The following is a 129,242-nucleotide window of genomic DNA, read 5'->3' on the forward strand; positions in this document are numbered from 1 at the left end:
GTATTTGAATTGATATGAATTGTATTTATGAAATAATTGTAATAGATTTTCTTGAACTCTCTTTAATTAGCTAGAAACTTGTCTTGTGTCTTTGTAGACTAAGAGCAATATTTTACTTGAAATAAATTGCATCCATAAATTAACTGAATCTAATTAATTTCGTATCAAATGAAACACCTAATAAACGCGTTGTTGAAACCTTAATAGCAAGATAGATAACATTGATAAAATGTATATAAAATTATAAATACACATGTTTGTCTGTCTGCTTTGCAAACCAAGGTTGGTAAAAATTTACCGCGTAAAGATTTAGAGACTTTGAGGGCTGATTAAAAGAAAATAGTCTAGGATATATCCTAGCAGTCTATAGACTGCTTTCTTTTGAACCAGCCATTTAGAACCTTCTTTATCTATCAAATTAATGGCTGTTATTCTTTGGTCTCTACCTACTCTTATGACAAAAAGGCGTGATATTATGTGCATATATACCAGTAATTTGGTATATATGTATGTATGTACTGATACTGGCTGGTTTAGTTAACAAAAAAAAATCTTAATCATATAACACATTTATTCGGGAAAAAAGTAGCTTATGATCAATTTAGGGTCTTCAACTATCAATTTGACTGTGAATTCGTAGCAAAAAGATAAAGGGGCAGACCTTAAGACATACATTTGCATTTATAATGTTATTTTAGATTTCTTATTATTTTGCAAACTAAACATGCTATTAAACTACATAGTAGATGTTCAAACAGAATAGAAACTCTTTGCTTTCAAAGCAATACATGTTTTCTTGTTGACTCACTATTGATGCATCGTTACTGCTTTGAATTCGTAGAACGGGTTTATCTAGACAGCCAATGTTTATTTATTAACAAGGTTTAAGCCGCAACGTTGTCTGTATTTATATTTAATTCTCTGCTAATCATGTTAGTAGGGATTCGCTTGGTCAGGAATTTTTTTTTTCTTTTTCTGGCAATCACACGTACCTTTAGGAATATTTTTGTTAAGTCTTATTTAGTTCTGGCTATGGAGGTTTCAGGTAAAAAACTTCTTCTTCTTGTCAAAAGTCAAGAAATTTTCAGTCGTTGTCCGGAATATGTCACCTAATGAAACAAATATTCTAAAGTCTAAAATTTGATAATTAATTAAACTTTGCTTAACCTGTTAATCGTAGTTTTTAGAAAATAATCACATTTCAAGTTGTTCTTGAATAAAACCACACAACATTTAAGAAACCGAGGTCAATAACCCCTTCAACTTTACTTCAAGTAAACGAGTTTGTTTTGTTTCTAGCACAATGTGTAAAAGTTTCGATTGTTTTTTGGCAAACTTACGAAGTAGGTACTGAAAAGAATTAGAAAATCTTCCGTCTAGATTTTCAAAAACATTCTTTATTACTAGTCCATAACCTAGACTGTGGTGGTATATTACCTTCTTTATTATTTTCCTTTGTGTCGTATTCTTCGTGGCCAACCTAGTGTCAACGTTGTTCAAGCCACCCGAAAGGCCTTTGACATGGCTAAACGCAATAACAACCGGTACTGACTATTTACGTGTCCTCTGAAGCACGGAGGGTGATGTACAGTTCAAATACCATTTTTCTTAACAAAAGTAGTACAAATCATTCACAGTTTCCCTCTAAGCCTATAAATTTAATCCCATGTACAATCTATTTCTGTACTTATTCAATAAAGTAAGGAACATTACATAGAGCGTTTTGCCAGTTCAAATAAGTCGTAAGTTTTTCTTGGTCCAACGAACTTTTCGAGTTACTTTGCCCGTTTCAATGGGCCAATGGAGCAAGGAAATTTGGAAAAAAGGATTTCAGTAAGTACATAAAAGTACTTAGAAATTGCTAAGAAATTGTTCGATGTTATAATGTGATTGAGTGTATTTTAAGATCCTTTTAAGTGATATTATATTATTAAAGGCTTTTGCGTTCTTTTGAAACATGTATGCAAATAGTATTAGCTGCTACAGATGACCGAATGACTATACATATTAATTTGAAGTGTGTGGCATATTCATAACACAATAAATATCGTATTTACCACGCCATTACCATTACGCACGGAGGACGAAGTTGAAATTCACAACTGGAACAATTTAGTATTTGCGTTTTTAATTCTTTTGATTCGGTTGTAAATGCTCTTTAACTTTTCTCTCTTTCTTATTAATATTCTGTTACGTTTTGTCCATGTGATTATTTGGAAACTAAGGAGGGAGATATATCCTGAGAACTAGTGTTTAAACTAAGGTATTACTTCCAAAAAATACTTTACTTGTGTTACCAAAATATGACCAAATATTTTTTTAGGGTCCCTTTCAACATAAGAGTAATGGAGTCGTTTTCTTCATAACGATACGTTTTCTGTTAAGAATATTTTCTTTACATATCCCTAGGTATAAAAGTAAGTAAGTTATCTACATAAGTTGCTTTTAGGTGTTTGGGGCTTGTGAGAGACGTGACACGTATCGGTTTACGATTTTTTTAGAAGGAATTTTCTAGACCGGAGTCCTTGAAACCACCTATTTCTGAAGTAGTATCTTTCGAGAAGCAAACAAGATTATAATTTTGTAGAAAGAGTTTTAGTCTTGTGATAATATTTCTTACTACTGATTGAAAACTTGAAATTCATGAAAAAAAAATTCTAATTACTTTAGAAGTTTACGGGTCCGTTCACCACTCAGTTAAGTTCGAAACTGGCTGTCGCTTATTGAATCGGAAGGCAGTTATTTACATTAGCTATTGATAACTATAATAGTACACTAAATGTTTGAGATCATACGAAATCAAAATACTATGGCAAAATTCAGTTCATCAAACAATATATGAATAAATAAAAAACATTCCGTTTGTAGTTTTACGAATTGAGTTTTTTATTTTTGTGGAAACCATATCCTGGCTATTATTTAAATTGATCTAAAACCAAACGAACAAAAACGATATGCCTATATATGTATATAATTATATTTCAAAATATTCAGTACGTGAATAGTATAGTGCAATAAACGTATTAATGTTCGACATAAGTAGATTTAAAGTATTTTTTTTGTTAAATTAAGATACGGTGTGATGGACTTATTTATATTTTAACAGATTTATTAACATACTTATTATGGCTAAATAAACAATTTAATTTCTTGAAAAAATCCTTAGAAATGGGGTACTTTAGCGTCCTACAATTTCAATTTTCCACATTCACAATCAGTTCAGTAATCATTTGGCCGTCCTATCAAAACATCTCTATTCTGTGCAATAGATTTTTGATGTATGACTTGCGGCAGTAAAACCTTTGCTTCAGGCGTAAAGGCTTTTTATTAACCGTGGATGGGAACACGCGGCGTGGGTTCTTTTAAAGGCTGTTGTGGAAGCTTGTGTGTGTGCGAGTGATGTTATTGTGACTTGAAAAGTTTTGTAGATATTTCATATGCATTATTAATTACGTCTTAGATACTAACATGGGTTCATGTTTTTATTTGGTATTAGTAACTGGAAAGAAGACCCTTATTAAAATTAAAAAAAAACGTTAATAACATATTATTATTATATTCTTTTTTAATAAATAGTTCTGGTCAGGTTGATGTATCTAAAGCAGTAGATAAGTAGTAATGCTGTATTAAAAAATATTATCTAGTCTAAGTAAACTAGTCTTTAATTTTAATGTACAAAAAGGTAAACAGACTGAGTTTTAGAACAACCTAAACTATAGAGAAGAAGAAATACAAATTATGTAGTAAATGTTGCGCCACAGGGCAACAATAACCCTTAATAATATCCCAATTTCCCGCCCTATAATACTACAATAACCCCGCACCTATAATACTACAACACAAAACAACCTCAGCAAACCCCAACAAAATATCTTCACCCACATTCGCGAAAACCATGATTATTTAATCTATTACCGTTCTAATAATATCTCGCTTCAAATTATCCCCTCGCATGCAATTAAATGCTCTCAGACAATATTTGTTCAGTAGCTGTTTTGATAAAGCATAAAATACGTTTCCCGCTATCTTGTGTATTAGATAAATAGTGTAAATGTATCGTGTGGAGTTAATTTGGGATGTGTTAGGACGAATGTGTGTGAGTGCATGTTACTGTGTGTATGTAGGTGTGTGTGCGTGTCTGTATCAGTGCATGGAAGCAGTTGTGTTCGTGTGTGTATGAGCGTAGAAATGTGTGTTTGTTTTACTTTAAGTTCAATTTTGTTTAATAGCAATACAACTTGATGAGAATTGAGCCCAACAATTTTGTTTTTTTTTTATATGTTTGTCTTAAGATTCAGGCAATAATATGCATGTTAACGACGGTTTAGTTTTATAGAAACAAATGATTCGCTTCTGCTGTGCCTAAATTTCATATTGCTGTAATTACATTTTTTATGTAAAATTTTAGAGATTCGCGATTTAGTAGCAGGCATAACCGTAGCCTAAGCTGCGTATCTTTTTCCAAAACCCACCCCATCTAACACGAACGTCGAACATAAATACTCTTATTTGCCCAACTTGACCATTTCATACAAACCTAAGCCCATTACAAGTGTCCATCCATATCTATTTGCGGAGCTATTATTAATCTCCTCGGTTATAGCCAAGGCAAACATTTTTACGGATCAACTCGACAAAACATCGACCTTTTGCGATTATCGATGTTTGTACGTCACTAGATAGTGTTGGACTAGTTGGTTTTGTGGTTCAGAATAATGTTGTGTGACATTAAAAATGTTAAAAAAAGTGTTATTTGCATTTTTATCTTAACGAACAACCGTGCATTTTTTGTTAATTATGCCGTAAAATACTTTATTATTGCTTATTGTTTCTGGGATAGCTAATCAAACGAAAACTAACTTATGTCTTAGCTACTTTATCAACTGACAGAACTGCGCCGATTTTCACCTTCTTAATTGTGCAATATGCAATATTAATTTTAAAAAATATTGCAATATTACTATACTACTTGAAATTATTCGCAATCTTTTCAATAATATCACCTAATTCATTCATAACTTTTATATCCTTTCCTTGACCTAATTCTAAACTCTGCTTATGCAACTCCGTTTAGCGCCACCATACATCCCTCTCTTACGTCACTTCTCACTAAACTTTACTAACATCCAAATCTCAGTCTGTCAGATGTCTTGTGACGTCATGTTTTACGATTGTCCTCCCTCACACAAAGACGTTTATGGCCCTGTTTATCGCTGACCTCTACCCGGGAAATGGATAAGTTAAACTTTGCAAGTCCCATGATTAGTTGTCTCATTAGTTAGCCAGTGATACGTCATGTGGTTAGAGAAACTGGTAGTTTTATGTCGAAGAGTTTTGGGTTACAAACCTATATACACATATATAATACTCAGGGCAGCTTACATACGGTCATCTCGGTTACTACAAATCTGTAGCCTGTAGGCTGAACTGCAACATGCATTTTACATTATTATTCTCAGACTTTTGAGGACAAAGTCTGTGAAATATACTTTTGTTAGGTATCTATTTTAATAATAATGTCCTCGAGGCCTCTTATCGCGGCAGTCGCATACACTTCCAACCGCGTCATACATTTATGTTACTTATCCCTTACAGTGTAAAGAGTATGTTCAAAATTGATATTCACTTTACCAGAATTTTGATACATTTAGTCATAAGAGAAGCGATTCTCTATCTCTACATACCATGAACTGCCATCTTCTGAAGAAACTATTTTATCTAGTACATGCTAACAGTCAAATTGTCGATACAAAACATCTTACTACAGCAGAGTCTTTAATGTAAACCTACATAATAGACAATTCCCGGCTGAAAATTTTTCACCAGAATTCCAAACTCGGCGCCTTTGAAGGGACGCTTCCTAGAATAAAGGGTATAACTATCAAAACATATGTACCCTGAAACCTTCAGGGAAATTCAAAGGTAATATTATGTTTATATTATTAATATCCCTTAGATATGGAAACGCAGGCTCTGAACAAATATTATGTGTGTGGTTTGTATAATTGACTACTGGAAGGTTTTTTGAGATCCGTTTAGAAACGCAATTCCTAAAAAAATTGTGGGCTTTAAGTAAATAAATAATATACGATCCATAAGTTCCTCATTAAGGAAAATCATAGGTTAACGAATGCGTAGTAAAATGTTGTGTTTAACTTCTCAAGGCAGCAGTAGGTTTTGTTGTGACTGAACATTGGGTGCCGACAAATTTGTTGAAACTACTTTTTATAGTATTAAGATACATTCGTGTATCTTAGTTTAACACACCTCCTTCAGGTTAAACAGGCGTTAGCTATAGCCATAATAAAACATAAGTATTGTTTTTACATTTCTTGGCACAACCTTTTATTTTTGTGGAATCTGCAGAAACCTAATATTCCCTAAACTAGCCAAAATATCCTAGAATCAATTAATTACTGTAGCACTACGTTTTCTTGGCTATTAGCTAGCTAATTTATCAGTGTCCAGCTTAACACAACACTTCAGGATATTTATTATCGCTAGAATTTCCACAAAATTCGGTCACGAAGCTCTTATGTAAGTGGAGTAATAGTGTGTACCTTCAATGTACCTAAATTCAGTGTGAGAGGAAATATTGGAGAACTATTTTCTTGGAGGTAATATATAAGTGGTTCGTATTTTTTTTGGCCTAAGTTGTAGTGCTATTGACTTTGCTTTGTCGGTCAAATGGAAGTTAATCAAAGCTAATTAGGATTGAAAAAATATTTTCTTTTTCTTATTATTGGTAGTCAACTTAGGGTCAAAGAAGGTCTGACTTTTCAAAGGTTTTAGACTTTTTCTAATTACTCTTATTTTAATTGGATATTATCACTTACCACTGTTTATCTTAACGCCAAAGTTTCCTCATCGTTTCTCGGAGAGTAGGATCAATTTTTATTTCGTAGTGTAGGTGATAATCGTAAGTCATGTACCGGTCTCATTAGTATTTTGAGAAAATCATAAGGCCCACTTGGGATTATTGGTAGAATCATGACCACATGTAATATTCCCATTGTTTAGTCACAACCATTGAAACAAATTTCTTAATAGTAAAATATAAGCATACATGTAAGTTTCTCTACAACCTAACGAGATGATATAGTAAGAACATACGAAGCGAATCTAAGTCAATGAATTTTCATTAGAAACAATAACATTCGTACCTCTTCTCTTATGTCAACGTTGGCTTAGTTCTGACGAGTAGGTATGTCTACATTGAATTATTGAAGACATACTGCGGAATGTTATTATCTATACAGATTGTTAGCTTTAGAATACAATTCAAGGATATATTATTATTGCTTCTATTATTTGTAATGCTTTGGTCAACTGTCGACTATGTGCTGTCAGTATGGATTTTTAGAAACATGCGAAGGTCATATTCATAACTGTTTCACTGTTAGTTAATTCTCGGTGAACATTGACCAACTCGAATTTAGAAAATAGACTTGCTATACTAAGGATTTTAAAACCACCCTTTATATTCATATTTTGCATAGAGCAAGAGATTAGCTTCTACTCATTTAATTTCTTAAATATAAAATTTGATTGTGTTGTCGATGGTTTAATAGGAAAAGAAATAAACTCACAAAACTATGATACAATTGATTTTTATTCGATAATCATATTCCAATCTCGGAGAAAATCGATAACATTTCTAAAAAAAGAATCGTCCATCATTAATACAATTATTTACAACCGCGACAATTACAAACACACACACTTTTAATTTTGTAATGTAAAGTCTGATGGGATTAACTGTCACACTCTCATTTCGTCAATGGCGGCTTGCGGGAGGTTCGAGTGAAGGGAGGTTTTCCCTCTACGGAGGGTAGCGTGCGCCCCCCTCGCTTCCCCCTCCCTCCCCGGGGAGTTCCCAGTCGATCCGTTCGGAGGCTGGAATTTCTGTTGCCGTAACTCTTGTAAAGGCGGCGAGTTATTAAACTGGCTCAAATTCTTTGGCATAGTCGCGTAACCCATCTGCGGGTAACTCACGTTAGGTATTCGGAAACTGTTGCTTCTACTCCCGAGTTTGCTCGGCAACATCATGTTGTCCATACTAAGCGTTGGGCTAGGCGGCGATTTTGGCACGTCCAACGGCCCTTTGAAATTTAAGTTCGCCAAATGCTGGTCCGTGTTCATCATGTGTTTCTTCCTATTCTGCCTTTCTACATCTACCACTAGACTCGGAGCGTGAGTAGGATCCATATGGTAATGAGAATGTTTGCCAGAAATCGTTTCGAAATGTTTCTCGTTGAATCTAGGTTGCTTGGTCCTCGAACGGGATTTGTCTCGTTGGTAATACACACCAGCGAATATGAGTACATTCAAGATAAGTAAAGAGCATCCTATAGCTATCGTAACGCTTAGAGCCGTGGAGTAAGCCGCATAACCGGCCGCTTCCAAATTAGCCAAAGTGTTTTCCGTTGCGTTCAATGTTTGCAGGTCTCTTCCTGGCAGTATTGTAGCGCAGGTCGCTAGTATCGTATCAACGGTAGTTAGCGCTGTGTCGGTGTACACTGAACCGTTTGTTCGTCTGATTGCGTCGTTATCGTTGGTGTTTCTCGCCAATGGATCCGGTCTGACGATACCTTCGTACAGGTCTTGCTCGTTGTGGTTTTTGAATAGGTTGTGTCGGGCCGCTACGTCCTCCATTCCTGCTCTGTGGAGTTCCGGAACTAAGCGGAGCCAAACGGAAAGTTGATGGGCCCTGTAGTGATTCTTGAGACGGGGCTTCATACCTGGTAATACAGAAAACAAAAGTTTAGTATAATTATGAATTAGTTTAGCTACCATCATTTTAACACTGAACCAGGAGTCATATATTTTTTCTTCCATGCAAACAATAAGGTTCGTCAACTTTCCTCAAAGCTTGATTTTTTCATTGAAACTGGTTTTATCTATCCATAACTAAGACAAATAGATGTTTTACAGAAAACGATCATAACAGTCATACACTTTAAACGTAACATAAAAAATAACATTATAGATAAAATAAAAGACATAATATTTTGCAAGTAGTAATAACTTTGGATGTCAAACACTGGATAAACAGAATCGAACATAAAAATAATATAATGTTACGCATAAATTTTATGGGCCATTTCATAGGTGCTGTCTGTCGCCAGTCACAAGGTATTATAATACCTACATTACTAGCGAGGAACCTTGAAATATGTACTGTAAACATATGTTGAAGAAAAATAGATATTTGATATAGATATGATTATGTATGTATATGAGCAAATGTTTAGTAAATCTTCGTATAGTGGAGCATATTGTTAGACTCATATTATAATATTGTTTTCAGGTTTATTTGGTACCTGTCCATTACAATTGCTCAAGATCTTATACGATTTATTTGGTGTATATTATTTGTATGTTTGAGTTTTAACTATCGCACAGACAAGATGTTAATGTTTTATTGATCTATTAGGTAGTTCGGAAAGTCATTTCGTTTTTTTTTTGTGGAAATGAAAGACAGTTTCGAACTTCGAGGATGATCCCTTTCGAGGCCTTTCAAGTGGCCATAAAGTGTTGAATTTGATAAAATTTACAGTTAATATTTTCCACAAAAAAATTAAAAGACCTTTCGAACAATACAAGTCTTGGTTGATTCAAAGTTAATGATGGATTTGTTCATGCGCACTTCCTTAATATAACACAAATATATACAAGTATAATGTCTTTTCCACATAAAATTACCAAGAACACACTAACCTATTTCCAAATATTTTTGATGTGTGGAATCATATTCTTCCCAGTTGATTCCTCTGAATTTATTTCTTTCCCTTGACGCCGGCAGCAAAGACTCCTGCCTCGCGTTGTCGTTCGGATTCCTGGAACAGATATATTCTTGTAACAAACCTATTTAGTGTGTCTCGAGAGAAATAATTTGGAATCATATAAAGTATTTTGGTAATATTTGTAATTTTATTTTAGTGTTGTGTGTCATCGATAACTCAAAAGTTCTTTCCTCTAAATACATTACAAAAAAGCGAGAGGAGGAGGTTTTTTGTGTGTACTATCATTTGTGGGAACTATCATTAATATCGGGAATCGGACATTTAAAAACGTGCATAAAATAAGCTTTTACGGCAGTTGCAAGGACTATGATTTAGTTTTCATATAAATATGTCGACAGCTAGTAGATTGTTGACTAGTGGTGGAATAATCGCACCTCAATCATCACGAAATAAAAATTTAAATACTTCACCAAAATCTATTTCTAAATTAATTCATGTGTTTATACAGCTAGTATAGCTTCAGTATTTTCTTTTCCAAACGAGGAGGGAAAACTAGCAAAGATTTTGACCGATCAGTTTTTTGTTGCTTTTTGGCAGATTAGATTTGGTTTAAGATATTATAATCATCCGAAGAATCGCAATGTGCTCATTATGTAGCTATTAAATCTTTTATATACCAACTTTCAAAATCACAATTCTTCAACAAACACAGTCCACTTGAGATAAAGAAACTCAATGAACCTAGCCAAATCCAAATGAATCACATCAAACCATTTGCAAAGTCAAAACAAACTAAAGCAAGCAGACGACGAAACTTTCATTTGTATAGTTAACTGTACAAACGAAAACAGAATTGAATTTTAAACTATTGTCTGAGCTCCGTTGTTTTAGTACAACTCGCATGGATTACTTTATAAGTTTTGTATCACAATGGACACTGACAAAGGGGATTTACGTGGCAAATTATAGAAGGCAAATCTGGATTGTATATTTTAGACCCTAGAAAGTTTTAATAGGTGATTAGTATCTAAAAGTTAAGAATTTTGCTTATCATCTCAATCAGGCAAATCGAAGTAAATGTGACCATATTCTAAGGTTTTATAGTTGTAGGTTTGTAGAGGTTCATGGCACTTACGATGTTTCTAGTTAGAATTAGTAGGTATAAACCTTTTAACTAAATTCAGCCTACGCCATAAATAACCGTTTTAAACCGTATATTTTTAATCACTTATATTTTTTTTCTAAATCGGGTATCATATCGATGTTAACAAAAAGGCTACAATAACTAAAATATTATTATACAATTTTTATCAATACAAAAAAGAATGTGACCAATGGGCTAATCAGAACAAAGAGTCACGTGGCTGACAAATAATGAATTAATGTAGATTCAGACAATTCACTGCCGTATATATTCTCGTCGTTGTCGTACAACGGACTACAATTGTAGCAAATACTGATGATTTTTCCGAACAAAAAACACCACAGCTTTTTGTTCCCCCTATGCAAAGCTTTTGTGAAATCCATTTAAACCTAGCACAACTCGAAGCGAACAAGGTTTAAGCGCTATAAAAATAACAATGCAAAAACAAAACGTTAAATTTTAAAACACCAAAAATGTTTTTAGCTTTTACCCTAAATCAGGGAGTTTTGAAATTCACTGGTACAGTTAGTGCCTCCGTAATTATTATTACCCCCACTAAATAACAGTAATTATTAAACACTCCCAAAAATTTAAGGAATATAAAACACATAATTAAAGGGAGAGATTATCGTAAAACGACGGACAAAAGTACAGTTTGATGACAACATCAAAGGAAACCTTACCTTAACGTAAGGGGCTAGAGTTTAAACTTGTTTGCGAGTTTTGGGAAACTTTGAGAAGCTATTAAGTAGCAGTTCAGAAGAAGATGTTTGGGTATCAAGTAGTTCTTATCATGTTGTAAATAAGGTTCAAGTTCCTGAAGCAATTAGCGTTAGAGAACTTATGTTTTATAAATTGTTTGACGTTATTAAAGGGATTTGGATTTGTACACCTTTGGTCCAAAATGCGCTATTTTGCTTTTTGATTTTGGGGTAGTGAAATGCTTTACAGGTGGGATTACGAGGGGAAAGTGTTTGGCTTTATATTTATTTTATACTTTATTAGGATTGTTATTGACTTTCGACACTGTAATTTAGGTTTTTGCCTTAAAGCACAATGCTCCAAATAAATAATGAAATACTTGCTGGCGGATCGATTAGAAAAAATGTGGTATTTTTAGTGTCTACCAACTCCCAGGTTCCTATGTGTAACTTAGAGTAAATTATGTTTGGAAATTAAAAAATGTAGTCTTCAAGCACTTACCCAGTCTTCACAAAGTTAGCGAGGAACAGCATGATTGACTCTGATAGTGCCACCTCAGACTTAGTGTAGTTCTGTGGGAAGTGACCGAAGCCATCCACCAGTGGGGCTCCAAACACGTACGGCAGCTCTTCACCATGGACTGCTCCCATACGCTAAAACAAAAATAACTAAATGAGCATAGGTTACACAATATAACAAACGTTATAGGTCCGAAGTAATGGACTAGACTCATTGCCTAACCCCACCCTCGTTTGGGAAGAGACTTGACCAAAAATGAGGCAGTCATGGGTTAAAAATCGGCGCTACTATACATTTGGTTAGGTTTTAGTTTCGACTGAACAGTTATCAGCCTTGTATAGAACTAGAAAGCCGACTTCAAATTCTCACTAGCCGGATAAATCATGCACTGTTTAAAGAATAATTACTTCTCAACTTAAAAAACGAATTAACTACGCAATTGTAATTTTTACGTAAGCCTGATTTTGCAATGGCCGGAGGATTACAACTATTAGGGGCTCACTTCTATTATTTTATATATTATACCTTGAACCAAATCTGGATCTTCTCGACTAGTCACACACTTCAGACCATGTTATTCTCCTAACGATCTCAATATATATGTGCCATCTTCATTTAATCCAGAACTCTAGAGTAACAAGTTACATAACAGTATGTAACAAACTGTAACTACCGTAATCGTAGCCATAGTGCGTGGCAATGGCATTTTAAGGGGATATTGTATTACACGTCGACGTTTATGGCTTCGGGAAATGAGTTTTAGAATAAGTAGGTGGAAGGTAGTTTGGTGACATGAGATAGCTTATGTGCTAAGCTTGGTTGTTTGAGCAATTTTTGGGAGTCAACTTATTGGAGACAATAGCAAGATATAAGAATATTGTGAATTAAAATGATTTGCGTTAATAATATGACGAATTCCGTGTTTATTAACAGTCAAACTATTTTCCTAAGCAGAAGCAAACCTTCAAAAACTATCTTATTTTATCACATTGTGTCACATGTAATAAAAAAAATTCTTACAAAAAAAAATTAAAACGAGTATTGGTATTGAGTATGAATAAAGTCTTTAAAAACGTGTTTTACGATATTTTCAGAATTTTATTTTGGATCAAGTATTTCCTATTAAACCAGTTTTACAGAGAATAATTCCGCTGCGAGAATGATCGTTAGTACGAGTTTAAGTAATTGCCATGGCAACATACTCGTTAATCCTGATGCGAGAATTGATATCGAAAACAATATGATGTTACTCAATAAAAAAATCTGAGTCAGTCATTGTAATTTGCGCCAAAATGTTAATTAATCTTAATCTAATAATTAAGAGGGTTAAGCTTTTTCGCGTAAATTCTGGTAAGATGTGTAAATTTTTGAATTTCAAATTGCGGTCAGGGTTATTATTAAATTACAACTATAATCAACTGCGGCTCAATTCCTGATTCAATAATGATCTATGATACAATTTGTACACCTCTGTTTACGCCCTGAGAAATCCAGGCTGTATAATAAAGATTTAAGATTTTCATTTAAAACCCGTCTTTCAAAATAATTTAGACATTTCATAGATTCACTTCTCCAGCAATCGTAAGACGCTTTTGCCACACATCCTCTCCCCAATAAATACGCAAGCCTATGTTTTATTTTATCAATAAAACACGTAACGAAGGGCTGGCGAAATGGCTGGAGGCATGTATTACTGTGTCAATGTAATCTATTGTCGAGGAGGTTTTTCCTCAAAGGCCCTTAAATGGTTCATTCGTACTTGGTTTAGAAATTGAAAGAAGCTACTCCTTTTCTATTAGACTATGTTAACAATACAGTCACATAAATACTAGGCTTAAAACTTTAGCAAATCCTAAACGTTGTACACGTTTTTTACATAATATAAACTGTATTTAGTATTATATAATAATATGTTTTTGTAAAATATACTATCTATATCCTAGTTATAAATGGAAAATAGAATAAGTCTATATAGTCTAACGAAGTAACGTTTTAGTCTCAGTATATTGGTGTAATACAAACATAATATTATGATATAGATAAAAAAAAATGATTCAATACTTTTTAATGATTTGTCTGTTAAACAGCCCACAGAAAAATTACGTAACGTCTTCATCCCTCATGACTTTAATAGATACTTGATTGGTTTATACATTTCAAACAAAATACTCTGGCATTGACTACGATATTTTAATGAGAGTACTCAGTGCGAATTAACAATGTAACGATTCGTGCCAAACCGCCGCTCGTGACCACAACGGTCGGTACGGTTAAAACACGGCTAACTTCAATTTTACACTGCAATTTGTAAACCGAATTATCTGTTTTGATCCTTTTATAAATATTGATGGGGAATTTAAATGGTTTCATTATAAAGTGTTAAGTAGATATTATTGGATACAGCATTGCGCCTGTTTTAAAGTCAACGTGTGCAACAAAATTTAAGTATATTCTTTGATTCCAACCTAAGCAGAGCTTGTACTATGGTAACCAAGTAACTGATAAACATACTTGTATATTTCTAAATACATACTTATATAGATACATCAACAACAAAGCTCGGTGCAGATATTCGTGCTCATCACACAAATATGCATCGCGCGTGGGATTTGAACCACACAAGGTGCTACGGTAATTGCGGCGAGGTGACCATGTTCACCATTGCACCAAACGTACAGTGGTTGACGTGTTATAATAGTAGAGTGAGATTAGGGTTTGTGTGTGTACGCTCGATGCCATCAAATTCTACAAAGAATGATCCTGTGGTCGCCACGCCGATGCAACGGGAGGTCGTGGGTTCGATTCCCACACGGAGCAATTATTTGTGTGATCCACAAATAATTGTTTCGGGTCTGGTTGTGCTTAGTGTCCGTTGTTTGTATGTTTGTAAAAGTCCCCGCGACACAAGAGCAATTCTTAGTGCGGGAATTAAATCTTCTATTCATTTTGTGCAAAGTCGATGGTGTGGTGGGGTCTACCAGAATGGTAATGATGCACTTTATGGGCAGCAATGTGAAACAGGATGGGAATTACATGTGCTATGTCTCGATCTACTGAGGCCAGTAGAGCAGAGCGAACATTTCCTATCTAATAATTTGTGTCCTAAATTGGGCATTTACCTCTTAGTAAACATTATGTGTGTTTCTATGATAATGTTAAATAATTTTATAACTGAAAGCGGCTAGCAACATCTATGAGTAAATAAAAAAATCCACTCAAAGAAAGGTCACGAATTAATATTAAAATCAACGCTCTCAAGTTCGTTCACATATGCTATAAATAAATCTAAAACCCGAGATTAATTAATATCCAACTCTTGCTAAATTACAGGGAATTAAGTGCTTCTTCAGAATGAAGGCAGAAAATTAGTCTTATTAATACTTTAGCCTGTATTAAATATAGGCTTAATTAGTCTTTCAATATTGTAACACGTAGTTTCACTTACGAAAAGTTAATTTTATCGAGAGTAAGACGTTGTGAAGACGAATGTGTCTTAATTACACCTTTGATATAGTGAAATTGAAAATCCATATTTATATCTCTGGCTGTTGCTAATGCAGGGCTTACTAAAGTGCGATTCTCTACCGTTAGTACTATCTAGTATCGAGAGTTCGAAATTTAGAATGTACTGCTAAAATAGTTCCTACGGTATCCGTTAGAGGCGCTGATCAGAGTTTAATTCAAAATTTCTCGATCTACAGTCGATAGTGGTAGAGAATCGATCTACTGTAAGTATAAATGAATATGTGTGTAACGTTTAAATATTTAATGTTAGGAATTTTATTGTATCCAATATTTAAAAAACTTATTTTTCAAAAATTACACGTTTATACGAGGTAATCCGTCTATGAGCACATAGTACTCTAAGTTTTACAATGTTGCATTACTTTTAACGCATTTAGATAGATTAGATACCTCGTGGTGCTTCATCAGTTTTATAGTTTAGAAGTATTTTTCTAGCTAAGGCATTTTTTTAAATATATGTTTTCTATAATTACAGGAATAACCTGTATAAACTTCTGCAAAAAAGTAAATTCAATGATAAATCACATAAAACGTTCTCTCAAAGCTCAGACTACATAATCTTTATATGTAGACGCTACATCACTTCCCATGCTAATGTATTCAAACATCAAAATACATAGATATAGCTTTACGTCACTCATACGGAGTTCCCATTATTCCCAGTTGTCTACAGTAAGCCTTGGCAACAAAACGTCAATCACAGTTTCCTTGATAACTGTAATCGAAGCAAGAACTTGTCAAACTTTGACGTGGACAAGTCAATGTCATTTGATACAATTTAGTTTGAAATTGCTGTTAGACAATACTGTTTAAGTTTGTGTTTTGTTGGCCAGAAGAAGTATGTATTTTTTTATCGATTGTTCAAAATTTTGCCCAATTAGACAATTAAAATAGATCTTAGAATTCGTAACAAGGCCTATTGCGCTTCGGTCGCCTTGCTAATAAGCTGTATCTCAAATATCTTGTTATTAATTTTGTTGCTTAGTGTAGCAGGTAGACACTTTTAGTCGTTTCCTTACTAGGGACAGGCTATTAAATCGTACGTTATATTTATGCATCTTTCATAAACCGACCCTTGAAGCTAACCAGATCAAAAAATCAACTGTTTCAAATTTCTTCAAACCATTGTAGGTATTCCCTTCTAACAATAAAATTGTGAATCAATACGAACATCAAAAATAAATAGAAATAAACTTTAAGCTACCTAAGATATTATATTCTTCTAGCCAAAACCTCTAACCGATCATAATCAGGCATCTGTAAACTTAAGTTATAAAGTGCAAACGAACTGTCTGGAAGCAGCTCAAGTACTGCCTTATAAATTATTCAATTCTAATAATAGCCAGATGTTAGCGCACGCCCACTACGTATCGAACATACACTCAATAAACGATCATATTGAAGATAAAGACGATACAAATTATACCAAATTATTCTTCGTAATCTGGAAATATGTTTTACTAAGACATCCGATCATTTTGGTATAGGTTTTCTTTGGTATACGAATGATTTATTCTTAAACTAAAGTATAAGGTCGGGGGAAAAGTCTTTTCACATTATAGTATGTATGAACTTGTAATAAAATATTTTCTCTACACAAAAATGCTCGATATTTAGGTACCTCACGAGCTCACTGAAAGAAACCTAATGAACCTGAACTCATTTGTGATTCTTGAAGCCAAAGAGATTTTATAATATATCTTATTAAGTCGTGGATTTATTTCTAAAACACCCTACGTATTTATTATAAATAAATCATCTTGCAGGATCAGATACAATATTGGTGACTTGGAACAGAAGACAACTAATTGCAATTTCTCAAGCTTACTTTTTGTGAAATTTTGAAAGGCAGAGGTTATTTTTTCTTTAGTTCAGATTCGTGTCCTCGTGAATTCCTTTGGAAAACTACTAATGAATTGTTGAATTACCATTAGACCTTTAATAGATTGCCAGTAACAACACATTTCATTATTTTAAAAATAAATACATATTATTCTACAAAGAGTACGAAAAACTTTCGGATAAAATCTGTTCTTGAAGCATAATAATTAAGGGTCGTTTCTAAATTAGGGTCACTTTCCTAGAAATTTTCAGTAATCGATATAGTTATCCAAATCATTCTGTGATAATGAAACTTCCACCCACACTTGTTCTGAAAGAATTCCGCCGAGATTGTTATATTTTCATAGTATAACAAGAATAAGAATTGATTTATAATTTCTTTAAAGAGAAACTTATAATTGAATCCCTATTTATAAAGTTTGTTCTCCTCTGACACAAACTTAAATTTTTTCAAAACTATTTTCGTTTACCGCTTTGCCTATTTATGATTTAGTCCTTAGAATTTATTCTAATCACAATCAAATTCTACGTTTTATTAGGAAAAATATATAACATGAAGCCTGTTACACACGAAGAAGTGAGCAAAGATGAATAAAATACATCCACATTTGACCATTTTAAATGTTAGTCGCGAGTAATCACAGGCCAGCCTTTTACGGCACACAACATTTTATCAAGTATATCTTCTTCAAAATAATTTATAGTAAACATCACTTACTTGTGGATAATATCCATCTTTAGTCTGATAGTCGAACACATAGAAGAACGTCTTCGTAGGTCTTCGAGGTCCATCTTCATCAGTCAGCACTGGTTTTGGTCCTCCACTCAGCAAATCACCACTTTGTACCAACGGAGCTACGTACTGAGCATCAGATAACGCTGATACGGTTGCATCTCTTGTGTTTATTGGATTCTGGAAAAGAATTTCTTTGATAAAAGATTGTAGTGCTTTTTGACTTATTTTGAGGCTCGAGTAATTTACAAATACTTGTAAACGTTTACTGTAGCGATTGTTAAAAATGTTCTATTCAGTGTTATTCAACCACAAGGTAATATTTATTAAACCTTAAGATATTTAACTCGATTTAGGAATTGAACCCAGTATCTCATTTTAACATAAACTACCAAAACTACAGCCATTTTTGATAACTAGAGCAAATAATATCACTCTACAAAAGACATCCTTTTCCCTTTTTGTAATAGTTTAGCGTCTCGCTCTTTTATATGGCAAAAGTAAAGGAGAAGTTTAGTGCCCGCCCGAATGAAATACTTTAGCCATTTTACGCGGCCACTTTTTCTGTACTCTGGAGACCTTTCAAGAAAATTTGCTGAATTATTTTTATTCACCGGAATCATTTAGATTTATGTTTTGTAAAGCTTTTTTACAGAAAAAATAAACATGGCTGCTTCATCAAAAATATTACTCTGCAAATAAACCTTCGCATTGCTTCAAACACGTCGGGGGACTATGATAAATCTATGGAAATGAGTACGTGACCTCGGATTTAAATACACACAATAATACTCCATATTACACACAATATACGATTCAAAATTCCCGGTAATCTCGGGAATTGTTACCTCATTTAATTTCGCTAGCTCCGACGAATATTTGAAGAAGTAATCCAAAATCAAATCTAAAAGAGATTGAGGCTCAACCATTTGAAATTTATCTTTTATATTCTACCGGAATTGTTATTTGAGATCTACGTATAATTCATATTTCTGACAACTAATATTGCTAAGTGAGATTTGATTGGACTCTTTGGCGTGATTTCAAAGGGAACGTCTTCGAGTTTTCGACTTGAAATTTATGGTGTTGAAGTTTCTTTGGTAACATACTGTTCAGTTCGCTTTCAGTTTTGCACTCAAGCTAAATTGAATTTTCTTTTTATTCATTCATTTATACTTTTTGTAATCCGACTAAATTGTTATTGGTAGATACTGTGTTTTGATTTTAAGCAATTGCCGTTTTGTTTCAAACATTTGTTGAAAATACAAATTATCATGAATAGGTATTCTGCTAACAGTAATATTTTTTGAAAAGCCATGATTTACTATATTTTGCGTCGCAAAATAATGCTACTTAGTCCAATTTAATTTATCCTAGCTTTCCGTGTTTTGTATAGATAAAACTAATTACAGAAATATACATATTTTTGCAATTTTCATAACAAAATATAGCGCGATTTTTTAGACTTTCTTTTCAAATGAGTAATGAATTAATAGGTAGAACAAAGTTTTCAAACGATGAATAAATACGAGTTTTCCAAAAAGTCATAACATTAAAAGTGCTTTCAACGGAAGGGAGTTGGCAGAAAGTTAATATAATAAATGTTCTTGAAGAGTATGATTCATCACTCTTAATGTACAATCAGAAGGATAATTAATTACTCGGTATTAAATGGAAGGTGTTGGACGAGAAATTTAAATGGGGATAGTCTGATATAATTGGGGGAATAAAGACTTATGATACAAGAAACTCGGGTAATGAAAATAAATGTTGTTTACTGCAAAGATTTGTTATTGGTAATTTACAAGCACAATTTTGATTGCGAATCGTTTGCGTGGCAGAATTAACGCGCGACGGGTACCTATGTATATACATTTTTGGATATCATAGGCCGTTTATAGACAAGGTCGAATAATAAATATTATACGACCAATAAAAGACGAAAAGATGAAATCTAGAAAATGTTACCGAAATCATTAACTGCAACGATTTTCATACTTTACTAATAACAACAAAATATAGTATTTGAAAGAAAAGTGCTTTTTATTTCGTGCACTGGTATGTTTCTTTCATTTGAAAGGTCTCAGGGTACCCTACGTTTATAGTTAAACAAACCTCTACCGTTCTTTCCCAATCCGTGTACTCGTTCACGATGGTGTAGAATATCTCGCTCAGATGATAAGTGTATGAGTTTCTCACGTACGTCCTGTAAGAGAAATATTGCTTTAAAACCATGGCCTAAATCGACACACCATTTATTTGGTTTTTATAGATTTTTAATAGAATGATTTTGCTGATAAGAACTAAATACGAGACGTCGATTTAATAAGAATAAATAGCAACAACAAAAAAAATTAAGTTGTCGAGCAACCAAAATTTTATTTCAATTTAGTAAATTGCCAGCGTGGTGGATTCAAGGGCTTAGCCCTCTCTTTTTACGGGAGGAAACCCTTGCCCAGCAGTGGGACATTATTGGGTTAAATTTATTATTATATAAAAATTTGCATCTATAATTTTAAGTTCTTTATGAAATCTAGCTAATAGCTAATAGCTATAACAAAACACATTTTGAAAACTTAATATTCATAGACGATGTCCCAAACCATGACAACCCATATAGTATACTAAGCATATGTGTGTATATACGTATTCCGAGGCGCCACATTAAGGTGGAAGGTTCGAACGCCGTTATTAAGCAACATTAGTTCCAAGCCAGTGAACTGACAGGTGCCCTGTTACCCGAAAATTTGAAGATACGTCAATCATTACCAAAGTATTAATAGCCGTAGATACTTCGGAAGGCGGAAATTTGCTGGTGATCTTGGACGAACAATCTTTAGTATATCAGTTTACTAATCAAAGGATATATCAACTCGTTAGGGAAAATAGCGGACCGATATTATGTTGCGAGGACAGTAGGAAGTGATGCTGTGGACAAATTAATATTGGGACGTGACCTAGTTTAAAAATTATTGTTGATTTATTAGATCATACTAAATCTGAATACTCAAAGTTCATAATAATAAAAACAGTTACAAATATAAATAAATCTGACTATACACCAAAAAATACTAAAACATTTTATACCAAACCACAACATTTAAAAGTTACGTCTTTAGCTAGTTAACTCTTTATACATAAAAGTATAAAACGTTTCCCCATAGAAAGTCGGTAAAAACACAAAACTAATGTAAAATTCAATAGCAAATCTTACCTCAACATTCGATCCCTCTTTTCTGGTTCAATCCCATTCTGAACATCGTGAGCAGAAAACTTCCATAGCGCTTCACTCGTTACAACTCCGAACAACAAATCATATTTATTTTGAAACAGCCTCCTTCCACTGTCACTTCGTTTCTTATGAACGTTCAAGTTTATATTCATGTTATTCAAAGGGCCAAAACTAGGAAAGTCTCCAGTAGAATACATTGTTAAGAAATCTTTGGCAAAATCTGTTTTTATGACTACTCCGTCTACTGATGGTCCGAAGGCAGTTAAAAAGTTCGGTGGAGATATGTCTGCTGATAGTAATTCTTCTATAGTAGCTTCTCTAAGACAGTCTACTATAATCTCATGGTCTTTTGTAAGGTCTTCTGGTATACTGCAATTCATATGCTTTGCTAATTTCAGTGAGTAGTATACCGGGTCGTCTACTATTGCCCAAGAACTCAACGCAGATCCAGATAGTAAGATCGCTCTATGGAACAAACCTGAAAATAAAATTAAGTTAGAATAGAAAAGGGACTATTTCTAATAGGTATTATTTCCTTAAATCCCTTTTCGATTTCGCCTTAAAATATATTGTTCAGTTTCCCATTCTTCGTTTTTCGGCGGATTTGTAACTCTAAGATCCCTTTCACTATGTCTATGATAAAGGATTGATCCAACTAAAGAAACTATTGTTACTTGATCGGATTTATTTTCTCCTATTTTCGGGGCAAGTGTTTTCACTGAAGTTCTTCCAATATGGTTTATGTTTGGATAGAAGCTTTCTTTGCAAAGTGGATCAATAGAGACGTTTACCTTTACGCGTGAAATACTTTCAAACTTTGGATTTTTAGTGAAAACAGAGGAGTATTATTTACCGTTCTACCGAAAATAAGCTGTGCTAAATGAAAATAAACCACAATAACCAGTACTGTGAGAGTAGAGAGAATATCTAGAGTTTGGCCTTTAAAATGTATCTGAAAAATTGTCTACTACTAGATCCAGCATTCATACAAAATTTGTCGTTATTGAAAAAGCTTGGTTGTTGATAGTCGATGGAGAATTGTGCTACAGAAATGAATGCATGAAATAACTTATTTTATGCAAATACTTAATTGATAAAACTCAAGTTTATCTTGAATACTTCCCAAGTTCTTCTATTTATCACTAATCGAATTTATAGCAAAAAATACCAACGGCATTAAGATCCAAATTTTATTTGAGATCCGTCGCCAGCAGTTGCTGTAGCCATTTATTTCATCTTTCTACATAAACAGTAAACGGACCTTATCTAACACACCAAGCACCGAATGAAAAACTTCACAGAATTTCAATACGATTTTCTATGGACCTCCTTCCAATTATCGTTCGAATTGATACACTGAATATTCATAGCCTTATTATCGCGTTCAATAGATAGTGGCTTCTTGCAAAATATTATCTTCATGAACGTTTTTATGGGTTCAATGACCTAAGTGAGTTCATTTTCTTGCGGGTTCTTTATAAAGCTCGCCAATAAAGTTGAAAAGGAACTTAATAACTAACTTACACTAGAAAGTCTTCACTTGTAGTTTTTGTAACTTTTTATATTATTTTAAGTAGATTGAAGTTTTATCTACAAATTAATGGAGTACTCAATGGGCCGGTAATTGAGATATAGCTATTTTGAGTATCTTTTCGGCCATCCTTATATCCTTGATCGTAACGTCAGGTAAAAAAGCATAGTGTGCTATTATTATCAATGGATAAGGTTATTTACAAAGAGGTACTAGTTTTACAAAAACAGAAGCATCCTTCAATGACTTCATTGCGGTGCTGGCACTTTTGAGTGTAATACAGATATTTCAATAAGCGTAGGAAGTTTAAAAAAAAAATCACTTTTAGTCTAATTCCGATCGGAGAAACCAATGACATTAAGAAGAAGCAACTACATTATTTTTAAATGGTTATTTTATTTTGTTACCTGCAGAGTCACTTAAAATAAATCAAACAATTTCAAAACGCCATAAAGATTCATCTCACCGGGCATAACAGTAGGTGATATCATAAGGAAGTTGATACAAGCGGCTCCGGAGCCGTGGCCCATTAGCGTTATGTTAGTTGGATCCCCTCCAAACAGCGCTATGTTCTGCTGCACCCAGTGTAGTGCTGCTATCTGGTCCATCAGTCCGTAGTTCGCGACGCGGGCCTTTTGGTGCGGCGTCGGATTTGCGTTGAGGAAGCCTGCGACAAATTGGTTGGGGTTAGTTTTGGAAAGTGGCTGTAGGAACATGAATATTGTATTTTATTTTTGGGGACTTTTTTTCGTATATTTCTTCAATAGTAGTTAGGAAGTATTCATTAGTATGTCCATATATTTCTCGTATGTTAGCATGTGGTATTCCGTCACTACGTCAATGGATTTCAGTTACAAACAATCACAACATTTTTTTTTCTAGTGACCATAACCATACTCTGAAAACCGCACTACTAAAAAGATAAAAAATAAAAAGTTTTACTTTTGTCCTATTCTAGAAATATTAGCGTCTCAATACTGCGACGACCCACAAAATTTGCGACGTATGCACGATAGCTTCTAGCTATCAAAAGTATTTTTAAATTGGACATAGTTTCTGATACTTTTTTTATGAACAACGAAAATTTTGAAACAAAATTTTAAAATTATTTCACACAACATGGTCACGCGCGTCCAATTAAAAATTTACAGAATTCAATGGCACCAATATTTAAAATTTTAAAATAACTTTTCTGTAGTTCGAACGGCTTTTGTAATAATAATATTTAAAAAGACAACTTCATTATAATAGTCTTTAAAATTATGTTCACAAAATTAAATGTAAATTTCGAAATACTTAACAATTTTATGAAAATAAAATAATGAATTACGCGTTTACATTTTTCGTGACAAAAGTAGCATTACATTTTTAAACTGAGCCGAGTTCATATTCTTACTTGATCAGGGCATAATAGCACCTTTTATATTAATAACTAAAAGAAATAACCAGAAAAAAAAAACAGGAAAATAAACACCACATCTAAAAACACGCTAACAAAACTATGTTTGCAGCTACAAATCGATTCGTAGTTTTAGATTCAAACATTTCCACGTAAAATCTATCCTCAAGGGTTTAATTTGTACAGTGCAAAGCATTCAAATGAATCGACTTGGAACGAAAACACGTTCGCGCTCCATACATGGGGAACGCAAAAAAAGAATCAAAATATCGTGTTCATTACGCACGAATGTACTTTCAAAACACCGATGCTTTCAAAATTATGATGTGTTTTTTTACTGCGTTTGAATTTAGCGTACTTTGTTTATTCAAATATGGGATATATGTAATTTTTTTCTTGCTTGAGAAAATGTTTTCTATTGGTTTTTTGGGTAGGAATAAGGTTTGTGTTTTAATGAAAGGATTTTTTTTTGTTCAGTCTAAATATTTCAAATGTTCGGTCTTATTAAGATTATCGAAATAACAAAATAGCCGGTATCTAAGAACGTGTTAACTGCTAACATGATGTTATTGAATTTAATTATAGAAGTCTAAGAAATAAGGTTTTTGAAATGGTTCACACAACTTCGTAATCTCTATTTAAACATAAAATTCGTCTCAAGTCTAAACCAAAAAATCAATATCTGAACCTCACTCAATTTCATCTGCATCAAGCCTTACGAGTATTAACTGGAGTACATAAAAAACAACTTCAAAACAAATTCGCCATCGCGTTTGAGGGTCTGGCAATCCGTCACAGCATGCTCAATCGATCTCCGAAACGCTCAAACCAATCTTCTTTTCTCGTTTGTAGCTCCAAAGGATTTGGTTCTCGTAAATTTGTTCGGAGGCTCGCAAACAAATTGAGCAATTCATCACTTTCTTTTGGTGTCAAAACGGTCAAGGAAAGCGGGCGAAGTATTTTTTAAAGTATCTTGTAGGTTTAATGATCGTAAGATGTGAGCAGATGTCAGATTGGTTTTTTACTCTAGACGCGTAATATTGATAACTTTTTGATCTAGTGATTTTAGGTCTAGTGAAAAAATAAATAGCGCCTGTTACAGCCAGAGATGTAGGCAGACGTGTAAGAAGCGTCCAAATAGGAGCAGCCTTATATTCTATTGCCAAAAGGCTTGTCAAGTATAAAAACTTGAAGCCACCTACTATCCTTCTTATTATTCGGAAAAACTGTAGGAATAAAAATCGAAAATTCTTGCCATATTGATTTTAGACTTTTTGCTTAGCAATATAAAATACGGTGTGTAGTAGTCATTTTGCTATCAACACATTTAAATAAAAATCATACCGATTTCAATTCATACAATACGAGCTACAAATGAACGAGATCAACAACATTGTTTAAAAGTCATACATAAAAGTTGTTTACAGTGTAAATCCGATCTTTGTCAGTGCACAATCGGAAGTTGATTGGCAATTGACACTGAATCCATCGCGAACTGTAAGCGTAGTATTTAAACTTACAATCGAATTTACTTGGCAATTTCGTTTATATTTTCCGTATTAATGAACGTATGAAGTTTTCATTTGCTCGTTCATTTGGGTAATTGTGTTAAAGTTTAATTTACCATACAACAGTTACAAGAATAAATTTTCTTTACATTGGTCGTGGGGGTAAGCTGATTAAAAATCTGGGCCGAAACCGGCTCGAACGAACAAGTGATTGTTTGCGATAATTGCTATTTGGTTTTAGGAAATAGATAAGCAAATATTCAACGCGGAAGATTCAGAGTTATGGAAGCCTAGCCGTAGTGGCTACTCATTAACGAAATAAAAGTGTATTTTTCCTTGGGATTTAATACACCTAAATCAGTCAAGTAGTATAAACGCGAAGTTAATATATATTACACAAACTGAAATATACCTATAGTTTTGTAATAAAATATATCAGTAATATAGCGGATTGCTTGCAAAATAACCTTTCGAATTTATAAAACCCGATTGGTCCATTGTTTATGTTCGGCGCCACTGTAGTCAGATAGTATGCGGTTGAAATTCAAAATGTGCAAAAATATTTGTACAATCTACGCATAACTTTTTCAAGCCGAGGTGTGTGTTCGTATATTTATTTTTATCAAAATTTTCAACTGAAATAACTTACTTTAAGCTTGTGGAATTTATTCTGACACAAAATATTGTGACTATGAAAGCCGATCCATGGTGTAGGTTTTCCGGGTAAGGGCAAGCCTATTGACATATGACATATTGGTATATGACAAAACTCCAGGTTAGTTTTGAAAATATCTCAATGCAAAACAACTAAAATGCTTACTCGGCAACCGTAATCGAAAATCAAAAAGGTTTTTTTGAAGTTTAGTTAGGCGATAGGTAGATGATGACTATAGGCGATAGGCAATAGTCTTTCAGGGAGTACGCCCAGTTTTTACGGGTAAAAAGATAATAGTTTTGTAAAACAATTCTGATTTATAAATAACTTACTCTCAAGTAACGCTGCAAAATAATCAGGCAACGGCGTTAGGTCGGAACAAACTTCACAGTTCTTAGTTTTTATTCCTAATGAATTTCCACAGCTTCTAGATAAAAACAAGACTAATAGCCTATGAATTCCTTTCACCAAGGATACGAATAAAACTTGATTATATTTGAAGAATTCTTTCAACGTTCAAGTCTTGAACTTTGAATTATTTTGTGGAATAAGACGTCGAGTTTATGGCGTTCATTTAATTCACTTATTCAAATGAAGATGAATCTGAAGTTTGTATTCTTAAATGATGTAGACTTGATTTGTTTAAGTGCTTCTTATGATTGTTTTTGTTTGATGCGAGGATAGATTGTACGTAATTGAGAATGTAAAGCCTTTAAAAGGTCCTATTTATACTATTTTACAAGTATCATATTATTATTGCGTATGCCATTGATTGTTTTTTTTCTAGAGTTTAACCTAACATTACGACGATTACATTAACGAAATGTGTCATAATGAAAATAATCATATTAATATGACAATGTGTTAGTCCGAACGGAATAGTACGATATCATAGTTATAGTTACTATTAGCGGTTTTACCCTAACGGAATATAAAATCTGATTTTTTTAATTAAAAAATACAAATGAACCGATTTCAACAAAACTAGCATTTTCATAGAATTGATGCAAAAATTAAAATCGTGAACAACACCTCCTAATGATGTCTTTACATCAGACTTTAGTTCACAGCTTCAATATTTTATAAATGTTTGTGTAAATTGATCTGACATGTAATTGACAACATTTCATTTTTTTAAGTAACATATATTATCATTTTATTCTAAACTAGATGTGAAATAAAGGGACCCATATTTTTTATTTTTGTGATACTTAGTTATTTTCATTCATGATTTTCACTTTGAAAATTGTTTCATTCTAAACAGACGTAAGTGCCAAATGACGTCACATATACGGCGGAATAGCATAATGCCTTTGCCTCACAAGTCACATCATTTAGAAAAAATAAATATAAATGTCACTGTCTTGTCAACCTGGCGCGTCTATCGTATTATTGTTTGCTTACAAATACATTAATTGTTTTATAAGTTATTATTTTCCGTTCTCCGTTATTTATAAGTCATGAAGGTATCTGAAGGACTCCAAGTTGCTGATAGTGGGAACCTGCCCATAGTAAATTACTTAATGCTTTTGGAATATATGCACGAAAACATACTTACTTATGCATTGCTTTGTCCATATTTTCTGAAGAATGTGAGAAGCGTAAAATAGACTCAGGACTAATCCTGAATTATTGTGGTAATCATCAGCCTACTTTAAATGACTACAGCATATTTAATTTAATGCTCCAGTATATACACCAGCAGCAAGACCATAGCTATAGGGATTTTAATGAGTTCTGTCAAGATGCTCAAAGTAAAAAGGTGATTGACAGTGTGGCTGAAGCAACAAAAGATCAAGCAGATTCAAAGCTGTGGCATTCCATGTGTCAGGGAAGAGTCACTGGTTCTAGGATCTATGAAGCAGTACATTGTCAAACAGGAAATGGTGTTTTGGTGCACAAAGTATCTTAGGTGGCTATAAGGTGCCTGAATTTAAAGCCATATGACGAAGTAAAAAATTATAAAAACAATTAATTAAAGTATTAGAAAATGATTTTGGAGTTATTCTAAGTTCAGGCCTAATTCTAATTTCCCCTGTTATTGGTGTTCCATCAGATGGGATTTCTGCGAAATTTATTCTGGAGATAAAATGCCCAATAAGTGACAAAACAATCAAGAGTTATGTTAAAAATGGCAAACTCCAAGGATAATGTAAGGCCCAAATAATGGTTCAGATGCATGCTGAAAGATCTGTTTTGTATTGCTGATCCAACTTTTGAACAGACAAAATTAATACACAAATTGAGTATGATGCAAATTACACTACAAAGATTTTAGAAGACGCTGAACCATTCTGGAAGCAATATATTGTTAAGACTATTTTAGAAAGTGTTAAATAAAACAAATTGAAATTAGTTTACGTCTTTTTATTCATTTTTTATTATAGGACTATGGAGATTTATTGACCCACATGCTACTGTGACTTTTTCATCTGAATTAGTTTATTATATATAACAGTGTGGCTTGAGTATCTTAAACACGGACACACAACACCCACAGCATTACACTATTGTTGCTTGTTTGAGTTAGGCGCAGCAAAAAATTGTTTTCGATCGTATCCAGAACTGTTTTCGTAAGATGGCACAAAACAATATTTGAGATCCTTCATAACCCTATACCGTTAACTAGGATTCATTTCGAGAAATCTATAATGTTTAAAGTTCATAAATGATGCTAAATACTTCAGTATTCTATTTATTGTGGTATTTTCGTGTTTGTTTACATTAAAACATTGATGACATTTCAAATGTCAATCTACATAACTTTTATTCAAATTGCAAAGGCAAAGGTAAGACGTTATTCTTCCGTATATGTGACGTCACAGCGTAATTTTTGGTTTTTATTTTATTTCTCCCGAAATATTGAGCCAAAAAATATAAAAAAATATGTTTTGTATTCAGGATGACAAAATGAAGAAATGGTATTTTTATTTTAGGTACTTTAAAATTTTGAAATGTTGTCAATTATGATAATTCATGTTCAATAATAATATGTACTGAAATTTTCCTGTAAATAATTTTGATAACATCGGTTATGCAATCAAAATTATTTGGATGAAAATTTAAATAAAATGATGAAGTAATGTGTTATAAATTTTGTCGAAGTGTAATATTAATAAGTATGCGTAAATGAGTGTCGAAATTACTAATTAAATGATTACGTCACATTCACTAATTGTTAATTGGAAAAATCAGTAATTTATTGGTATTTGTACGGCAGCGTGTGACAGTCAATAAATTTAAAATAAATTCCCACTACTGTCCCAAGGCTGGGCAAGGCTCTCCTCCCGTAATGAGGGAGGGATTAAGGGAGTCTACCACGTTGATAAAGTACGGGTTGGGGACTTGTGGTGACTGTGAATAAAATACAGAATCTCAATAAAAAGTTAAATTTAATGAATTTAAAGAATTTTATCTTACAGTAATATCGAGTAAAGGATGTTCGACATTGAGGCAAAAATAGTTCCTACAGCCCCTGCTAGAGGTGCTGTATTTATTTTCATACAAAATTTATCTATAGCCCGCCAGTTGTTATTGGCAGTCGGTAGTTAAAAAATCACGGTGTAGGTGCTTATACCGTTTAGACAACTAATAATTCGTTCAACCTTATTTTTTCTCATCAATGAAGTTTATTTAGGAACCTAACTAGAGTAATTGTTAAGTTCATTAGACTAAAAACCTATCGTTATAAAAGCTTTGAAACCGCTATGTTTTTAGCATAAGATGTTTGATACGCTTACAAGATTATAAACCATTGACCTCGTTTTGGGCAGAAACCCTAAGGTGATTAGGTCTGAGGGCATTCTGAGGGTAATTGTAGGTCGAAATTAGGTTTCAGGGTTCGATAAACAAGAGTCTATATATTTGAGTTAAAGTGGGTACATCTTACGAACCCGAGACGTTTCTGTCTTAACATTAAAAAACAATAAACTATACTGTAGTATGTGTCGTATGATTATCGTTTTTGCAACCTTTGCTCAATTAGTCATAACATTGTTTAAACTATTATTCATGCAAAGTTACTGAACATAATTTAAATTACTTTCTATTTAAGTCAAATCACCAATAACCTTGTTTAAAAAATATTATAAATTATCATTATCTCTTAAACTTAATTGCTTCCGTTGACAAACTGCTTTCTTTTAAAACTATCTTACTTCTAATATTGTATTAATTCTATTAAAACACCGTAAAGGAAGATATTAGAACCTTTGATCGGCAATACAACATGAAACACCAAAGCAATATTCATTTACACTTACCAAGAACACCGAGTCTGAAGTTCAAGGTGACGACAATGAGGTCCGTATAGCTGGACAGTACGGCTCCGTCGTAAGGGTGGCTCGAACTCCAAGAATAGCTCTCTCCATGGATGTACACCAGTACTGGCAGCGCTAGTTTTGTTTCGTCCACTATAACAACAAATATATATTTTAGTTTGTAAAATGTTGTTTTTACTAATTCTAGATAATATTAGAATTATTTGACTTTTCACAGTAGATAGTTTTGTATCTTTCAAATTGACTCATAAAATTGTTTTGTAAGAAAAAAGTTTAGAGCTTTTTGCAACTGAGCAAACTAAATTCTGATGTTTTTTATATTCTCAACATATACATAGTATTGCCCTTATCATACCATCGTCCTTGTTAAATTAGATTTGACAGCGTCTGTGACGCAGTGGTTAAAAGGTCACTAAGCCGCTACCATTGCAGCTGATCAATTAATTTATTTAGTGTATTGTATTTTTAAAAGGGAATATTAAATAAAAACCATTGGCTTTCAAACAATTTCGAAACAGCTAGTCGCAAACGGGGATAAAAATGCGTAATGCAATACTTCATATTAATTGAAAAATGAACCCCAAATTCCATCTTTTTTTATCAGGGCCAAATCGGGATTTATAACAAAATTGTTATCCTATAATTCTCCGCACTAAATTTTCAATACTAACCTGGCAACTAACTTACAAATCAATATTACGTGTTATTGTTAAAATATTGGCAACGCAACCGAACCTGAATACTAAATCACAAAACGACTGCCAAAAAATAAGGCCTTGATTCAACATAAACAATTTTATATCGTTGAACATTGTAGTACCTTGAAAATGTTAGATTTCAAGGAAATTGAATGCAAGTCAGATATACGAAATTGATATGAGTGAAGGTTAAAAACATGTTTATAAATCTCAATTATTGAAAGAGCAAGAGAGTATGAAGAATATTAATGTAGAAGATAATTATTATTTTAAATGATTATATTAGTGGGTTATTGAAGTAATAGTTGGCTTTAGATTCTAAATGTTAGGTAACCAGTTATGCTGTTCTGCAAAAGACTACACTTCATTCATCTAAAAAAAAATATGTGTGCCAAACAAAAACTTTGCTCATATTCTTATGACCATCAAAATGTATAGCAAAAAATATATTCATCTCTGCGACCTTCATTTGAAGAGGCAAGTAATATATTATAAAAATAAGTGTAAGAAAAAATCTTCACTAAAATTAATATGGTCGTAATAAACAAAAATCTAGGTCACTTTCAAAGAGAATTTTTAAAGACTAAAGCCAAAATGAAAGATGTACAGAATCGCAGCAGGGTTCCGTAATTGATTGCCTAAAATAAATATTGTTTTAAAAGCCAGAGGCTCTCAACATTTTGTATAAACTACTGCCAGTTTTAAGTGAATCAGAAATTGTAAACCGAGTATATGTTTCAATAGCTATGTAAAACAATTCAGCTCTCTCGATTATTATATTATCAGATAAAACAGGTGAGTTTATTGAACAAAATAATCGAGGGTAATAAAACAACAAAATGAAATTGAAAATACTGGTAATTATGATCTTCTCGAGAATTAAATAAAATGCAGGAATAAATGTGAAAATTTTATTTTAATCTGCGATTACTTAGTGCATTGGCAATAAATTTTAATATAAGTTAATAGTGTGACGTCATTCGCAGTGAAGTGGTGCGGAATGTAACCACATTAAAAAGTAAATAGTAGAGAGTGGGCCCAACAATGTGAATGGTAAAGCGAGCAAACCACCTTCGGGTATTATATCCGACGTATTATAAACTAAACTGGTAATAAAAATAGTTTTCCCGTATTAAATAAATTTAACCCATGTACGTCTCACTGCTGGGCAAGGGTCTCCTCCCGTGATGAGGGTGGGTCTTTTACGGGTTGGGTACTTTGCATACCTTTAAGAACTGTTCGAAAGAACTCTCAGGCATGCAAGGTTGCATCACTATATTTTCATTCACCATTGGAACAAGTGATAATTATTTTTAATACATACATAATTTCAAAAAATCATTAGTGTGTTGCCTCGGGTTCATGTATCTACATGTATGTATTATAAACGAATAAATAAGAATAGTTGCTAAAAGAACAATCATCACGAAGAAATCTGCTTGATTGCTTCAAAATAATTATGTGAAAACCTTGAAAGCCACTGCCTTCAACAAAAGGGGTGAAGCTCTATTCATTTATTAATCATTTGTTAAAGAAACAGTAGTGGTAACAGTTGTTTTTGAAGGCTTTAATGAAGCCTTTGTATGTTTTACATTGTGGAGCAAAATATTTGTCTGATAAATGAATTATCTCAGTGTAAACGAACTTTTCATTATTATAAGTAAAATAAATGGTGGTTTTGAAAAAGATAACAACAGTTCTGCTAGCTTTTTAGTTAATTAGGTTTTAGTTTTTTGAAGGGTATTTGTGTTAAATAAAATAGTTTATTTTAGAAAAATGGTCCCTAATTTTTTGTAAAAATGATTTAGTTTCTTATGAATAGAATATAAAGCTGCGAACGGTATAAAACCTAAAAGAGCCAGCAAGAAATAAGTGGCAGATGGTCCGCAAACGATAGGACAGTTATTAGTTGAAATTTATTTCTAACTAGCTGACCCGCGCAACTTCGCTTGCGTTACATAAGCGTTAAAAATGTTCCCCGTTTATGTAACATTTTTCACTGGTACTCTGCTCCTATTGGTAGTAGCGCGATGATATATAGCCTATAACCTTCCTCGATAAATGGACTATCTAACACTGAAAGAATTTTTCAAATCGGACCAGTAGTTCCTGAGATTAGCGCGTTCAAACAAACAAACAAACAAACTCTTCAGCTTTATAATATTAGTATAGATATGATTTTGAGAAGATTTACTTTGTATATAGCGAGTGAATCGAACCCAAAGCCTCATCATCAGCAGTTGGATACGTCTATAAAATATACGTGTAAATAAATAGCAATAAAGCACAATACTTACTTTGCAATGGAGCAAATATGTTTAAATATAGACAATCTTCACTTTGATTCTTAAGATAGGGAATCAGTCTTTTCAAATATTCTAGTCTGCCTTTAGGCATTTTCTCTAATATGGTCCTTTCGTCATCGACGTCTGGTAGTTTCTGCGGGCATGCAGGACCTGGTCTGTCTGAGACTCGAACCCCGTCCCATGGGGAAGGCGTTCTTGTCGGGCTGAACCTAAAAGAAAGATAAAAAATTCAGATACCTTGAAAATTCTCGGGAAAAGTGAATTTCTTGAGAATTTTGGCAAGTCTCACAAGTTTAGTACAGTTCTTACGTAAAATGTAAAAGTCACAAGATTGTTGCGTATTTCTTCTAGAAATTTGTGTCTAAATTCACTAAAATATTTTGACGTAAAGCTACCTCAGAGGTTAAATGTAAATACAACGCAACGATAGGTGCAACCTTGATTTTCACCACATATAAGATCAACAGTATGTATATCACGTATGAAATATCTCAGTTGACAACTAGTGTACGTCAAATTGATAATCACTATTCAGTACATTGCTGCTTTGACGTAACGTGTTAATTACAATAATCATAGAAAAAAAAACAATGTAAAGCATACTGGCTTTTTAACTGTCAACTGAGATACGTGATAGCATAAAATAGATAGAATTAAAAATTTAAGCATTCTCCAAAAGTATTCCAATATATGCGTAGGTATAACAAATGTATCAATGTTACCTTAATAAACAGTTATTGATCGTTACAATAAACAATACAATACCACATAAACTTCCAGACATCTATCCCAAAGTCCTAAATGGATTAGTCCACGAAACAAAAGGTTTAGATCCGTTGTCTTTAACAAGTAAAGCCCCGTTTGACGCGAACACGCTTTTGTCCTCGCTTCGTATAGTTAGACGACAGAGTAAACACATTTGTATTGAATTTGAACTATTGTTGATAACCTAAAAGCATTTGTACGCTAGGCTGTTCTGTGTGATGACGTCACGCGATAAGGAGCGTGTTAATACTATCTTATTATTGAAAATGTTATACAGTAGTCTTTTCTACTAATTACATACAGTAACTGTTTCTTTGATCTTTAACCTTGTGTGACTAAAGGAATGTGAATCTACGTTACACAGTTTATACGTTGTTTGTAAGTCACAATGCTATGGGTAAAATTATAAAGTTTAGATATCATGATAGACTCAAAACGTTTATATTTCATTCGATTTTAAGAGTCTACCATGAATCCAAATTCTTCGTAAACCACTTCGGAACACAATAAAAAGAAAACCCAAGCTCACAAGTGTAGAAAAAAATGGTCACGATAAAAAAGGTTCTAAGCGACAATTACATCAAGGACCAATAAATTCAACTCTTAATACCCGCAAATTGAACAACTTCGGCACTAAAACAAAAACACAGTTGAATTTGATGACGTAACCAAAGTCAAAGAGTACTTAAAACATGCTTACTGCAAACTAAAGTTCTGATTACTGAATTCTAGAATACGAAACATTCAAACAATGCTTTTCACCTTCAAACCGAAGTAATTGCTGGACCATTAAAGTTACTATCTCCATTAAATCCAGGCTGTTAAAATACAGCAATTGTACCACAATTTTAACACCAGCTTTCAGAGTTTATTTGAATAGCCGGTCTATTTATTTAATGTCTGACTGTTGATTTACAGCAAATACTGCGTTTAAATGTAGATTGAAATCATGAGTGATTACTTCTGATCAATCCATTTGCCAAAACTACAGTATTTGAATCAAGTATCAATTCGTGATTAGCAGATTGTGTATTTGCTGAAACCCTTTTTCAACACTTTGCTTAAAGTCTACGGTTTGCCGGGTGAGCTATGACCAAAATGTCGGTAGATCAATGGACAATGTGCAAAACCTTTCTCTCAATAAAGTAAGGGGCTTGCAAATTGTGGTGGAACATACTAACGGATTGAAACAATGTTTTTTATTAAATCCGTGCATTAGCAGCGCGGGTCTTTATTAATGTAAATCTTTTTTGTTTGAAATATATCGTTTGATAAAATGCATATATGCATATAATTGGGGGCTGTTTCGTAATTCCAATAGAAGAAAAATAACAATTGAAATGAATGTAGAACTAAGCAACGATAATATGATCTTTTTGCGTAGAAATAGTTAAATATAGTTCGTAGCTCAAGTTATCCAGTCAAGCTATACCGAGCGTAAAATTAAGTATTTAAACAGGAAAAAAGTTGAATAAAAAAACCATCTCACCTGTTGGATCCGACCGGTGGTGTAGCGTAAGGAACACCCAAAAAAACCTCAAGCGGACTTAAATATCTGTGTTCATCCATCGCCAATACAATCCCCTGTAGTTTTCCATATTTAGTCTGAACTATCCTACTGCTTATTTTAAACTTAACGTTAGATTTAGGGACTGGATTTGAAGGATTCAGATAGTATTTTTTATAGTCTTCGTAATTGCTATAAGCGTTGTTTTCATTATTGTAAAATTTAGTATTCAAATGTAGAAAATTTTCACTATTGTAATAAGGGTTTGTGTCGAAATTGACATCTGCGTGTGAGGTGTCATGATCATCATAGTTGTCGTCGGGAGCATCGTTCTGCTTGGTTTGGAATTTTACACTTTTTGCATTGAAATTTCTGTTCATATTCGTAGTATTAGAATTAACAGTATCTATAGAGAGACATGTCACAACAATTATGAAGTAAATATTGAAGAACACTATTTGAGCAGGATTTTTACTGTGAGCACATATTTGGAAAGGGTGGAACATGCTCGAATCACAGTGAGTCCTTGCGCTATTGCGTTTGTTCTGTTTCATATTTCGTCATGTTATCATTTTGTCGCGTTTCAGTTTTCGATCAACTTTTTTTCACTTCCCGGGTTTTTGTGCGGCATCTGTAACAAAACAAAAGAAATATGAATATTTCGTATTTAGGTATAAAAGACGAAAAACTACTCCTCACATGTTATAATACCATTTAAAAACCAATCCGATTCCAAGTTTTCTAATTGGATCAAAAAAATATTTGTGGAACACTATACCGCCTAGAATATTTTTCTGAATATTTATTATCGTAAGTATTACAAATCTCTACTACGCAAATAAAAATACACTATTTATTGAGTATCTCCTCTTTTTATTAACTAGTATAGCTAAAACATTGAAATTCAACAGTGTATCCATATCCAACAATATAAAATTAACAAGAGAAAAACCATCAAACATAAAAACTAAAAACGAATGCACCATTTTAAGTTTTTACAAACGGCTGGCATTTTATGAAAGTAATAAAGTTTTATTTTATTGCAGCGCCAGTTTTTGGGTTGAATTCATATAATGGAGATCTCTCATAGGCCACTCACGCCCTCTAACGGCTAAATGAAATAGCTACAATTTACTGGACTTTTTGTAGCAAAATGCTACTGATGGTTATTGACTGTAATTTGTTGGGTCAATTGAGAGAGGAGGAAAGAGAACGGACAATGACGTTCATTATCTACGAAGTGTATCATATAGATGTATAGTCATTAAGAGATAAACATTTTGACAAAAAGTTGAGATTTCTGAATTGTTGGACAAAATGCGTTTTTCTATTACTATCGAGCTTTCGAGTAGTTTATTTGGCTTAAAGATTTGGTTTGTAAAATATGGCGATACTTTAAACATTTCTTATAACAGTTGCAGGACATATTAAACTTGTATTTCCTAATGTACGTATAAGTATAACCACATTAAGCTACTTTTTTATTTGCTTGTTTTAATAATATCAAATTATTATTACGATTTTATCGAAATATTTGAAAATAAAATAATAAGAAATAGACATTATTAACTCGCAATTCAAATATTTGGTATCAACAAACTAAAAACAAAATATAAAACATCTCCCAAATCCTATCGAAAATGCAGTTAGATTTCAAATTGTTTTCCTTTCGTACAGCGATGAATTGGAACTCCAATTCCACCGGTCCTTGCCTCAACCACATTTCGACCCAATGCTTCATGATAGCCTGCGGTTTTGGCTATCATCGCTCCACTGGCGAGCGACAATGTGCAGCTTCAAATTGCCTACGGATTAACTGAATTTCGAAGCAAAATTGCATTGCAGTTGGTGTTTTTTCAAAGAAAATGTTTTGGTACAGCAACGAATGGTAGGGAAAGATTTATTGAAATAATTGCCAGATGTTGGCGTTTTTTGTTGAATACAGTACAAAAGGCTGCACACTTTTGATTAACTTTAAAGAGGTTTTGAAACACTCAGGGACAGTAAAAATGACATTTATATGTTACTAGCTTCCACGCGCGACTTCGTCCGCATAAATAGATTTCCTGGTGTAAAAAGTATCTTTCGTGTTGATCTAAGTTATAAACTATCTGTGTACCAAATTTAATAAAAATTCGTCCAGTAGTTTTTTCGTGAAAGATTAACAAACGTCCATACATATGTACATTCTCACAAACTTTCGCATTTATAATTTTAGTAGGATTTTAAACGAAGTAATACTTTAGAAAAACCAGAGGTAGAGAAGATTCGAAGAGGCTGAAAGAGGGTGACAGGACATACTGTTCACTAAACCGAGGAAAAGTTTTAGTGTTAATGTTTAGTATTGGAACTTCAAGCGATAGCCCTTGAACAACAAAAGCTAGAATTTGGAGAAATACGTTCTCGAAATTAAATTTGTAACGACACTCGTATGGTACTTGCAATAATATTTTTCGAACAGTCATTTATAGAAAACCGATAAAATGATAATTTAAAACAGTTGACTTAAACTGATTTATGAGAAGCGACAGTTAATTTCGTTCGAATAATTAAGTTTTGCAACTGCTTTTAACATTATTTGGTGTTAAATAATTATAACGTTTCATAATTAATGGATGCTAATTCTGTTGCAGCGTTAATTCGTTTTAGCTTGTTTATTTAATTATCTGTGGCTATTTGTATCGTAATAGGTTTTATTCAATTATACTAATTATGCTGCATGTGTTTTTAATTAACAGTTTGGTGTAATTCAATGAAATTGTGGTTGTTTGAAATATAGGTATGTTTATACTTTGTTAAATTATTAAAATTATATTCTGTTTGAAACGAGACTATCAAATAATGTCTAAAACAATGTTTCCAATATTAAAAATGTGAAAGTTTTTAAGTGATTTTCAGATTTTTGTGAATGTTTCACGCGAAAGCTCCTTACTAGGCACATTGGTAGATATTTTATAACCTAGATCAACACAAAGACTACTTATTACCCCGAGAAAGCGAAAGAAGGCACGGCCAGAAGTTGCTTCCTAATAAGTTTACTAGGGCTTAGCCACCACCATCGCCATAAAAAATATTAATAAAACATCAATACGGAACCAAATGTGACGTTGATGAGCTATAATTTCATGTCAGGTTTTACTTAGTCATTGAATGTGTCACAACAGTTATATTAGACAAAAAAATAAGAAAATAGAGGTCTATCTAGAAAAAAAACTCAAAAATATTGTTTCTTCTTTCAGTCACAAGGAAAAAAGCAATATTATTCAAACACTCGCACAAAAATACAGGCTTTCCTTAAAACTTTCACGAACACGACTTGACGTATGTTTTTTCACCGTAAAACTGTTCCCGGAACTCGATTCGCATAAATCAAATAGTTCATGAGTTACGAACATAGTATGCTGATGTATTTATGAATAACGACGGTTCGGTTTTTTCGGTGCTAAGTCGAGACATTGTTTTGCTACTGATTTGTTGAGATTAGTTAGTAAATAGAATGGATATCAAATAAATTTATTTGCGTTATTGCCTCTGTAAAGGAGAACCGTACCCAGTTACCTGGGTTGTCAGACTTTCAAGCTTTTGATACTGCTAATGAACGTCAAAGATCTTTAAAAATTGACTGCTTGGACCCACAATTTAACTCGCCTTCCAACACACGAAGGAACTCGATATTTATAAGATGTTCACCCATCTACAGAACAACTTCAGCAAGCGTAGCTTAACCTCAGAGATCGATCCGCGCGGCTGATGTAGTCCAAGACAATAAACGGTGAAATGGAAGAAAACTTAACACTGCTTCTGCCAACGCATCACATGCCAACGGTATGAAAGTCGCGATGTGTAACCGCGTCTATGAACACGATATTCAGTGTACAGCCACAGGCATAAATATGTATACAGGTCAAACGTCCTGTTTACGCGTAGGAACATAAGCAATCGCTAATGCGGAAACACAAGCTAATGCAATCGTGTTCGCATCTAGTTGAGCGGTAGTATTCATGCTACGATATGTACTATGTATATTAAACTAGTCGTATAAAACGTATATGGTGACAGTTATAAATATGTCTGTTAAATACTGTCAGTTTTGAGTTTTGTTTGGAACAACACCATGTGAGAAAATGACCTGCGTTATGAAGATTTCTGAATGATATTTGCTATAAGTTTTACTAACAGCTTTTTGAAACGTAGTACGTTTCAGTTTAAAAGTAATATCAAATTTAATTGGCTGAGATAAACTGTAAGTTAAATATTCAATAATAAATAGTATTGTATCACATAAAAAACAATTTATATATAATTATACTCTTTAAAATATAGCTTGATTAGAATGGCAGATGTCAAACTGTTTTGACTAGGGTTGTAGAAGTATTGATCAAAATCGATAGCGAAAAAATCGAATCTAAAATAATTATATTCGATTCAATTATTTTTGAATTTGCTTTTTACGAATTGTTGTTGTGAATCTTATTGTTTAAGAAAATTCGTATAGGACGACCAGCCCTACTTTTAACACCGCACGGAGACCTCTCCTAGTTTAGTATTAATTAGGATCAATTAAATAAAACAATGAAAACAGTTAAATAAAATTAAATTATTTAGTTAATGGTGCAATTCTGATGATAGGAATGAGGATGATAGTAATATAGGATGCGCAGTTAATGGTGCGCATCCTAAATCAGTATCATCCTCATCGCTATCATCAGAATCGCTGGAACAATCTTTGAGATTAATTATTAATTCTTGGTCACAAATAGTATCAAAGTGTACTTCGCGATTAACGATTAATCAATCGATTTACTCTTATTTATTGTGTCTCCTCACTAAAATTTTTGCAATATGACGTAGCCTTGTAGAGAGGTTGAAAATTATTAGGTTTATTTTTAAGACTTAAGAAAATAGTACTTATTTTTAGTTTAAAGGCTGATTGTATTGAATTATTCTGATTTCTTATTGAGGATCTGTATTTAAAAAATAGTTATAATGCTAGACAAGACAAATTTTCCGTGTTTCAATTTGTAATACTCGTTAGACGTCGCTACAAAGTTGTGTTACCTGTTTTGCTTAGAACTGTCATTTTAATCAAGCTATATTTTAAAGAGTATAGATAACGGCATCGTTACTGAAAACATCGTAATTGCAATAACAATTAGCCACAACGGCCGTAACCCTATCTTTATCCAATGATCAAAACTTTGATACAAAAGTTCAAACACTCACTCCTATTAGCATTTATAAAACTGGTTCGCAAACAACCCTTTTAATGTAAGCAGAAAAAATTCAAAACATGTTTATTACGTGAAACAACCGGTCATTTCCCGTTTAGGCCGCAGAAACGCGTCCCGAAGTACGACGTAATAATTCAAAGTAATATATACGCTGACGCGAAAAACGGAATCGACGAAAATCCTTCCCAAACATTTACCCTTACCAATGTATGCAACAAAACGATACAACGAATCTATTTTCAAAGAACAGCCTATTACAATGCTGCTTTTGTTTAGTGGACGCGTGTTTGGGAAAAGGAAAACGGTCGATGTACGTCGTTTATTCCGATTGTCTCCTTTTAGGTAGGCAATGTGTCCATTGAAAGGGTCGGACGGTAGGCTCGGGGTAAAGCTATGATTTCCAAGACGGAAGCGAAGGCTGCTTGTGTGAACAAAATAGGAACATATATTTTCTGAGTTGGACGTGCTAATTTTTTGTTTGTGTGTGACGAAAATAGTAAGGCGTATTCAAGTAAATGTATTTCCAATCTTAAATAACGTAACACAAAACAATAAGATAAACCATTTTTGCTGCTTGGACATCAATTTGTTGCTCGTGTTCCAAAGCCAAGTGATCAATAATGATTGATGAAACATTTAATACTTTTCACTATCTATTTCTTTTAAAGAAACGTTACTAGGTAACAACTATTACCTACTATTTGACATACTTATCTAAACTTCGAGTAATAGCTCTTACAGCTAAAATTTAATAAAATTATTTCAGCATATAAAATAAATTGCAAAAAGTAATCCAGTAAGCAAATTATCCATCTTTAACGAATACAAAATTTAAAAAAAAAACTCGAATTCAAACCCACCATTAACCACAAACGAACTGTTTTTATAATTCAAAGGCACTGTTATCATATTGACCAATATAATTGCTTCCCAGTATTTGATCAGAGATGAAAGAATCGTATGTAATGAGTACGGATTGGAGTTTGTTATTGGTTTTTTGCTATCTGCTTGAAATAGCTTTGAGGTTCCGTTGCTCTTTGAAATGGATTATTTTTTAGTTAGAGGAGAATGTATTGAAATGGATAATATACATACATTTCTTGGAAAATTACTAGCTAGTATGTCTTATTAGTTTTGTGCATAGCATAGAAACAGAACAGATATTTTTAAAACACAGACTCATAATTTTGCAGATTGATACAATTTCATTCAGTAGTCTTGAACTTTTGTGTTGACGTACAAATGATCAATCGAAGCAATGAATTTGCTATTACATCAGACTGAAATACATAGATTTCAAAACGACATATTACGAGGTCAGAGGGTTGTCAAGAATACCCATTCGAGTGAGACTAAAAGCGTGTGAAAAACAACAACAATACTGTAGGCAAAATCTGTAGATAATATTAAGCAATGGACATTAATTTATGAAAATTATTCACCCCGTACCAACGAAAACGCTATTTTTAACCCACAAAAGATCCAAAAATAACAAACGAGAATATATTTTACCTTCCAAATCAGTATTACCATAAAATCACAATTTTATAAAACACCGTACCGTTTTAATCCAAGATAAATAATAGAATTATGTAACGGTGTATGAGATTTAAGGCAGCATTTTCGTTCCAGATTTGTTGAACAAATATTTGGCCTAGATCTAATCTCAGGCAGAATAAACTGTCTAGATAGGTCTAACAAACGTACGAGTAATAATATCTTTACTAATGTAATAAAACGGAATAGTTTTTGTGTGTTTTTCAATGCGTATATCTCTGGAACTACTAGTTTTATATAATGAAATCTTTTAGTTAAAAGCTTCATTCATAACGCACGATCTAAGCTATATAGAATCACGTAACATTCACTGACTTTGAGCGACGTAATCAGTTGCGTGATTCCCCGCTACCATTGACTATCGATAACCGGCTCTTTGTTGAGAGTATGAAAATCTGATCAGCGCCTCCAGCGGGCGTCGAAAGAACTAGTTTTCAAGTACATTTTAGATGACAAACTATCGATGTTCGATAGCACCGATTGTAAAGAATTGTGCTACAGTAACACAATTTCTAGTTTTTGAATTTTGAGTTCGACAGTTTGTCAGTTAAATGTACTGCACAATTATTTCTACCTGGTTGTTTATAATTAGAAATCGCACTTCTGTTACGTGATTTTAGTTGAAGCTATTGATAAGTGGACGTTCGGCATTTGAAAGTAATTTATAAAAATAGGTCTTGTGAGGGGCGCCGATTCTTTTTTTATACAAATCGATTTCTTCTCTGTTGTTGATAGTAGTAGAAAATTGCCCGTGTGTGTATAATAATTATGTGAGAAGCCACGCAGGTTGACTAGTTATATTACATAATGTGGAGCGAAATTAGGTTGTCTGTACAAGGTCAAAGTTTGCGGGTTCGCTATAAATTGTTCATTGAAGTAATTGGAGCAAATATTTTGTAGTAGGCGGTGATTTCACTAGGCTGGAAAGTTTGAAGGATTATGTATTTATAATTTAATTAAAATACTCAATTTTACATTTTATCTAGTCTTTATTTTGCAATCTATAATTAAAATTTATATAAAATATTTTTGTAAAATATTTACTTATTTCTGCACCACTGCATGCCAATAGACTTATTAGATAGACAGCCAAGCCGGCTTATTGTGTTATATCTTTTATCTCTATTTTACTAATTTAGCATAAATTCTTCTATGACCATTCCACATCAAATACTATTAATTTCCCCATTTCTTTATCGTAGATCTTTACCAAACATATATCAATCGGCTCCCGATACCTGATAAGTTTAACAGCTAATATTGACTCGAGAAGTTCTTATGTTCACATGATAGCCGAGACTAACGGATTAACGGACCTTTAGGAACATTCGAAGTTGTATTCAATTCCTCTTTTCGGTATTTGGAGGATGAGATTCTTGATGGGAACAATCTTAGACTATTGGAGATTTTGCTTTAGTAAAGCGTGATTTAATTATTTAGTCTCGTCATTGTACTGCCATATAATTTTGTTTTTCATTTTCTAATTACAATAAGTTCAAAAACTAATACTATTAATTAGGACTCAGAACTTGAGGAATGTATCATATAAACACAAAAATCTGGAAGTAACTAAACTATTATGAAGTTGATTGAAGGACATTTATTGTGATTTTGGTAACTTGTAATTCATTGATGTGTATCATCTGAAACAAATCGAACTGTTTACGAAAACATCAAACAAAAACTGGTATATCTAAGTTTCAAAGCTAATTCACGACGCACGCTTAGAAAACCAAATCAAAAACTCATTTCCAAGCGTAATAAATAGAAAAATTCAAATGAAAATGGCCACTTAACCGTTAAAAACCTCTTACATCTCATACAAAGGCTTTTGTAAGCATTTATTAAGTTTCTTAAGATTGCAACGATTTAAGGTACTTGCACACAAAGATATTTTTAACGCGCGTTTTCAACATCGTCTTCTGTGCGTATTATAGCGTTTGCGTTTTGGTTCTATTAAAACGCATGTGGATCGTTACAATTTGCAATATCAATCGAAGTGGATTTCTTTATAATAAGAGTGCTGTTCGTTTATTATAGAGGAATCTGCGCGTTTCTAGCAATACAAGCGAAAGTATCACATGAAAAAGCCTTGATGTGCTCCATTTAGTAATGCGCTAGACCCTTTTTAGTCTACCGTTTACAAACGCTACTTGTTAGAATATTGGCGGCCTAAAAGTTCAAAATAATAATTTACATTAATAATAATAGCTCACGACTACTTGTAGCAAACACAACGAATTAAACCTGAGCATGCGAGTAGCTTTATTAAAGCACGTAAAAAGACGCTTGTTCGAAATGGCTTCTAACTGCGTTCAACGCGTGTAATCGTCGTGTGCAAGGTCCTTTAATGTGAAGGTAGAACTTTATCTTTATGAAAACATTCCATTAGTGTCAACTCTGCTCGAGTATGACGTCAAATTAGTGTCTGACCCCCGTCGACGTCTATTTTAAAAGAATTTCAGACATGAACCGGTGGGGTTTGGGATGAGGAAAGATTTCACTTAAATTTTTGAAAGGTCAGCATAAAAATGCTAAAGGTATGACTTTGTAACGATCGAAACACGGCTATTGACATATTTTTTTTGTATTTGAACTTAGAGGAAGCCGTAACATAATTCAAAGAATTACTTAGAAAGTTTGAAAGGTGCACATTATTTTTATAAAACAATTTTTAATTTGTCTCTTGTTAGTTATAACTACTCTATATTCAGATTTTTTACAAAATCATCTAGCACTTTTAAAAACACGTAAGAAATAAAATATTTTAATTAAAATTGAGAGACAGAACTAAATTTACTATGTCTGTATGTGCCTTGTTGCTTAAAATAAAGATAATTAACAATAAACTGCCCAGTCAACTTTTACTAGTACAAAGGACTTCGACTTTCAAGATTCAAACCAAACCATTACGTAAGTGTTCAATAGTTTACTGGCCATTGAACTCTTGCAAGACATGTAAGCTATCATTTTCCATATAAATAAGATAAAAAATAAAACGTACTTCACACATCCCAATCAGATGCGATCAAAATGTTAAAGAAAGCATTCTTGTCACGCGAGTCGACCTCCAGCTACGAGGGAAGAATTTCATTTCAACAAATCACAACTGAAATTGAACTTTATCTTTAAGAGCGAAAGTTGAAAATCGTATAAAATAAATAAGTCCAGAAAACGGAGATGTTAAAACGATGTCAAAGGTACAGAAATTGAAGAGGAGCATGTCGAAATGGTCCCTTGAGGGTTTTTCATTAGAGTTTACATAATTATCAAACTTGATTTAGTTGAGTGCTTTACAGAGAACGAGAAAATCACACAGATTACAAGTACCTAAAGTAATTACAAAAATAAAGAAAAATTCTAGGCTTAAAAGGTTTTTTGTCTTTGAAATTAAGATGGAAACTAAAACAAGTGCTTTGTTAATCTCAAGGTGGTACTTTACTGAATTTAGAGACAGTTTCTCTTCGTTAACTTTTTAGGACACAATTTTGAATGAAATACAGCCTACTTTTAGCATTTAGTGTTTTTTATGCCAACGAATTTATATTTTAGGTATCTTTCCTCTAGTGCTGGTATGAAACACGTAAAACTATCTTGTGCTTGATAGAGAACATAATAATGTAGATTACATTTAAAGAAAATATTCAATTAGTAGCAAAGAGTTTGGTAACATGCCTGGTGTGAGCTATCCAATGCAATGCATAATTAGTTTTAGTTAATGCACTGAAAGGTATTTTTAACGCGCGGAAAGATAAAATAAAAACTATTTATTTACTTATTTTTGGTAATGCAATTATACATCTATAAAATCAGGTCTTTTTATAAGGGTAGGCAAAGACCAAAGATAAAAATATGAATAAATGAATATGACAAATAAGACAAACATCATATTAATACGGTCTATTTTGCGAATGTAAGACCAATATCATACAGTAAAATAGGATGCTTTTCTATACCTCACACCTTCCTTTATAACAAGCGTGATAGTATAACTAGATATTATTGCTACAACACATGAACACTTATCATGAATTCTAAGCACCTTACAAATTGGCAACTTAGCTCAACTATTTGGCAGCTGGTCCGATCTTGTATAGCTCCTGAATGGCTGATGTGTTTAGCGTTTAGGGACTAAAGTTAACCTGTTGAGGTGATTTCGTTTTATCTGATATAGAAATGTAGGTAAACAGATGAAATAGTGGATTTTAAGTTGTTTCGTATGGACCTTTTAGATATTTATATTTTAACTCTACCTTATTATCAAGATCATAGTTTTACTTCTATGGCTGTTTCACGGCTACATTGCTTATCTAAGGGTGTTAAAAAGTTTTCTAACTCAAGACTTGTACTTGGGACTTTCACATTTGCAGTTATGCTGCTTATATACTTGCGGACCTATAAGTTTTCGTTATCGGTTGGTCTACGTTATACTATACCTATATACTAAACTGATGGGGTCAACAAAGTTAACATTGTAGCAGACAGTCTACCTCATAAATGGCCAAATATAAAACGATATCTACAAAAATAAAACATGCTCTTTTCGTTACCTCAATTCTTCGTATAGCTTCTTACATAACCAACCTCACTATTTTTGTTCTCAAAAAATCTAGTCTGACAAACAAGCCTCGAGTAACATAATTTTCTAGATTTCAGCTGAAAGACATGACATAATCCGTCAAAAATAATCCTGCTAGGACCTTATTCTCAAAAACACACATTCATCATAACCTTTTCTTAGAATACCCTAGTGCCTTTTGGTTCTCAATCATTTAGGTAGTAAGGAAAATAGCGAGCACTAAGGCTAGGTTTGTACTAGTCAAATTTCAAAAAGTATTTTTGCTACCGTCAAACAACTGAGATTATGATAATAGTTCACGATGACCGAGTTTAAGGTTCTTAAGGAAATAAAACGCAACCGTGAAAATTAAAATTAAATTCAGAGGACTGCAGTAAATAAGGCATAGGGCATTTGGAAGGATAATAAACTTATTATCTGATTCTGCACCTCGTATCTTAGATATTATTGGCGAACTTATTAATATACGAAAAAGGTAACTTTGAGGTACGTGATATTTTTCCAGTCTTCCGCCCTTTTCCTCTTACAGGCTATAATGTAAGCACCGCTTATTACTCGCCATTCCCCACTTTACTAGCACACGTTACTTGCCGAATTCTAGACTAGTACAAACAAATCCTTAACATACTTTTGTACGACAAAATATTTATGACTTCAAAAGAAAATAGAGCACGTAAAAATAAAGATAAAAAAGTTGGAACAAACATTTGTATTTTGCTCGTAGAAGTCTGTCAATCGGATCGTTATTGGACTTTGGGAGACATTTATTTCAACCTTACACTGTCTAACCGACAATAAATCAATGGTCCTGTGGGTCGTTGAACTGTTGGACCTAATCTCAAAAAATTTGGTTTAGTTTATCAGTGAATTTTGGAAAGAAAATGGACAAGAAGTTTTTCTTTCTTTTTAGTAATTACACTGATTACATACCATTCGTATAATTTTGCGAATTTCTATTGAAAAGTTGTAATGAAAATAACTGCAAGATCGCAAATTGTGGTATACTGAGGGGAGACCTATGTTTATCGTGGGTAGATGTGGGCTGTACAGATAGAATGAAAATAGATTCCTTTTTCACATTTTTACAAAGTTAAATAATTGAAGCCTTAAATTAAGCCTTTTATGTGCAAGTAATATGCAGTAAAAATCAATTGCGTAGTAAAGTTGTATCGGTATTTAAACAAAGAAAAATCAACATGGAAATGCAATACCATTGGAAGTAACCATTAATTTCCCTTTAAACATTAAACAAACAAACTGTAAATGAAAATTCAACGTAAGAGAAACAAATAACATTAAAAAACAAACAGTAAAGCAACCTGAACTCAAATGAAACTAAAATAAATCGAATCATTGAAAAAGTTCTCTTAAAAATGGAGGAAAAACAAACTCGTTCAGTTAACCGCTAAAACATTTCCCTCTGGTAACCAAATCAAAGCGTTTGCCATAACAACTTCGGAGCCGAGTTTTGTACCTGCAGAAATTACATTTATTTATTCAGTTTACAACAAATATTGATTTTTAGTTTCCAAGCAATCGACGTTCGTAGACTCAGAGGACGATTGCAAATAAGATATTTTTGCTTGACTGTTACAGAGCGTATAATTTTCTAAAAGTTGACTATATTTTTCTTGTAAAATGTTCGATTGGTTTAGCTGAAAAGTGTTACTACGTTCTTCTCAAATCGATTATAAAAGATGATATTCTTAAACTCTTGTCAGCCTTGTCAAAACACAAAAGTGTCCGAACTGGCATTTTTTTATAAATTTTATTATGTCTGTTTCACTTTATAATGTCGATAAAGGTGTATGAAATACATCTGTGTTTCACCGTCCTATTTAAAAGGGGAAATTAATATAAAATATACTAGACGATATCGAACTCCAGTCACCCAGTCTCAGGTCTTATTGACTTTAGTCGAAATTTGTTCTAAATAGATTAGAAATAACCAGTTCCACAGAACTTTGTTTATTAAAATATAAAGACAAATTCTAGGAATGCTTTGATGAGTTTGAAATTGAAAAGTTGTAAGGCGATAAGTTAGAAGTGCATTCAAAGGCGAGTTAGTGATTTGCATAGCCTCGCTGTTGTACACCAATTTGTGATCGCAAAGAGAATTTTGAAGTAGAATTTCTTCAGTTTTGAAATATATTTTATACGAGAGTAGAAATAAATCAAAGTTCAGTGCAGTAGAAAATTAAAAAGTTTGGCTTTGGCTTCCAAACTAAACATAAAACAGGAAAATTCATGGGTGATTCTGGATTACTATCGAGTGAAGAGAAATCAAAACTAGTGATCTAATAACGTATAACCTTTTATTTTGATTTTTATTTGAAATAGGACACCCTAATAAAACAAAAGACTCAGGAATGAAAACATGAACGTGAACGTGAAAATATTTGAATCATATTTTTATATTCATTTTTATTTTCTTCTAATAAATAAACAGCGAACTACGAAATACCAAAAGTTATTTTCGATACTAAATTTTATGAAGCCAATAAGACGTCACTGGAGATGTCTTAATCGAAAACCGATTCCTATAATAACAGCTCTAAACAGTCAATTTGAAACCAAAACACATAGAAAACGACGGAAACAATAATTACAATGGCGTAACTGGCTTCAATCCAATATAAAATGTTGGCAATCGACCAAACTTGGCCACAATTAATAAAATTCGTATTGGATTTTGTACTTAATTATAAATAATGGGGAGTTTTCTGATTGGACTGCTGATTTCGGTGAGTTATAATGCGGTTAAATGGTTTCGGAAGTACTTTGATGTATTGTGACGTATGGCGCAATGGATGTGGTTGATGCAAAAATATTGATACATCGAATTGGTTATTCGAAAGTGGTGACATAAATTATATTAATTACTGATGTTAAGATACTTAAAAATAGTTTCACTTGTAGCAATTTTGCACAGCTCCCAGAGCTATCATGTAACTCAGTTGACAACTTCTCGAAAGCCACTATGCTGTGCATTGTTTTCTCTCTTAGATTAACAAGTTAACAAAAGTAATATTATCAAAAGCTACATTTAGTTTATTAAACACACGACAAATGGTTAAGTGATATTATTATTACCATTTTAAAAGGTTTGTATCTCTTCAACTCCTTCGAAAATACATGACAGAAAATAGTATAATTTTGACTACTCACAAAACTAATGCTACATTTAAATGCAGCGGTGGAATAAAAATTGCATCGAAAACGTTTGTAAAAGAGTAAACGGTAGAGAAAGGGTATTGAACGTGCATAGCGCAAAAGCCGATAATCTCGTTAGCGACGAACATTTTCTGCAAATATTAGCCGTTTGCGAGAAATACTTACACATTTTGTTTATTTAAATCTTGTTTATGTATAGTTCTAAAGCACGTTTCTAAAGATTGTGTCTGTTTGGATTGAGAGGGATTGGGAATATTTTGTTTCAAAAGATTTTTTTACTAAAAAAAACAGTAGAGTTTGCAGGTTGGCGACTGAATGAGATATACGAAATCAACAACTTTAAATATTAGTGTCTTGCAGGCTTACATAATTGACAGTGCCCTCAACACAGCCACTTTTTTTAGAAATATTCAGTAATATGAATAATAGCTTAGATAAATCATGCTTTCTGTTATAGTCTGACGTGCTGTTATAGTCTGCGAACCTTGAGTACAACTTGTTTAGAGTACAATTAAGAATTTCGTGTACTTCCATAACAAAGTAATTGTCCCAAATAGGCCATCGTCTGCTGTATAAGCCTATCGGTCTAAATTCTTAATTCTGAATTTTGTATACCTCCGATAACCGCAAACCTCGCATACAAAGCTCTCTACTGAGAGCTGGAGAACTATATAAAATGCTTAACAAATGCAAAATACCCACCACAAACAAAACAACTAGTAGTAAACGCAATAAGTTTTTTCTACCGCAATAAAGCCAATTCGCTCTGCATAATAGAACGCTTGGTATGTTCAATGATTGAATGAATCTTGGAACGCAATACGTTTCGAGTAGTTCACGGTATCGTCGGATGGTGTATGCAGCGAGACTCGAAACCACTCGGGATTGTCGGTATGCGAATACGATGTTGGAGAATTTTTTGAATTTGTTTAGCAGGTTATTTTATTGTGTATTATTTTATATTCAATGTGTAGGCATGGTTCTGTCTAAACGGTGCAGTTATATTACTTAATAATCACATGTTAGTAACATGTTTTTGTCCTTATTTAGAACATTAACAATTTTTCGAAAGCCAACATGTTGTGCTTTGTTTTCTTTCTTAAATTATAGTGACTAACACGTTACGTCAAAGCAGCAATGTACTGAATAGTGACTATCCATTTGACGTACTCTAGTTGTCAACTGAGATACGTCAAACACATATTAAGCAAGAGGTATCAAAGTTTGAGAAAATCAAAATTATTTTTAGATACGAGCAGGAAATATTGGCAATGTAAACCACGAGGCAGTAACACAACATTCTGAAGCTTTCCATCCGCGTCATCTTAAAATTTATAGCATTAAACCAACAAACGAACTCCCCAAGACAACTAAACCACAGAACTAATCAAAATCAAACACCAAAACTAAACAATCGGAATGGATACAAAGGCTTCCATTACACAGAAACAGCGGCCAATTTCAAAGACAATGATTCTGGTCAGCTGTGTACTGATTCGATATAGGGAACACGTAACTCACGAACTCGGTTCAAACGCTGCGTTTACGCGAAGAACCGGAGTTGACTTTTGCCGGATCTTGTCACAATAGTATTTTGATACGATGGCCTGTAGCTCAATTCTCTACTACGATCGACTACCGACAACCGAACTGTCATCGAGAAATTTTGTATGAAAATCTGATCAGCGCCTCTGACGGGTGTCGTAGGAAACATTTTGGCAGTACATTCTAAATGTCAAATGTCGATAGCTAGCCGGTTGCCGGTAGTCGATAGTGGTAGAGAATCGAGGTACCGGAGTTGACTTTTGCCGGATCTTGTCACAATAGTATTTTGATACGATGACCTGTAGTTCAATTCTCTATTACTATCGACTACCGACAGCTGTTTCAGTCATCGAGTTTTGTATGAAAATCTGATCAGCGCCTCTGACGGGTGACGTAGGAAATATTTTGGCAGTACATTCTAAATGTCAAATGTCGATAGCTAGCCGATTGTCGGTAGTCGATAGTGGTAGAGAATCGAGGTACCGGAGTTGACTTTTGCCGGATCTTGTCACAATAGTATTTTGATACGATGACCTGTATCTGCGATCTAGGCGATAATTAATACGATTGCTGATCAGGAGTCTCAGATTCCATTGCCGGGTCGAGCAAAGTACTATTGATCTTTATTAATGTTAATTTCAATATTTCTCAATAGTACCCGATACTCTACAAAATTTATACAAAAAAAAATTTGTAGGTCTGTAACACGGGCAAATATAAACTTAGAAATTATATTTTTTGTGTGTTAAAAGTCAATTTTGATTTATTGTATTAAATAGTTCAATCAAAACGTTCTATCTAAAGCTCTACATATATTGATATAAATAAAAAAAATCTAAACACGTTATCAATAATTCACATGTCATGTAATTTGGTCCGTGTTTTCCACTCACTGAACCAGGCAATTTTAGTATTTACAAATAAGTTTACACACCAAATATGATATTAATAAATATTTACTAGAAACCAAACTATTTCGACGGATTATTTACCATTCATCCAAACATTTTACATGAAAATGAAATTACAAATGTTTGAAAATTTTAAAGCAGCAAATGCAAATCGATGTTTTTCGTCCAATGTTTATTGGGCCAATGGATATTGGAGCAAACATTTATTCAAATATTTTCACAGGCCGACGATCCTTTGTTCCGTTGGCGTGTTTGCCAAACATTTGTCCAAACAGGTTCAGGAGCGGTAATATCATTTGGATACGTTTGTCTGCGCTTACCGAGAATCCTTTGTATTTGTTTGCACGCAAACCTATCGCGGATATCGCTTTAATCTTTCGAATCACGAATTCACTTTGACATGTAAGTTGTGTGAAATCGGCTGCCGAATTTCAGTATACAGGGTGAAATGTTTCAACGAATTATTTTTTTATGCAGTATTTATTCAGCAAACTCATTTTTACTTGCTAATGACCATTGCATTTTGTCGTTTTTGACTTTATTATGTCTATTTTGTAAGAGCTATCCGGTTAAAAACGTGAGAAAATATTCATCAAATACGGTTATCAATCGCTTTAAACATTCGCCGAGCTATTTTATAATGGATCGATTTTTTTTTACTTTTTCTGTTTCCTCACTCGTACAAAATATAATTTATTATCGTGTAACTAAATAAATTTATCTTTCCATCGTCAACAAAATAATATCAATTCCTTTAAATATTTCTAAATAATCAATAGTCTTCCTATTTGTACTACCAATATCAACCTGTACACTAACATTGTTCTCAAATCTATAATATTTGCCACACTCACGCAAGGCTTGGAGGTAATTTAGTGGCTACAGATAGGTTCCGTGTTTAATCAACGTATACGTTGTGTTGAGATTCCTTCAGTGTCTGTCAAAGCACGTACAACAATCGATCTCACGTGTCATGTAAATTTGATACTTGTGTGACGGAAAGCCTATCTTAAGTGTGTAAGTAAAGTATCAAATTACTTATTCTGTTTGTAAAATGTACTATTTACATATTTATTTGTGGACGTATACTAAAGTAACCCTATATGTTGATATTCCTTTTCGAAATAATAACAAGAAACATTGTAGAGCCGAAAGGGCAGAATAACTACTTACTGCACTAACCATACTTGCTCGACCTCGCATCAAAATTAACCCCACAAGAGCATAGCTGCAGAAGATAGATATCTTATCTTAATTTTTTGCATTTTCATTTATTTATAATGTATTTCTGTTAACAGGACAAAGGACTACCTTTAAATTTCAGAGTTTAGGCTAACAATAGAAGAACTTGTATTATGGTTCAAAACTAGAGTCCAGAATCGACTTCAAATGATTAACAATCAACACTTGACACACAAGCAAATTGAACATAAACATAAATAATGATACAGCTAATTCTTTTCACACCTATTCCCGTCCAGAACAAATTGATAAAGTTACTACGATGATATTTTAAGAGTGATTGATGGGAACATGTTAAGGTATGCTCAACAAATAGGAAAGTTGTGATGTGTTTGATCGATCGCATGTAAGATAATGGGAATATGAGTGTTATTAATCAAAATGGATCTGCGTCTGACGGTATAAAAATAATACAATTCTTCAAATACGCAATAAGCTATTAGTAATGATAAATTTCTGAAACAAAAACCTAAAAAGTAATATATCAGCTTAGCCTTTTTCTGTGTTGGAGTCGGCTTTAAGTCTCACCGGATGCAGCTTTCACATGAAGTGACTGTCTATCTCCACAGCCCAGTTACCTGGGCTTTAACCTGGTTATCAGACTTTCAAGCTTCTGAAAATGACAGCAACATTAAATTGTGGGGGACCCACAATTTAATGTGCCTTCCGCAACACGGAGGACAAACCTAAATAGTAATATAAACCAATAAAAACCTAATACTGGAAGCTAAAACGTTGTCACAAATCAAAAGGAAATCTGTGCCTGAGAGTGGGACAGGTTACCGTATATAAGTTTAAAATTTATAATAAACCCTAATGGGTTTGCAATCTCAGAAGCGGAACTTTTCAATTATAACTTACATTTTTTTATACTAGTTTCATTGGTTTCAGTATTATTTTACTCTACTTCTACCTTACGAAATTAATTTCATTTATATGTACAGTAACGTTTCGTTCAGTGCCTTTAAAAGCTTTTTTGTTGTTTGAAACAACGACCTTGGTTGCGTAAAAGGAAAATTCATGAACCGGAAATTAGTTTTCACTTCACAAAAAATAACGATTTTTTGAATAGCGTACTTTGGTTAATTAAAAAGAAAACTAATTTATGACGGAGAACCAACACTTAAAACCTTCCTATCCACCCTAATTTTCATCTCATCAAATTTAACGAAAGCGATAATATTACAAAGCACCCCATTCTACAGCTTAATTAGCAAACTTGTTTCAACCGAACAATTTTTTTCATCACTTAATTTCAAATTAAAATTTTTCTTACAAAGGTCGAAGAACAAAACCGCCGAAACCGCTAAACAAGAAAAAAGGAAATACAAGGGAAAGTGAGGAAAATGGAAAATTTATTCATCGTCAGCACTTAGATTGGTGTCGCAAAGAAAATGGTGCTACAAGCCATTGAGCAAAACGTGGAATTAAAACTTAATGGGATGTGTTAAGACGAAGATGCGAAAAAATAGAAAAAAGTAAAGTTTCATTAGACGTAATTGGGTTATTTTCTGAGCTGGATAAATAAAGTTTTGTGAAAATAAAAGTCACGTTTTCGTTACACGTGGCTCAGTTTCTATGAAAGGGTTGGGTAATTTTAATTTTGTAGCCATTTCATGTTATCAAAAACGATTTTTAGAGCCAAAAAAATGTTTGCAGTTTTAAAATTAATCGACGCTAAAACAAATACATACATTTCTAAGGAATCTGTGCTATTCAAGTAATAATATTAGAATAATGGATAGATGTAGCAGTTACTGCAGTTTCTAAAATAAACATAAAATCTAAGAATGTACCAGCAGATAGTAAAGACCATATTTCCAATCTAACGGCACAACAATACTGTACTTTTATCCAGAAACCTGAATTTTCCAACAAAGGAATTCTCTAAGATATGGAAGCCGAAACCATAAAACTGAACGTAGAAGCTAATGCAGTTACAATAGACGATAATCGAGATCGCTAAGGCGAGGGTTTTTTAAATAAAGCTGGGTCCTTATCAGGCCGTTCACCGTTTGATACGAATATCTTAGAAGAACAAAATCTTTTTGGAGCCTAGATAAGTGTATTGGATGTCGTAGTCAATGATTTGGAAATAATAACCGTGATTCCAGACATTGAATTTAAATTGAAGATTTTTTACCAAATAAATGTTTAATGTTTGACTTAATTTCCGTTTTGTTTTGATATAAAAGTAAATTATTGTGGTTGATGTTTTTTGTATTGTCTGTTTTATCAAACGAAATAAGATCTACATAAATTATTTGCTACAGTGGAATCCAAAGATTTTGTACTTTCTTTACATTTCTATTCTCTTACTTAATTGTTCAATCTGTGATAAGCCTTAAAACTTGTCCAAAATATGGAAATAATTTGCTGCAATTTTAGCATTTTATCATGCATACATAAAATCACATCATCTTCATAAAGAGGTAGGTTCCAGAGTCTTTTATCGTAACTTATATAATCTAACGGATTTCCTTTTAATCGGTTTCGATTTTTAGGTGTTGCAAGCAAATTCCAGAAACAGAGCTACGTTTTGTTTTAGAATTTCACCACGAATTTTCAATTCAAAAAGCCTCTCATCAAACTCATATTCAAAAACCATAATCCAAAATGGCAATAGCTCAATCAATCGCAACTTTGAAGGGCTCATAACAATAGATGGAACTGAAATTATTCATGACGATGCATTGAACTGCAACGAACTCGAATCACATGGGACCGATTATTGGCAATCGGAATCGTGTGAATTAGCAGTATCTGTATTGGACGCTTCAGTTATGGGTACTGGCCCGTGCATACACAGCATACAGAGCAGATGATGCATAACGCTGATTTGACTTGAATTTCGGCTTTCGCTTCAAGGGAAATTGTATGGGAATGTTGTTGAGTGGATGGCATTTGTGGGATGACTGATTCGTTGCGTATGATACAATTGAAGTTTGGTAATTGATATTTCTGTTATCTATCTTTTGGTGTTACGAGCAGCAAATTGTTGGTTTCCCACGTAGTATATTTATTGGTTTAATATCGTATTGTAGCAGTGGTAGAGTTGATTTTAAAAATCAATGAACAATATCGTAACACATATTGAAGTAAACGTCAGACAAAAATACTGGGAGAATTCTGGGGTTAGAGACTAAAAATAAATGTTCTATTATAAATACTTTATAGACTTTCGCATGAATCAATTACAAAAAGACTTCATACTTGTTCCCTTATACAAATTCCTAATTAATCAATTTAAAAAGTATTCAAAAACGTACAAGCAGATTCATTAATTAGTATTAACCACACAGTATAAGCATTAGATAATGCCTACATAGTCCCTTTTACAGAAGAACGTGAAGCTTTAGAATAAAAAATACCTCTCCCGCTAATAAATATTCATTATTCGATTCATCCTATCTAATGCAACGGTTCAATGAACTCACGGAGCCCCCTCACGATTCATCTCGATGGATTATCCGTGCTAATATTATAAAGTTACATTTGTTTGTGGGTTTGTTGAAAGTGTTGAATTTATAGACATAGTTAGTTTTCATGATAGGATGTTTTTAATTTTTTACCCATTCTTTTCAACTAGAAGAAAAAAACAAACTACTTATGACTTGTTATTATGTTTCATCAAGTTCTATTTACAACGGCCAGTAGCGCGATTCTGCACAATCGGACATTTAGACTGTACTGCCAAAATAGTTCCTACGATGCCCGTCAGAGGCGCTGATCAGATTTTCATACAAAATTGCTCGATGACAGGTCGGTTGACGGTAGTCGATAGTAGTAGAGAATCGAGCTACAGGACTAAAATTTTAACCATGTAAAATTATATCTATAGTCTCATTTTAGCTAATTAGCTGTGGGAACATTACTGACAGTTAGCTCCTGTGGTACATGATATTTGAAACTCAGCAAATATTGGTTTCATGGAATTTCTTCTTGTAGAGTCCTTATGAAACAACTAGCGCGAACTAACTCCAATATAATAGAAGGATTTCTCCACATTAAAACTTTGATTAGTTGTTCATCTCCAACTTTGATTAAACTATATCTTTTGTTATTAATATTGAAAGTCTTTGTACAAAGTTCTGTTTGAATATAAATAAGGATTATTACCATTTTGTAGAATAATCTGGTTGTAAAATTTTAGTATTTGTTGAAGGAGTTAAAGAGGATATTATGTGTCCTCGACCTTTTGAACTTTAATGTATTCTGTGTGTCTGTTAGGTAAATACGGTCTGTAATTGTTATGGGACACTTAATTAACTTTAGCACTAAGAAATTGGCTTATGGTTACTAATAAATAACAGTATAGATGACGGTGTTTGTAGTCTTTATGGGTTTCCAGTAAAAAACAAGAAATTTCTAGATTTAAAATTATACGAAATATTGCACTAGACACGAAACAAAGAATTATTTGTGGGTAACTAGGATGGTTGGTGGTATAATTGACTTTTCAACAATTAAACCAAGTAGGTACAACATGAACTTACTTATAGCTAACTACAACATAGCTTGCTTTAAAGTTGACAAAAAAAAATATTAGAAAAACATTCTTAGAAATCACTTTTTCTTGAATACTTTTGGTTACAGAACTAAAACGTTGTTTTCTTAGTAGTATGTTCTTATTTTCCCGTGTGATATACAATGTACCTACTAACAAAAAACTTGTACATATATGAATCTTGAATACAAAAAAATCCTTTTCCGATTTATTTCCATTTCCTTCACAGCAATCCCATATAACGAACAAAGGAGTACAATACGTATTCCCAAGTCGCATGGGTCCTACAAAACTGAAGGGAATCAATATCTTAAAAGGTTTCTAACGTCTGTCTTATCTGCACGATGTAACCTTTGCACAGCGTTCACTATTCACACATTTTCACTTCGAAATTGTAACTCTTCAAATCGAAAGACAATCCGATCTCGAGGGTAAGCTAACATTTGTATGCTAAGTGGGCAATACAGACAAAACAGTAGCCGTTGTGTACGTTGAAAAATACAATAGTTTCGTGTTTCTGTTTACGCTCTGCAAAGGTTGAAGCGTACGGAATTTGTTTTTCTTCGAGAGTTTTTTTTTTGTATGATACAAAAATATTTATGAGAAATTATTTATCCATTTGAAGTTTTGTGATATTGAAATGAAACTGTAAAATAATATCTACGGAGTTCATAAAACATAACAGCTAAACCAAAATTCAACAATTAATTACAGCAATATTTATGTATAAGGTTACCAATCTCATGAATAAAGTGACAGGAAATATATGAGAATAACTATCCACATTCTACTTGATAAGGCTATCCAACTAGCTATCAATTCGGAGGTGACACCGACCATAAATGATAACGAATTTAGTACTCATTTCTATTCTAGACAATCTTATATTATATGCTATCACTACACGTTAAGTATTACATATTCGCACAAAACAAAATACAAAAACAGAAACACAAAATGCTTATATTATTCCTGCTCAGAATTTCGTAAGTAGAGGCAAAATAGTACATTAGTCGGCCCGTGATAGCGCAAAACTTATGACAGTTGATGGACTGAAATAGGTTAGTTTCATACAATGAGAACACTAGAATTTTGTTATTATGTGCGTATTTAGTTTAATTTATACATTTACTTTTTTCCTGTGAATCAGATTTTATTTAGCGCTACAGAAAAATATGCACAAATCCATACGTATTGGTACAAAGTAGTATAGGACGCTATTTTATTGCAAAAATGTTGATATTGTGATATGATGTTGATGTATTAAAATTCAAAATATCTTTTATTTTGTAAAGTTCATACCTTTGTATTTGAAAAAATCTTATATTTTAGACCGTTCTGGAAAAGCTTGCTGCTTGTGAGAAGGTTGAGTGAGTGAATGTTTGTGAGGCGGTAAACTGTTTTAGCCAAAAAGCCTGAGACCTGACTTAGCAACTAAAACATCCATTAATCTCGACATCACTGAAAACTACACTATTAATCTTCATACAGCCCTCAAAAGACCTCATCTATCGGCCACCACGCACAATTTCGTCACGCATTTCTTCCACACAATGTACTACTAACAATAAAACAGAAAAGTTTTGTGCAAACATAATATACACGGGCTACAATGTGACAAATGATTTGACAGTTCATTCATCAAATACTATTCAGAGATAAACCCTACGAGGAATGGAGTAGTAATGGAATGGATTGGAATATAATACGCATTTTTGCTCTGGTTATTTACTGTTTAATCATAAATAACTGACAATGCTTCTATTGTTGTAAGCTCAACTGAATAACATTCTATTTCTAGCTCGTTGAGCCATTCAGACTGGATATAGTAACGTTAGGATATAAGCCTTCATTTCTTAATAGAAAAAGCAATAAGAGCTGTGACACTGGGATATTATATCAACACAGCTATAAACATTATTCCTCTACTACATACATCCAAGGTTGCTAGTACTATTACTATGATTTCTCTTTTACTTGTTATTTTCTACTATTCATAGTGTATCAAATTGGGATATGTTTGCTTGCCAGATACTTCCCACCTTTTTTCAATTGAAGTATATTAAATATATTGAAGTATATTATTAAGTATTTCAATTGAAGTAATTGAAGTATATATTTTGTATACACCAGTCATCCTAATTCTACGGTATTTTTTTCCCTGTTTTAATCTATCAGTCCACTTGTTCAGTTGTTCTAAGAAACAAAACTGAAGGTAGTCGTTGTTCATTTTATGCATTTTCCGTCCTTGTGGCATCCTACAACCATCATTATAGTCGCAATGTATCAAAATAATCCCATACAAACGACAATGACCGCAAATGTCCTTCCACTCCAAACATCATCAGCCCAAAATATCAAAACATCGAGATTAATGTAGCGACAACAGAAAAAATTGCCAGCAATAAGATGTAGGGGGACAAGAAAGCGGTAATTAGGGTTCAGTTGGCAATCAAAAGTGAATCCCTTCAGGACGGAAGGCCAGATCGAGGGCAATTTGCGACGTGGTCCCGAAGGACACATTAGTTGAAATGTGCTGTTGACCCATTTCGCTACATCTGGGCTCCTTAATCTGCGGCGTGTTTTCTTTCTTTGTCATTCGACTAGATTTGACAGTTGTGAGATGATGACCGACAGATGGCGTTGTGGCAAAAAATATTATCAGGAATTGGAAATGCATTATTTAAGAGAGCTTTCTAAGTGAGTAACTAGATATATTATTGAATACACTATTCATTATCCTTTATTTTTTTCAAACATGCATAGATACTATACATAGATGTAAAGTTTTGGTTTCGAGAGAAAATTCAGAGACCAAAGAACGCCCCTGATCTTTTACATGCTACGAGTATATGAAAATGTAATTAAAGAACGAATTATTGAACTACATTAGTCTTTTATCAGATGAGATATAAAACGAAACAATAAACTCTTATTTCGGTAGAAAACTTTTCGTTTGCCTCACTTCCTATTTGCACACGTTATCAATATTTTGTGAAGCCAGCTTTGTCACGTCTGTCTAGATTTTCTTTCATTCCAGTATTTCGCTTTGTATCTGTTGCCCTCGATTTATTTCATCCCGTATATTTTAGAGATTACATTTTATTTTCCGGTCTCGTTTAACTAAAAGTTTTTTGAAGTCCCAAAACTAAATGTTCTCGTTGAAAATAATGTGATTCTGATACACAATCGTCTATTTTCATTTCATTTTTAAATATAGCATAATTGTTAAAAAACTTATGAAATAAAATTGTTGTTGGTCAAGTGTCGAATAATTCAATTCTAGTTCAAACAAACTACGTGTACTTATTGACACTAGACTACTAATAATATAACGTTGATTAGTTAGCAACCATGGTCAGTTTGCGTAGAAACCATTTCAAAAATCTAATACCTATTTTATACTTGCCTACGTTAATCCCTATGATAATATTAATATGATGATAGCCTACGAATATTATAGCAGTAAAATAAAAATTCACGAGGACTTTCATTATGCAAAATGTTCGCCACAGCGACTAATGTGTTGTGTGTACTGTAAAATTAATGACAAATATGACACCGGGGGGTCATACCGGCCGTTATGATGCCAAAGTGCTGAGGTTAGGGTCAAAAGTTAGGCAGTTAGGGCCTAAGTGGGGACGGATATTAGTTCCTATGGAAGGATAGTACAAATACTTTATGATGTTAGGTAACATTTTAGGTTAGACTTAGAGTACCTTAAATAACTTATGCTCTTATAATGCCAAGATGAGTTATACAGATTGGTATATGGAATTATGTTCCTTCCACATCATCTTGATCACATTACCGGCAATAAGCAATTTAATATCATACTGCAACATATGAGAGGGACGTAAATAAAAAAAAAAGTGAGTAAAACTACAAATAAAATAATAGTACAAGTTGAAAAACTGAGGAACACAATAAGTGAGAAATCAAAGTCATTATTAAGAATACTAGTATTTCACTGTCAACGGTACAAATTAATTCGTCCCCAAAAACTTTTCTAATTTAACGTCTAAATTTTAAAACTATTTTCCAACCCGTTTGAGAAGCAACATTTTATCGCAAGTTTATCAAGGTGTCACATTGTTATCTGGATGAAAATGCCAGTTTCAGTAAAATGTTTCGCTAAAGTATTTTCGCGCCAACTTGATATTTATTTTTAAAATATTTTTACCGTCTTTGTCCACAAAATCTACTTTGTCATCCCTTCCTTTTGTTTCGATGAAATCTTTTAAACGATCATTTTACTAGCTGACCTTAGTAAGTCGTCGAGGCACGTAATTCAACTTTGTTACAATCAAATTGGAATTTGTAATTTTGCTGATTCGGAAAATATCATTTGTATTTAAGCTGTTGAGGAAAATACTGAGCTCTTGTTTGCTTATTTGAACTTAGTTGGCGTTTAATTTCAAATATCGTTGATTCTACAGTGATATTATAAATGGTTGTTGGAATATTCGAAAAGTCACTCGGAATTATTTTTGTTAACAAAAGCAGAAGTATTATTTAAAAAGTAGCGTTGATTTTTTGTAGGCAGCAGTAAAATTTATTTTTCTATTTTATGGAAATAAATACGTAAATCGTTTTACGCAACCTAAATATGATGGTATAACACGCTTAAGTACATTAAAGCATCCGCAAGTTGTCAATTGAATTCAAACAGTTTTTTTAAGTGGCCATGAATCAATCAATATTTAATAAAATAAAATAATAAAAATTCTTGAAAGCATACAAGTAACTTTCCATATACCGTCTTATATAAGAAACTCTTTATAAAGTAACCCTCAAGGGTTCTATTGTAAGGGAAACCTCAAGTATGTGTGTATAGGACATGACTTTGACCTTTTACTTGCAACATTAGCAGTAGTTCCAACTACTTTATTGGGACTTGTTACTGTTATATTGTAAAGGAATTGTGCTCGAATGCAACGATTTTATGATTCAGCAAGAATGTGGTTCGTATAATAAAGTAGTAGTTTTATAAGTTTCTCACGCCACTGTGGTATAATTTTTATGTGAAAATTATAGTGTGTGTTAAGTCTAAAATAAAAATTAATAGACCACTGTATGACAAAAGTCTTTTGTAAACGCTGGGGTTGTTTTTTTTGCAATGAATAGAAGATACAAGATTCGATCTCCGGGTTGAAAAGTACTTTTTTAGGTATTTGGTTAGTTGACATACATTATTTTCTCTGAAAAGCCCCGAAAGCAACCAAAATAACAATCATTAAAATTATGTTCAATTCTTTATACATATTTATATAATAATACTTTTAAATTTTTTCTATAGTTTCAATACCCGATAAACTAGCCTAAATCAAACAATAAAACTTCCCGCAATCACCGAAAACCAGATCATTGAACTACCTCATAACCGTTTACTTGGAATAGTGACAAAAAATTCATAACGCAAAAACTTTTAGCCGTAAACGGGGATCCATTTGACTGTCACAAATGTGATGTCTATCTACCAGATAGAGATTCGTCCGACGTATATTCTGTGCCTTTAGTGAAAAAGGGTATAAGTCCGCTTTTGTCCAAAATGAGTTCAGTATATACAAATGTCCAAAAAAAACATGCACTATCGGTCAATATCGTTTATCCTTAGATATGAGAAAGTTAACTTACACTAAAAATATTGCAATAGAGGGATATAAGACTAATTTCTTGACTCATTTTCGACAAGATCGGACTTATATCCTTTTTCACTAGAGGCACAGTATAATTTTTACGTTCGACTGGGCACCAACGTGCGTGGCAAACAAAATATTAAGAAAAGTTTGCGTTCGTAAAACATGTTTTTCGGTAGGTGACAAAATTGTTGGAGGGTGACAAAAGTAAAAGTTTGTATTAGTACTAAGGCATACGCTCGGCTCCACCCCTGTTTGAAATAGAGAATTTCGAGTTTTTTCAATAAGTAGCTTATGTTTGTTAACTATTAGCTCTCAGTTTAGAAATGGGTTCGGAACTTACATTATTTTCGCATAACTGATAGTTCGATTGACAGACTTTTGCACTTATTAAAGTATGAGTTTGATTTACTATTGTCCTATTGAAGATCAGTCCTTGAAACTACTACTCTAGCCAAATTTTCCAAGATTATACTTTACAAGAACTTATAACAAGAGCCCATACAATACTTACTTCCAATACGTTTCCATTAAAGCCCCATAAAAGTATTAACGAGCAACACGCTAAATATGAATAACATTAATTAGTTATGATCACCTTTTAACGGCTTAGCTAGCCCGTGTTAATAATGTATTGCATTAGGCGTGGCAAACTATCAATGGCTTATGTGCACGCAATAAGAGCTTGTATTATAAGCCAACTACTTAGTTAAAAGCTTTAGCGTGCGTGATTTACCTAGATTATATTGAATAGCCAAGTGGTATAAGATGGTATGTACCTCCCACGCAAGTGGTTGCAGGTTCAAACCCAAGGTAACACACTTATTTATTGAAGCTGTGTGTATTAGAAATAATGATCACTTGTACCAACGGTGAAGGAAAACATCGTGATGCAACCTTACATGCATGAGAGTTCAACAGGCACAGGACAGATAGGTTTGGAAGAAAATAGAAGAAGCCTTTGCCCACCAGTGACACATAAAGGGACACATAAAGGGCTAATAAAAAAATAAAAAATAAAAATTAATAATTAGGTGTATTTTCAAATTAAATCTGTAAAAAATGAGTCAGCGAAAGCTGCAAGAACCAGCGGGTCACTTACGTTTTAAATTCTGTATTTTGCATACTTCTGAAAGACGCGTACAAGGCTCTCTACTAAGTTGTTCAAGTATAGACAATCGCTTATGTTAGGCTGACTGCATATTGATGCTTAATCTGATTTGATTTGATTCCGTAGATGTTGTATTGCGTATGTAGTAAAGCTTTGTGTGTTATCTAATTAGATTTGTAATTGTTTATAGTAGGAATACAGATCACTTCGTCAGTATCATGAACGCGGTAAGAGTTTTAGAGTATACGTTTATATGTGTAGTAGAGCAACTCGAGAGAAAAGGGAAAAAAGAGAGAAAAAAAAGCATCAAGCTCATCTAATGTATTAGTGTATTTAACTATCCTTCTAGGTTTGAGTATTTGGCCATGGCGACCAGTTTTATTGAAACTAGCCAACTGTGTAGAACTTTGTTTAAAGTGTGAGCACAATACACAGGTACACTCTCTTATCATTTACCCTTATAGCCCGGTAGGACGGCTAACCCGCCCAACCAGTGAGAGGTTAGGCACTGGACCGACGGCTTTACGTGCTCTGCGAGGCACGAAGGTCTACGACCTCAACTGTCTAACACGTAGAAATGCTTAACAGAAAACACAGAAAATACTTTTTGGCCTATACCGGATTTCTGACCCGAGACCTCTTGCGCAGCAGTCGCATACACTACCGACCGCGCCACAGAGGCATATAAAAGCAAGCCTTGTTCCCTCAGGCAACAACATCAGTAAAATAAATAATGATTACTAGACACGCTATGCAATGTAAAGCCTCTAATGTAACTTAGTTAAACAAAATGTTCGTGTTAATGTTTAGTCGCGGGTAGTTTTAATTTGTCACAGTAAAACGCTAATGTGCTGTAATTTGTACCTGATTTGTGGTTTAGGCGCGACCGTGTTTATTAGTTAGCTTATGTTCGTTTCATATTATTTTAGGTGGTTTTGTTATAATTGATATAATAACGTTATTATTGAACTTTGATATTTAAAGCGGCACGGGTACGGAAAATATTACCGAGCGACTTAAAAAGACGAAGATTAATAATAATAAATATTATTGGACAACTCACACACGGTCATTTAAATCCAAACTAAGCAGATCTTGTACTATGGAAACCAAATAACTGATAAACATACTTATATAGATACAGATCCAGGCTCAGAACAAATACTCGTGCTCATCACACAACGATTTGTCCCGGGTGGGATTGGAACCCACCACACGCGGCGCTACGGTTGTTGTTGATTGTCATTTGGTTTTCTATTTTGAATTTACTGCCTCCATTTTGATGGTTCTAAAACATTAAAAATGTTTTAGCAAGTTTTCAGCAAGCCTAATCCATGATCGTTTTAAGGCTTCCAGCCGAGATACAAAGGGGTTGGTAGGTGTGTTTTTACACTGGTTTAGGAAGGCAAAAACTTAGGTATTTCCGTAATACTATTTACCTAGAGCATAATATGGTTACCACACATAATACCTAATGTACATACTAATTTTTATTTTATATTAATTTGATTATTTTTCTTCAGATTAAAGTTTCTCGCCAAATTAAAATCACATGAAAATGACGAATTCCCTATAATAAAGTCATCATTTTTATTTATCGCTTGTTATTATCACCATTAACCTTTCATAATTTTATTTCCTCAACATTTTTCAAAGGCATTTTTTTCAAACCTAACGACATAATAACCCCTAGCTTGCTTTGTCACGTTCCCTTAAGCGATGCGATAGACTCAAGAGGAATAGATTATAAACTGGCGACGCGCCAATCATTTGCGCATAATTTCATTGCATATTATGAGTTTGAGTTGAACCGCTACTTTAGTGCTAATAATGCATGATTTAGGTGCAATGAAGTTGCTTTATGAGTTTACAGTGTGCAAAGTCAACAGGCAAAAGCTGCACTATGTTTTGTGGCTAATTTCAGAGGGTATATTTTCTATCTTAATCTCTATACCTCGATTCTCTACCACTATCGACTACCGACAACCGGCGAGCTATCGAAATTTCGACATTTAGAATGTACTGCCAAAAAAGTTTCTACGACGCCCGTCAGTGGCGCTGATCAGGGGGGCTATCACGTATCTCAGTTGACAGCCATTTGAAAGCCACTATGCTGTCCAGTGTCCATTGTTTTCTTCTTTAGATGATAGCGATTAATACGTTACATCAAAGCAGCAATGTACTGAATAGTGACCATAGATTTGACGTATACTAGCTGTCAACTGAGATACGTGATAAGCCCGCAGATTAGCATACAAAATTTCTCGATGACAAGTCGGTTCCCACCCATTGTTGTGTTTGGACCTTTCCCTTAGTACGCCACTCGATGCGGTCCTGCGTTTGTTTCATCTATTGAAGTCCTACAAATTAAACGATGTCGTTGGACGATGCATTTGGGGGCCTTCCTTGTGACCGGAGGCTATTCCATAGCCGCCATTTAGTTATTGCTTTGGTCCACCTCCCATCTTCAAGTCTAGTCAAATTTCCTGCCCATTCCAGTTAAGTTTGGTTATCCACGTTCCCTCATCTACGACTTTAGTTCTACAGCATAATATAATATATATTTTATCGACAAAAAATATTTTTCTGGGTCTGAAACTTTTGAATCCTTTATTTTATTACTTCGGTGACAGCTTAAAGGTCAATAGACCATTGATATTGCCACTTCTTCTATGATCAATCGGTTATGGGTTGGGAATCCACTGTACTGGCGCCCACGCGAACCCACTCACTTTTAAAGCTTTTTAATATTTGAAAAAATTTAAGTAATTGCGATTTTTTCTTTAAATGCTGTAGTGCAAACGAATATTCGTAACCTTCGATTTTTCATCGCGATTAGATCCCGGTTGTGGAAAACAATTTTAAGATATAATATCAATGTCTCGTGTATTCAGAAAACTGGTAAAATACTTTAAAAAGTTTGCAAAAAGCTTTTAAAATTCCTTATTTCTTTACAATCTAATTCTATTTGAACCAAGAAGAAAGAAATCTACACAAGAGTTAACATACTATTTTCTAGTAAATCTGAAAGTCGTTCCATCCAACAATATCGCGCGTAAATTCAATGAAAACTTGTCGCTACAACTTCGTATTCTTAGCAGACAACAGAAACTTTGTTATTATGCTGAACGGAGTTTATTTTGATGTGTTTTCTTTCATAGACATGTTTCGGAGAAATCTTTCTAGTATAAATAGGTTTCGCTTTTCTTATGTTTTCTCTCAGATTTCAACTTTGATGAATGCCCTATCAATCGATTTTTGATTAAGTTTGTAATCATATATTGTACAATTTTGGATGTTTGTGCAATTGGACCAGGCTTTAAATAAGCCAAAGTAAAATACATTTTGTGAATGCGATACTTCCCATGTAAAGTAAAAAATACAGTCTTAGAAATCAAGCTTGGACCATAAACAGTGATCTATCACTTTCCTGAATGTTATCTTAATTAGATCACCAGCCGTAACAACATTACACATAAACAAATACTATTCGTAACGGTCAAAAAATCAAGTAAGAGATCAACGTAAAATTTTAAATTTTGTATACTTTCGCCAGCTGTGAACTTTCCATTCAAGGCTCTCTACTAAGTTGTTTACTTATACCGGGGCGAACGTGGATAAAATATTTCAACCATGTTTTCACAAAAACAGAACACGTTTTAATAATATACTGGAATTATTATAATAAATTATTTGTATGATTGAAATTTCATACACATTTTACACTACAAGCTCATTACAACAATTTCAAACAAGCGTTTGTTTTGTTTAACAAATTAATTTGTCAATTGTTATTTTATTTGTTAACGCTGATTTACGCAAAATTATTGCAGAACAAGCTCATTTGGCACAATAATGTTTTGCAAAAACAAACGCATGATTGCCATAACTAGTTATACATTTATTATGTATCTGCCAATGAAATACAATTTTCTGATAGTTGAACAACATAATTAGCTCTAACAAAATATCATTATTAGTTAGACCTAAAAACAAGTCCGTTCTGTGCGTTTTACTGCTAAATCGTGATCTGAAACTTTTTTTTACTTGGCCCAAATGAAACGTTACCAGAATCGAGGAAGTCAGCTATAGTACGACATCTTAGTAGATAACCTTGGCATGATCGATTTATCCAGATAATAATTCTATTTCCGAAATAAAGTAGCTGTACACCAGCTACCGTTAGCCGCATAAGCCTGCGGTTCACTGATATTCTAAGATCTCAATTTTGTGCATCTACATATCACTTGTAACACTAGCAAATCTTGCACACAAGGCTCTTCTAATTTGTTAGACTATAATAGAATAAATCCTGACTATCATAAAACTGTCCCAATTAACAGCAAAGTTACTATCCATATAAAAAAGTGACAGCTGTCATTCGTGTTCATTTTTCATTCGCCAACCGGCAGCATTTCATTTAGATTCTGATCCGGCTGTTAAACCCTAAAATTGATATCGCACAAGATATTTTTTCGAACATTTTTCCGACTCGATATGATACTCGTCACTTGCATTGACGTGAGGTATTCAGTATTCATAAAATATCCGATGCACGGACACTGGCGCGATATTGATTTAGTTTTTTAGCACTTTGTGCAAACTATTTGCTTTCTAAAATCGTGTTAGGCACTTTATTTTTCCAATTTTTTTGCCGGGGTGGATTTTGATACGAAGTGCTCGGCATTTTTGTAATTTGTTTTATATTTGGGCTTTGACAAAGTTTAAGGAAACATCGAGTTTCTGTAACAAGCTTTTCAGAACACCTTTTTACCACTCTGTTGGGGAAAAGACATACTTATAATATGTATCTTTGAAGAAAATATGGGCTAAGTAGTAAATGTGTTATCAGGCGGCAAACTAGCTAACATTAAAACCAGGATTGGTAACTTTAAATAATGCATACTTTATCATTTAATTTCCAATTTTTCTAGTCCCTAAATTTTCTGAATATTTAGTTTTCAATATATTTTGCTTGTAACATATCATATGACGTAACAACCAAACTGGGTTCAACTATTTGTGTTCTACACAAATATTTGGCACGTATCGAATTTGACCTTGGTGGGTGTTGCGGATTTGTAGTGGTGAGGTGACCACTACATAGTACATAATAAGGTTGAATCGTGATGTTATACAACTTATAGCTGGCGCCATTACTGAAGACATCATTAACAAAAATATTTTGAACCGAAAATTGAGATTAGTGATAAAAAACATGCAAAAAGACTATTCAACGTGTACACCTACAAAAGTTATAGCATGAACTAGCTGACCCGCGCAACTTTGCTTGCGTCACATAAGAGAGAATGGGTCAAAATTTTCCCCGTTTGTGTTGTAACATTTTTCACTGGTACTCTGCTCCTATTGGTCGTAGCGTAATGATATTTAACCTAAAGCCTTCCTCGATAAATGGACTATCCAACACTGAAAGAATTTTCCAAATCGGACCAGTAGTTCCTGAGATTAGTGCGTTCAAACAAACAATCAAACAAACGAACTCTTCAGCTTTATAATATTAGTATAGATATAGGAGATCCCTCAGTTGCCTTCACCCAACTTCACATCGTAATCAGAATCTGGAATATTATTACTTAATCGTATTTCTGTTTATATGTGTTCGATCATTTTAGAATGTTCGATAGTAAATAAAGTTAGCAAACCAGATACTACACACATACGTAAAGAGCTCAAAGCAGTGATTAGTCTTTGCAAAGCGGTCATTACCCTCTCTGCTATGTAGTGAAGCAAAAAGGGAAAAAAATATCGATAGCGTTTGAAGCTAAACTCATTTCCTCTCCGCCGCTCACCACTGAAGCTCCTAAGTAATTAGATCTATGTTACTAAGACCGACAACAACCTCATTAATCAATCTATTAAAGATTTATTTAGGAGAATGTATGGACACACTTTTACATTTATTTTCTAGTACTTTGAGTCAAAAATAGAATCAGTTTAACCAAGCATCACAACAATAGGAATTATCTTTTATTTGCTTCTGAAGTAAATAAACGCTTAGATTAATGACAAAAACGGTCACCCATCTCGTACTAACCTCATTAAAGATTGCTTAACCTCAAAGTGGTATCGTATATGGTCTTCCATCTTGATATAAGTACGTATAATGAACCCAGATCGACCGCTGGGCATCTCAAATAAACCTATCGAATAACCCTAACCCGGTCAAAACTAACAAATTATACCAAATACCGATAGGCCGGGCAATACTTAATACCTTCGAGTTTATTATCATTGTGGACCATATCCGAAGGGTTCTGTCCCTACCGTATCTCACACTACGCCTCGTCCCATGCAAATCTTGTTCAGTTTGCTTACCGAACGGATAAAGTCATTGGACTTTGCGGCTTGTGGTATGTGTGCAGTCACAAGTTATATTATAGTTGTGCTTGACTTTCAGACGTAACCTTGAAGACAAGTATGAAACTTACCCTTACATATATTATTATTATATTATATCTACAGACATTACTATAAGCAAAACAGATATTCTTACCCATAATAACGTCATTACGCAACCCTCAAAATGACGCATTTATAAATTTTCTGGGATAAAAACCGTTTACTCTTCGCGACAAACACATTTTTAGTGGTCTATAAATTGAGACGCAATTTTCTTACAAAAAGACCTTAAAGATTTCAGCTAATATTTAAATTTGGGCCACCCCATTTTTCGCCTCTAATCCCCTTTCAAAAACTACCATTACTGCCGACGAATCCCATTTGTTTCAAACAAATCTCTATTAAAATTTAATTCAGTCCGAACATTTACGAAAATAATGAGGGTTCAAAACGTAGTCGGGATAATTTTAACGGAGCGGCCAACTATAATGTTTTAAGCCAACATACCGTCAAAAATATCATTATCTAACCAACTGAGGCATAGTACGAAGGATTTTCCGGGTTTCGGCTTCTCGCTATCTCTTGATTCAATAATGCAGAAATGATTTGTGGGCCCCATGATACGAGCACCAAGAATGTTGCCAATGCGAATATTTCGTTCAACAAAAACGTGTCGTATAAGTCATGGAGTAGACGCGAAATGTATTTAATATTTCATAGAAAGCATTTTTATTACTTACATTCAGGAATTTACTCGAACCTCGCTTCTTCGTGGAAACCGTCCCTGTCTGGGCGCCAATATTAATTCAGTACATAATTATGTTGCTCTGTTAGGTTTGTTGAGTAAATATACAAACTCTACACTTTATTATAATAAAACATTAAATGCTAAAATAACAAATATATCTAGTTAAATATGTAGAATAATAACTTTATTGTACTGCGGCCCCATGTTGAGCGCCAATAAGCGTAGTAATAATTTTGCTGTTCTTTTGTTGGCAAGTTTATTTACTTTCATTAAAATGTAAAATATGACACCTCGCGAGCTTAGTGAGCCCGTTCTGTTAAGTTTTTGATGAAAATGAATTCCCTCAGATCTTTAAATGAAATTCTGTGTTGATGAAAGAACATCACATTTCTTATTCTGGCTCATGCATATTTCGTTATTTCGTCTGTACTGCAGAGAAAATTGGATTCGATATTAAAAAACTGAAAATATACCATACTTTTATTCACTCCAATATAAAATCAGAAACTCCATGTGACGCACCCGCAAATCCATCATCCTTAAACCACTCTCCGCAAAATTAAAAAGAAAAGTCACGAGAGGAAGGTGACAGGCGAAAAGTACCGTCAAACGCACCTGTGAGAAAAAATTATATTAAATGGAGGGTAATCCTTTGGAAAGCCTCTTAAACTGTCACCGTAACGAGTCGGACGGCGATTATGAGATATGACACAGATGGGACGTCTGTGTTTGACGATGAGCTGTTTGGTTTAGCCAATTGTATGTTATGCTTTCAACGTTAACGGGTTGAGAGGTGCCTACCCTTGTGATATGTGGGAAGCTTTTGCTGAAATTCGAATGTTAAAGCGAAATTCTGACAGGTTGAATGGATAGCTGTTATTACGTGAAATGTTATCTGAATAATATGATAAGTAAACAGTCGATTAGTGTGTCTGTCAGTGCCAACGGGATGTCAAGGTAGGAAACTGAATGTATTGTATTAGCATACGAAACGTGCGATAATAAATCAAAATCAAAATCAAAATCAAATCATTTATTCATTTAGGTCAAGTGCTGACGCTTATGATAGTCAATGATACAGAGAGTGAATTTACCGCCAGTTCGGAAGGTAGGGCCAATGAGAAGAGCTGGCAAGAAACTCCTGGCCACTCTTTTTAATCGCCAAATGATTTTAACAATATTTATGCTGGTATAAAACATTGATGATGTAAGTAGCTGCTACCTACCAACACTACCGAACACACTTTGGTCATAACATAAATTAAATCAATATATTAAGGTGCTAATAAACAAGATATAAATAGTATTGGAAGCATGATGGGAGCATCTACCCACATAATAATATAAATGAAATCATAAGAGGCATTTCAAGAGCATACTGTGGTAAAGGAAGTACAGTTAGTGAAACGTAGTTGCTTAAAAAAAAAAAATTATGGCAGTCACCACACCCAGGACGACCAGTCACCCCAAGCAGCACCCGTTCACGAGTATGACGCGTGGACCAGCCATCACCCCCTTCGCACATATTAGAGGGAAGGGGGTGACCCGGCACACGACGTATATATTATTAGCTAATAGCTAGTCATTGTAACTGTGATGTATTAGTAAAAGTATTTTCGAATTGAATCTAAAGTACATAGTAAGTCACTCCTAACTCAGTGAAAGATGATTTTACCATTTGTTTAACGTCTGTTTGTAGAACAATAAGTTGAAAAGATTTTTGTTTTCTCCAGTCAGAAGGAATGAAATCAACAGGACACTTTGGTACCAAATAATTAATTTCGCTGTTCAAATATTTGAACTTTTTGAACAAAGGGTGATTTGATTTACGGAAGCAGGTCAAGGCTTTGAGATAAGTATCAACCAAGGTTACCTGTGTAAAATTTGGTCCTTTGTTTATTAATAAATATCTCGTGTCAAAATATGAAAACCACGTTGTAATATAATTACAGCTACTATGCTTGAGGCTTTTCTCGTTAAAATTGAAATTCCGAAGTCTACTACAAACATAATATTTGCCAAATGTTTATCCTTTAGGTTTTACAAGGGTTCTCCTTAGGGTGGAATTTTTAGAAACCCTTTCTTATTTAAAATACGACGTAGGCATGTTGTATGAAAAGGAATTTTAATATTTTGTTCAACGCGCTAGATATTTTTATGACAGTGTTCAGTAATGAACTAAAATCATAATTTTATTTGAGTTCTACGTTTATATATTTTTCAAAAAGCCGTTAGATTTTTCAAATTTATCCTTTGTTTCTTCAACACAATTTCTATCGTTAAGTATGTCTCTTGTGTCTAACTTGGCTAAGACGGCTTAACCGCAAATCTTACTTCAAATTTAACAAGCCTAGTAACAGGACTTAGCATATTCCTGGATACTCCCTAAAGGATTTTAAGTCATCCCTGGGTTAAACATACCCCAATTAATTGTAAGGGCAAGGTAGGCTTGGTGTGAGGTACGTTCCGCATTAATTATTCTAAGTAAGCCCAAGACGTCTGGGCGAAACTATTATGGCCCCATTTCAAAGCTGTCAGATAACATCAAGGTGATTTATGACTGAGAATCTGTGAGATAAGTTTGGGTTTTGTCTTTGAATAATAATTGGTGTCGTCATTTTAGTTGAACAAATGACTTTTGTATTTTCTTTTAAAGGTGTTTTGCTTTGATCTTTTTGTGATTTTTTTCAGAGATTTATATTTATTTTTATAAAATATCATTTTAAGAAATTTATGTTGCTAACATTTTCGCACCTTTGACCTTAACCCGCTCATTCAAAGAAGACCTTTCTAAATATAACTCAGGTTGTAAAAAGGTAAAAATAATAATTCCCATAGTTTGACATAAAGCTTGGGTATCTTTATGTAATTTGTAACGGCTTATCAAATTCTCAATATTATTAATTACGAACGATTTTAGATCTTAGACTAACCAAAATTGCTCTCAGCAATAAACCGCTAATACCTATAACACATTTATGAATTTTAATCAAAACCTACCAAATAAGTATCGTAAAATATAGTACCAAGACATTGAACACTCCAAAGGAAATCCAATAACAAAAATTTAAGTAAAATACGATCTAACGAAATTCTCCAACGTCAATTCTTATTACAATTTTAATTAACTTATTTGAGAGCTCGTGCCGTATAATTTTCAATAGAAATTTAGTCTCCATTGTGGACAGGTGGAATCTAAAAATGTTCGTTTGAATGGATCCGCAGAGCGATTGTGTGAATCTGTAGATGCCAGACCAGATGGCTAGGAATTGAATTCAGGTGTTAATTTATCATTATCTTGTATTTTCATAGAATTCTTGAGACGATTTATTACTATTCGGTTCGAATTATTTTCTTTTCTTTGAAGTTTTTGTTGTAATAAGATTCTTGTGGCTGTGACAATTTTAGTTCGAATATTTTTTTGGAATATATTAGTGAAAATAAAACTGAATTTAATTCGTTATTTCTTTTTTAACACAACCCAAGGGTACTACACAATTTACATATCATGTGTTCAATTCAATATCTTGACATCAAACCAAAAACTTTACTATGTGCTTTTTGCTAAAGTGTCAGTTACTTCTAAACTTGTTACTCTTATTTAATACGTAAAATACTTACCTAATACAAAGTTTAAAAAAATCTCATGTATTAAACATCAATAGTGAAATGTTACCTACATTTGTGATATTATGTTAATAACAGGGTTTATACCAGAAGGAGTTAGTTATTTATGTAATGAGTCCAAGTATTTTTTTTGAACCTGGCTTTATCTACATAAGAATATATTATTATGTATGTGTGATATGTTTATCAAGTATCTAAGTACAAACCCTGTTTGGTTAAAATCCGATGACCGTTTGACTTGCCTAAATATATAAAAAGATTTTGTCCTGCGTGAGTATTGTATTGTACAAGTATTACGTGCGTAAAGGAAAGTAACTTTGAAATTCAATCTGCTTTGGACATTAGGTTCACACAGACAGTTGTGGTGACTGTAGGAAACGTGGCAGAACTGAGGTCCGACGGGAACGTGTTAGCTGAATTTTAATGACCTTTGAAGGGAAACGTTGCGTTGTTACTATTGAATTAGGTACACAAAGAGAGGGCTTGTAAATGATTTATGTTAAATTGTGAAACCTCGTTTTGATTGAAGTAATTAATTAATTCACCAATTATTTTTATTAAATTCAGAATGTAATTTTGACGCGTGCCTTGCAGTGAGCAGTCATAGTTAGGTTTTCCAATGATATTAGTTAGACAGCTGAAATGTTCACAGATTATGTATTTTTGATGCGATTACAACATATGCTAAAAAGCTGAAAAAAACTTCTTATTTAATGGGGCTCCCATACAACATACATTTCATTGCTGTTTTGTAAACAATATGGTACGATGACCCTTTCGTGCGTTAATCCTATTCGCTTTTTTGTATTATTTTTCAAAGTCTCGATATAAGAGCGACATTATAGTAACTATGTGTAAGCCCTCTCGCTACAGGAAACAAGTTTTTTTTTCGCAATTGTAACGCATTACACGACATACATTCAAAACTACAACATGATAAGTTGCCAGACACTCATAAAAAACATTTTCTTCACATTCCCATCTTTTTATTCAACACTTTACTGCCATTATTCACTTACATTATGGAGATTCTCCAAATGACAACCAACACTATAATGACAACGGCTTTCTGTAAAAAGTAGATGTAATTTGGCATAAAAATGGGGAATTTATTCCGTCTGAGGTGCCAAAGAGCTCGGTGATGTTTCATTATGAGATTGGCAACGGTTATTTATTTAATGAGAGAGCTTATTAAGGCGTTTTTGTTGTCTACATTGTATGTTCTATGGAAATATAATGTTAAGATATAGGTATAATGTCAATTGTGAGTCTATATTTTTATGGATAATTTTATTGTATTACACGTACTTATTTGTATTTTTTTATATAAGTATTAAGTCCCATGAATGACAAATAAGTATTTGTAAAGAATAAAATGAAAATACAGGTTAAGTCACTCATTAAAAATATTTTAAGGTTTGAACATCTGAGTCCTAAACATAACCAACCAGCTAGGCTCGTTGTGACACGAATGTTACCACAAGTATGACCCACTTTAAATCTACGCCTGAAATAAGACCTTACTACTATGTTGTATAGAATATACATACGCCCACATTTTAAATTCCACGTGTACAAACTCTTAGTTCAATTATTACACGAACTAACTAAATACTCTCACACCTACATATAAATTGCTTTCATTATAACAATACATCTACACCACGTGTATCAACAATTGCGTTCGATTAGACCAGCTGATCTGATTTTCACCTGAACCGGCGTATCCAACGCTATTAATGCCAGACGTTACAGCAATTTGCCAGTCAATACGTCAATGGGATTCTATAACCATGATGTATTGGGTTATGTATTGTGCCCTATAAGGTATGTAGGAGAATTTGATTTAGGTTTCTGTAGCTGTATGTATAAATACATAAGGCTATATTAAGGGATTGGTTGCCGTAAGACCACGCAATCTAATGATTATAGCATTCAATTTACTTTGTAGTAGTCTAATGTTTAATACTTAGCCATTATTTAAGACTTATGTAAAACAATATACTCGTCTTTATATTATATCGTTTATGAAATTCGAGACAGCATGAAGTTTGTTTTATCTACCAAGTATGTCACTAAACTTATGGCCACCTTACATTACTAAACTGCAAGCTGCTATTATAAATAATTTAGAAGTGAAGAATTCGCAAATAAAAATAGAATAATTACTAAAAATTATGATAAAGTGAATACACGAAAAGACATGCACAGACAGACACAGGAAAAAAAATGATGATTTGGAATTTGAATTATTAATTTCATTAATATTAACAAAAAAACCGCAAAGCAATTCCATCTATAAACAATAAACATTCTTAAACATACTCTTCAAACTTACAAAAAGGCAATTTCCTAGTTAAATAAAAACCAAGTTGGTATAGTTAAACAAAAACTCAATACACCATAAAACCGACCGTTTACAAAAGAACGTAACAGAAGTTTGTACGTTTCACGAGTCAGTCCAATCACACACATTGTTGCTGAATTGTTTCAAGGATGTTTTGAACTCTTAGTTACTCTTGTATACAGTCGCTGTATACAGATCACGGTGCAACATTTTTTACGTATCTATACTAATATTATAAAGCTGAAGAGTTAGTTTGTTTGTTTTAATGCGCTAATCTCAGCAACTACTAGTCCGATTTGAAAAATTATTTCAGTGTTAGATAGCCCATTTATCGACGAAGGTTATAGGCTGTATATCATTACGCTACGACCAAAAGGAGCAGGGTCCCAGTAGAAAATTTTACAAAAACGGGGAAAATTATGACTATTCTCTCTTATGTGACGCAAGCGAAGTTGCGCGGGTCAGCTTGTTATATAATAAAAGAGATAGACAACTGACTGACAACTGCATACTCGCGTTATAATATAAATTTTACCCATTAATGTCTCACTGCTGGGCAAGGGTCTCCTCGCGTAATGAGGAAGGGGTTAGGCCTTGAGTCTACCACGCTGGCCAATAGCGGGTTGGGAACTTTGCATACTTTCTATTTTAAAGAACTCTCAGGCATGCAAGGCTGCATCACGATGATTTTCTTTACCGGAACAAGTGATATTATTTTTAATACACATATACCTTTAAAAAGTTAGCTACAAATCGTTGATTCTGGTCGAAATATGAATCCAAGATACTGGACGATAATGTCAATGTTAAATGATCACCCTTCAGTAAATGTCTAGTAGTCGTATTCTAAACTTGTCGTTTTCAATATTTAATCTTGAGTTTCTCCTGTAAATATTTAAGAGATTTTTCATCTTGTTAAGTAATTTAATGGGTAGACGTATGGGTTCCTTAACTGGTAAAAAGTTACGGGTTGTTTTGTTTTTCTTTTAAGTGAAACTCGTGTGTTTCGATTGATGACGGAGTAAATGTAATTTTAAATGCTTTTAACTCTCGACATGGGCCCTTTTTTGTCAACACATCAACGACCTATTTAGTCGTTTAAAATTAGTGTTCTTAAAAGTAGATATAAGAAAATTCAACCCTACGGTTGAATATTAATAATTGGTAATTCTTTATAAAGACGTACGTCTATTCTTTCACCTAACTTGTAAATATATTATCTCCTCTCCTTTTTTAACGATGGCTGCATAATATTTCAAAACATCTAATGTTTTTTTTTTTCCAACAACTACCCCACCTAGTATAAACACAAGAAATTAGCCATACATTACCAAACATATTAAAACCAGTCATGAAATACCTAAACAGCAATGAATTCACGCAAAGGGTGACATACGACGTTTTGTCACTAGATTTATTAAAACGTTGAATATATTCTGTCCCTTTTCAGAACCTTTCAGAAACCAGATGTGACCGGCTTCTTTAAGCCGATATATTTCTAAGGGTGAGTCTAACCCTATATTTTCAGTAACCTCCATTACGGGAGCTATAATGTGAAATGGTATTTGACATTTTTGTATGTATTATTTTCTTTGGGAGTTTCTTAGGGGCAGCGATGCGTGGGGGAAGTGAGAACAATAGGACTTTGACAATGGGTAAAAAGATGTAGGTAGAAGGGTTGATAGTGGACAAAGGTGATGTAGGTGTTATAGTGAAAACGTGTTTAAATGTCATGCGGTAGTAATATTCACAAGGAGATTATAATTGTGTATTTTCCGTACGCGTGTGATAAAATCGTCGTAAATAAATATTAATCAGTGATAGTTGAAAGCTTGTAAGGATATAGATACAGCGCGGCAGCGTGTTGTAAAGAGTCTTGTCTGTTGAAAAAAGTATTCAAAGACTTGATTAAAAAAAAGTAGCTTGGTAAAAAACATAGCTTCCTTGAATGTATTTATTGGGTTTAAATCTACATTAACATAACTATGATTAACTTTATATGCTCTATTGCTACATGCTGCCGCAAGATTTCAGTAAAAAACTTCATTTACATAGTATCTTTCCCTCATTCAACTTCTACAGACTGAATAATTCCTCGAATGACTAAAATATAACTCTAAAGTTAGCCTAACAAGGCTTCAAATAAGCCCCTCTTGACCTTAAGGGCTCAGGTAAAAAGGTAAATACCGACCCAGATCTGCCCTACCATGTTCACATTGTTCAAATGTATACAAAAGCTTAAGATATATGTTTGTTTGTTCGTTTGTTTGAATGTGCTAATCTTAGAAAGTAATAGTATAGATTGAAAAATATTTATGTGTTGTCAATAGCCCATTTATTAAAGAAAGTTCAGGCTATATTCTTCTTCTTCTTCTTCAGGTTATATTCTAGCGTTTCTACTTCTAGAGTTGAATAGTTCGTATATTGAAAAAGGAGTTTAGATTTCTTTTTATTCGAACCAAATCTTCAGAAAATGGGATCTATGAATAAATATTGTCGAATAGTCTATTTTATCGACATATATTTGAGGAAGGCGAGAAGAAAATAATTTATAGTTATATTATGTTGGAAGATATACCAACATAATATAACTAATAGGATTTGAGCAGCAATAACAAATCTTCAAAAACGTCAAAACTAAAAGTCCACACGGACAAAGTCGCGGGCGGCTACTAGTATAAAAATACGTATTCTTATTCATTTGAACCGTGTTAACATATTTTCAGTGTTATTACAAATTCAGAAGGGAATATTTCTTTTGTGTTTGTATTTTACATGCGTGATGCTTTCCTATGGGGATTAAAAGGGATGTATGGGAAAAAGTTTGGAGATTTTTGTTTGCTTATTTTGTTTTGCTTGCTTTAATGTAATGTTCAGTTTTGTAAGCGTATTATAAATAGAAGTGATTTTCTAATTCCGAAAATATTTGATTAGATTACATTTCCAGTGGGACAATATTTGGGCAGTAAAATTTGCTTTTCATATTTTTTATAACCTCAGCAGTCACAAAGGTGCGTCTCGATTCATACTCATCATAAGTTTCTTTATAAAGAAATATTTAACAACAAAAAGGCCTGCTTTAGTTAATTATTTTTCATGTTAGAACACTGTTGCGCAATTCTCTACAACCGGTATTATCTAAGGTAGAAAACAATGTACAGCATAATATCTTTTAAATAGTTGTCAACTGAGATACGAGATAGTATCCTTGATCTAGAATTAGCATACAGTATACGACAGTCTAACTCACTACTAGTTCCCACTACTCATCATATTAGTTTAGTCACCTCTTTGTATACAATCCTAAGTCTTAACTCATCACCTAGCTCTATCGAAATACCCTAGTTATGTCAAACAAAACAAACGTTCACAAACATCATACATATAGTTCAGAACTTGCAGACGTAGTTTCAGTTTTCATTGAAGTAGATACCTGATTCTAACGTTTACATTCAAAACAATATATTAGTTTCAGTCGTACATACAATCTGTATGAATGTATGGCCTCCAACTGGGAACTAATGGATAGTTTGGACTGATAGTTTGTTTTAAATCTGAGCTTCGGTTCAATAGAGAACCGTATCTGTGTTTCTATAGCGTAGTCCGATTTCCTATTCTCGATAGTTTAGAATCGCTGCTATTATTTTGCTCAAAAAGAGAAATCTATGCTTAGTGAAATTCCTACCATATTTATGTAAGACATTTAAAACGTAATTTAAAAATAGCCCCTACGGCTTCCGATAGAGGCGTCAATATGATTTTAACAACAAATATTTCGATAACTGGTTGTCAATAGAGGTTGAAAATCGCGCAGAAGATAATGAGAAACAATAACTGTAGTAATCAATTAATGTTACTGGCAATCACATTTAGAAAATTACAAAAAAATACTTTAAGCCACCGTTCAATGACGAATCATGTTTGTGTTATTACTTGTTTGACTCCATAAATCTTACCAAAACCAAACATATTTCTTATATCTTATACCCAAATTATTGAAATCCCCAACTCATCTAAGTAATGATTATTACCAAAACAAAGATCAAAACAAATATTATTTTCTAATTTCCCTCGAGACGATGGCAAAGAAGCAATAGAAAAACCTACTCAATAAACATTTATGAGGAATATGCTTCATAAAACGCCTTCATATATCTGCTAAACCTTCGGAATGAACAATGCCTATAACCCTCTCGTGTTCTATGCCGTTTGCATCCAAATTATCCTAAAAATCTTTATTATACAGCGGTTTCCGACAATATATCAGTTCTATGTTGAACATTACGTACATAACACCACGCCTGTTGTACCAAAATGTGTAGGTAGAGAAGTGTAGATTTGGGTTTCACTACTAGAAATGTTCGTCTCATGTTAAAGAGGGCAAGCCTATTGTCAGATACTGGGCTCATTACTAAACTCCGGGCTACAATTGACGTTATTCTAATAAATTAAAAATGTTCCATAACACATTGCCTACCCTGGGCATCAAATCTGAGACCTATACGTATATAGTTTACACTACTACTTAGGCAGAGGCAGTCTATGATTTATCAATTTTTATTATATTGGTATAAATACAGCATTTTTAGACGAAATATTTTTCCAATGGTGAATATTAAATCTACGGTTCTTTTGTACCGATATGGTAATGAGAATGATAGAATAGCGGATGATGAAGTTTGAAAATAATTTTGAATCAGGATTTGCAAGTTAAAATGGATTAACTGGAAATTTTAAACGTGGTGGTGTTACTTTTCAAGTTATGAAGATGAATCTCTTGTCTGTTTGTAAATGATGGCGTAAAATATGATGTATTTTGTGATGAAAATGCTTGGTGCTAAAATTCATATAGTTTGCTAAGACTGTACCTTCTGTTAATGCAAAAATTTGCCTTTCATTTTCTTGCTAACATTTTCATTAAGTTTAAATGAAGACTATTATTATAACCTCCTTTCTATTTGTCTAAAAAACACTTACCGAGCGTTGAAATGGAACAGCCAAACTGTTTATACAAATTAGTGAAAACTCGATTATTCACTTTTAGAGTAGCAGAATTTAGGTCAACAAGTTTACAAATACTGTAATGAATTTAGCTTGTGTAACAACCTCGATTTTATTTATATAAAAGGCAAGAACCACACTCTTCTAACAAGAAAACAGTCGAAAACGTAATTCAAGGGGCTAATTAAAAACTTCAAAATGTTTGCAAGTACAAGACCAAATTCATGCACCCTTGTATCTCGTTAAGCCGATTATTTTAAGCCTTAGGTACAACTTAAGTAGGGAGGACAACAAAATAATATCTCCCTGAAACAAGTCGCTAATTGGGTATCAAAGTTTGGAAAAATCACTAAGTGGATTCAGATTTTCTTGTACTGATTTATGATATAATTGGATTACTGTAATTGTAACTTTGGTATTATTGGGGACAGTTTTTTTGGTTAGAACTTTCTAGACTTTGATTGGAATTTATTAAGATTGTTTTATTTTTGTTTTAGTCTGGAGGTCACAGAAATTTTGTTGCTAATTAAGGAGGACAAGAGACTTCACCGCCAACATTTTCTCGTTATTAAATTTCTGTAATGACACTTTAAATGAGCTGGAATTTAAACACTTGACTGCGTCATCTGTAGCGCGATATTTTAAAAGAAATAATATTGTTTATCGCTCCGAAAAAAAAATTCAGTTTTTAGGTAGTTACAAACTACTGCTATGAGGATATTGATATTAGGTAGAAGACTGGTTGTCGACCCTGCGTGATATGGGAAAAGGTGGGTATAATGAGAAGATACTTTACTCTCTTTATACAAACTTTTGAAAACAAAACTTAACTATTTTGTCCCTAGTTGTAAAACGAAAAGACATAGTAGTTCAACTACTTCTACACTTCAATACTATTTCATTATAATACATGCAAATAAGCACTAAGGTATTCACTGAACTCATCTAAAAGTTACAATTACAGAACAAAATTAAAACCTTGTTATTCGCTCCAGTTAGCCTCTCTTGTAAACATCTTAAACATCTTCAAACGGAAACAGGTCATTAAAGAGCTCTCTGCAAAGGTCAATGACCTAAGACCTAGAAGAATAAAGACCGCTTGTTTATTCTGTTCAGCAAAACGTTATATTTTCATTCTGATATCGTTTTTCTGACTTTCGTAACTAATATTATAAATGTTTGTGGGAATGGGTGTATATTTGTTAGTCCTTCAGGCGAAAAATAATGATTCGATTTTGACATAATGTTGCCTTTACATAAATGACAGTTAGAGTCAGACATGACCTATATAACTATTAAACGTTCGCGTTTGGCACTCTGAGGTAAAATGCGTGTTCGCGTTAATTAAGGTATTTTAACAAATAAATACTTTTTTTCAAATTCCGTCCGTAAGAAACTGAAGTACCCTTATGATGATACTTGGATCGCAAACATAGCCGCGTGGAAAAGCTAGTATAGAAGAATATTTATGACAGCGGAACAAATTAAGGAAAGTGTAGCACTTTTAAAAAGGCTTTTAATTACTGAGATAAGATTTAGTCATTATAGATGGAAATTGGATTTCCGATTAAAGTATTTAGAGGGAAACATTTTAATCAAGCTAGCGTAATTTAGGTTTTTTATTAACTGCCTCGGTCTATCGCTAGGTTATTAGTGACTCAATATTTAAAGCCTTTTACCACAATATTTTATAATTTTTTTTGTTTTGTTGAATAAGGCGGTAAAAGATTTTTCGTACTATTTGCTCGCGAAACTATGTCATTTAAGTTTTTGTTAAAGTTAAAGGTGGTGTTTTGTCAACCTTCTAAGCGTGCCAGACAGCAACTGCCGGCTTTCGATCACGGCTAATGTAGTCTGGTTAAAACTTCAAAAATCCTATGTGCAAATACATAATATGGTAACAACTAAAAGTGTAAAAGTTTCTTTTGTTTTAACTTTGATTTAGAGAATTAACTCTTCTACCGAATAATTTCAATGCAATTCAAAACTTCGCAAACTCATGAATTGTTTTCCATTTGATCGAACGTCATCCAATCGTCCTGACCGCTCAATTGTTCCCAAATAATTGAATCCTCATCGAAATTGGAAATAAGGCAGTTTTACAATTATAGATAAACTCCTGATTGGTTTGTGAGTTTTAGAGCCGTGATTTCAGCATAACAATCAGTTGAGTGTGAGAGTTTTATGACTGGTTTTGTTTGAGCAAGCGTTTGGCAGGTTATGACAGATATTTTTTTCTCTTTAAATTGATTGTTTAGAGTTGTTGTAGTTGTTGTTAGCGCAAAACAGAAACACTTGTTTGGTAATTTTTACGTTGCTATTTTTGGACTCAAAGTTTTATTTTTTATTGTCCTTGTTTCTGACGCTCTTATATCTTCGTAGTTTTCTAATAGAAGGTAGAACGTGACAAGCCTGTATTTTGCTCTGGTTTGCTCACTAGCTTTCACCGGAATCAGTTTAGCGGTATAGTCGTAAAGCGTAACAAACAAATAGTCTTTCTCATTTGTAATATTAGTAGAGATTCACAAAGTTGCTTTGGTACATTACTAGGCCTAAAACGCCTCTGAATTTAGGTGGCACGTGAGTCAAAGTTCAAGCAACTTATTAGGAACACGGTAGTAGATAACCTACTTTGTCAAACGTAACTCCGTATCTTTTGTACTGTTAGTTCAAATGGGGAAGTAGATTCAAGACTAGAAGTTCTGAGATCTTACTATAAAGTAATAATACAACTCTAAGTACAATTCTAAATTTAGTTCAGCTTCCTAACATTAGGTCAGTTGCTGCGTGATTACTAGGGGGAATCCGGGAGACTTGCCCAGGTGGGAGAGTTGAACCACATTTAAAAATTCGATTTAAATTACACGCTAATGAAACGACATTTCGGTCATTGGTAGCACACGTGAGACCATTGACAACTACGCAACCATTTTTTACAATAGTTTGTTTGTTTGGCTATCAGGTTCGAAAAGGTGTTTTTGTTATTGCGAAGTGGATTTTATTTATTTTTAGCGTTTTGAGATTACGGAGGTGTTTATAGAGGTATGTATTGTGTATTGCTACTATAATGTAGCCTGATTATTATAGTTTGTCGTACGCTTGTGTTTTTTCGCTAAGATTTCATAGTTTTTTTATGAAACAAGATTTATGTCGATGTAGTATATGCGGGAGAGTTGCACCATGGTGAGGTAGGGAGACATGCTCAGGGGTTCAACTCTCCCTCTACAGTGTTTATGTGACAGATTTTGGTGTTTGGTTTGTGTTTTGCTTGTTTTATTACGTTAAATATTATTTTTTTATAACGGGTTAATTGGATGAATAAAAAAAGATAGCCAATATGTTAGTGAGGACTATATAACAAAAAAAATCATCAAAGTTTTTCATTCATCAAGTTTTTGCGAGAAAAGCGTATTTAGATCCGTCTTAGTTTTTCTTTAATATCTATAATGTACAGACATGAGGTTGTTATAATTTTATTATATGTATAGATTAGGCAGTAAAGTGCATTGCGGCCTGACTAGAAAGCAAGCGATGCAATTAGCTTCTGCTTTCGCCACAGTAAATTCAAAAAAGTTTCCTGAAAGCTGGTCAAGAAACCATGCCGCTGGAAAAGACTGGTTTTGTGGTTTTCTTTCCTGAAATACAGGAGTTATCTTAAGAACACCTGAAGCCACCAAGCTTATCTCGTGCTAATAAAAGGATACAATAATTATTTTGTCTTGAATTGTTTAAGAAGAAGTTTTTCTGTTAAATACACAGTAGATAACTGTGTTTCTTTATAATTTTAGTTTTATTTTGTTGTTTATTGAAATAAATATGCGATTTAAGCTGTTTATTTTTTATTATCTCCTATAAAAATCCATGATCAACTCTCCCCATACCCCTGGTCAAGTGTCCCTTGGGGTGGGGAGACTTGACTCATATTCCATTTTTCATTGAAGTATGTATAACATATTACAGTATTATAAAAGCCATAAAATTACTACGCATAAGTAATCCCAAATAAATAAGCTAATTTTTAATACTATAATGGAATCCCTAAGTCTTATTTAAAGAAAATTACGATACTTTAAACAAAAAGTGGTTCAACTCTCCCGGACTTCCCCTATATTCGAAAATAAATATTTTGGGAAAAAAATATAGTTCAATAACTAATAATAACTATATTTTTGGACTGTATGTTTAACTGAAATCAATGTTTTGGTTTGTTTTAAATAAAAAAAAAATCACTAACTAACGCAAACTATGTCTGCCTGCTACGCTTGTCCGATAAAACTACTGAACTAATCAGTAGGGTATTATTTACCTACAATGAAAATAAAACACTTATAAGCTTGATATTAGCAAACAAATTTTGATTTCCACTTCTCTTGCACTAACATTTATTTCTAACAGTAAAATATTTTCTGTGCAAGTCAAAATTAACTTCAAGGACTATTTAAACTCTTTCACTAATGGAGAATCTTTGGAACAAAATACTTGTAGTAATTATAATTTGTCTTCATAATGTCTAATCCTTGTTTTGACTTTGTCTAGGAACTCGTTAGCATCTGGCGTTGAAATATGAAGTTGGAATTTCAAGGTTTCTTAAATAATATAAAACGAAATGACTACAAAGTTTGAAGTTCGTGAATATTTTATTTAGTTTTGTTTCAAAGTTCTTTGTAATGTTATGTTTTGATGTTCTAGTATTTATTTTGAACATTAGAGCAGTAACATTAGTACCACTATAAATATGTATATTAAATAATATAGCATAAAAATAGCATAGTCAGCGAAGGGTTAGACCTCAAATCTACCTTATTATGTGCTGGTTGGAAACTATTATAAAAAATCTTTTAGTTACATACGTCACTAGATAGTCTCTACAATGTATAAATCTTTGTTCTACAACAACACATGAACATAAAAATTAAAACCTTAATATCATTCCCAATTTCCATTATATCGCGTCCAAATCGAATTATTCAAGCAATTAAATGAGAAAATATGCAAACGACAGCCATTACTTGTTCCCTTTGCAGCATTTGGCTCAATAATACAAATAAAATTTAACTGAAAACCGTTTTGATATTCATAATAGATAAAAGAGATTAGATTTGCATTGACTTTATGTACTTTACGATATGGCCAAAGGTTTTATTTATGTTCGCTTTTATTGGCACAGAATTTACGGGGTTTGTTAATGGAAACCTGTATGGGATTGGACCATCAATTCTGTGCCTTTTATGAAATTGTTTCAGTGAACGGAGTGTGTATGTCTGTAGCTATGTTTTTGCTGAAATTGTAAAAGAATCCAATATTTTTAAAATTTTCTTAAATACTGTGTAACCGAAGAGCGGTGATAGCCGAGTGGTATAAGTTGGTACCTCCCACGCAAGTGGTCGCAGGTTCGAACCCGAGGCAACACACCAATGACTTTTCGAAGTTATGTGTGTATTAGAAATAATTATCACATGCTCCAACGGTGAAGGAAAACATCGTGAGGAAACCTTGCATGCCTAAAATTTGTTTAATACACTTATTGAGGGCATGCAAAGTCCCCAACCCGCACTTGGCCAGCGTGGTGGACTCAAGGCCTAACCCCTCCCTCATTACGGGAGGAGACCCTTGCCCAGCAGTGGGACAATAATGGGTTAAATTTATTATTTTATTTTTACTGTGTAACCTAATACATATTTTGGGGACTAATTTTTGGGTTAAACGTTATGCTAATGAAATCATCGACTTTATATAAAAATGACATCTAAGGATGCCCATTTTTCACAGAAATGTACTTTCACAAGTGGACCACATTATTAGGGATTGTTATTTCTTTTTAGCTTCTTAGATTTAGCCAGTGCTTTTATCATCGTTGAGTACAAAATATTCAAAGTAATGTAGCTGAGTAACCAAATTTTCTTTGCAATTTTTTTTCAAAACCGACCTACCTAAAAGTTCAATGGAATGGAGTAGGTGGAATGAAAGAATTGCGTGGTGAGGTGAAAACATATGTAGTCAGTACGTGAGAGTCTCGAGGTTCGTGTGGAATGAAGGAAATGCCACGATGGATGGGTTAATATAAATCGAATGCTTCGAGAAATGGAAATGGAAAGGAATGGAGAAACGAAGAGCAATGAAGGTAGAAGGAGTATAGGTGACGTTCCAGTAATGACCACGTAAGGTAATTTTATTAATATAATTCAAAAATACGTACTAGGAAGGCTTTTGAAAGTAATAATTGCTATCGAATTAAAAGTTTAAGTCGTAAAGTTACTTAAATAAATTGTGTAATAGAGACAAGTAACGTCAAAGTAACATACTTAACGTAAATATAGCGTTTTCTTTAGGCACCGGACTAAGGCATCAGCTATTTAAACTAAGCCAAGACACCATCCAGGAATTATAAATAGACACATAAATGACGTTTCAAAAACAAGCATATCCCAAACTGCCACTATACAGGATAAGGTCTGCACGTCCAAACCAGTAGATTGACAAAATAATTGCTGAAACTTGGCAGACGCAGAATTGGCTGTCGTATAGCCTTCTATTTGACTACGTGCATACGCATGTACGAGGATAGTGGCAGTCTTATTTGGGTCACAAGGAAATGATATCACACACAATGATTGTTCTGCTTTGAGTACACAATAGTCGCTTCGTGGTATTTGAGTAGTGTTTGTGGTACGTGGAAATATGGTTCTAGGTATTGACAATTAATATTCTATAGTAAACAATAAGCAATATAGACTTTAGTAGTTAAGGCGATTGTCGATGCAACTGCTTTATTATTAGTGATAATTAATTGTGGTTATTAGTGTCTGATTGTTGTTAAATTTGACAGTTGAGTCTAATGTCGTATCACATTATATGAGTAATTTCTGGGGCTTGAAAAAAAATCTGAGTCAATTAACCAACTCATTTAGAGAGTAATTTTTACCATAGACTGCAGTGTGTGTCTGTGTAGCTGCCGTTTAAAAATCCGTTAATTTATAAATGCTGGGCAAAAATCTCCTCCTGAATAAGGGAAGGTGTGAGATTTTGAGTCCACCACGCTGGCGAAGTGTGGGTAGGGAACTTAGCATACCTTCTACAAATGTATTAAACAAATTTTAGGCATGCAAGGGTTCATCATAAGATAACATAAAAAAATATTTGTCAGTAGTAAATACATGATTTACACCACTACTGGCTGGAAGGTTCTAAAAACGTTTGTACTACATAAGTACACGTAAGCCAAAAGACCAAAAAATCAATAAAAAAAAATGTCTCGAAAACAAATTGAACTGGAGACCATGATTGACGAGGATCGGACGTGTATTTAGTACGTGAACGAATGTGAGGAATCGAGAGGGTATGACCCGAGTGGGACATGTTAATAGAATGCCAGAAGATGGTGTGAAATGTGGAAGGTCGGCTTGTGGATGTTTGTGCTGGTTTAATTTTGTATTTGCCTGTTTTATGTAGATGTGTATGTTTTAGACGTTTAGGTTTTGAATAGCTTGTTTGAGATCTTTTAGAGTAGGTTTGACGCAAGGAGGTGTACTTGAACCGATCCTAAGCTTTATACAAAACGTTGCACAGGTGTAACAAAATTTTTATTATTAAAATTAAATTTAAAGATAAATGGAGGATCAGATATCATTCCAACGTGTGAAAAGTGAAAATTTTTCATGCATGAAAAATTCATGCCAGCTATTAAGTTTACAAAACGTTAGAAACAATGATTTTGTCCTGTCGTTAATGCAGTAAAAAGAAACTCCAATCTTATCCAACAGAATATCAATGAAACACATCAATATTTCAGTCACAATAAATCATTAACAGAAAAAAAATCTAGCAGAATAACTCAGCTTTCATTGCAATCTCCCAATTTACACTAACGAACCATTCACATACAATTACTAAAATTATCCTCAATATCACCTTAACTTGTAAAGCTCCAATAGCAAGTAATGAACCAAACAAATCTCTAGACGCTATTCACTAAAGTTCCAAAGATCCAATCTTTAGAGAGCATGCAGAGAAGACTCAGCATAAAATTGTGCACACCAAATTATATTCTGCACTTTGTACGATGTGAAAAATGAATACGAAATAGTTTCTTATTTTATTCCGAATGTGATGAGATAAAAGATTTCAATCGAGTTTGTGAGAGATTGAATATGATAATAATATGTTGTTTTTATTTTTTTGTATTCTTATCAATGACACTTACTGTAAATAGATTGAGAATAATGTAATGTGTAGAGGTATCAATGATTACAATAACAATAATTTATTTAATCGTCTTATAAACGTTTAAATTTAAAATGGAATTAAAAGAGAAATTTCTAATAGCTATAATCGTAATATTGAAAATTACAAGTTGTCTAGGTCCAATTAAAAGAAAATTGTTGTAGGTATTTGGATTCTGGATCCAAGAGATAGCATATTTTCTTGTAAAGATGAGATGAGACGAGACTGAAGAAGGAACACATAACGATATTTCTTTCATACAAGAAACCCATTCAGTCCCCGTCTTTAAGAAAATTGTGTAACCACTTTGAACGTACAAATTACATCTCCACAAGACCACTCAGAAAGTACATTACACACTCAAATAAATTCTAGACTTGTACATAAAACACAATTTACCCACAGCCTTGAAGTCAGCGTTAAAACCAGATTCTAAAAGCATTGTAACACGGACACAGCATTAGCCGTACATATATACAGTACTTGTGTGTGATATCAGAGTTACAAGACAAGGCACTCCGGCGAAATATCGTCGTTTAGAAGTTTGTGAGGATATATGGATCGTGTTAGTGTATTTATTACTTCTTTGTGGTATATTTGCTTGAATACAGTTACAGTCAGTAAATTAGGTTGAAGAATAATTAATGTTAGTAAAATTTGTTTGTGCTACTGCGTCTATCTTGAGAACGAATAATTCGATGTGCATGTATTTTGCACTGTTTTTTTCTAAAACTAGTATTTAATTTGAGAATTAAATCATCATTATTAAGAGACTAAATTATTTCCACAACATATTACCACTTTGAATACAGTTCTAGGAAAACGCATATTTCAATAAGCGGCTTGCCATGTTTCAACGAAATTCTAAATTAAAACGAAATAGGGTGTGCTATTTATGTATTGAAATGTTGTGCTTGTACTGTAAAAGAGCTGAAGGCGAAATTAAATTATAAAAATACTGTTTATAAAATTGTTACTAGTGATGTATTTCCAAGATTTCTACCTAAGCTATTGAGTATATAGCAAGCATGATTTTATGTACATAAATATGCGGGAAGAAAAAATTATATAGAAAAGTTTTTGCTCATAAAAATCGTCTAACAAAACCACACGCTCTACATTTCTCCTATACGAACACACATCTTAACTCCGGAGGCTTAAAACTGAATTTCTAAAAGCCTACACCGCGAACAGTGTGACACAGATAGATAACGAAGTTAGAGCACTCTATGTAGAGTTGCTTAGAACGTCTCTATCTTACGTTATGTATTGTGCGAACATTGTGAACTAGTAAGAATTAGGTTAGAAAGTGTAGATACGTTTGATGAAATTACCGATGTTACAGCGAAAATATATAGTTAGAAATGATAATAATATGTACAATATTACATGGGCCATATAAAAAGGAATAAACAGTGTTCTCTCCCGAATTCGACATGGATATTTTAATACAGAATCATATAAGAATCTGGAATAAAGCTTTTTAAAGATTTTTAAAGAAGATCTAGTACCAGAAAAGAGCTCTTAATAACATAATAACGACATACTTATACTTGAAAATATCTGTAACGTAGAATCGTTTTAAAACTATTGTTACAGTTTTTGTTATGCTAAATTCTTATACAAATTGGCACGAGTCTCTCACCCAGTAAATTCATATTTTAATATAGAGTCAATGAAAAAAGACATAGAAATATATGTTTTTTCACGTGACATCTGAGCAAGCAACAAGAAACAAAATAACCACGAACACCAGTAAAACACAGGTGTGAACCAAAACGCTGTCTGACAAAAAATTCGAATCCATCAGAAGTCGAGCAACACAAATAAAAGCCTGACGGACGCATCGCGGGTAAAAGCCGAAAAACAAAATAAAAACGACCACACATTCCTTTGCGGCGTATCGGCGGAGTTTGCTTTGATCTATGGTATATGGGAAAACATTTAATTTTATCCCTGTTTTTGGCGTCGTGTCATCGCCACAGACGGATTAATGAAAATGTTTTGTAGAATCTTTGCTTTGTTTTTTAAATTAGAAGATTTTATTTTGATGACATTTTTTGTTCTCCTATAATTTCCTTTTCAATCGTTGCATTACTTTTTTCTAGCCACAAACAGCACGCCACATATTGTTCAGAAGTAAGATTAATTTTTAAGTTTACACCCTGCAATTATCAAACGAAATTGGAGGAAAAATCTAAATATTATTTTTCTTTAAGCCGCCATACAATATGTTATTACAGCTGCTTAGTCGAAACGTCAAGAAAAGCATGCTATATAGGTTATAGGTAAAAAGTTATGCAACTTGAAGGTAAAAGCGGCTATGATATAACATAAAATAGATTTCACAAACAATAACTATACCAAGTCGTAATGTATTCTTATTGTCTAGTCGCCAATATTGATTACAGACTTACAAAGATACAGAGCGTTACAATAAAGCAAACATTAACATTACACTAAACATGTCTAAGAAGAAATCCGGCTTTCATTATCTATTCTTTCATAAGTCTATCCACGTCCTACAATTTCATTGACCCGTAAAACTCTAGATAGAGATAGAAATACATCTGTCTCATTTAGTACAGTCACGAGCAAAAATACGTAAATACTGCTGTTTTGCTATTGTATGAAATCCCATTTTATTCATATAAATGCGGAATTATGTACGTCTGCCAGTGACACTTTCGTGGCTCAATCACATATGATTTGGATGATTCACTAACTTAGAAATAATGAAGACCAGGTGACCAATCATAGGCGATTTTTATCATAAATGTAAAAGGGGATAATACTACTTGTGTGCCAACCATGTGACCAAACTATAGGCTTATAATGACTGCCATAGTAAAGAAGCATACATTGAAAGTTAGTTAAGTTATTTTGGAGCCAACAAACAATAATCATTTTCCTAACTTCGTTGACAATGGGGTGGAAGACAGAGTACATATTTATGTTTGTGACTGTACTACATAAATCCCTACATTTTATTACACGAACGAATACTTACTTAGGAATCGTAAAAGTGTTAGTTTTTAATAAAACCTCATTTTTGTCTAGTGAATGTTTACAACAGTTGTTTTATTAGTTCGCTATGGAAGTAAAGATGTTGCTTTATACCAAATGTATTCAATAGAAATCTTAATTTATATATCTTTGTTCGTGACTTGGTTTCATTGAACTGAAAAGTAGCGTTCAGTTTTCTTTTACTAGCAGAATTCGTAGTATCACCAATCTTAGCTTAGGAATTTCAGTGTTAAATGTTTAATTTCATTGTTTCACGTGTTGGAATAATTTACGTGTTTTAGTTCAGTGAAACGAAATGTAATGAGTTTTGTGTTAACTCATATGTCACCACCACCGCGGCCAAATTTTTCTAGTGTTAATTTCTGAAAAATTGATTTATTTTCTAAGGTACGATGGTTCTGGTTACTGTAAAACAACAATTTCTGTTAGGGCAATTAGTCCATATAGATTAAAAATATATAATATGATCATACCAATCAATGATTTCATAACACAAAGAATGTATGCAATTTGGAAAAAGGCACATTTGACATAGACGTAACATAGCCTTTTCGAAATTTCATCACATACATTCAGGCTTAGTTATAACTTTAAACATAGCTCAACCATACAAGAACGAGACTAACCTACTTCTAAACTGCTACTAAACGAATTAGTTACCGCAGTAAAATTTTACGAACAATTACTCCAACCATGACTCAGTAGTTCTATATTCGTTCGCAGTTTTGGTCAGTCAACTCATTTTCTAAGCCGACGTTTAGGACCAACTTGATTGATACTTACAACTAGTTGGTTGACCGAGCTCGGTTTCCTAAGGCCATTTATTTAGGCTGCTGGACTGTGTATTTCCAGTCACTGGGCTATAAATCGCTTTCATATCTTCATTTAGTGCTGTGGGAGAGCTGTAGATTGAAACTGGATTTTTATATGGATAGACGTGTGTAAATTTTCTTCTTGGCAGCTTTGTTGGTTTAAAATTTGCTATGTACAGTTGCTGATCAAGTGAATTAGGTTTGAGCGCAAAAAGTTAATAAGTTTGTTAATTGCTTAGTAATGGCACAAATACTAAAATAAGTGGTTCTACATTTGCCTACCGCCTTAGTTCTAAGCCCTGATTTTTAACAACTGCTTTCAATTATAACCAAAACCTCCCGAACAGATCGACACAAAGGAACTCTATTATAAATATTGATAAACGATAAAACTAACCAAAACAGTCCACCAAAGATAAAATATTTTAATCTGCATCGCCAAAAAGGTTAAATGGAACTGCGGGCATTATTAAAACCGTGATCGAAATTTAAAATTCGGAGCGAACGAAATTTTAAAAATTCGTTTATTCCACTCTCGAACGTTGAGGCGTTGCCGAAAATAAAAAAAGGAAGACCAAACAAAGCCATCTAAGTATTTCCATTTTGCGAAACGCAATTCTCCCTTTTGTCGTCTTTACAATTTGCCTCCCCTTTTAAAAAATAATCAGTTTTGAAGAATACGGTAATAAATCGGAGATTGAGATGATCCTGAACAAATGAAGGTTCACGTCTCGTATTATTGGTTTGTTAATACTTTTTCGTTTCTCAAGGATCATAATTTGATCGCTTGTTACTTCTCCTTTGTTCGTTTATTGTCAGCACTGATCCAATTTACTTGTTTACAGTAATCAAATTAGATTATATTGGCCTACTTTATTGTAATTTAATTTAAATTGAAAAACAAGAATTCAAAATGTCTATTCGACTATTTCGAGTAGTTATTAGACTACAAAGTACTCAACAAAGGAGCCGTCATACTCCAACAAATATTTTATTCTCAGTGTCCAGACTAGTAGAAACAACTGGCAAATACGCCCCCCAACAGTTAACTCTTCGTTCATCTAAATAATAGTAATACAACCAAAATTCAAATCCTCATCCGCTTTCATAAATCCCTATCAACTTAACGTATTCATCCCCATAATTTCAAGCTCTTTGACTATGTCACCAAGCCGCAAAACATAAATAAAACATCCCAAAACTTGTGTCCACTGATTGAGACACAGCCAGTCATGTTGGGGCAGTGACGTCATCAATATTAATAAGAATCCTCTCTATTAATATTCGGGAAGCGAGGCTACTCTGTACTCCTCGAGACTTTGGTCAAAATCCTTCATATTTTTAAGGATTTAGATGACATTCGTTATGCAATGTTTGGGGTAAAAGTGGATTTAGGGAGTGCGGAAGTATATGAAGATAAACAATATGGAAATGTGGCTGTTTCGGTATAATGTCGTAAAGTCGACGAAAAACTAACTGCTTGTGCGGAATAATGAGGTTTTGGGTTCTGTTTATTTTACTTCAGTTGAAATAAAAAGGTTGTTTTATCTTTTTTGCGGTCTTGCCTGACAATTGAAGTTATTTTTAAGCCTCCTGGATACCTTTGACTTTGTTTCGCCCCTGTATTAAAGACAACAATTTAAGCAACTTTTTTTTTCAGGAGCACCGTGCAGCTGCCAACGCTTCCCCATCTACAGCTCAACAGCGGGGTATGAAGCTTAATGTTAAATATTTTATTCGAATAATAGCAAAAATACTACCGCAAAGTATTCGTGATACCAAAACAAATAAATACTTGTCGTACGAAAGAATTATTATCTACATTTCTAAAGACAGCTATTGTGGTAAGCTAGCAGAGAAATATTTATTATGTAACCAACAAAAGATTTGATCGACAAAAGGCTAAAACAAATACTTGTTACTAAGTACAAATAAAGGTTAGATGAAATAAATATGAAGAAAGGAGAGGTCGAAGACCTAATATATTTACTAGAGCTTGAAACTTGATATGTGATGTTCGACACAAAGTATCTCGAGGGACCGTCTAGCTATCTTGGTAAAATGTTTACTTAGTACAAAGATGTTCTTTAAAAATGTGCTGGGAGACTATAAAGACATTTTTAGTGGACCATTAATAATATCGGTGAAGATAATTTAATACATGAACACTATAATGTCTTTGATGTCGTTACTGTTAGTGATATTATTTTCAATGATGTTGTCGTTAACATTATTAATGTAAGGAATAATTTTATCTTTAGTTAGGATTCGGCTATTAAGAGATATCGAAACTTGGATTGAAATTAAATTTTAAAGCACATGAAATTTGAGGAAGAAAATATAACTGTTTTAAAACTTTTTATAAGTTTCTGCTAGAAGATATAATTATAGCTTTATAAAAGCTACTATGAATGGTTGTTTTTATACACACACAGAGCGTCGTAAGTTTCCTTACGAATCTTTGAAAATATAAAAAAAATGTCTACTTCGGAGTTCAAAATCAGAAACGTAAACATCGACTCCAATGAATAAATTACGAACAATGTGAATTCAATCAATGACTAGTGCAACTGGAACATTATTGTCGTTGCATTCAAATTTAAGAGCTCCGACTGAGCCAAAAGTTTTTTCCTTCGTGCCTCTAATTGCTACTCTGAACAATTTATGTGCTCAACATTTAGTTCGACGATTGTGAACAGAAATTCAGCTTTGTTATCTTAGTTTGTTTCCAATGCTGTATTTGGCGCAGATTTTTCGAGTAATTTGCCTTTTGAAAGTGTGTTTTGTGACTTTAGAGTTCTGATAAAAACAAGTACTTTTTTTTTTTTTTTTCTTTTTTTTTTTTTAAAGACAACTCCCGCACTAAGAATTGCTCTTGTGTCGCGGGGACTTTTACAAACATACAAACAACGGACACAAAGCACAACCAGACCCGAAACAATTATTTGTGGATCGCACAAATAATTGTCCCGTGTGGGAATCGAACCCACGACCTCCCGTTGCAGTGGTATCGGCGTGGCGACCTAAACCACTGCGCCACAGAGGCAGTCAAAGTACTGTACAATGTATTTTTGATTTTTACTTTTTGCATTAAACTACTAAACTTGTTTCAGCCAGAAATCATTTATTTTAGATATACTACATGTAGTAACATGTGTATATGTTTCTTAAGTTTCTTATAATTAAATTATACATTCCTTGCTTCAATTTTTTTTCCGAATTATTAAATTGTTGAAGAGCCATACATATAATAGTTTATGTCAATACAATTATTCTATCAATATAATATACTCCCTGTAAGTAAGAGTTTTGATCATACAAAATCTTAGTATCGTATAAATTGGTATCGTAGTAAATAGATAATGTTTCAAGTTCGTAATCAGAGCTGTCTATCTAGTACGGGCTTGCGATTGATCTACCAGTGCTCTTAATGTTGATAGATGAGTATCGTTACATTGAATAAAACCGCAATATGTCATTGTATAATACATTGTGTTCGTGTATTACCTTTGTTTGCGGCGCCCTTGGACACAATTATTAAAATTTCATGAAATGTTATGCGTATGGATATTTTGATACATTTATATTTTTAGATTATATTTTTTACTAAATGTTTTATCTTGTAATGAAACACTATAACTTAATACTAAATCATACAAAACGAGTTAGTAGAGGGATATATATTTTTTTTAATTATGGTACAAATTATATTACATTTTTCGAGATTCGAACTCGCCAATACATATAATATTCAATATTCAATATGGTATTAAAAGGATTCATGAATATTTAATAAACTGCATAACCGAATCTAATAAAAATATTTTATCTTAATATAAATATTCTTTATAGGTTGTTTGAGAACTGTTTTATTATGAAGGACATAATATAAAAAAAAATAAGATCTTACATTATTTCTATATCTACTATACATACATAGTTTAAGAAAAGATTACACATGCTAAATGTCTTACTTTGAATCTATTTTTTTTTAATAACCGCTGTAGTAGTGAGTTACACGAAAAAAGCTATCAAATTTCAAAAAAAAAATAAGCGTAGCTGCTATTAAGCGTACAGCCAATGCCAAGATCTCAAGAGAATACTCTAATTATGTTCCCTCACACCTGAGTCTGAAATGCAAGCTTAAATCTTGGTCTACATTCAGGAAATTAAGGTACTAACTAAGAATTAACACGTTCAAGAGATAATGAGATAACTATTTGAACAAAATTAAGAAAGTTCTAGATTGTATGATAGAGTTTATAGGGAGGAGATTTTCTGTTATACTTTCTACTGCTGTAAATGTCTTTTGGTATTTGATATGTCTGATATTTTATATGGAACAAATAAAACAAAATTACAATCGAATGATTAAGGAGATAGTCGCTTGGTGTCTTGAGTTCAGGATCAAATTATTGTACATTTTGAAAAAATATAAGTAATTGAAAACTTTGAAATTATTCCTTTAGAAATAAAAGAATCAGATTTTTTGATTACGAGTTTTTGACGTATTAAAAAAAATGTTTCTTAACCCTGTTAACAACACATCGATAAAAAAATTAATCTACTCCATTATAATGCACAAACGACTTCTTTAATTTAATTTCTTTCAGTACTAACAAAAACACAAGCTTTAAATAGAATACGTGAGGAGTTCGTAATGCACCGGACTACGAGTATCGAGCTCAACTTTATAGTTTCATCTTCATTTATGCGTCCACTCCACTGTGTCAGTACATTGAACAACTTTGCTTTGACGTACTAAAGTTAACCACGTACAATATACGAAGCTGTATAGGATAGTAGATCTTTAGGCTAATTTGTTTTATCATTATAATAGTTTTGCAACTATTCTAAGTTATGCATCTCTTTATGGTACGCTTCATAGGCCAATGCGGACTTTAACGGTAATAGAAAGAAAATAATACGTTGTCACCACCGCCAACATTATAAATCTGTAATGCTCGCATTGAAAAATATACATAATTATTCATTCATAGGATCAAATTAAGACTGCCTGCGCTATAATGGTTAGAAGTAACACGACATATTTATATATATTAGTATCAGAATACAATATTTCCATCTCCCTTTTAATGTAATCAAAAATGTGAAAAAATTACCTCATTTTAGATTCAGGAAAGATGGGAACATTTTTATCATAGTTTTTCTCTCATAAAATAATATTTATCTACAGCTACCAAAGTAAAATATAGCAAATAAATAACATTCCTTTTGAAGTAGAAAACAAGCCTTTTATTATTTCCTCGGAATTTTCGATCAACGTAATAGTAATTTTCTATAACGAAAACATTTTTCGTTATAAACGTTTCAAAAGCATTGCTGCTATACAGCCTGGAGGAAATGTTGAAAATACGCATTTATTTAATTAGAATTTGTGAACATATAAACTTCAAAGGATGCCACAAAAACTCTATGGCGGCAAGGGTTCGAACATGACAATATTTAAAAAGGTTTTTTATAGAAAAGGGTGGTGGAACTGTGTTTTTGAAGATTGGGGTTAGTTCAGAAATACTTTTTGTGTTTATAGATTATTTTGCAGAGTCTTCAAAGTAGTTTCCAAAAGCATGTCACTTAGTATCTAGTATAGATTAAGATTTGTGTGTGATAAACGAGTCATTTTTGAAGTTTGAAACTATTTTCGTAAATATTATATATATAATAAACGTAAGTCAGAATGAAAATATAAAACTTATTTTTACTATTATCCAACAAAAAATCATTTTTATCGAAAGAACAATCTTTTACATGTCTCGTGATTACTAGTGGACAAGGCTACAGAAAAAGTCAATAATTAAAGAAACTAAAATAACATTGAATTAAGCTTCAATCTAGTTCATTAATAATTAATAAACGTAGGCGATTTTTTAATACTAGTTATCATATAGTTTCCTATCGATATGTTGGCAACTAACCCAAACACTACTCAATACTCGTTACCTATTTTGATGAAAAATCGCTACAAACAGATATATATATATACTTAATTTCAAGTATATTATAAACATAATACAATCGACACCTCTTTACGAAGATAAGTTCGGTAGTTGAGAAACTATAGAGGAGCGCTCATAATCACGTACGTCCCGTCAAATGCACAGCTAGACATGGGATGACAATTAATTATGTAGATAGCTTATGTTACGTTAATGTGTTTTTTTTTATTAGGTAGTTTTGTTGAAAGTAAAATAGTAGGGTATCCATATAATTATGTAGATATTTTTATAAAGGTCATTGTCATAATAAAACATGGTTAAAATAAAATAGTAGGAATTAAGAATGGTTCGAATTTTTGTTATCGATTGTTATGAAGTAAAATATTTTTCTTACAATATTTTTCATGACATATGAATAAAAATGAAAAACATATGATTAATATTTTATTATTAATACAAATTGAAATTCAGCATAAATCGGTTCAAAAGGTTATATGCGTAAAATGGTCTAAAAACTATCAAGTCTCTATATTGAAGTTAAATTTGTCAATCGATCCTCTTAATTATAAAATGTATCTGTACAACAGTAAGTAAGAACAGAACTAACTAATAAATACTCAGTAATCTAAAAACTTAAAAGCACTAGAAAAGGCTAATTGTCTAGATAATTACCTAAAACTTCAGAAATTAGGCTTACGATAAGGCCTACTAATTATATCATAAAATATTTAAACGACCGTTGAACCTTAAACTTAAGCTATAACGTATTTTAGAAGCCATAAAATGTAGTTACTATTATATAAAACAAACTTTGCGAAATAAATTATATCAGTCTTGTACATCTTACAGCAGAAAAATATTTTTTTTTTATTCTAACATGAATAAATGGCGAGTTTAACGAAATATGTACTTATTTACTTCTCTTTAGATAGCAATTATCAACATCAAATTTTGCATCTCGTCAAAACGCTTAAAAAAGTATTTTCTCACTGACTCACAGTAGACAAAATAAGCCCTTAAAACTTATACAACGCATTACCAAAAATGCTATCATAAAAAATGAATTCCTTTTACATAATCATAAAGCAACACAATTAATAAGTATGCAATATCGAAAAGGGCACATGTCTTATATCTTCCAAACATTAGATTCGTCTTTTCGAAATTACAGTCATATTCTGTTACATATAAGGAAGAAGAAACAATTAATTGTCGTCTCTCTTCCATAAGTATAATTGCTTTCCTTACACGAATAACTCTTCGGAGTAACAGTACCCTGCTGACCCAAATAACTGATCGTAAGGAAAAAACTCACGCATAAATTTGTTTTCTCGCATTTTATTAACAAAATAAATAATGTAAATGAAAGACATTTTCATCAGAACGAGAAGATGATGCCAAATATTTTTTACGTAAGGAATTCCTCTTTTAATTTCATTAAGACTTTTTGAAGACGCACTTCAAGTTCCGAATAACATTATAAGATATTTGATACAAAATTTATCAAGATTCGGAGAAAAAATAATTGACGATCCTTGGAACATAAAACTTATTCACATTATCATGATAATATCTGCTGAGTTACTATCGAGATGATATTTTAATATACCCCTGGCTATCCCTTTAGCATAAACAAGCATGACCCCACAAAAAGACTTCAATTCAAATACAATAACCATTACAAAATTGATAACCAATTTTTCTATCTTAAAATTGTTTCAGTCAAAAAAATGCTATCCAAAAACCCTAGGATATTGTAGACATAATGAAACACATCCCAAAGGTCTATTGAGATACTATTCTTACACGCTCTACTTATCACAGAAACAAGCTTCAGAAAAACATTTCTTAAATAAACGCTTATAGTAGAACTCTTGTAATATTTTGTACAGTTTAATTAAACGGAATTAAAGGTCATTGGTAATGAAAATGTATTAAAATATACATACCTCTGTAACACCATGTCGAAATCTCACATATCCATTCAACTGCGATCATCGCACACGCGGCATATCGTCACTTCTATAAAGCCACTTTCTAACCTAAACTCACTCTCTAACACGACCTATAACTACCTATTCAATAGTCACAAAAACAATTTTTAAAATTAGAAGGAACTTTGTCTTTTAAAATATTGTTTTAAAACAAACACGGTATCGGTATTTTAGAATAAGTACGCGGGCGGCAAGACGTCCTCTCGCTAGCGTTGTCGCGAGGCGACTGACGGTATAACCAAATATGAACCTAATTTTCCTTAGCTCTGTATATAGGTGGGGAGTGGTAGTCGTTCGCCTGTTACGTTCTTTGTAAGTTCAGTACATAAATCATAGATGGCGTGAAATTCAATTTGTATTACGATTTATTAGTTTGAAAGTTTAATGAGACGTTCTAAGGAATATTGTATCTTAACGTTTGATCGGGGATTTGGTAGTAAAGCAGTGAGTTTAATGGCTTTGATTAATGTGTTTAATATGCACAACAAATTGAGCATAAAACATAATTATCTTCAGGAAATCCTCTCCCTACAAAGATTTTCTTAAACATTTATACACAAACTTTGGACAACATAGGTAATTGCATTATTGCTAAGTACACAATTTGTCAAGATTATTTAATTTATTTGTACCTTTGTCTAAACGATTATTGTTACCTTTACAATAAAAAAAAGAATGACGAAACAATATCAGTTTCAAAGATATGCAAACATGGTCAAATAATCTTGAAAGTTTTTATAATTTGTTTCTTTTGCAAAACAAGATTTAAATGTAGAATATAAAATGAACGATATAAACTAACATTACTGGATATTTCCCCAAAATATATCCCTCTTAGGACCTTTGATATTATTGCGATTTTGTCCGTGGTACAATTTATACGCTTTCCATTCGTAGAACTTTCACTTTCCTTTAGCGTTTATAGAACTAACATAGCTTACAAAACAAATTCATAAGTAATGCAAGATGTGTTATAATAACTTGAATGGTATAATGATCGTAGCAAATCGTACGTGCTACGATTTGCTACGACGCTACATACGGTCTATGGGATCGCTAGGTAAGTTACGCGCTACGCCTCGTCGTATTTGCTACGGTCTACGGGACTGCTACGCATGATACGATGCGCGCTACGTTAAACTGTCTACGCACGAGCTACGAAATTATTTAGCGTCTTTACTGTGAAGCGTTCTGGTAGTAAATAATAAGAGAACGCTTAGCTACCACAACATGGACCACCAAGCATTAGAATTCCGTAAGAGTGGGATATTCTTTGCGCTATGGACACGATTTAGTATCGTTTTTATTTGTTTACAAAAAATATATACGGGTTCTGCAGCATTAAATATCTAAGGTTTTCCTTTTATTTTCAGCTCGCGCCTTTTTCTTAAGGTTTTTGGTTACCTTAATGTTGAAGCGTTTCGGAAAATAGTTTTTCATTCATTTTTATTTGCTTGTTTGCACTTATTGTAGAGAATTTTATTGTAACTTGTTTTATCGGAATTGTATTCAATTGAAGTTATGTTTGTTTAGTTTGCTTTTCTGATTCTGCGACTAATGTCTTTATTAATTATTATTTTAATTTGTACATCTTATTTAAAAAAAAACACTTTACTATTATTCGTAGTTAAGAATTAAACGCGAAACATTAAATACAGAGTAAGTAAGATATAGCTATTGGTTACAAGCTAAAAAGCAATAGACCACAATTTTAATGACTACTGCGATCAATATTCAACAATGCTCATCTGCTGCGATTATCTTAGTTTGTTTCATGGAAAGATACCAACGTTATCTCTTACATGATTCGAAAATTACCAAAACACACCCTAAAGAATATCTCTCGAATAGTGTAGAATAGTACTTTAATAACAAGCCCACAGCCCCTATCAATTATTATCGCACCGTTCGAAACTCACGTCCACAATTTGTTTCGAATAAACTCGATTTAAAATTTCCACGTGTGCAGAAGTTTGCACAATTTTATCAAATCTAAAATGGCGTTGGGTTAAGAAAACCAATTTATCTTTGCAAGTTAGCAAACGTTCTGTGATTGCGTTGGATATTTTTATTTATTAGCTGCAAGATGTCGTCTGAAAGGTTTAATCAGCTTTTTTAGATAAAAAAACGTGTTTAGTGAAACAAAGTTTACTTAGTGATAATTGAACCTTAGTAAGTAGTATATTGCGTTAAAGGAACTCAATTGTTGTTTGTCACGGTTAGTCAACGACGTATCAAAAGGTTAAAGCTGTCTTTGATAGGACTTGACAACCTGTTTCTTTATTAAAAACTACCAGATACTTTAAGATGTCCTTTAAACCTCAATGTCGATGTCCTTTTAATATTGGCTCAATTGCAGTTAACCTTATCTTAATTGTGGGCAATTTTGCAATAAAGGTATTTTGTCTACTAGATTCTTGCTGACCAGTCAGTTTTAATGTCTACAAACGATTCTTAAATGAAAAATCGTACTATAACAAATCGTTAAAGTCAAAACAAGCATTCAATGAACATCTACCACATGCCTTCTAACCATCATCTTTATGCCAGTGGTCCACATAATCTCCCCACAACAGCTAAGCCTGATACATTGAAAGTGCACCACATCGCGAGGTGCTCTCAATAATCTTGCTCTGAAAACTTTCAGCGGGACGTAAATCAAAGTTCAACAATAAGATAGAAAGTCTTCCTTTGGGACAAAGCCTGCTAGACCGGGATCCTGAACAAAACCTTCTGTTATGGTTTAAAATAAAGGAATAAGCGGATACAAAATTGACAACACGGCAATATGAATCAAAGCAGTTTGAAACTCTTGTGTTGAGAATTTCCAAATCCTAAATCATTTTTTTTTTGCTTTTGTACAGCTGCTGAGCATCTTGCTACGTTATCAGTTTAATTAATAAATTGGTTAATTGTATTGATAAAATTATTATTTTCTAATATCACATGGATTTATGCAATCAGTACACTGGCTATGATCACTAATTTACTTAATAATAATAAGCTTTGAATAAAATAAAGTGAGCAAAATATAAACAGTAATAGCTTTGTTAATACTATAAAATAGTAAGGTCCTATCACAAAAATATGATGCTTGAGATGTCAATTACTACTTTGTTAAAAATATTTGAAAGACACCTACCTATATAATTTTACAAATAGAATTTTGATTAGGTATTATTTGGTTGACGAAAAATAGAATTCAATGAAACCTTTTAATCGTCACACGGCTTGTTCATAAATAACTCCTTAAAACTGATGACTCAGACCAGCCCCAAAAAACTATCTCAGCGCGCCCTTGTTATTAAAATAACTCCTTCCTTCCATAGCAATAAGAACCATTTTCCCATCACAATATTTGACTTTCAAAACATACAAGTGTAAGTGTGAAGAGGAATGACTTTAGAAACATCTTTGTTGAAATAAAAATGACAGGTCGAATATTTTCATGTTGAAATTTGAATGGGTTTAAAATATTCTGGCGGCCTACACTCGGTTCTAAGCTTTGAAACGTTCTTTGGTACGTGTTACTGAAAATACATTTTCAGTGTTTGGATTCCGTGTGAAATATAAGTTGGTTGGCGAACGAGGGATGAATGAAAAATAGTCTGGACTGTTTTGACGTAGAATGCGTTGGGAAACGTGGATTATTTTTGCTGACGTGCTTTTAGAGTTGTGTTTAGAAAGATATTTCTGCAGTTGATTTATAGTTTGTTTAATTGAGTAATAGATATGTTATAAAAACTTTATAACTTATCGCTAGATGATATGTCAAGGGATAAATACTGGCTTTTTGTTTAAATTTTTCTTGAAGGAACGTAGAATATTTAACATAATAATTTTATTAGTACTGTTTCTGATCAAAGAAAATAATCTTGTTATTGCGTCCTACACTGCTTATCGTGTAATTTATACTGACAAATACGAAGCACCAGTGATCTACCTAATTCATAAAATTATTTGAGGAAATAAGGGTAAAAGACAATAAAATTTCAAATTTACTTCGAGTTCTATAACAAATGGCCGAATTGGATTGCATTTCCTTACACAAACAAATAAATCCCATATTAATTACAGATAAAATTCTCAAATCCGCCATTAAAAATCCAATCAGGGTAACAAATGAAAAATTTTAAAGACCGTAAGATGAGCATTCGGCAAATAAATTGCTAGTGAATTGTTTTCAACATAAAACACGTCGTAGATATACGAGAGGTCTGCAGCCAATGGGTAATTACTAACGAAACTCGATTTTTATAGTCACGAGTTTTTTTGGCACTCGAGTTTATTGTTCGAGCTATTGAAAGCATTTTGATGGGCTATCAGTGATTGTTTTTAAGAATTTATTGTATTGAATTCGACGATGTAGTTTAGTGACAATTTGTGGTTTATGCTGCAATTTTCTGTAGATGATTGGAATTGGCTGAATAGTGAACTCGTAAACTAACTTAGTACGTTGAGCTAGATTTTTTATTTGTCAGGATTATTAAATAGATATATTTAAGCGAAGCCTTCTAAGTTAATCCACATACAAATTCACCTTACAATAAGAGAATGCCCTACACGACAAATAAACAACTGTTAAAGTTTTATCCGCCCAAAGATGAGAAAGAAACATTTCTTCTTAAAGACTCAATTTATCTAAACCTTTTCGAGATTTGCAATCACGGACATTCTATTTCACTCGCTCCAATATAAAATACAAAAGAAATATGCAACAAACATCCCAAATACGTCATGCAACTATTAAATCATAAACAAAAGATATAAACCATATAACCGTAAATACTTTATTGCAATATCTTCCATAAAAGAAGAAAAACAAAGGGAACATAAAACCGAAATGGTGCGTTGTGACGTCACACATACGTCCTTTTAAAAGTACATCACTGCCAAAGACTTTATGACGTCACAAATCAAATAACGCGTTCCCGCCAAACAGTATGGGAAATATGAAAGGCAAACATCAACATACAACAGTAGATACAGTGCCTTCAGTAATTCAAACCAACACAAGCTTAGCATTTCGTCTTGCAGCCTCTTACCCTCACTTCCCTAATGTATATCCGCTACTTTCTAACACTTTGCAAAGAAAAAACAACTCTAAACACAAAACGATGAAGTCGTTTTCTGAATGACGGAATCAAAGTGCACGTAACGTTCAGCTTACATTGAAAATCGAGACCACTTTATGAACTCTACGTTGAAGAACATAAGGTAAAATTTCCTTTGGCTGATTTTTTGCATAACGCGAACGCTAATTGGTGCTTTCGCATTAAGATGTGATCCGTAGGCCATTAACCCCCCATTTTGTATTTACTCACACGCTCTCTCGTTTTGCACTTCAACATTAATGGATCAATTTTGTTTGAAAGTACTTTTCGGGCCTTTTTTTATGTTTACCCTCCTTTTACCTCGAAGAGATTTTTTTCAAGTGATTGGCACAGAACATCAAAGTATATGCAGTAGTATTTTCGAATGGAAATCTCCCTTTAAATACGTAAAAGCATCCGTAAGAAAATTGAAAAGGAATTGGAGTTTGCAGTAATGATGGAAATTGTGAAAATGTGTGTGCTGATACGTCTTTGATAAACCTTTTGAATTTACAACAGTATTAAGATGTACATGTGCTCTTCTGTAAAGTGCTATATTTTAAGGTACTTTAGGTTAATTAAGAGTAAGGTTTTTGATTTCAAACCTTGCCTTATGTTTTTTTTTTAAATCTAGTTCCATTATTAGGCAATGTTGAAGTGGGAATTATAACATATTATAAAATAAAATGTGTATAAAAAAACAATAAAGCGGTATAAATTATTTTTAAGAATTCCTATAGCAAATACAAAAATAATAATACCTTAAAAAGGAATATAAATGTAAACGCTGGAAAAGAAACTCTGCATGTTTTTAATATCATAATTCTACCTATAAATGCAAGATTTCTTACAAAGCACTCGAACTCACTCGAGCAAACTGTTACACTTCCCGCTCATAAAAGAACACGATTAATCCATTAAGAATTCACAAAAACACCCCTAAAATTCACCCTACGAATTACTTAATTAAAATAGTCCAAATTATTCAAAAGAAGACCCAAGATTGACAATTGCGAATGACAATATTTTGTCAATGACACTTCAACGGAATGCGTGTTTAGGTCGCGCAGTAGCTCGATTCTCTACTACTATCGACTACCGACAAACGAACTGTCATCGAGAAATGTTGTATGAAAATCGGATCAGCGCCTCTGAAGGGCGTCGTAGGAAATATTTTGGCAGTACATTCTAAATTTCAAAATTTCGATAGCCAGCCGATTGTCGCTAGTTGATAGTGGTGAGAATCGAGGTACAGAATTGTCAATCAACTCGTATTATTCGAATGATTGAAAGGTTGTATGTAATGAATTTTTATTCAGCTTCCAGAAAGATTAGTCGCTTTGAGAGTAAAAGTGGGAAGTACCAAGGTTTCAAAAGGGAAATTTTAATGATTAAGTTCTGTGATTAAAATCATATAGTCATACGTCACACTTTTATTTATTTCCGGGATTTAAATTGTTTATACTGTTGCCAATGAAATCTTTGATCATTCGCTATTGACCGTATTTAGAACCCTTCTTAAGAAGATTCTTTTAGTTAAAATCATAAATATAAAACGGAGGCAGACTATGGCCCCAGAGCGAATTAAAGTTGTAATTACTGTGATTGCTTTGCGGTACATTCGATGTTTTAAACTACGAGGATACAGTAGATGTGGTAAGTTTAATATTTCGACTAAGTTTTCTTCGTTGAAAATGTCTTTTACAAAATCCGAATCCTAAGTCATCACGGTTAAATATTTGAACTAGAATTTAGTTCAAACTATAAATATTTTGCTGACAAATTTAATATGCATCAATATTGCAAACGCCGCTTCAAACTAAATGCTTTGAGAAAAGATAGATAGTGCCGTTTCATCATTTTGTCTTGGCAGGTGCACTAATATACCTTTGTACCCAGGCCGCCAGGTACATATATGTTTTATTCATAATATCCCTTCCTTCTTCTTTACCTCCAAATTATCTACTACATACCGAGCTAATTACCTCACAATAATAAACCCCGCTCAACTAAATTAAATCAAGCCTATTTGAGTCAGAAATTCCCACTCAAATTGAATGATATACCTAGCTTCTATCAGCAAGTACAGCATTATTCACTAATCCGTTTCTAATTAGTGCCTAGGCGGTGTCACGACAAACATTCGAGTTGAAATCCTTCCCGGAATTGCTATTTCCACTGATTTGTTGATTTAGTACTAATTTAGGTTATATGAGGAATCATGAGGTATGCACGCTATTTTGGTTATGGCGGATTCTAGATAGGGAATGGTGTGTTGAATTCATTGGCGTCTATTTTTGTTAGGTAATAATAAAGTACAATTCGATTAATAGAAACTGGGATGGAGAGAGGTTAATGACATACTTTGTTAACTTCTACGCGAGTATGCACGAGTGAATTGTAGAACAAGGCTATCAAAGTAAGGGCTGGTATATTTCTTGAGAGTTCTATCAAGTACTGTATTAGACGATTTTGACTTGGTAGATATTATGATGGTCCTTTTCTTTCACTTTAACGAAACTAATCCCACTTAATCATGCCTGGGTAGTAATTATTTAAATATACTGTAGATATATAATTTTAGCATCATTAAAAATATTGTTCAAGTATGTATAAAGAAGGGGCGGGGATGTGCATATGCTTTTGCAGTTTGAATAATCACGACATGCTTCTCGCTTGCTTTTCACACGCTTGCCTGCACAGACGCATGGTAGCATAAGTACAAACCCCTCATAGTGCCTCCATCAGAAGCACTGTGAGAGCGAGGTCTTAGGGGAGAGCGCAACAGTCGTGAAGATCCCTAAGGCAAGTCCAGTAGTTATCCTTCCTGTGGTTGCTTGCCCTGTTATTGGTCCAGTTCCCTCAGAAATGGATATAACCGAAACTACTGGGCGCCTATCGCAAGGATGCTGAGGTCACACCTTTGCGAGTTCATCATCTTACAGTCAAGATGGTGGACAGAATTGACCTCCTGCGTGTTTGTGCCGTGCGCGGGAACCCGTAAGGAGTGGATGAAAGAATCCTGGGGGTTGAGCTGAATGTCAGCTGCGGCTGGCAGGAGGCAACACGCCTCTTTGGTCTGGATTTCCTCCGACACGGGCGGTCAAGGGCTAGCCACCTGCGATCAAGCGGCTGAAGCATCCGGTCAGACGGTTGCTGGCGAGTTTCCTGGAGTGATGGAGTCGGCAGACGGCGGAGCAGAACCTCTCGCAGGTTGTGGTAACAGGTGAGTTGTTTTTGCACCGTTTAGTCTCGTCGGCGACGCACTTCGGGGAGCTATATCGGTCCGGTAGCCTTGGTGCTATAAAGCATCCCCACATGAGGGCTCCGAGGAGGGTGAGGAGCCGGACTGACGAATCAACAATCAAACAAAGGTATGGATAATCTCAATAACCAAACCCAATCCAGTGCGAAAGCACCTAATGCGCTAAGCGCAAAGCCAACTGAGGGCGTCAGCGGAGGCGACAGCGACTCGTGTTGCTGGACCGAGGTGTCTCGCAAGAGAACCTGTGGGCTGCCACGACAAGCTGGAACCAAAGCCAACCCCAAAGTTGGGTCAAGAGCGGAGGGGAAGCCCGAAAGGCAAACCGAACGGGCCACAACAGGCCCGAACGGTGTCGACAAGGCGACCCAACCTCCGGCGTATGAAAGTGCCCCAGGGAGCAGTGGCGGGAGTTTCCAGAGCGGAAGGACCGGGGTGGCCTCTAGGGGCCCCCGTGGGCCACCGACCTCTGACCCCAATACCAAACCCAGAGGCACGCAGGAGGGTCCTAGCGCTTCAGCACAAAGGCGTAATCGTCGGCTGAGGAAGCTGCAGGCGCTCCAGAGCAGCAGCGATGCACCAACCAAACGTGCAAGGGAGGTAAGCGACGGGTCACTAGAGCAAGCCCGGGAGGCCAAAAAGCCAAAAACCCAGGGCTCCTACCGAGACGTCGTTGCAGCCAGCCTCAGGATGGCGGTCATCCTTGAAGGGTATCCAGAAAGGAAGATGACCATCAAGGAAGGACACAAAGTGCAGGACCTGATGTTCGACCGGCTGATGGCAATGACCGGTCCGCCGCCCCTCGTCAACATGGGCAACATCGTGTCCGGGGCACTATTCTTCACCTGCGCCGATGAGACCTCAGCGAAATGGCTGAAGGAGCTCACCGGCTCAAAGGTAGGTGAGGATAAAACCATAAGGGTAGTGGCAGCAAAAGACCTACCGAAGCCGGTCAAAATGGCCTGGAAATCGCGCGCCGCGTCCGAAAAGGACAACAGGCGGGTGCTGATGCTGGTGGAGAAGATGAACCCGGGCCTGAAAACACAGGAGTGGCGAGTCATCGACACCCAAAATGACGAGTTCACGGTGCGCAGAATCGTCATGATGGACAAGGACTCGGCCGAGTTCATCAAAGCCCGGGACTACAGGCTACCCACCGGCATCGATTTCAGCATATTTAAGCTGCTGGAAGATGCCTCCCCGGTGGCCAGTACTTCAGGGGAGGAGCAACGAGAGCCGCCTGAGGAAGGAGACCCTCCCATCTCAACGACAGTGACGGAGCCTGCGAACCCACCTCAGCGCCCCATGACCCCCGGAGCCCCGCCATCCCCAGTGTCAACCATTGGCACTGAGGACCTTTTTGGGGAAATGCGGAACCTGGCGCTTGAGGAGGACGCTCTCCTAGAACCGTCTCCCGACAGCGAGGCGGGCGGCGACGCATAGTTGCCCCCCCACCTCCTTCCCCAAAATGAGCCCCCAGTCAACCATCAACATGGAGGGTTTAAGGTATGTCCAAATTAACCTACAGCACAACAAGGCGGCTACGGCCCTTCTGGCACGAGCCCTAAAAGGAGGCAAATTCGACATTGCCCTCATACAAGAACCCTACATATATAAAGGGGAAATCAAAGGATTAGACGACACTGGAGGAACAATATGGAACTCCAGAAACTCTAATAACGGTATGAGAACGTGCATATACACCAGGAATGGCGTAAATGCATGGCCTCTGCACGACTTCTGCTACAGGGATCTGACGGCAGTCAAGATCAACACAGGGGGAAAAGATAGCAGCAAAACTATCATCTCTGCCGCTGTCTACCTTCCCTATGAGGAACCTAACCCGATCCCAACACAACTTGAAGGTCTGGTTAACCACAGCATCCAGCACAAGATGGACATCATTATTGGATGCGATGCAAATGCTCACCACGTGATCTGGGGCAGCTCGGACACCAATAGAAGGGGAGAAAAAGTACTGGAATATCTGGTAAGTTCTCCTTTACAATTACTCAACCGAGGAAACAGCCCTACCTTCGTCAATGCGCGGAGAGGTGAGGTAATAGATATAACCCTAGCCACTAACACTGCTAGCAATCATATCGCTAACTGGCATGTATCAAATGAAATCTCGCTTTCAGATCATAGATATATATGCTTTAACTATGGGACGACTCGCGTAGACACAGCTACGATCAGAAGGAATCCCAAACACACGGACTGGGTTAACTATAGCAAAGATCTAAAGATCTTGCTAGGTGACCCGAAGTGCAAGCTCAATTCTACCCTGGATATAGAACTTGAAGCAGACCGGTTATCGAAAACGATCACACAGGCCTGGACGGATAACTGCCCGGCAAAAGAAATTAAACCCAAAAAAGTCCCTTGGTGGAACAAGGAACTAGAGGCTCTAAAACGTGAAACCAGAATCGCCTTTAATAGAGCTAAGGCCCGAAATGACTACAGTGACTATTCAAAAAAGTTAACTGAATATCACAAAGCTGTAAGGAAAAGCAAGCGCAAATCCTGGACCGATCATTGCGGCCTAATAAGCTCGCTTCCAGAAAGCATGAGACTGACCAAAGCACTATCGCTGGCCAAAGAGAGCCCGCTCACCAGTATCAAAAACAAAGACGGGAAACTCACAGAATCTGGGGAAGAAACGCTACGCATTATGGCTACCGAACACTTCCCAGGTTCAACTATCATCAACATAATGACAGATGAAGATATAACGCATAGCGAAGTAAATCTCATCAAGACGTCAAGGGCTGAATGGAACACAGCCAGGAAAATAGTAGATGGGAACCTTCTGAAATGGGCAATTGACAGCTTCAAGCCCTACAAATCACCAGGACCAGATGGCATATACCCCATACTCCTACAAAAAGGCAGCAATGTGTTAATACCACACTTGGTGCGTATTTACAGAGCATGCCTAGCCTATGGCCATATACCAAAACTATGGTCAAAAGTGAAAGTAGTATACCTGCCCAAACCAGGAAAAACAAACTACGAAGATGTTAGGTCATATCGACCCATCAGCCTTACATCGTTTCTACTTAAAACGATCGAAAAGCTGATTGACAAACATATAAGAGACGGACCTTTAAGAAACAATCCACTCCATGTTAGGCAATGTGCTTATCAACAAGGGAAATCGACCGAAACAGCTCTTCATCTAGTGATAGAACGAGCAGAGGCAGCACTGGAAAGCAAAGAAATATGCGTGGCCACCTTTATAGATATAGAAGGAGCCTTCGACAGAACCACCTTCGAAGCTATCCAAGATGCTGCTATAAAACATGGTGTGAACCCAACCATCTGCAGATGGATCGGGAAAATGCTGCAAAACCGAGTTATCAGTTCCACGTTAGCTGGCGATACCATCCACGTCAAAACAACCAGAGGCTGCCCACAGGGAGGGGTGCTGTCACCTCTGCTGTGGAGCCTAGTGGTCGATTCGCTAATGAAAGAACTGAACACAGGGCCATTCTACACGGTAGGTTACGCAGATGACCTAGCCATTATGGTCAACGGAAAAATTCCGACGATCGTCTCGCAGTTGTCACAAGAAGCGATCAAAATAGCAGAAAGATGGAGCAGAGAAAACCACCTATCCATCAACCCTAGTAAAACCACCGCGATGTACTTTACTAGGAAAAGAGACCTCAAAAACTTCAAAAGCCTAAAGATGGCCGGAGAAGAATTACAATGGTCGACACAGGTCAAATACTTAGGACTCATACTGGACAAAGATCTGACCTGGAAAAAACACCAGGAGCATATAACCAACAAATCCTTAAGAATTTTTGGCATGCTCAGGAGGGCCTATGGCAAAACATGGGGACTCCAACCAAAGGTACTATACTGGATCTACACAATGATGATCCTACCCATCATCAAGTATGGAAGTGTAGTATGGTGGCCAAGAACCAATAAAGAGACATGCAAGAAAACGCTCAGCACAATCCAAAGGGTTGCCTGCATGTCTATAACAGGTGCCTTCAGAACAACACCAACGGCAGCAATGGAAACCTTACTTGGAATCACTCCATTGCACCTTACAGTCCAAAGAGAGGCAATCAATGCGTTGAAAAGACTCAAAGATGCAAACCTCGGGACAAGGAAGATGATGACGTGCAACCATACAAACATGGGCATAAAACCTAATCTAAAAGAGATGCTAGATATGAACTCTGACAAAATACAGACAATACTAGTCACTCACAGAAACTTTAAGATGACGATTCCGACGAGAGAAGAATGGAGTCAAGGTCTCTACACACAAACCAAATCGAGACAGATATGGTACACCGATGGCTCTAAAATGCAGAACGGCACAGGAGCAGGCGTCCACTCGGAGGACTGCAGCATAAGTACTAGCCTAGGCAGATATGCTTCAGTCTTCCAAGCAGAAGTACACGCAATCATCGAATGCACCCAAGAGATTATAAAACGAGATACAAAAAATCGCGACATTTATATACTCAGCGACAGTCAAGCAGCTATTAAAGCTCTTTGCTGTTTTAAGGTCAATTCGGGACTTGTACTGAATTGCATAAAGAACCTGAACAAGGTAGGTCGTACAAACAACGTTAGGCTAGTTTGGGTACCAGGCCACGCGGGCATAGATGGGAATGAGAAAGCTGATGAACTTGCACGGAAAGGATCAGAATCACTCCCAATAGGTCCAGAACCAATAATTGGACTACCTGATGCGACAGTCAAACTGGCAATAACCAACTTCACCAGGGACCAGCATCTGAAAGAATGGAAAGCCATATCTGGACTAACCCATTCGAAACTGTTCATAAATAACGTCAACAAAAGCTGGAGTAATAACCTAATAAACCTCAGCAAAGACAGCATCAAGAAAATACTTGGTGCTTTCACAGGACACTACGGCACGAACTACATGTTAAACAAAATAGGAGCCATAGATGACCCCAAATGCAGGCACTGCAATGAAGAAGCAGAAACCATGAAACACATACTGTGCGAGTGTGATGCTTTAGGAAGGAAAAGAATGGATCTTCTAGGATGCGGTTACCCTAAACCAGAAGACTACAGGCTGCTTCCGGTGGGGTGCATAGCAAAACTGATAAGTTTTGCCCTGCCCCCCAACGTCTAGAGTAGCAAAGGAGGGGGTGACACAAAGGATCAGGAATGGTCGAAGTGTCAGCCAGGCATTAACTGGCACCCCCACCCCTAAGATAAGATAAGATGTATAAAGAATCATTGCGTTAATGTTCTAATCGAGGGAATATGGTTATCAACTGTGTGTATATTTCGCCGTTATGTTAAAACTGTATTCTTAAATACCTTCTCCATTGTTTCCAACATCTTGTCTCATCCAGCCCAAGGCGGCACTCCCCGAAGAAGTATAAAACGGGCGTGTCAAAGATAAATTGGGTTTCGGGATTTACAGAGCTTGACCGTGACGTAATTTAGATTAGCTTGCCGAGTTAAATAGCAACTTCAAGTATCGGGGCGAAGAAACTCGGCAATGGACAAACAAGTCGGCTTTAAGCAACTTGGTGCAATCGACGGCTTAAGGAATTTGTTTTAAGAAGTTATAAATAGTTGCTGTTAAGTTTATTTTCGAAGCTAATGGATTTGAAGTAAGTTGTGTCTTCCGAAGTTGTCTAGGATTAAATGTTTTTGGAAAAGTTTACGGGTAAAAACAAACTCCTTATTTTAAACCTCGTTTTCATCTAGAACTGTAATTTTGATTAAACTGGAATAAAATTAGGAAAAAATGATGATAAAGTTATGGTTCAAAGACCTGGTAGTTTTGAACTTGACCTTGAACTCAAATTATCAAAAAACAGCATAGTAATAGTACTATGCTTACTGTAGAATAAGAATGATACTAATAACAGACCAACAAATACATGTAGCCAGCACAGTCATTTATTTTTACTCGTATGTTTAACATGTTTAATTCAGTAGGATCCCACATTGTGAATAAACGGACTGCACTATAACTGTCTGTAGATGGCAGTAGTGGTATTACCTTAAATCTACGTGGATACATATAGATACGCGTTAAAATTATAGTTTCAAAGAATACCGAAAACAGACATCAATAGAAAAACCTTCCCCCAAAATCTACCTAATAACCCCACTTCAAACCAAAAGCCTTAACTATCACTTGAACTACAAAACTAAGTATCACGCACAATTATAACAAAACATCGAAAGTATCACAGCCAAGGGTCTGAGGGCCCTACAAAACAAATTACAGGTCACTCATGCGCCACTCAAAAAGGTTGAAGGGCCCGTTTAAAGGTCCATTCCTATTGTTAGTATTCGGTTCGGTTCATGTGAAAATCCTTTTCCGATTGGCCTCTCTAATGAAGGGTGATAAGTAACTGTCGCAAAACAGGCTCTTGACCGATGTTTTATTGAATGTATTGTAGTTTGGATATTAGAGGGTTTTATTTAGTAAATGCTTGGGCTGTTTATTTAGGATTTGTGGGTGTCATTCGTTTTTTAGATGGGGGATGAAATGTAGTTGTAGATGTGTTGTTAATCTATGTAGTGGTCTGTTTTTGTTATTTTAGTATTATTTAAAGATAAGTTTAAAGATAAGTATATTGGGTGGACAGTTGGACACTTAATAGATTTAGATAACTATTTTGGGCATCTAGGATGATATCTAGCATACATTCCGGGGTGATATAATAAACTGTTGTTACAACTCTTTTCATGGAAAACTTAAAAATATGTTCTACTTATTTTGTACAAAATAGGTAACTGATAATTGAAAAAACATGCACATTCATCACAAATCAAGATAAAATTAAATTAGCATTATCACAGTACGACAATGCCCTAACTTTGGATACGGGAAGATAAATCTTAAAATTCCTTAATCCTGAAATAACAGAGACCCATCATCATTCACTCTCCCATCCTATGTGTTGGACATATAACATAAGTACACATAATTATGACATAGGGTCAGAAAGGGTCAGTCCACCGGATGCACTTACTGGTCGCATGAGGAAGACTCTGCTTGACTGAACACAGTTCACGCATCAAAACTTCTCTATAAGAGCGGTCAAGCGAACATTTTACGGCTCCAGACTTTTTGTAATGTAAACGTTTATGTACACTTTCAATTTGAGTTCAAAAATTCGAATCTATAAGAAATAAAGGTGTGCACTTTATTTTATTATTATTAGACCCCAAACAATGGAAACATCGACATATTTTACATGATAATACAAAATCGTTTACTTAAGTTTCTTGCATATTTTTAACCCCATACTACACTTAGCCAGTGTGATGAACTCAGGGTACAACCCCTCGCTCGTTTTGGGTCAAGACCCATACTCAGCAGTACGACAATATTAAGTTTGATCAATTTTTCAAAACATTTAAAATAAATAACTAATTTGAACCGTATTTCAACCCTAAAGCACGTATTGAAACCCAAAACCACTTCACTACCCCGGTTATTCAATAAATAAAACATACAACACAAACGCACTAACTACATGACCATAACAATAACAGTTAACAATTAATAAATTTCACACTACTCGTAAAACCAGCCTCTAAAATTCGCCACTAAAAATGACAAACGGTTTGAAAAGGTACTAAAATTTCTCACAGGAACTCATAATGTTCGCTGTCAAAATATATGCACGACATTATTTTCTTTCAAGCATTATACATAGAGCATATTATCGCCATACGTCTAGCACTTCCCTTTTTAACCCCCGTTCGAGCCTCCACTCTGACCTTTGCACTCGTCATCACTTAAACGTAATATTCTGGTCACAAATATTCACAAATGTTTACACAGAATTCAACTTTATAACAATAACATAGGGTTGAATTTCAAATGTGTAAATAAATGGTGCTAAATCGACAAGTCACAGTGGACACACGTCCTCAACGAAATATAAACTTTCCGCATTCGTAATAAGAATCAATTTATTTCAAACTTATATGAGTGTGTAACTGACGTAATTTTGTTTCTTGTTATTTGATATTAGACTTTAGTATGTCAAGTTAGGGTTGAAATTGGGTTGGGGTTGAAAATGGGCTTAAAGAAAATCTAAATTTAGATGTAGGTCGTTGCATAGAGGCTCGCTAATTGTTGGGTGTGCGTTAAGGAGCACTCTCCATGCTTTTAGTAAGACGTTGAGTTGTAAATATTGTACTTAGATGTTTGTTCAGTTGAAACTTCGAGTAGTTTTCGGGGAACACAATAGTAAATAGTTCTCATATTATGTAGTAGTTATATTTGAGTACAGTCATAACCAGTAACAATGGATAACACTTATATTACATTATCGCACAATAACACGTAATTAAAAAACTAAACACCTTTTTTGCTTCGATTTGAAGTGATTTATTTCCTTCCTTGAGATATAATTGAGAGCATTACTTACCAAAATCTTTAAACAAGAAATTTTACTTACTATACATGAAAGTTTTGTCTATCATTTTATTATTTTTGGTAACCAGTTTTTCATCTATTTCTGGAAAAGAACGTGCGTTTGTTCTACTAATTTAAATTATAAAAAAATGTGATCGTGTTTATTTTGTATCTGACCGTACAAGACTCATGAAAACGGGTAAAATTGTGCTAATTGCAAAATTGTGTTATACGGAGGTAACTAGAGTAAATTTCGCGTTATACGACCCACTATGCTGGTTTATTATGTGCACTTAAAGTGTAATGTTTAAATTCATAATACGGATGTGTTTCTGTACAGTTAAGTAGGGAATTACGTCCACATAGTTGTTTTATTACGAAGGCTAGTTGCATGTTCAAAAATGTGTATTAAAGTCATTTAATGTAATTAAACCAAAATAATTTGAATGGCACTTCGACTTAAGGCACCTTGTATTGTTATTCAAGTTTTGATTAACCTTTTCTTGTTTTGTAAATTTGTAAAAAAAAACTAAAAGGCTAAATGGCTTAGGTTATAAAATTTCCCTATCAAGTTCAATATTTGACAAATACTAACAAAGCTATAATTTCCGAGAAGGAGACTATAGTAAAGACTGATTAAACTAAAACATTTCTATGCAAGCGAAAGACAACTTGTTCTAACAACTTTGCACCCAAAAAAAGTTTCACCCAAATTGAATTAACCGTTGGGACAATTGAAAATGGAACGCTAAAATTAACAGGCGACGTGGAAATTAAAAAGCTAAGTTTTAATCGTTTGCTGTGTTACTTTTATTTTTAAATTCCAGAGGGATTATTGGGTTAAAAGTTTTCGTGTTCGTTACGTGGGTTGAATACGGGATTGTGACGTCACAGGGTTGATTAGATAGCTGGATTGTTTTAGTTCGGTTGATAAATTGGGAATGTTGATTGTGGATTATTGGGTAATCAAATGCTGCGTAGGATAGTTGAAAATTGGTGGACTATTTGTATGCGAGCTGATTATGATAGGAACAGATTTGTTTGCTTTGATAATGTTGTAGTTTGTAGTTAGGTATTTCATCAGCGGGACTTAATTTTAGGGTCTTATATTTAGCATGCATGGCTCGTACTGGGTGCCGCTATTGAAAAAACGTTTAATAGTTTTTTAAACAAAATAATCCAACAACTTGTAAAAATTAATAATATTATAGAATGTATTCATCTTTTGCTGATCATAAAGTGAAATTAACAATTAATGAATCATCAATTAACTTAAAAAGTAACTACTAAAAACTTCTTAAATAACCAAAAGTAGTAAAGTAAGTAGGTAAAAATATTATTTTCTCGGTAAATAGGTAAATATATTCGAAAGTAGAAGTTTTCAGTTTAGTTTGAGTTTCTTGGTGCAACCTGGTGTAATGTAATTGGCAATTCACTTAGCGTTCCACCGCTTATTTATCGAATTTCTTCAGAAATTGATAATTTTCTCCTGAAGTTACAGGAGATGCGAATTTTATTCCTCAGATTTATTTTTTTCTTCACATTAATATTATCAATGCAAAAATTTTAATATTTGAAACGCAATTTCTAGAAACCTGCAGATCGAGTTTTGATGAAATTTTTATCACGGATAGTATATGTAGAAATATTATAACGTAGTAAAATACTAAACAAATAATTAACCAAATAACAACATATTTGGCTCATCCACCCTGCTCTTTTTGTACGTTTTAATAAGTCGCCGCTATATTAGGATTAGTATTTAGCGCAAGATATCCTTTAAAATATTTTGATCCCATTAAAATGCTTTTCCATTCCAGAACAGAGTCAATTCCATAAACCTATGCCAGTCAATTCTACCCTAACTTTAATACGTCGTTCCATTGACCGAAACGTTCATATTATTCACCGCAATTCAAAGATTTTCACTCAGTTTTCCAGGAATTCCTCCATTTTAAATTCTGACTTGCAACATGTTGAAAACGCTAACTGTTCGAGCACTTCGTTCTTGAAGTTTATGAGGAACATTAAAAGCAGCTAGTTCTTGAAGAAAGAAAATAAAGTATCAAGGCACTTTGAGTTTAGTATAACGTGGTTTGGCTGATTATAATATTATTTTGCGCGCGATTTACATTTTAGTGAAAGAAATTTCAATATAAAAATGAAATTAAATTTAGTTTTTTCGAAGTAAAGGTGGTTTTATCACACTATAACTAGGTGCGAGAGTCGTATCTTAGATTTTTCACATAAAAGTAAAGGTTACTAAGATATAAAATTAATTCACAGTGGGAAAAAACTATGGCCAGGCCGACTCTGCCACCATATTATAGGATACATAGTATTGAATTGTAAGGAAAATGAAGAAAGTGAGAGCATAATATTATAATGCAACGGGTCTTAAACGCAATTAATAATTAAAGGTTGGGATACCTTATTTGTTTACCCGACGCGACGTTTTGATCGAATTACATCGACCGTGGTCACGGGCCGTCAGTCAGACGGCTATTTTGTGTACAAGGTAAAAGTGTAAAAGGAAATAAGAGCACACTACTAACTATAAATATCTCAAAAATTATCCGGGCTTATTTAAAAATTCTTGATTCCTTCTAAAACTTCTTAACAAACAAACGTTTCCTTGCAAAATAATTGCATACCATATAAAAATGACAATGTAAGCCAACCCACTAGACTTAGCACTAACGTATTGTGGGCGAGCACTAGTTCTCAGACTTTAGACTTTTATGAGGAATGAATGTATGTAATCTTTCTTAGAAACCTTCCGAAGTATTGCAGAGGTCGGTAAATTTCTACTGAACTTAGGTCAAGAGTTTCGATAAGTCTTTTTCAAATACTTTCTTATATTTGCTTGGCCGAGATATGACTAAGATTCAAATAGAAGTGCTTAGTGTGAATACTAGGGCTCATTTGCTATACGTTTACTAAGATTCAAAATGTTATTTTGATTCCTCAATATGTTTTTAAGAAAACGATAATATATTATACAGGGTGTCCCAAAACTCAACGATAATTCAAGACCGGGTAAAAGGCCAAGTCATACCAGTTCTGGGAAAATAAAAAAAAAATTCCATATCACTTAGTTCAGCAATAATAGTCATTTTTCAAAAAAGTTGAAATTCCACACCCTTGGTCGCATTTTCAAGTCCTGTGATCACCAATGTCACAATTTCACTGAGTTTTTTTTAATTTCGTGATCTTCAATAAATATGCTTTTAATCGGAAAACAAATTAATGCACAAAACATTGTTAATTTAATTAAAAAAAGGTGAGTTTTAGTGAGTCATGGTTCTCAAAAATATCGTTAGTTAACTTTGACGCTTCATATTGAAAAAAAAATGTACTATACTACCCTTGGCAAGTTATTTCAAAAGTTGGCGTATTTAATCAAGATTTCAAAATAGTATAACACTTGCCACTTTGCTTTCCGTTAAAAATGTTATTTTTATTTGAACGAAGAGTATCCTCGCAGATGGATCGGACTCAGTAGTTCAATTTTATGACCTCCTCGTTCACTCGATCTAAATCTAGTAGATATTTTTGACTGGGAATGCATAAAAGAAAAAGTCTATTCGAAATGAATACAAAATCTATCAGAACTTCGCCAGAAAATGGACACAGCGTCAGAAGAAATAAATGCAAGGAATTTTGCTTGACTGGTGAAAAGGTCTTTTGTAAGGCGTTGCAGAGCCTGTATTCGAGCCAGAGGAAAACAATTCGGAATTACTTTAGTTTAAGGAAAATAATTAAATAAGAACGATGGTTCGTTCATTGTTTTTTTTTTAATGATTTTTACCTATTACGTTAATAACATTAAATATTGGTTATGGACTGACTCAATTACCTCTTTAGTAAAAATAATTGCTTTCCTCTGGCACAAATACAGGCTCTGCAACGGCGTACGAAAGATCTTTTCACCAGTCGTGCAAAAGTTCTTGCATTTATTTCTTCTGACGCTGTGTCCATTTTCTGGCGAAGTTCTGATAGACTTTGTACTCATTTCGAAAAGACTTTTTCTTTTATGCATTCCCAGTCAAAAATATCTCCTGGATTTAGATCGGGGAACGGGGAGGTCATAAAATTTAACTACGTGTCCGATCCATCTGCGAGGATACTCTTCGTTCAAATAAAAATAACATTTTTAACGGAAAGAAAAGTGGCAAGTGTTGCACCATTTTGAAATCTTGATTAAATGCGCCAACTTTTGAAATAACTTGCCAAGGGTAGTATAGTACTTTTTTTTTTCAATATGAAGCGTCAAAGTTACTAACGATATTTTTGAGAACCATGACTCACTAAAACTCATCTTTTTTTTAAAAATTAACAATGTTTTGTGCATTAATTTGTTTTCCGATTAATAACATATTTATTGAAGATTACGAAATTAAAAAAAACACAGTGTAATTGTGACATTGGTGATTACAGGACTTGAAAATGCGACCAAGGGTGTGGAATTTCAACTTTTTTGAAAAATGTCTATTATTGCTGAACTAAGTGATATGGAATTTTTTTTTTATTTTTCTCAGACCTGGTATAACTTGGCCTATCACCCGGTCTTGGATTATCGTTGAGTTTTGGGACACCCTGTATATTGTTGACAATAACACCTTAAGTATGATTGCCGGGAGGGAACAAATTTTTTCTTGGATTTAATTGCACGTGTAGAAATTGCAAAATATGTATAATAGTCTTGGTAACCATATAGGCGCCCATAGCCAGTTGCGCTCACCGGTCGGTAAACGATCTGTGGGTTAAGCAACCCTTGGCGCGGTCATTCCATAGATGGGTGACTGCATAGTGGTATTTGAGGTGGGCGTCTCCGTGCTTCGGAGAGCACGTAAAAAGTCGGTCCCGGTTGTTGTCTGCTAAGAGAACAGTCGTTAAGCCATATCAAAGGCCTTTCGGGCGGCTTGAACAACTTTGACACTAGGTTGACCACTAACCATACGACAAACAAACTTGGTAATATTATAAATGCAAAACTGTATGTGGGTCGCTTGCACGTCTAACCCTATGAACCTCTTGTGACGAAAATATTTGAAGAGCCAGGTTGAAATATATAAATAAATACTTTATTAAAATGTTATTAGACACATTACAACTAATTCAGTTTTCGTAAAAAACACTCGCGTTCTATCGTCGTTCTCATAAAGTTCGGTTATATAAAGAAAATATTGGTTTTAAAATTTATTTCCGACCAACGGCTCCACCGATCAATGATGTATGCAGGAATAGTTTGTTTTTTATTGTAGTTTTCAAGGATTTATTGGCGGTTTACAGGCGGTGACTAGACAAATACCCGGTACTGTCTGCCACACCTCACTGTCAGTATTAGGGTAACCAAAAGAAAATAGTTTATTTGGGACATAAGTATTTTGGAAAATCTTTTGCTTGCTGAAGTGGCAACCACTCCCGCGTAGGCCTTTTCAGTCACGAACGAAAGTGCACTAATTCTACCTGACACCACCTTAATCATCTGCAATACATGTATTCAGGCCAATGATGATGATGAGTAATTTTAATCTATATATTTAATTAATATAATCAATATTTATAAAACTCTTCCTTTACTGAGTTAGTGACTCATGGAAAACGCACAGCCAAATCTACCTACTGAGCGTAGAAAATTGAGTTTCGGTATACAGATTCCTTAGGAAGGGTAGAGGAGCACTATGAGAGAATTTCCGGAAATTCCCTTCCAAAAGGGGTAAAAAGAACAATAATATTTTATATTTAACTTCATTCAAATCATATTTAGCCATAAAACTTAAGGAACAATATCAAAACACAATTATAAATTCAAAACAGACTTGCACTTGTTTCAAACCTGACCTGGTTCAGTATTCGCAGAGCACATTGCGCTGTAACTTAGCGTGAAGTTAGGGCATTAAGACAAAAGTTGTAGCGACTCAACGATGCAATGGAGCCTGCGATGAGATTACCTGCAGTCTTTACCACTTTTAATAAAGTTATAAGGTATACCTTTATTTAGAAATGCTAAGTTAAATCTTTGAGATGAGAGAAAGTTTACAGATTAAGTTAAGCGAATGCTAAGGTGAGTGAATAACGTTTAAAGTAAAAGTGACTAAAAACTATCAGCAGTACTTATTGGAGTTGTAAATGACTGACTAAGTGTAAAATGCCATCACGTATGTTATCATAATAATATAGGTACTTGAAAGTCTGTCTGTCCAATTTTCTTTCATTATCCATCCATGACTCAGAAGCAAACAAAGGTAACATAACAAAAAATTGCAGCTTAGTAAATAAAATATAGGATGAAAATTTTTTGTATGCGAGCTGTGCGGGTCATATGTATTGTCTTAGAAAGGAATAAACTGAAATTCTGTAAATAATCTGCCATTGTCAATTAATCTTTGAATTCTCAGATACGTAACAAGTAGCTTTATTGCATGGCTACAAGAAGTTCGTAAATTTTTAAAATAGAAACTAAACCGCCTTTCACAAAATATGGTTACACTAGCACCTCAAGTTTTCACTTAAAATAGTTCCCGTCGAAAACCTGAATAAAATTGATATCGTCCATTTTTTGCTATCGTATCGCAACCGGCAGCATCGCCTGGCTTCTCAGAAAAACTGCACCGCTACTAAAAATGCAAGATTAATTCAACCGAATAAATCTTGTTCGAAGAATTCTCTAGAAATTCATCGTTGAATTGATTTTAAACCAATTAGTTAAGCGAGACGTGGTATAATTTGTTCGAATCTATTTCATTTTAGTTATTGGTTTTGCTTGTATCTTATTGAATAAGTTTCTTTGATGTTAGCCATGCGACTAATTGAATTAATTGAAATAGTAACTAATTAACAGAATTGTGAGTTATTTTTTACTCCTAAGATCTATTTCTAAATACGTACTACGTAATAATTTAACATTTTTGAATCAAATAATAATATGCCGAATTTCATTGCAGCTACAACTCATTGAGAAATATTTTTTAGGTTGCAATACACAATGCTTTACCAGGGTCATGTACATGACGTCGGAAACATCATACATGGTTACATTGGTTACCAAACAACGCTACTTGGTTAGGATCTAAGGATAGTTCCTTGCGAACATGCCTCGCTTCATTCACATTCAAACAGTACCGCCCGAAGTTTTTGAGTTTTTTTTTTACAGAAATTCATTACTGTCAAGATAAATTACAGTAAAAAAATTGTTACTAATGTGAAGATTTGAAATCACCGTATTTCTTCAGCAGGGTTCAAGCCAGCAAATATTGTAACATGATTACATCACTCCAGAGGTAATATCGTAGTTAGGTTAGCGGCAAGTGCTGAGCGCTAAATGATGTTGTTATTACATTCCCTCTCGTTTAGTAATAGTACCTCATAACTAAGAGTGTTTTGCTTAATAGTTCGGGGGTTCATTATGGGGTGAATACGCCAGTAGTCCAGTGGTAGTAGGTATATGTGATTCGAACATGGATTTCGATTAGACATGGTCAATTCCGCAACCTTCCTAGGTGTAGATTTAGATAATAAGCTTCAATGGGGCACCCAAATAACTAAGCTCGCGGGCAGGCTCAGCTCCGCAGCCTATGCAATAAGAAAAGTAAGACAGTTTGCTGGTGTAGATGCGGCAAGACTGGTTTACTTTGGGTATTTTCACAGCGTTTTGTCCTACGGTATTCTACTTTGGGGCAAGGCGGCTGATATAGACACAATTTTCGTAATTCAAAAAAGAGCAATTCGCGCTATTTACGGCTTAGGAGCGCGGGACTCTTTGCGGGAGGTATTTGGGAAAATAGGTATACTGACGGTGGCATCACAGTATATTTTTGCGAATTTGATGTTCATCAAACAAAACATCAATTCGTTTGCTAAGAATAGTGACATGCATAACATTAATACCAGAAATAAGCACAAATTAGTAGGTCCCTGCAATAGATTGCAAAAAGTACACAACTCATTTGCAGGTCTTGGTGTTCGGTTGTATAACAAACTCCCTGGCAGTGTTATGGATCTTCCCCAACAAAAATTCAAAACAGTTGTTAAAGATCATCTTATTAAAAGGGGTTATTATAAGATTGACGACTACTTAATGGATAAGAAAACATGGGATTAGTTAGTTACGCGTTCTACACAAATCAAGATTAAATATCTATATATTTATACATACATCTTTGCATTATATAAACATTAATCAGTCATTTCAACTCTGTAACAGAGAGGTATTGCACGAGTCTCAGTGGTATTCATTATGTTTTTTTTTCATTGATATGGTGGGCTCCCATGCTAAGGTTCGTCATGCTCACTAAAATGTCATTGCTTGCGGCGGCGTCGTGTGCCGGGTCACCCCCTTCCCTCTAATATGTGCGAAGGGGGTGATGGCTGGTCCACGCGTCATACTCGTGAACGGGTGCTGCTTGGGGTGACTGGTCGTCCTGGGTGTGGTGACTGCCATAATTTTAAAGTAACTACGTTTCAATAACTGTACTTCCTTTACCACAGTATGCTCTTGAAATGCCTCTTATGATTTCATTACTCTATGTGGGTAGATGCTCCCATCATGCTTCCAATACTATTTATATCTTGTTTTTTAGCACCTTAATATATTGATTTAATTTAATTTATGACCAAAGTGTGTTCGGTAGTGTTGGTAGGTAGCAGCTACTTACATCATCAATGTTTTATACCAGCATAAATATTGTTAAAATCATTTGGCGATTAAAAAGAGTGGCCAGGAGTTTCTTGCCAGCTCTTCTCATTGGCCCTACTTTCCGAACTGGCGGTAAATTCACGCTCTGTATCATTGACTATCATAAG

General features: G+C 33.9%; 1 protein-coding gene across 2 annotated transcripts; it reads right to left on the reverse strand.

Annotated features, from left to right (window-relative positions):
- Window positions 1-7,600: 7,600 nt before the first annotated feature.
- On the reverse strand, window positions 7,601-103,893 carry LOC142979063 (neuroligin-4, Y-linked-like). 2 transcript variants are annotated; one of them, XM_076123830.1, is made up of 11 exons: window positions 103,637-103,893; window positions 36,075-36,723; window positions 33,812-34,029; window positions 30,799-30,948; window positions 23,441-23,641; window positions 21,426-21,921; window positions 20,333-20,417; window positions 18,197-18,391; window positions 12,094-12,245; window positions 9,721-9,839; window positions 7,601-8,741 (listed from the first exon to the last, which is right to left on the reverse strand). In XM_076123830.1, the coding sequence occupies exons 2-11, from the start codon at window positions 36,644-36,646 to the stop codon at window positions 7,762-7,764; spliced, it is 3,168 nt and encodes a 1,055-aa protein (XP_075979945.1). In that variant the 5' UTR covers window positions 36,647-36,723; window positions 103,637-103,893; the 3' UTR covers window positions 7,601-7,761. The 2 variants fall into 2 exon arrangements, with proteins under 2 accessions (XP_075979945.1, XP_075979940.1); XM_076123825.1 differs by having other exon boundaries at window positions 20,327-20,417.
- Window positions 103,894-129,242: the final 25,349 nt, after the last annotated feature.

Source organism: Anticarsia gemmatalis, chromosome 2, assembly GCF_050436995.1.
Source record: "Anticarsia gemmatalis isolate Benzon Research Colony breed Stoneville strain chromosome 2, ilAntGemm2 primary, whole genome shotgun sequence".
Taxonomy (NCBI): domain Eukaryota; kingdom Metazoa; phylum Arthropoda; class Insecta; order Lepidoptera; family Erebidae; genus Anticarsia; species Anticarsia gemmatalis.

Excerpts from the sequence above, each read along its gene's own strand:
- LOC142979063 (XM_076123825.1), bottom strand. The coding sequence starts at position 36,646 with ATGAAACAGAACAAACGCAATAGCGCAAGGACTCACTGTGATTCGAGC. Across the intron at positions 12,246-18,196 it reads AAGATGGATATTATCCACAA|CGTATGGGAGCAGTCCATGG; the intron begins GTAAGTGATGTT and ends TTTTTGTTTTAG. Across the intron at positions 8,742-9,720 it reads TCAAAAATATTTGGAAATAG|GTATGAAGCCCCGTCTCAAG; the intron begins GTTAGTGTGTTC and ends CTGTATTACCAG.